General features: G+C 46.0%; 1 pseudogene across 1 annotated transcript; it reads right to left on the bottom strand.

Annotated features, from left to right (window-relative positions):
- Positions 1-77,268: 77,268 nt before the first annotated feature.
- Positions 77,269-136,858, bottom strand: LOC311167578 (popy Class I histocompatibility antigen, A-1 alpha chain-like; annotated as a pseudogene). The gene is made up of 4 exons: positions 136,801-136,858; positions 136,237-136,506; positions 135,737-136,012; positions 77,269-77,632 (listed from the first exon to the last, which is right to left on the bottom strand). The product of its transcript is annotated as a popy Class I histocompatibility antigen, A-1 alpha chain-like (transcript).
- Positions 136,859-144,179: the final 7,321 nt, after the last annotated feature.

Raw genomic sequence — 144,179 nt, 5'->3', positions numbered from 1 at the left:
CAGGACATAATTTGAGGAAATTCAAGGATTTTCTATATTATTGATGCAGATGTTGGCTACATAGATCAACTGAGGAGCAAACATTTTCTTACCCATGACCTAGATGTGGTATAAACGGAATTAGGAATTTCCTCCATATCTGAGGATTGGAAAGCTGATAGTATACCAGAGACTATGATTCAACTAAGAGGCCCACATAGTAAGACCTCCGTAATGGATCATGGCTTTTAGCAGTAATGTAAGCAAAACACCCAAAAGCAATAATTAATATATATATGCGTGTGTTACACTAGTTTATAACACTGTATAAATTTTTGGAGTGCATCTTCACACCTATTAAGATGTGTAATTCCACACCACACACACCAACAGAGTTCTAATGAGCCTCCACTAACAGGCTTCCCCTAACACACCCCAACCCTCCAGGATCAGGTCCTCCTGCCAATTTGTGTCTGTGCAAGCATGGACTTCTTTCTTTTCATATGTGTGCGTGTGTGTGTGTGTGCCCTCACCCCACTAAAAGGAGGACTCTGGTGAAGTTTTTCTTAGAGGTGACCCAAGAACCCCCATCTGTGACCCCAACACCTCTCCCAAGGAAACAAGGAAAGTCTGAGAAACTGTCATCCAGGCAAACTGGATGGGATTATTGGGCATAAAATGGACATTAGCAAAACCGAATTAAAGTATGTTGTTTAGTTATTATGTCAACATTGCTGCATTAGTGGTAAAAAAAAAAAAAAATCTGTACTCATGTAGGATGTTAACAAAATGGAAGTGGTGGGGGATAAACAAGACCTGTACTGCATTTGCAACTTTTCTGTGAATAGAACGGTATTCTTTAAATGTTATTTTTTAAAATACTCTCAATATTTAATAGGTTATAGAAGGAAATTTTTTTTTTCCAGTTTTCCCAGGTATCAACATCCAGGGACTGGAGAGAGGGGTTCTAGGAGAAAAGCTGGAAACCTCACACACAGGGCAGGCTCCAGAGTCTCCTCTCCTCTGAGCGCTGCTGCTCAGACTCCTCACAGAGCATCTCACCCCAGGACACCGCCCTCCAGGACCCCCAACTCTGCCCACCTCAGCCCCCTTCCCGTCCTGGCGGCTCCACCAGAATCCGGAGCAGCGCGGCAGCGCCCCCGTGTGGCCACAGGGCTGAGCACAGGAGCCCAGAGCTGCCCTTTCTCCTGCTCAGCCAGTCCCTCCCCAGGCTCTCTGCGCCCCCAGCGGCAGGACAGGGATCTGCTCACAAGGGGGCGCCCAAGTCCAGTGTCAGGTCAGAAGTCCCCAAATTTTCTTAGTCCTATGGACAAAGGACAAAAGCAGGTTTCCAGGTCATAACAGCTGATTCCCAGATTATGGGCTGATCCCCAAATATAGAGGTTCCTTCAGTCTCAGATGGATCCTTGGACTCCAGAGTCTCTGTACTTTGTTTCTGCTTCTGCTTCCAGGGAATTAACATTCAATTCTACCCAGGAGCCCAGGGCCTCGCCCAAGAAAAGGACAAGGTTCCAGGAAAACACCAAGACCCGGGGACAACCACCATCCACGTCTTGCAGCAGGGGGGAGCAGGAGTGATCAGAGCCGGGGAGAGACCCGGGGAGCTGGTGGTGGTGTGTGGTGGATCATTGGTGGAAGGGCCGCACCTAAGAGGAACAATAACTATAGAAAGATGACCCACGCTGTAAGGAAATAAATAAACAAATATACATCTTTTAAAAATTTTCCATCCCTGAATGAGGGGAGGTTGAGGAGAGCCCCCATGGCATGACTAGGAAGACAGGGAGGCTCCTGGAAATGGAGCAGAGGATGAAAATGGGGACTAGGGCATGGGGCCCAAAAGGAGTGGTGGGGGCACCAGGAAGGGTGGGGCCAGGAAGGGGCAGCATAGGGGACACTGTGAGGGGAAGGTCTGTGTGGGAGATGCGACTCTGGCTGGGGCTGGGAGAGTCTCTGTCTCCCCTGGTGGGACTGCAGAGGGGCTGGAGCTGTAACTGATTAGGGAATCACTTAGGTTCTGGGCCTTTCCTGTCAGTGCAGGGCTGGTGTGACTCAAACACGCACACTCAGGCTGATGAAGGAGAGAGAGGAGGAGAGGACAGATGGTTAGGAGGAGGCCCCCATTTCCTGAGCCTCAACATCCTCCCCAACTCCCCAATGCTGGGGTGGCAGGGAGATTCCTGCAATGAAGAGGAGGTGATTCAGGGAATCAAGAGGAGAAAGGCCTGTGCTGCCCTGGAGGGCCATCTGTGGGGAATGATTCTGGGGCTCCAGGGCCCCACTCCCTGCTAGCAGGTTAGAGTCAGCCCTGCTCACAGCTCCAGGCTGCTGACAGCCCCTCTGTGCCGTGACCCTGCAGACACCGCTCTGGGGATAGTATAAAGAAAACAAAACAGCAAAATTAAATGGGAATCTGAAAACGGTAGAACTGATTTTTAAAAATCACATATTTTGAAGGACACTTCAGAGGACTTGGATTCCTTGTCTGACAGCTCATTGCAATCAGGACCTTGACCGTCACGTGAGCTACTCTGGCCTCCACTGTTTCTTGTGAGAAAACAGCCACTGATCACTTTATCGCCTGAATATTTTACTGGTTTGTACCAAATCTCTTCCTCCTTTGCACCTAAAAGAAAGATCTGGCATCTCCACAGTCTCTGAGGGGGAGGCGGCAGGTGGGGCCTCACTCAGAGGCTCCAGCTCTGGGTTCCACGAGGCTGTGATGGGGACGAGATGTTGGCGACTCTGAATGGCCGTGATCAGCGTGGAAGGACCTGCCTCAGAGCTCCTGCATGTGGCTCCTGGAGAAAACCCTCAGGTCCTTGTCCTGTGGGCGTCCCCTTAGCTGAGGGTCCACCGTGTGCAGGGAGTCACCCCAGAGAGGGGGAGCCCGGGCGGGAAGTCTCAGCCCCTGTGAGCCTGACTCTGTGACGTGGCGCGTCCCTTCTGCTTCATTCTCCTCACGAGGAAGAGCCAGGGAGTCAGACACACTCACGGGGGGAGCTGTCTCCCCTCCTGTGTATCCCAGAACTGGTGGAGAATTGAAAACCAACCCAGTAGACCTTCTGGACACTCATTATTTCCATTCTGCCCACATGAAAAATAAGCTGCCTCCCACCCAAGGCCCCTAAAGTCTCTCCCATCACAGAAGCAGCGTGATGTCAGCATCTCATCGCGTGACTCAGGACCACGCAAAGGAGGCGCCTTGACAGCTTCTGTCCAGTGAAACCGTCTGTGCTCAGCTCCTCATGGGCTCAGGCAGTTCCCTGCCACACAAGCCCTTGATGAGGATACTGTGGAGGACAGACACAGGGCAACTTGTAGACCCTATTTGTTATGTTTTTAAAGCAAATTTATTGAGATATAACTTTTTTAAAAAAATTATTTATTTATTTATTTATACAAGCACTGGGTACAGTGAGAAGTGCAGGAGGGTGAGAGAATTCACCAGAGCCAGATCAGGTTGCAGAACAGGCAGACTGACAAAGTACACTGCTGAGGGGAGCAGCGGGCAGCAGGAGAGATCTGCGCGCCATGTGGGACCATCCTCAGGTGGCCGGGGAGCAGCCAGAGATCGAACCGATGCTGCAGAGGCTGCGGGCAGCCTTGCAACCCAGCGCTCAACCGCTGCGCCACCGGGGAGGCCCTACCACACATTTCTTGCCTGGATTTGACTAAAGACAAAAGCACAGTAGAAAGTCATCATGTCATCACCCTTCATGGAAATGAATTGAACTCACCAAAGAGAAAGACACAGAGTGACTGGTTGTACCAAAAAACAAAACCCAATTTTATGCTGTCTCCAGGAAACAGGATCAAAACAGCCCCACTGTGGGAGACAGGTATAGGCCAGGATGCTTGAGGAACTGCCCAGTGTGGACAGTTCACACCCCCACTGCTGCAGAAACCAGGACCAGGATGAGGATCCTGCAGGCGTGATTGTATTTTTTTTTATATTCTTCTTTTTTTTATTTTTTAACTTCACTTTTCACTTGTAAAGACTATTTGTTTTCCACCTACCCCCTCAGGTGTAGTCCCCATAGAGTTTCCTTCTCCAAGGCACCCGTGCACCATCACCTCAGTCCCCTGTGCTCCTCCCTCCCTCCCTCTGGTCCTCTGCACACTGGGGATCAGAGAGAGACTGAGACAGGGACACAGAGGAATGGGCCAGGGACAGAGAGGCCAAGAGGGACAGGGACACACACAGAGAGTGAGATGAGGACAGACCAGGAGGGGGAAAGAGAACATCAGAGGGACATACAGAAAGAGAAAGGGAGAGTCAGCCAGTGAGGACAGGGAAGGAGACAGAAGAGGCCTCGCTGGCATCAGTCACTGTTGGAGTGGACACCCCCTGCCTTGGGTGGCCTCGTCCCAGTCAGAACCCAGTCCCAAGTCAATACAACCTCCAGGCAGGTGGGCAGGTGTGTGAGCAGGTTGGGGGCCCTGAGAAATCTGTGGCCGGCACGTGTGCACTGTCTGTGGCCCTGGCACCTTGACTGGGACCGCAAAGCCCTGTAGGGCACGGCCAGAGAGGAGCAGGGCTGACAGGTACACTGGGTGGGAGGACAGGCACCCCGGGTGGGAGATGTCTCTGCCCCCAGCAGGGCTGGCCAGGCCTGGGTGAGGCGTGTGCAGGTGCCCTTCCCCGGGTGGGACCCTCCAAGTGCTGTGAGCCTGACACCAGCCTCCCCTCCAAGGGCAGCAGAGAGGTGTGGCCCACTCCCCAGGGAGAGGCTCCACACTCTGGAGCTCCTCTGGGCCCATGAGAGACAGGAGCCTGGAGTTGCCGATGCTGCAGGGCCTGCTCCCTGGCAGGGAGGATGAGCCAGGTCAGCAGCCAGAGACCTGGGTCCCCAGGTTGTCCCTGGCTGCATGGCTCCATCCAAGGTCTCTGGGAGGCTGTGCTGCTGTCAGTGTTGTGAGATGAGCCTGGTATGGAGAGCCAACAGGAAGTGGCCCAGGTAGCCATGTGGCGGGCCGGGGGGGGGGGAGCGGGGGGGGCATCTGTCTGAGCAGGAAGTCCAGGGAAGGGGACCCAGGAAGTGACATCACCTCCGCGAGATGACAGGGCACACATGACCTCGGAACCCTGGTCCCCAGGCAGTTGGTTCTGAACCAAACCTGACCCAGCTCACTTGCCTGGTGGGCCTGGACCCGGCCCCACGTTTTCTTGCTGTTTGCCCAGGTCTCCCCGCAGTGGACCCAAAAAAGGTCCACGAAACTCGTGTCACACTCTGCCGAAAGGCATGAGGAGCCTGTGTGTACGCCTCGGGCCAGCGCCAGCACTGCCCCTCAGGTAACTAGGGGGGCCCTGGGGACAGGTAAGACCACGCCAGGGCTCTGATGCCCCCACCCCTCCCTTCCCCCTGTGAGTGCGGGTGTGCGTGCGGTGAGAGTGAGTGTGTGCATGCTCCAGGAAGGAGGGTCTGGCCCACCCAGGAGTCTGCTCATGTCTACACCAGAACCAGCCTGGCTGGTGGTGGGACCCAAACCGTCATGGCTGCTCCCTCTTGCCCCAGCTGGTTGCTACCCAGCAGGTGCGTCTGTTTACTCCCAGGAGGTCTTTTGTGTCCAGGAAGGTGAAGAGATCCAGACAGTGCAATTCCCCGACTGTCCTCCCACAGCCCAGTGTGGGATCTGTCCCAGCACAGAGCCCAGGTTGAAGTGCACCTGCAACTTTGAGATTCGGGCACATGTCCAAAGGAACTGGCTGCAGTACCCGAAATCCCTGGAGGAGCCGTCCGAGGGTGAGTGGCCCAGGCTGGTGCATGGGCCCGGCTGGGCGGGGTAGGGTCAGGTGGCTCTTGGAGGAGACCACACGGGCTAGATTTGGACCACGAGCAGTCTGACCTGGCATCTGCAACTGCCTCATTTGAGGAACAGAATCCCAAGGGCCCCCTATTTTAGGGTGGTCCCTGCTCAGGGCTCTAGCATGTGGTCTGTTTGAAAAGGCAAGAGGCAATCTGGCGTGTGGCTGATGGCCTGTCCTCTTGCATCTGTAGCCGCTTCTCAAGGAGCACAGTCGGGCTCCCCTGCAGCCCATGGGACAGGCCAGAGCCCGGCCAAGTTGCTGATTGGAGAGAAGCAGACACCGGGGTTGTCTCTGCTTGTGCTGCAGGATCCCTGCAGGGGCTGGTTCCCCAGGCAGGGCTGCTGCTGCCTTCGCACCCTCACTTGAACCTGCAGGATGTTGGCCAGAGGTGGCTTCCTCCCACAGGTGTGGTTCGAGCTCAGGACGCTCTTGCGTAGGCTGCATTCTCCTGGCCAGGGCCTGGCTTTTCCAGCAGGGTGGAGTGAGCTCAGCAATGTCCCCATGGGGTGCAGCATCCTGGTCATTGTCTGGTTCCTCCTGCAGCACTCCTCTTATCTCAAAATCCTCAAAGAAGTCTTTGGGATCCTGCGCCAGTCTTGGCTTCCCCAGAAGGGGTGGGGTGTGAACTGCCCACACTGGGCAGCTCCTGAAGCATCCTGGCCTCTACCTGTCTCCTGCGGTGGGGCTGGTGTAAACACACCACTGCCAACATGCCCTGCTATGGCCTGGCTAGGGCCTGGCTCCCCACAAACAGGTGGTGTGTGCTTATGCCCAGCAGGTTGTCCCACAGGTTTCAGGTCCTGGACTGGTTTCCCCAGCAGGGCTGGTATTAGCTCAGCAGCCTGGGGACATCCTGCTGGAATCTGGAGGGTTTCAGGCTATGTAGGGGTTTAGTGAGCTCAGAGTGCCCAGGAACAGCTACAGTACCCTGGGCATTGTCTGTCTGACCCAGCAGGCCTGCTGGGCTCTCCTGTTGCTCTGGAACAACATATGCAGAGGGTGCTCACCTGATGCCATTCCTCCAGGGTCCCATCCCCTGACCCCTGTCCTGCCTGCCCACCTCTGGTGTTGACTAAGCACCGCTGACCCCAAACCTCTCCTCACCCACCTCTCTAGCCACATATCCTCGTTTAACTTCTACTATCCCTCCACCCACTGACACCTGGCCCTCCTCTTGTAATTCAAAAATCTTTGTTTCCTAATTGATTTCACGTTTTTTTCATTTTATTTCCTCCAGGGTTTCTTGTTCATTATAGAAATACTAATAAAGTTTGTTTTGTATCACCCAAATTTTTTCACTCCTTTTGCGTCCAGTTCTGTCATAGTGCTGGCCTCCTTCTTGCTATGGCCTATGCAGAAGATCTACAACTAGTGTAAACCCTTTAGCCAAACCACTCACTGCCCAGGCCCCTCAGGCCCTGATTCCTTCACATGTCTGCTGCCTCTGTTCTGAATTCTACCCGGGCGTTTTACAGAGCAGGAACCAAATAAGTGGTGACCTGGGATCTTCCAAAGTACACAATAGAGGTAGTACACATGGTAGGTGTAATGCAAATTTGGTTTGTTGGGCCTCCCTGGTGTCCTAGGGGTGAAGTCTCAGTGCTGCACCACTGAGGCCTGAATCTAGGCCAGCTCAGGTAGCTGACCCTGCTAGGGCTCAGCAGACTTCTCCTATCTCACCAGATGCTCCCCTTAGCAGTGTATTTCAGTAAATCTACCTGTTCTGCTTCCCAGTCTGTCTCTGCTGAATCCTCTTATCCCTATGCCGAAAGAAAAAAAAAATTGGGGATATTGAATTTTAGTTAAACAGTAGGGTTTTGTAAATGAGCAATATCTATCAAATCAGCCATATGTCATTACATAAGTATAATCAAGGAATCATTATTAATGTCTATATCAGTCCATGTTAGGACATCCATTTATAAGAACATATGTTTTAGGAGGAAGATATTAAGATTAGAGATGTAATGGGATATCCAGGGCTACAATTTCATTAAATAGCCTTACCCAGGAACACCCAATGAGACAGTGAGGAGTGGCAAGAGCTGCAGGCAGTGCCCTGATGACTTAATTTGAATGGTGGCAATGTTGACCTCCCAATGTTGACCTCCCTCCGTTATGGCTATAAAATAGACTCCTGGCAGTGGTTTGTGACTTTCTGAATGATTCAGTGCTGAGAAGGCGAAAGATGAGAAGATGAACGTCAAAGGAATTTAGGAAATGAGGCATTTTTGTCCATGGGAGTGGACACAGGGTTTAAGACCTTTGTGTCTCATGTTAGTTCTCACCTCAGAGAGCACCTACCACAGATCATGTCCCCTTTGTGTGGATAACACTCAGCCTCTCTCGTTGGTCACCCCAGGGCTTATTCAACAGTCCCTGAAAGTCATAGAAATCGAGATCAAGGGTGATTTCATCATACCTGAGTCCAGTAGCATGAGTTTCTTCTCATCATGGGTGATTCATCAGTCACTGTCACTCACGAATGCCCAGATTTCCAGTCAAAGAAATCACAGTCAAGCTCTTGCTGTGATAACATCACTTAAGTAGACCAGACAGCTACATGGTAACAGGTGGATTTCTTCACTCAGTTTACTCTGTTATGGAGAGTGATTTGTTCTCAAGAATTGACATCCATTCTGGATGTAAGATTCCCTTCCCTGACTGCCAGCATCTCCTTTCAAGAGCCAACAGATTGCCTGATTCACCAGCATAGAGCCTATATAACATTGCCTCTGATAAGGGACACATTTTATGGTGAAGTAAGTATGACATTGGCAGCGTGTCTGCAGGAATCACTGATTCTACCACACAGCATGTCACCTGGAAGTTGACAGCATAATTGAAGTATGAGAGACATTAAAAACTTTTAACATTTTATCTTGGGCAAAACACTCTGAGATGGTGGAAGACAGCTTTCAACATGTGCTATACACATTGAAGTAATGGCCAATATATAATCTGTGTTCCAATATTGAGAAAGCATGGATCCTGCAACTAAGAGGTGAAGAAGGATCAGCCACTCTCACCATTACTCCTAATGATGCACTGGAGGAATTTATACTTTTCACCCCACACCTTCACCCTATTAGATTAGAGGCTCTCCAGGGACGTGAGGTGGGAGGTTGGGAGGCATATTTGTACCAGCAAGGTTCTGCTGGATTTGATGTTATATCTACTGCCTAAGCATTTATATTCCTTGAGCCAGTGAGCCATAATGAACTCTATTGTGATCGTTTTCAGAATAATTGACCCTGATTACTATGAGGAGCTAGGGTTGCTGCTGCACAATGGAGTAAGAAAGGAGCTCATGTAGAAACTCTGGAGAACTGGGGCTTCTTGCCAAATAGAAATACAAACGGGCCATGCAGCAACCATGTCCTGATGGGGGTGAGGGACTCAGTCTCCCACTCTGCAGGGATGAAGAATATAGGTTTGCTCCAGGGAGAGTGGAATCTGGAATGACTGTGTGGGAAAGAGACAAAGCACATTAATAATGGTGTTGTGACCACATGCATCTGTGGAGGCTTGGTCCATTAACAGAGTCTTTTGTAGAGCTTGTCACTGGCCACCACATCAAAGACTGTGACTGACTGGACTCCACAGAGTGCGTCAATAGATCTGAGTGGTGTAAGGAGTAGACTGTATGGGACATTTCTCAGGCCTCATGTCTTCTATCCCTTCAGTTCACCTTTTTACTGCTATAGTTTATTGTTTCATAGTGAGCAGTTTCATGCAGGTATAACCTTCCACCACCTTAGTCCAGTTGCACCTTATGTGTCACTTGCTGCCTCAGGTCCTTTCTGAAGCCATTCTGTGATATGACTGCTGCACTGGTCTGGCACCTGCTCACTCATGTACAACCTAGGAGAGGGAATTAATAGCCCAGGTGGCGACCCTCGATCTATGGGAGATAGAAATCAGCGAGTTAATAGGTCCCTCCATCTTTCCTTCCATCGGTGGATAATTTTCTGTATTCCACAGAATTAGCTCCTTCGAGGGCCCCAGGGAGACTGAACCCCAGTTGCCCATGGCAGTACCCAGGTCAGTAAAGCACCCTGGTATCAACTTTTCTTCCACTCCCTGCTTTATGTTTCCTGTTCCCATGGTAATGAACCCAAATTAACTATTTGCATGCAAAACCACAAGTTTTTTTCTGGCTAAGATACGTGTGTTACTTGGGGAAAATGGAGATGGGGATAAATCTGCTGACATGGGTGTGGAAAGATATCCCAGGAAAATTATCATTTATGCTAAATGCTGTTTATGTAAAAACACATAGATATGTAAAGAGATGCATGCAAAAATGTCACGAAAATATTAATGCTTATTATTATGGTAAGATGACAAGATAATTTTTATTATATTTTTATATTTCAAAAGTTTCATATTTTATAAATGGTTTGAGTTGTTCACAATGAATGTGTGATATTTACATTATATAATTAGAGAAACGTAGTAAAAATGGGAGTACAAATAATGAGACAATAAATAGATCTTTGGGCCAAGGTGGTATTTCTCGCTTTAGACATCTACACATAACAATCTTTTTTTCCTGAAGCCAGAAAGCAAACCCATCTCTATAGAAGTAAATAGAAGTTTTACCTTGTCAAAACAAGTGTCAAGGCATGAGCAGAGCCCACTAGTTGCATAGCAAGGGCTGGACTTCAGTCTGAGCTCCACTGGAACCTCTTGCTCTCCTCACACACCATCCTCCAACCTTGCTGAAATCACATAACTCCAACTCCCACTTGGAGAAAAAGAAAAAAAAATGTCCTAAACTCTTAGGCATTTGGTATTTCCTCAAAATTCTTACTTATGAGAGATAACAAGAGGAATTAAATTGGCTTATTTGTTCCAAAGGCTGATTTGGGCCCTATGAGGAATGATGGCATCTATTTACAATTATCTTTCCTCCACTATCCCTCCCTCTGATCCACAGTTTCAAGTCTTTTATTTATAATTGTCCTTAATATAGTTTGGTTCAGTTCCTAACTAGAACGTGCACTGGGAAGGAATTGAGACAGTGTTTTTGAGAGGTGGGGAAAGTGATTGAAGCCCTTTTATGAACCAGGATTTGAATTTTGGAAAATATAGGCAACTTTCTATTTCTTTTTAAAGATTTTTTTTATTTATATAAGAACTGGAGTGTAGTCAGAGGCATGGGAGGGTGAAAGAATTCACCAGAGATAGAGCAGGGAGAAGAACAGGCAGACAGACAGAAGACACTGCTGAGGGCAGCAGCGGGAGAGGCAGGAGAGGTCTGCCGTGCCATGTGGGTTTCTCCCTGGGCGGCCGGGAATCGAACCCACACTGCAGAGGCTGCGGACAGCTTCACAGTGCAGTGTTCCACCCACTGCACCACCAGGGAGGCCCACAACTTTCTATTTCACACCCCTCACAGAAGAAATCTTCAGGGTGAAGATTCTAAGTATGAAGGATTTTGAAATGTGTACTGGACTGAAGAAGGTTGGGGAAATCCGTTCCAAAATCATCAGGTGACAGTAGCTTCAAATATTAGTAAATCCTGACTTGAGAATTGAAGAGAATTTCCCACTGGGGGAAAAAAAAAATGGAATGGAAGTTGATACCTGGCACTTGATTCTACAATCCAGAAGAAAGAAAAGGCAAACTTCCTGCAAACATCAGTTTAGGGACTTAAACACACCAGAAGCATCGTTTTTCAACTTCAAGATGTATGTTTCTACCACCCAGTGGCGATTAAACAAACTGATGAACACTCTTTTAAGTTCAATATTCTTTATTGAAAACCATAACTTATAAGACAAACTATCAGGTCATCCCCAAACGCCGGGTTTTCCTTAAACCTCAGGTTCTCACCATCCCCGGCTGCAGGGGGCCTTTTTGGCCCAGTCAGATAAGGTACTAGCAAGCAGCTAAGAAAAAGGGCCTCACACCGTGGGGCTGAAGATTTAACAACCCTTTGCTTGTTGTTCTTGGTCACAAAAAGAGAAAAATTTATTAGGCAATAAATTACACGTATCAGCATATTGTAAGTGAACAGCACGGAAAATTATCTGTTTAGAAATTAGTTATTAAACAATTTGGCCCACTTGACAATGGGAGACAATTTATTGTACATGCCTGACAAGCAATCCAGCACAACAATTATAGTAGGTCCTTCTTTTGCCTTCTCTTGAAGCTTCTTGGGAAAGTTTTTTAATGAAGCTATTTGAGTTAAGGAGTTTCTAGGTAGAAAAAGTCCTGATAGTTGAGTAGCAGCCTGTCCCCTGGCTGAAGGCCATGCGAATAAGAAAAGTCTTTTCTTGCTTAGGCTTTAGCTGATAGGGGTGTCCTGGCGGCTATCCACTGTCTTAGGTTATTGTTTAACTGAAACAATGAGTTTTAGTGTAAGGCTTAGTTTTTTATTAACCTTGAAGGTTGCCTTCTTACTGAGAGCACATAGTGGCCAAAAGTCTATGGAAAAAAGGATGCACTGATTGTTTCTGCTTTGTTTCTATGCACATGATATTGTCATCTCACGGCTTGCTAAAAAAGTATAAAGAACCTGCTGAGTCTCTCGGCAGAAGATACTTGCACCTCATCCAGTGTCAGTGTCTCCTCACTGCCTCATCCCCTTCCCCTCAGTCCTTTTCGCTGCACCTAGACCGTCTTTTCCTTTCAAGGACTTCAGACCTGACATTTTGCTGAAAGCTGGTCTGCGGCAATCCCCCATTCCACATGGCTCCTTAGAGGGAGCAAAGAATAAAGTTTTGCCTTACCCTAGGCCTTAGCCTTCCTTTACCTTGTCAATAAGTTGTTCTCAAAGCATGGTGCTGTTTTGAGAAGGCAGTGGGTGGGGCGTTCTGAGCTCGGGTGCCTGAATGTCTTAGGAGGCCTGTCTTCAGGATAATGCCAGGTTTGGGATGAGCTAGCCACTCGGATGGTGGAGGTTTCCATTTTCGTATTATTTTAATGTTATTTAGATATCCAAGCACTCCAGGAAGCTTCTAGGGAGCAGGAAATGTCCTCTTGGTCTTGGTCAGCGGGGCAGTGGTTATCAGGTTTATAAAACGTAAAAACCAATTTTCATGCACTTGATTATAAATAAGATATATTTCAGTTTAAAACGTTATTAAAAACATGTACCTTTAGTGCAAAAATGTTCTCCCAGTTGGTGGGGTTTCTCTTTGTTTTTGTTATTGTCTCTTTTGCTGTGCAGAAGCTCTTTAATTTGATGTAGTCCCAGCTGTTTATCTTTGCCTTCACTATCACTGCTTTGGGTGATGTGTCTGTAAAGATGTCTTTGATGTGCAGATCACGTAGTGTTTCGCCTATATTTCCTTCTATATATTTTATGGTTTCAGGTCTTATGTCTAGTTCTTTAATCCATTTTGAGTTGATTTTTGTGTATGGTGTGAGGTAGTGGTCAAGCTTCATTCTTTGCATGTAGCGACCCAGTTTTCCCAGCACCATTTATTGAACAAACTTTCTTTGCTCCAATGCATAGTCTTTGCTCCTTTGTCAAAGATTAGTTGACCATAAATCTGTGGGTTTATTTCTGGATTTTCTATTCGATTCCATTGGTCTGTATGTCTGTTCTTGTTCCAATACCATGCAGTTTTGATGATTATGGCTTTGTAGTATAGTTTGAAGTCTGGGAGTGTAATGCCTCCATTCCCTTCTTTTTTTTTCAGGAGAGCTTTGGCTATTCGGGGTTTTTTGTGATTCCATATGAATTTCATCAATAATTGTTCTATTTCTTTGAAGAATGACATTGAAATTTTGATTGGAATAGCATTGAATCTGTATATTGCTTTTGGAAGGATTGCCATTTTAATAATGTTTATTCTTCCAATCCACGAGCAGGGGATGTCTCTCCATTTCTTTGTGTCTTCTTCTATTTCTTTTAACAGTGTTTTATAGTTTTCTTTGTATAGGTCCTTTACCTCTTTTGTTAGATTTATTCCCAAATATTTGATTTTTTTTGTTTCAATAACAAAAGGGATGGTTTTTTTGATTTCTTCTTCTTCAGATTTATTGTTTGTGTATAGGAAGGCTACTGACTTTTGCATGTTGATTTTGTATCCTGCCACTTTACTGAACTGATAACACTAATGATAAAGGACTGATCACAAAAATCTGCAAAGAGCTGATGAGACTCAACAACAACAAAGAAAATAATCCAGTCAAAAAATGGGCAGAAGAGCTAAAAAGAAACTTCTCTGAAGAGGAAATGCAAATGGCCAACAGGCATATGAAAAAATGTTCAACATCACTTGCCATCAGGGAAATGCAAATCAAAACTACCATGAGATACCATCTTACACCAGTGAGAATGGCACATATTAAAAAAACTAGCAACAACAAATGCTGGCAAGGGTGTGGAGAAAAAGGAACTCTTCTGCACTGTTGGTGGGAGTGCAAACTGGTCCAACCACTGTGGAGAGCTGTGTGGAGATTTCTGGACCTACTAAACATAGAGCTTCCATATCATCCAGCAATTCCACTCCTAGGTATTTACCCAAAGGACACAGAAACATCAATTCCAAAGAACACCTGCACCCCTATGTTTATAGCAGCACTGTTTACAATAGCTAAGCTTTGGAAACAACCCAAATGCCCAAAAATAGATGACTGGATCAAGAAGATGTGGTACATATATACCATGGAATATTACTCAGCATTCAAAAAAGATAAACACATGCAATTTGCAGCAACATGGATGGCGCTAGAAGGGATCATGCTCAGCGAAATAAGCCAAAAAGAAAAAGAAAAATACCGGAAGGTCTCACTCATAGCAGGAATCTAGAAAACTTAAATAAGGGACCAGGAAAATGAATAACTATAAGAAAGTGAAAATCAAAATCAACAAAAAACTATGAACCAGAGACACTTTTAGGGGGGCGGGGGCGGGAGGGGAGGGATTGGGGTCAGAATGGGGGGGCTGCAGTTGTATGGGGAATATAACAATAAAATTTATAAAAAAAAAAAAAAAGAAGATGTGGTACATATATACCATCGACTATTACTCAGCATTCAAAAAAGATAAACACATGCAATTTGCAGCAACATGGATGGCGCTGGAAGGGATCATGCTCAGCGAAATAAGCCAGAAAGAAAAAGAAAAATACCGGATGGTCTCACTCATAGCAGGAATCTAGAAAACTTAAATAAGGGACCAGGAAAAAGAATAACTATAAGAAAGTGAAAATCAAAATCAACAAAAAACTATGAACCAGAGACACTCTATGGGGGCAAGGGGGCGGGAGGGGAGGGATTGGGGTCAAAATAAGGGGGTTGCAATTGTATGGGGAATATAAAAATAAAATTTATTATAAAAAAAAAAAAACATATACCTTTAAAATGTTCAGTGCCAGGGATAAAACCTCACACTGTTCTCCTCATGACTTTGGACTGTCACTGCAAAAACATTGACTTCTCCTAAGAGAAAATTAGAACTTAGAGAAGAAATGGATATTTAATTGCAAGATATTTTGATCGGAGACAGTTATTTCCATTTAGGTGATTCGTTTCTTTTCCTTTTTAACATCACATTTGATTTATAGTTGATAGTACCTTGGAATGCTATTTAGTTATAAAACTGGAAATGCTTAATTCTTGCTTTCTGGCTCCTTTCTTAGGACGTGACTTCCATGACCGTCCTTGGACAACCTGCTGACCATGCTGCAGGCCACTCTTGGCTGGAGCCTGCAGCCTGCATGGGGCAGTCCCGATGCCAGTGCACATGGCGGGGAGCCTAGTGGCAGCTGGCTTTTGCTCTCCTCCCCACCCATGCACCCTGGGCTCTTAAAACAGAAGAGGGTGCTCTCCAGACCACGGACCAGGTATGTATTTCCAATTTGGAATTGTTTGCTTTTGTTAAATCAGTCACTCTTTGGCCGACCTGCAAAAGCTGTTTTCTTCTCAGGGTTTCTGTTTTTGTTCACCTATGAAATGAAGAGCTGGTCTGACTTAAATCACCTGGGGTGATATAACCCAAACAAGAAAACAAGTGCTGTAGCAGACAGTGTTCAGTGCTTTGGTTAAAGAATGTCCGTCCCTTAGCTTTTTCATAGAGAGCATGTTTTTCAAAAACACATGCCTGGTGCAACAAGTTTCATCACCTCTACCTCACTGAGTGGCACTCAAAATACACTAGCTTGGCAACGAGGTGCTGTGAGTATGCTCTGTATCTTGCCCATCCCTCCCCCACCCCTCAAGTCATCCACTCTTTGTGAGAATAACTGAAACCATTGAGAGTTATTATTATTATCAAATGTTTATGAAATAATTTTGATCACAAGATATTGCTAAAATACATATATAAAATATAAATGTGTATATAAAAATATATGTATATAAATATATACAAATATGTGTGTGTATACAGAAATTCCTATTTCTCCTTCACACTGCTTTCCCCAATGACATCAATTTTTATGGAACCTTCATTTCATAACATGATTACCCCTTCCCCACTCTTATCCCCCAGCCATCAGTCTTGGATTCTGAAAAAAATCCTACTCTCAAATGGCAGCATATTCGCAGCACAAGAATGAGAATCAGAAAATAAGAAGCCTTTCCTGGTTCCTGAGCCACAGCTTATTGTCTTTATGTGATATGGCTTCTCGAGGACATAAAAAAATTCCCTCAAACAAAAGCCAATGGTTTATTTATATAAAGTAGAGGCAATGAGCTCATGAATGCATGCATTTGCTTATTATTCTTCCTCGCAGAGGAGATGGATGGATGACTCTATTTATCTCTCTGTCTACACATCTCTCTCTCTCTCCATATGCAAAGAAAAGTGGTTTAAGTTGAGGAAATCAGTGAGTAATGATAGGAGGACTTGGTTGAGATGTGGGAAACTAAAGACTTAGTCCCAGCCCTGCTTATAGAATGAACTTGGCAAGTCATTATCTGAGACATCATTTCCTCTACAATGAGGGAGGAAGGCTGGGGTGACGTGCAGTCAGAGGCTCAAACTGTACAACTCTATGGAGTGACCTTGACAGGCTGGGCTTTCTCAGAAGCTGACTCCATGAAGGGGCTTAGCAGGAAGGCTGCTTATTCAGGAGGAACTGAGGAGCATCATTGACTCTGGTATATAGTTTTATGCAATTTGAGGCAATTTTTCCTGGTGACACTTTCCAACTCTGGACAATAAGGTCTTCACTTAAGTGTTACAGGGCAAGAGAGGGACACCCCAGAACCGCCAAACCTGCCCATTCTAAATACGTTCTGCCGTCTGCCACACCAAGACAAAACATACAAGACCTTTAATGGAAAGTAACATTAATACAATTAGTGTGCAGTACAGAAAAGTCAAAGAATATAGTTTCCAAATCAAGCACCTAAAGTTACCCATGCCCTCATGGGTGAATGCCCAGCCAAACTGGGTTGAACCAAAGCAGGGCCACTGAGGCCCAAAATTCTGCCACAAGTCTAAAGCACCTTCTGGTGGGGACCCATAGAAAAGGGTCAGAAACAGCCAGACAAGTCTGGAGGAAAAGTGCAAAATCAAAATCAAGATCAATGCTGCCATTGGTCTCTCACCCACATCTGTTTCAGTCCGTCTAGGACCAAACATCAAGCACAGCTTCTTCACATGTCTCTTCACTCCCTGTGCCTCCTCTAGGTCTCCTTCTGGCTCTCCATCCTGCTTCCTTCCTTCTCCAGTCTCCTCTTCAGCTTCTTCTCTTCCCTGATCAGCTATAACCTCCCTTGGGTGGGGCAGGGAATCTGGCACTTCCCCTTTTCCTGGGAAGCTCCCTGTTACAGAAGGACCATCTGGGAAGCCCATCACCATGTCCACCACAATGTGAAAGCATAAGGTTGCTGTTAGTAAAATAATAGGATCGTAACATCATGCGGATATTGGAGATCATGCCAGTCTACCTCTCTGTTGAACAGTGGAGGAAAATGTGGGGTTCAGTGACTTGCCCATGATCACTCAGCAAGATTACAGCAAAATAAGTCTGTTCTTTCCAGAACAAGACTGTTCACATGGTATACACCTGATGGAGGACAGGAATAGCAAAACTGCAAAGGCGGCCCCACAAGACCAGCGACCTGGCTCACACAGGAATTGGGGGTAGAAGAGATTAGCATAGCTGTTGACACAGCTATGGAAACCAAGATCCTTAGGTGCCAAAGCCCAATTTACAAAGCATAAGATCCAAGCAGGTATCAAGCTGCTGTAGGCAGTGTCCAGAGCAAAGGTTCAAGGGTAAAGATATGGAGATCAAGTCCATTGTGGAATCTCCTGTCCTTTTCAGATTCTACATAGTTATCCAAAATGAGCAAATGGGCCTTCCTGGTGGCACAAGGGGTTAAGATGCAACCTATGAAGCTATCTGAAGCCACTGCAGGACGAGTTCCATCCCCAGCCAGGGAGCAACCCACATGGCGCAGTAGACCTCTCCTGACTCGCCCGCTGCTTCCCTCAGCAGTGTATTTCTGTCAGTCTGACTGTTCTGCTCCCCACTCTGTTTCTGGTGAAACCTCTCACCCCCCACACCTCTGGCCTGTACCCCAGCTCTTGTATGCATAAATAAATAGATCTTAAAAAAAAAAAATAAGCAACTAACCTAAGGCTCACAAGGAGTGAGCCCCTCCCAAACAAGAGAAGACTTTATCAGTGCAGTCTCTGCACAGGCTCTGGGAGCCATCTCTCTGCCCATCTGTGCCTATGCAGGTGCTTCTTTTTACCAACCCTCTCCCTCTGCAGGGCAGCAGCTCCCTACCTGCCCGTGACCTGTACTTCCCCTCATTGACCTCCTTCAGTGGAGGCCGCTCTCCTCAAGGCCACCTGCCTGCAAACATGCAGGCCTCTCTTAGCCAACCTGTCCCTTTCAGGGCAGCTCTTCCTGCCTGCTTGTGTCTATGCAAGTGTCCTTTATTCTTCTGTCCCTTTCCCTAACAAACCTGCTTTTTAAATATAACCAATGTCTCTGTTCTCGTGGAGGAACTTGCCTGGGAAACTCACCACGTATTGCTGAATCGGGAGCTCTGGTGAAACCTTTCCCAGAGTGAGCCCAAGGACCCCGCACTCCAAACCCACTAACTCCAAAAAAATCCCATCACACCTGCTGAACTCTCCACAGGAGCATAAAGAGGCAGGTCACAACTGTCCTGAGGGTGCCACACTGGCCTTGGCCGCAGTCACAGCCCTGGGGGTCTGGAGCTCTAGCCTGCATTTTATGACAACTCTTCTACTCCCAGTGCCTCAGCCTTTCAAAGAAAGTGGCATTCATGCCTCTTGCTTCCTTGGTGCCTGTTCAGGGAATTTTTTCAAGTTGGTCTTTTCTCCTTGGCGCCTGGTTAAAAAAGGGGAAGTTAAAAATGCATTAGGATTAAGCCCAGTGGTGATGGTGCCTTGGTGCCTTTGGCCATATGGGAAATTCTTCAATTCCTCATGCAAAGCTGGATTGACAGAAAACAGGGCCAAGCCTGAGAGGATCAGGAACTGGCATATTCCCCCCCCTCCCTCCCCCCCCATTTGCACAATTCACCCACAAGTGTCTCTGGGGCTTGAGCTGAAGAGGCCCCAGGGGTTTGTGTTCAGAACCAGTCTCTGTGCCTGGCAGCACTTGGGGTGGGGGTTAGGAGGCAGGAATCAGAGGTAAAACTGCCAGAAATGGTTACATTTTGTAAGTAATGTGTCTTATCTTGTTCCATTCAGAGAGGAAAAGAAAACATCAGCCTCAGAGCCAAACCTATTTCTGGGGTTAATCCATCTCTGTACAGCTGCTCTCTGTAAATCTCTCTTGCATTAGGTTCCAGGTGCTTTAGACTAATTAATGCACACATTGTGTTTCTGGGAAATTTAATAAGAGCCGGCTGTGTCTCTTGTAATTCGCGTTTCTGTGTCTTACCTCCACATCATGCGTTCATATGGAAATTAATTTAGTGCTCATCAGATAGCAGAGTGAATGGTCAAGGTGTGGGTTTCTCTTAAGCATTGTTGAAAGTCCTTCCCCCACCCTCCTGCAGGTGAATACTTAATATTATCCAAACAGGGAGAAACTACCTTGCTGCCAATACACAGGAATGATTTTAGAGCTGAAGGTGTAACAAGGCAATCCCCAGGAAAGGGGAGTTTCCAGGTTCCTTGTGATACCGGAATTGTCAGGCCTAGTCTTCCAGCCTGGAACAGATCCCAGGCTGCAGGTGCAGCGCTGAGTCCCAGCCACTAGACCCCCACGGGATGGTGTCTCCGAAGCCGCAGCAGGAACTTCGCAGACTCTCAGGCAAGCAAGCAAGAAGAGGCAGGTTTGTTTTGAGAAAGAAAAAGTTTATTGAGGAGAAAATCCCTAAATTCTTCAGAGGTCCCCTCCTGCACTGTCCCTAAAACTGCCTAATTTCTAGCTTGCCCTGTGTCTCACTTGCCCCGTCATGGAAGTGCGGAGCTGAGCAGGGATGGGGAGCAAGAGAAGGCAGGAGAAGGAAGGAAGGGGATACCAAGACCAGCACCTGGAGGAGACAGTGGAGCAGAGAGACATGTGAAGAAGCTGTACTTGCTCCTTGGCCTTGGGTTGTACCAGGAACTTGGGGGATATGGAAGGAAACAATTGAAAGAGACAGAGATGTGGGGAAGAGACCTGTGGGGAGGCTGACACTGGCAGCCTTTATACTGATTTGGGTTTTGATTTTGATTTTGCTTGTTTCTTTTTTATTTATTTATTTAGTTAGTTCGTTTTTTATTTTATTTTTATGCAAGATCTGGGGTACAGGCCAGGTGCAGGGGAGGGTGAGAGAATTCACCAGAGACAGAGTGGGGAGCAGAACAGGCAGACGGACCAAAGACACTGCTGAGGGGAGCAGCGGGCGATGAAGGAGAAGTCTGCCGCGCCATGTGGGTATCTCCCTGGCCTGCCAGAATCGAACCCACACTGCAGAGGCTGCAGACAGTTTCACAGCCCTGCGCTCAACCCGCTGCACCACGGGGAGGCCCTGATTTTGCTCTTTTCCTTCTAGACTTTCCTGGCCCCTTTTGCCCCTTTCCTATGGGCCCCCACCAGGAAATGCCTTAGACTCGGGTCCTGTTTTGAGCTAACTCTGTTTGGCTGGGCATTTACCCACAAGCGCATGGGTGGTAGTTTTTGGTGCTTGATTTGGAAACTGTATTCTTCCTGTTTTTCTTCTCTTTATTGCACACTAATTGTATTAAAGTTGTTTTCCATTGAAACTTTCATGCACTGGGGCATGTTTTGTCTTGATGTGCTGGGTGGCAGAACCTATTTAGGTTTGGAGGTCCTGGGGTACCCCTCGTCCTCCTGTAACAAAGGGATTCCTTCACTTTTCACATCTGGACTTGACCTGGCCCTCCATGGCCAGTGTGTTCCCATCACGCCCTGCCATGCCCTACCTGGGAGCCCTCTAATTTAGCTGACCTCTAGATGCTTCCTAAATGTTCATTCTTTTCCAGGCCTTCTCGTCCCTTAGTATATGCTGGTCCCTTTGCCTGGACCATCTTTCTCTGCCTTCTTCACTAGAGGAACATCTGCTTCTCCTTTGAAGGCTCCTAAAATGTCATTCCTCTGAAGGATTGGAGTTGGGATTCCTCAATAATGAAGGTGTCATAAGGTTGCTGGTGAGAGACAAGCCTGCATGAGGAAACCCCAGGTAGCTGAGAAACTGATTCATTGTTCTCCCTCCCTGGAAAGATTCTTACAAGGGTCCTGCTCTTGCTAATTTGCTGCAGGGGGTCTTGTTGCCCCAGCCAGATAGGATACTGACAAGCAGCAAAGAGAAAGGGCCTCACACCATGGGGCTGAAGATCTGGCATCCCTTCGCTTTTTGTTCTTGGTCATAGAGAGAGAAAAAATTTATTAGAGAGTATATTGGGCAGTGGATTGTACGTGTCAGCAGACTGTGGGTGGATGGCGTGGAAAATTGTTTAGAAATTAGTTATTAAACAATTTGACCCACTTGACAATGGGAGACAATTTATTGTACATACCTGACAAGCAAATCAGCACAACTATTATAGTAAGTCCTTCTTTCGCTTTTTTAGAAGTTCCTTTTTATTTAGAAGTTTCTTAGGAAAGTTTTTAAATGAAGTTAACTGTGTTAAGAAGTTTCTAGTTAGAAAAAGTTCTGATAGCTGAGTAGCAGCCGGTCCCGGCTGAAGGCCATGCGAATAAGAAAAGTCTTTTCTTGCTTAAGCTTTAGCTGATAGGGGTGTACTGGCGTCTATCCACTGTCTTAGGTAATTGTCTAGCTGAAATCATAAGTTTTAGTGTTAGGTTTGGTTTTTTATCTATTAACCTTGAAGGCTACCGTCTAGCTGAAACCTGTAGGAGCCAGTAGTCCATGGGAATAGAATACTCTGATTGTCTCTGCTTTACACATGATAATGCATTTTTTTTCTGATTACTAAAACTGAATAAAGACCTGCTGAGTCTCTCAGCAGAAGATACTTGCACCTCATCCAGTGTCAGTGTCTCCTCACTGCCTCATCCCCTTCCCCTCAGTCCTTTACACCGTACCTAGGCCGTCTTTTCCTTTCAAGGACTTCTGACCCGACATTTGGCCGAAAGCTGGTCTGCGGCACTTATTCAAGTAGGCCATCTGGGACTGCTTGCACTGTTTTCATTAGGCATTACTAGGTGCATTGTCAATAATTCCTTGTTGGCTACCCGAACTTAGCAGGCCTGGAAAAGCAGTGGGTGGGGGTGGGGGGACAATGAGAAAGAAGAGGGGGAAGACAGGAGGTGGCAATGAGTCTCCTCAGTGAGCACACGAAACAGTGAAGGAATGAAATATAAGCAGGAAGTGAATTTGCTTCCAAGGGAAAATTGGTGGAAAATTATTTTTCCTCTGCTTTGGATTTCATTTTTAAAAAATGCCTTTCTCATTGGCCTCCCCTCGTGGCACAGCAGTTGAGCGCTGGGCTGCGAAGCTGCCTGCAGGCTCTGCAGCACCAGTTCAATCCCAGCCACTGGTGAAGGTCCCACGTGGCGCACAGACCTCTCCTGCCGCCCGCTGCTCCCCTCAGCCGTGTATTTCGTCAGTCTGCCTGTTCTGTTCTCCGCTCTGGCTGTGGTGAATTCTCTCACCCTCCCACACTTCTGACTGTACCCAGTGCTTGTATAAATAAATAAATAAATCTTTAAAAAAAATGCCTTTCACTTTAGTGGAGAAAAAAAAATTTAAAGGTAAACCCACAATGAGGCACCACTTCATGCCCAAGCGAAAAGCCCATCTTGAAATAAAAAAAGACATCCCCTGCTCATGGATTGGAAGAATTAACATTATTAAAATGGCCATCCTACCAAAAGCAATTTACAGATTCAATGCTATTCCAATAAAAATTTCAATGACATTCTTCAAAGAAATAGAACAATTATTGATGAAATTCATATGGAATCACCAGAAACCCCAAATAGCCATAGCTCGCTTGAAATAAAAAAGAAGGGAATGGAGGCATCACACTCTCAGACTTCAAACTATACTAACAAGCCATAATCATCAGAACTGCATAGTATTGGACCAAGAACAGACAAATGGACCAATGGAACCGAATAGAAAATCCAGAAATAAGCCCACAGATTTATGGTCAGCTAATCTTTGACAAAGGAGCAAAGAATATGCATTGGAGCAAAGAAATTTTGTTCAATAAATGGTGCTGGGAAAACTGGGTCGCTACATGCAAAAGAATGAAGCTTGACTACTACCTCACACCATGCACAAAAACCAACTCAAAATGGATTAAAGAACTAGACATAAGACCTGAAAATACATAGAAGGAAATACAGGCGAAACACTACATGACATGCACCTCAGAGACATCTTTACAGACACATCACCCAAAGCAGTGAGAGTGAAAGCAAAGATTAACAGCTGGGGGCCTCCCCAGTGGTGCAGCGGTTGAGCGCTGGGTTGCGAAGCTGCCCGCGGCCTCTGCGGCGCCGGTTCGATCCCCGGCTGCTCCCCGGCCACAGGAGGAGGGTCCCACATGGCGCGCAGACCTCTCCTGCCGCCAGCTGCTCCCCTCAGCAGTGTACTTTGGTCCTTCTGCTTGCTCTGCTCCCTGCTCTGGCTCTGGTGAATTCTCTCACCCTCCTGTGCTTCCGACTGTACCCAGTGCATGTATAAAACAAACAAACAAACAAACAAATAAATAAATAAATAATAAGTAAATTAAAAAAGTGCCTCTATAAAAAAAAAAAAGAGAATTAAAAAAAAAAAGATGAACAGCTTGACGACATCAAATTAAAGAGCTTCTGCACAGCAAAAGATGCAATAACCAAAACAAAGAGAAATCCCACCAACTGGAAGAAAATTTTTGCACACGACACTAATGATAAAGGACTGATCACAAAAATCTACAAAGAGCTGATGAGACTCAACAAAAACAAAGAAAATAATCCAGTGACAAAATGGGCAGAAGAGCTAAAAAAAACTTCTTCAAAGAGGAAATGCAAATGGCCAACAGGCATATGAAAAAATGTTCAACATCACTTGTAATCAGGAAAATACAAATCAAAACTACAATGAGATACCATCTTACACCAGTGAGAATGGCACATATTAAAGAACTACCAACAACAAATGTTGGTAAGGTTGTGGAGAAAAAAGAACTCTCCTGCATTGCTGGTGGGAGTGCAAACTGGTCCAACCACTATGGAGAGCTGTATGGAGGTTACTTGATAGAGCTTGATAGAGGTTAAAGATAGAGCTTCCATATGATCCAGCAATTCCACTCCTAGGTATTTACCCAAATGACACAGAAACAGTCATTCCAAAGGGCACCTGCACGCTTTTGTTTATAGCAGCACTATTTACAATAGCTAAGCTATGGCAACAACCCAAATGCCCAAAAATAGATGACTGGATCAAGGAGATGTGGTACATATACACAATGGAATATTACTCAGCAATCAAAAAAGATAAGCACATGCAGTTTGCAGCAACATGGATGGAGCTAGAAGGGATCATGCTCATCGAAATAAGTCAGAAAGAAAAAGAAAAATACCACATGGCCTCACTCAAAGCAGGAATTTAAAAACCTAAATAAGGGACCAGGAAAAAGACTAATTAATACAAAGTAAAAATCAAAATCAACAAGCAACTATAAACCAGAGACACACTATGGGGGGCGGGCAGGGAAAGGAAGGACTGGGTCAAAACAAGGGGGGGGTGCACTTGTATGGGGAATATAACCAATATGAAAATGCAGACATTGTGCAAAAATGAAAAATGATATAAGAATTATATAAAATAAAATATTAATTAAAAAAAAGAAAAAAAAGAAATGCTTTTATTCTTTTGATAACAGCAGGAACATTGCTCCTCAAATAGTTTTCGCCCGTGGGATGAGGAGATGTTGAGTGTTCTAACCTCAGTGTCTCTGACATTACATCCATGAGCTCCTACAAAGATTCACTTCTAAGACATCGTGGTTGTTTGAATGATTGTACCCAAAAGGTATTGATAAATGGATCCATGTTCACCCCCAAAGAAATTTCTAATGGGCTGCAACAAGGTTCTATCTGTAACTCTCTAAACTTTATCATTCACTCACGAAGATGTGAAAGTCAGACTCTGGATAAGTAGAATACAAAAGCAATGGATATAGGCTGCAAAGGTGTTCTGAAGTTCCGTTAGTAAAAACGATGTCACAATCACAAGAATAGAACAGGACATGAGACTAAACTGAGGTTTAAATATAAATGTTAAAGTGGGTTAAACTAATTGCTATTCAAAAAAAAGAAAAGAAAAGAAAACTAAAACAACGTGTTCTCCAGTGAACACTGGCAGGGCTGTCCTTCTAGCACATCTTTTCCAGAAATTAACTCTCTACCTATACAGAATGGTAGCCACATAAGCACTTAAGGTACAACGTGGCGTAGGTGATAAGACCAGAAGTGGACACTTGAACAAGAAAGAGAATCTATTTCGGAGGATTCCAAAATCAGATCGGAGAATGGTAAGACAGTCCCTTTTAGGAAGTCTGGGGTCTAAGAGGTAAAACCTTGGGTTGGGTGGTAGCCATATCTCCACTATGGGGGCAACACAGGGATCTGATCTGTATAGACAGGAACAGGAGAGACTTCTTTCTATTTTTAGTTTCCTTGGGTCAGTTGCTTCTGTGGCTGAGGTGCATCTTTATCTCTTAGTGCCATTCTACTGTAATAACCTGCCAGAATCTAGTAAATTCCCTTTTAACTCAAGCTAATTAAGTTTCTGTCATTTGCAACACAAAATGTCAGTAATAATATTTAAACTTGACCTCCAACATAGTGTCTAGAATAAGGGTGGGATAATAATAAAGTATTAAATCTCTAGGTAGTACTAATAAAGTATTAAATCTAAGCTCTGCCCTGATTATACTGGGTGGACTACAGTGGTCATTTCCAGGTTCAGTTTTCTAAAGATGACTGTCAAGGGATAGGTCTGAAGGAAGAGGATGTAGCTGTACAGAAATGTTTGAAGAGTTGTCATGTGGAAAACAGGGAAGCTGGTCTGTGTTGTCCAATGAACAAAATTTACAGCAAAAGTTGAAGGCTGGAATGTAATATACAAGTTTCCTTTCTCAGCATTAGAGCTATCCAATAATGGATGGATTATCTAGTGGAAGATCAAGGCCATCATCAATGGGAAGATTGCATCACGATTTGGATATTCACTTATTTGGTAATTTGAAATAGGTAGCAATTAATTATTAGTTTATAATTTATTGAAGATTTTCCACCTGTGAACTGTTGTTTGACATATGCTTTATATGAATTTAATCATGTAAACTTCATAATGATCATATGAAATAAGGATTGCCATATCCATTAAAATTATTTATCAACTATTGTGACAAAGGATAATACTGTGGCAATTTTTAAAATGCAAAAGCTAATTTATGGAATGATGCTACTGTTAGTTTCAATTGTCATAAGTACTTGTAATTTTACCATTACATGGAATATTTTAGGTTAATAGATAGTTCTCAATTTTGACTCAATTCTATAGCAAATTGTAACCTTTCAGATTTTTAATAAATATAAGCTATAGCACTTCCCTTTCCATTATGATTAAGTTAGTTATAATTACTCAATTAATTCCCTGTTGTGCTTTCAGGAAGTGGTGAATAATGTGGTGAATAATGTCCTTTCATTTTTTTACATAGTAGGAAAACTGACTCTTGTCTTAATATTTCAGAGTTGTGAAATTCAATTATTTCATCTTTCATAGGAAGGTAAGACATGGAGTTATACTTATTTACTTTACTACGGATCAAATTCCCAAATCTTTAAATTTATCTGCTCCATAAAGATTCCAAAACAAACTACTAAGTGGTCTGCTTAACATCAGATTGAATGTGGAGGGAAGATAACCCAAAGTAGATAACTAGCCCAACTTACCTTATTCTTTATAAAATAACAAAATATTATCTATCACACTAACTTCTAACATATATTTTTTAGAGACTACAGAAATAAACCCATACTTATATGGACAATTAATCTATGACAAAGGAGCCAAAAGTATAGATTAGAGAAAGGAAACTTTCTTCAACAAATGGTACTAGGAAAACTGGACAGTCACATGCAGAAAAATGAAATTAGACCACTGTCTCATACCACATACAAAAGTTAACTCAAAATGGAATAGAGATGTGGATGTAAGATCTGAAATCGTAAAAAATACACAGAAGAAAACATAAGCAGAACACTCTACTACATTGACTTCAGTGATGTATTTGGGGAATTGACTCCAACGACAAGGTAAACATAAGCAAAAATAAACAAATGGGATGATACCCAACTGAAAAGTTTTGCACAGTGAAATAAACTATCATTAAAATAAAAAGATGCCCCACTGAGTGGAAGAAAATATTTGTATTTTCTAATATCAAAGGGGACTAATATCAAAGATCTACAAAATTCAGCAACAAAAATTATCCAATAAAATAGACACTTCTCCAAAGAAAACATATAGATGACCAGCAGGAACATGAAAAAATGTTCATCATCACTTTTCATCATATGTAAATCAAAACCACAGTGGGTTACCACCTTACATTGTGAGAATGACCCATATTGATAAGACCAGAACAAGTGTTGGGGAGGATGTTGGTGGGATGCAGACAGGGCTAGCCCTTATAGAAAACAGTATGGAGTTTGCTCAAAATATTAAAAACAGATCTGATGGTTGATGCAACATTCCTAGGTATCTATCTGAAGTTACTTAGGTATGCACTAGAAGAATTACAAAAAGACTAATTCAAAGGGATATTTGCACTCCTATGTTCGCTACAGCACTATTTGCATTGGTTATAGAAATAACCTCAGTGCCCAAGGATAGATGAGTGGGTAAAGAAGTTGTGGCATACATGTACAATGAATATTACTCAGTTTAAAAATAGATGAAAATTTGCCAGAACAACATGCATAGAACTGGAGGGGATTATGCTAAGGAACTAAGAAGAAGAAAGACAAATACTGGATGATTTGATTCATATATGAAATACAGAGAAATAAACAAAAGGAACAGACAAAACTAATAAAAACAAACTACAGAAATATGGCTGCAGAATAGAGGCTAGAGAGGGGCTGAGTGGGAAGGAGGCTCAGTGGTCTATGGTAGAGGATTCTGGGTATACATTTGTGGTAGCAAGGTGTGGAAACATATAGCTTATGAGGTGTGAACCTATATCCCTAAATTATATACAGTGTTGTAAATCAATGTTCCCTCAAAAAGTTATAGAAACATTAAAAATATATTTTAGCTTAGAGAAACTGTAATTATCAATTTAATTTTAAACCCAATTTTTTTACCAGACACTATAAAAATTCTGCTACAGTACAAGATTTTTGCTTAATTTCCTCATTCTCTTTTCCTAGTTTGTCCTACATTTTTTTTTTCTTTTTAAAATGTCTGCTTAAAAGACTATACATAAATATACAAAGATCATAGCTAAACCAGATGTAGAGAGACTAACAGTTAATGACAAATGCTGGAGATTCTTTTCCAGTTAAATATTCAGGACCAGACGGCTGAGTAGGCCTAACAAAAGAACACATGCTTAAGAGGGTTACAAAGATGGAGTAAGAAGAACTGTTCTCATTTGGATAAAATTAAGTTATTTAATGAAAGCATGTAAGAAGGATTTGAAATCAAAGTAAAAGTGAAATTAAGTTAAATCAGTTATTCACTCCTATACAAAAGGGAAATGTTTTTGCAATTTGTAAAATTTCTTTTCAAAATTAATGCTTAGGACAAATGCTAGTATTTGGTGCCTTACAGCTGCATGTAGTAAATGAACTGTCCATGTAGTTTGACTTCACCCAGAAGCTAAGGACCTCAGAAGCAGTTTAAGATGTTTGTGAAACACAAATGAAGTGAGTTATCAGAGATATGCTGCAATATGTGTTTGAGATACATGCTCATACATGTGGATAATATTTGTTCTCAAGCAGATGACTATTGCTGTTGCCAAAGTGGTCACTATTTAAAAAGTAATCAAATGAAGACAAGATAACTACTTTTGCTAGGCAAGGTAGCACTGTTTTGTCTTAAATTTATTTCATAAAAATTCCTTTTATAAGTATACAATAGATGGTACTGATAAAATAGTGTCTCAAAAATGTTTTAGAAATATTTATAGTCTCAAATTATTTAGACTTGCTCTAGGATTTTGTTAGTGGGTATGGTGAGGCATCTTCATATCAAGGTGTGGAAAATTGTTCAAAAAATCTATATGGTATTGTAATCCAATGATAATTCCAAGAACTTTTTATTATAGTTTTGATTTGCATTTTCCTGATGATAAGAGACAATGAATATTCTTTTCCTTTGATGTCTTCTTTTGCTATCTCATATTTTTGTATGTTCACTGAATGAGAACAAAAACCAATGTTTAGTTTTCCACTGAGATAACATTGGCTCACAACACTGTCTATGATTCAGAGGTATAGGTTTACGCCTCTTTAGGTATATTTTACCACACCACACCCACCACCAGGCACCCTCACTCCTCCACATTTTCCCCCTGTGTCTGTTCGCCATCTGCATGTCTTAATTGGAGAAGTGTCTATTTTGTTCTCCTGCCCATTTTTTGATTAGGTTATTTGCATTCTTTTTGCTAAATTGCATGAGTTCTTTGTAGATTTTGTGTAGATTTTGGTAATCAGTCCTTTGTAGAATGTGTGATGTACAAATACTTTCTCCCTCTCAGTAGATATCTTTTATTTTAATGATAGTTTATTTTAATGATATTTATTTCACTGTGCAGAAGCTTTTAGTTTGATATAATGCCATTTGTTTATTTTGCTTTTGTTTACCTTGCCTTTGGAGTCAAGTCCCCCAAAACATCCTTGAAGCCAATGTTGTGGAGTGTTTTGCCTATGTTTTTCTTCTATGTATTTTATGACTTAAGGTCTTACCTTCATTTCTTTAATACATTTTGAGTTTACTTTTGTGTATGGTGTGAAACAGTGGTCTAGTTTAATTTCTCTGCATTTGGTTGTCCACTTTTCCCAGTGTCATTTATTGAAGGGGCTTTCCTTTTCCCAATGTATAGTCTTGGCTCTTTTGTTGAAGATTACTTGTCTGTATAAGCATGGGTTTATTTCTGGGTGTTTAATTGTATTCCAGTGGTCTACTTGTCTGTTTTATTCAATTACTATTTTTATTACTATAGTTTTGTTGTATAGTCTGAAGTCTAGTAGTGTAATTCTTCTGTTCTTTTTGGTTTGGATTGATTTGGCAAGATATCACCCGCCTCACACCTGTGAGAATGGCCCATAACAAAAATATCAGAAACAACAATATTGGTGAGGAGAAAAAGAAACCCTCATATACCGTTGGTGGGACTGTACACTGGTTCAGCCTTTACGGAAACAGTATGGAGGTTTCTCAAAAAAGTAAAATGTATTTTCCATGTGGTCTGGCGATTCTATTCCTAACTATACATTTCCCAAAATGCAAAAACACTAACTTAAAGAGATAGATGAATTTCTATGCTAAATCCAGCACTATTTATAACAGCTGAGTTGTGGAAGTAGTCTAAGTTCCCGAGGACTGATGGGTGAATAAAGAATTTATGGTAAATTTACACAATGAAATACTGTTCAACTACACAAAAAAAATGAAGTCATGCCATTTGCAACAACATGGAGGGAACTGATGGAACTGGAGGGGATTACACTAAGTGAAGTAAGTTGGAGAAAGACAAATACTGGATGATTATACTCATATACGGAACATCAAAACCAAGGAACGGACACAATTAAATCAAACCCTAGAAATCCTACCATAGAATTGAGGTTACCAGACGGGGTGTTGGGGGAGAAAAAGGGGGGAACCACAATGGACTGATGGAGGGTTGCGGGTGCTTTGGTGGTTGGTGTGGAAAGACAAGATGCATCTGAAGGGGTGTGGGGGTAAGCAGACGGCTTTGCCGCCCTCCCACTGTACATGCGCACTTGGCCAAACGGCGTGGCGCAGCGTGCGTGGCGCAGCGTGCGTGGCGCGGCGTGCATGGCATGGCGGGCATGGCGTGGCGTGCGTGGCGTGCGTGGCGTGGCGTGCATGGCGTGGCGCGGCGCAGCGCAGCGCAGTGTGGTGCGGTGCCGAGGCCGGAGGAGGGGCTGGAGTGGCCGAGCGGACGGAGCGCGGCGAAGGCTGAGCGCGGAGAGCGTGATGACACCACCGGGGCTGCTGGAGCCGGTAATGAACCTCCCCGGGGCGGCGGGTTGCCCAGTTCTTGCGTGTGTAAATAAATAAATCTTTAGAAAAAAACATTTGCCCCAACAGAAGGTGTCCTTGGGGGACGTCACACGTTCTCTCAGAGAAAACCCCTGTTCCCGTCTCTGCGTGACGCGCCCGCGCTGGTGCTCGTGACCGTCTTCGCGGTCACCCGGCGGCGGGTCGCGGCTCCTCGTGGTTCTCGCGTCCCCGCCCCGCCCAGCGCGAGTCCCCGGGCCTGGGCCCGAGACAGACGGGGACGCGCGAGGCCCGGACACTCCCCGCGGGGATGCGGGTGACTGGACGGGCGTGTCCACTTCTGGAGCAGAGACTCCCTGGGTCCTGCTCCCTGGTGAGCTTGGCGGGGGTCCTCGAGGTCACTTTCGAGGGTGAATATGAAGTTAGAGAGAGAGAGAGAGAGAGAGGGGGTGGGGGGTAAATTTGAGAACTGCCCCTTCTTGTGTAACTCTGCAGACTTAGGCAAATTATTTTATTTCTCTGAACCTCAGATTCTTCAGTAACACTTTTCTTAAAATACCAGCCCCCCAGGAGGAGTGTGAGGAAGACATGGAATGATGCGTGTGAAGAAGTGAGTGCAGTGTTTGTCAGGAGATGGTTCCACCATTCTCCTTCCTGATCCCACAGGAAAGAAGGGAATCCTGGTGATAATAACGCAGTGCACTTTGTAGTCATGTAGACATTACAAAGGAAATGTGTCACTTTCATAGTTCTTAAACTAGAGTTTGAAAATAACTTTAAAATTACCTTGCTTTTGTTTGTATCTTTTTTTTAAACTGAGGTCAAGTGACCTTATGCAAAGTATCCACAGTCACCCAACTAGGTAATGGCGAGATAATAATTCAAACAAGGGTGATATTTTGTTCCTAAATATGCTTTTTTGGATATCTTATCTTTATTAAGTTTGTCTTAAAGTAATAGCACTTTATAATCACAAACCAATGCAAGATTTTCTCATCTAATTCCTACAAAAATATCTAGGTAGGTAGCATTATTTTCCCCATTAAGAAATCACAATGGAGGTTCAGAGAAGTTAGGTAATATCTACAAGTCTGCAAATTATGAAGTACCCTCTGAGAACTGCTTTATGTGTATTCCATGAAATTTGACATCGTGTGTTTTATTATGAGTTTGTTCAAAATATTTTCTAGTTTTGCTTGTGATTTGTTTGACCCAAGAAAATGTGGTTTTGTGTATTAAGTGTATTAAAAATGTGCCTTTTAAATTTCTGAATATTTGGAGATTTAATGGATCTGAACTGTCCAATATGATATTCATTGGTCAGTTGTGGATATTTAATTTATTTAAATGAATTTAAATTAAAATACAGGGCCTCCCAGGTGGCGCAGTGGTTGAGTGCTGAGTTGCCCTCTGCAGCGCCGGTTCGATCCCCGGCTGCTCCCCGGCCGCAGGAGGAGGGTCCCACATGGCGCACAGACCCCTCCTGCTGCCCACTGCTCCCCTCAGCAGTGTACTTTGGTCCTTCTGCCTGCTCTGCTCCCTGCCCTGGCTCTGATGAATTCTCTCACCCTCCTGCGCTTCTGACTGTACCCAGTGCTTGTATAAATAAATAAATAAATCTTTAAAACAAACAAACAAAAAAGAGCAATTATAAAAAAAAAAAAAGACTGAAGTGTCTTTTAGAAAAAAAAAATAAAATTCAGTGGCTAAGGCATTCTAGCCAAATTTTAATTGCTTGAAAGTCATATATGGATAATGGGTACCATATTTGGGTGGTACAGATATAGAACCTTTTCATCATTACAGAAAATTCTATTATAATATTTTGTTAATGATTTCTAATCTAATACTGTTACAGCCTAAGAACATGCTTTGTTTGTATGATTTTGACTTTTGACATTTATTGAGACTTGTTTCATGTCTCAGAGTATAGTCTACCTTGGTGAATTATTCAAGTGCACATGAGAAGATTATACAATTCTTTTCGGTTCTTGGGTGTAGTGTTCTATAACTTTCAACTAAGTTGATTTATATCTCCGATGTCTTTGTTTAATTTTTGTCTTGTTATCATCTGCTGAGATATAGGTGCTAAAATCTGCAACAATAATTTGGATCTGTCTATACTTTTTATTAGTTCATAACAGAACTAGTAATATGACAGCTTTAAAATTTTTAAGATTTCTTGATGACTTAACCCTTTTATCATTATGAAATGCCTATCTTGGTAATACTCTTTGAAGTCGTCTTCTATTATAAAAAATGCGGTAATGGACGATGTGTTATGATTAGTATTTCAATGCTGTGTATTTTCCATTCTTTCATTTTCAATTTTCCTGTTGTCTTTTTTTTTTAAGATTTATTTATTTATGCACACAAGAACTGGGGTGTAGACCAGAGGTGTGGGGGGGTGAGGGGTGGTGAGAGGATTCACCAGAGAGAGTGGGGAGCAGAACAGGAAGATCTACTGAAATATACTGCTGAGGGGAGAAGTGGGCAAGACAAGGAGAGGTCTGCTGTGCCATGTGGGTTTCGCCCTGGCTGGCTGAGGGTAGAACTCATGCTGCAGTGGTTGGGGAGAGCTCCATAGTGCGTGTATTTAACCCCTGCGCCACCAGGGAGGCCCCCTTTTCTGTTGTCGCTATGTTTAAAGAGTGTTACTTGTCAAAACATCTACTTTGATGTTGCATTCTTTAGCCAGTCTGAGTCTGCATCTTTTAATTTCTTTTTTTAGTTATTATTTAGTTACTAATAAGTATATGTGGGTTTTAAACTACAATGCTGATATTAGATTTTAATTGTTGCATTTGCTCTTTCTTTGTTCCTCCCTTTTTATTGTTAATTAAGTATTTTTAGGTCTTTACTTTTATTTTCATTTTCTATGTTAGGTATTATCTTTAGTTATATCATTTTATGTTATGTTCTTAGTGGTTGATTTAAAGATTACATTATATATCTCTAACTTGTCATATGTATATAATAACAAAATTCTGCTACTTTACAATGTAAGGATATTAAAATAGCATATTTTAATGATCACTCTCTCTTCCCCTGTGCTCTGTCTTGCCACACATTTTTTTATTTCTAAATATGGTACAACCTAACATTACGTTGTTACTGTTTTTACCTTATAAGATTAATAGTCTTTAAAATGTATGTATTTGTGTGTGTATGTGTTTGTTACTTATATCTACTGATATGTCTTTTCTCTTTCCAGTGTTCTTCACACCTTCCCAAATAACTGGGTCTCTACTTGGTATTTTTCTTTTTGAACTAAACATTTTAGTGTTCCTTTAGTATTCCTTGAACTAATACATTTTAGTATTCCTTATCGAAGTCTATTTAAGACAATTTCTTTCACCTTTTCCTTGGGGAAATATCTTTATTTTTGAAAGATAATTTAACTAGTTCTAGAATTCTAGACTAATAATGTTTTTCTGTTTAACACTTTAAAGTTGTCATGGCTGTGTCTTCTGGTCTCTATTGATTCCAATGAGGAGATATAATTTCTGTTGTTTTTCTCCTTTCTGGAATGTGTTTTGTTTTCTCTTGTGGCTTTTAAGATTTTTCTTTTCATGTTTGATTTTAAGCAGTTAGACGGTGATGTATAATTTTGGTATTTCTTTGTATTCTTCTTTAGGTTTCTGAGTCTATTGAATCTTGGGTCAATGGCTTTCATATGTTCTGGGCCATTAAAGTATTTCTCCTGGAAATCAAGTTATGTATGTATTAGCATGTTTATCCTGAACGCAAATATGTTTTAAAATCACATTGTCTGTTTTCAATGACACTGATTCCTTCTTCTGCTGTATACAACATAATAAACTCATTGACAGTATTATTTATCTGTAATATATCTTTCATTTCTAGCATTTGCATTTGACTCTGAAATTATCCAAACATGTTCACTTATTCTATTTCTTTCATCTTAAATATTTATAAGCATTATTTTAAAGTGTCTGCCTTATAATTCCAACAACAATTTTATTCTGTAGGGAAGGTTTCATTTACTGTTTTCTCTTTGAGGACATATTAGTTTTCTTACTTTTTCTATGTGTTTTATAATTTGATTTTGATAAAGATTAAATTCAGACATCATCAATTATAAAGAAATAGTAGCGTCTGAAGAAAACAGCAATCATCTCTAGAGAAAGGGCTGACTTTTGTTATCTGGCTCACCATTAGTGAGACGATTTGAGACAATCTAGTCAGTAGTGGAGCTAGGCCTGTAAGGTTTTGTGGCTTTAGTTATTTAGTTCATTATAGGTTTCATGTTACATGGTAGAGGAGTCACAACTTCCTGTAGGGGAAGAGAGGAAGTTTCTCCCTACCCCTTTGGGTTCTTTTAGACTGACTGAACAACAAAGTAATGTCAGATACATCAATAGGACAAAAAAAAAACAAAATTGAGTTACATACATATGGAGAATTTTTTTAAAAGATTTATTATTTATTTATACAAGTACTGGGTACAGTCAGAAGCGCGGGAGGGTGAGAGAATTCACCAGAGCCAGAGGAGAGAGCAGAGCAGGCAGAAGGACCGAAGTACACTGCTGAGGGGAGCAGCGGGCGGCAGGAGAGGTCTGCGCGCCATGTGGGACCCTCGCCCTGCGGCCGGTAATCGAACTGGTGCTGCAGAGGCTGCGGGCAGCTTAGCAACCCAGCACTCAGCCTCTGAGCCACTGGGGAGGCCCACATATGGAGAATTTAAGTGGATGTGAATTCCAGGGTCAGTGGGGGCAAATGAGGGTCTATGTCCTTAGCTAAGGAATAAGATAGAGGCCAGGGCCTTCAAGGAGAGAGGAAGGGAACTCACATTATGAGGACTGGGTGACTCATATGACAAAGACCAGATTTTTGAATTAGATGTTTGCCCTGCCTTGTAGATAGGTTTCTACCATTGAAGGGTTCTTTCTGGTAAAAAGCCTAATTCTGAGTAATAGTCTCAATTTTCATTTTTCAAGATAGTTAAGGGAGTGGTAAAGGTTTCTGCTATGAGAACCTGCAGGGTCTTTATTAACCTTAGTTTGAAATAATCCACATGCCAAATTGACACATCTCCATCAAGCCTCTTCTAAAACACTTACAGAGGCCTATCCTCCACTTCCCTTTAGCAGGAACTGGGATGTGAACACCTGGGAGTATTTAATCACTTCTTTTTTTTTTTTTCAAGATTCATTTATTTATGCATACAAGAACTGGGGTACAGGTCAGAGTTGTGGGGGGTGTGAGGATTCACCAGAGACAGAGCCGGGCACAGAACAGGCAGACTGACTGAAATGCATTGCTGAGGGGAACAGCAGGCGAGTCAGGAGAGGTCTGCTGTGCGTTGTAGGTTGCTCCCTGGCTCCGGATCAAACTCATGCTGCAGTGGCTGTGGGCAGCGTCATAGGTTACGTCTTCACCCCTGCGCCACCAGGGAGGCCAATCACTTCTTTCATACCTTCAATTTTAACAAGATCTGTTTGCTTTTGCTTTATTCCTCTGTGGTAGTAGTCTCTTGAAAAGGGTTCACATAGACTTTTTCTAAGATATCTAGATTCCCGCTCCCCCATATATGTTATCTTGATATGTAGAACTAGGATCAATTGAGATCCTCAACTGAAACTGTTACTACTTCTTCAAGAATGATTACCTAGATTTACTAAATTTAGGATATTTCCAGAAACAACCTTTTTTTTTTTTTTTTCCTTTTTAAAATCAGAGGAACCTACCTTAAGGCAGGGCAAACATCCAGAGGGAAGATTTTGTCATATGAAGTTGTTCCCTCCTCGTCATGTGAAATGACCTCCAACCACCTTATACTTTAGATCCCTTCACACAGAATATAAACCCCAGACTTGCATCATTTATTTTAGAATTTATAATGTAAATTCTCCATATATCTGTTATTAAATTTGCTATTTTCTCCTACTTATCTGTTTGATATAAATGTATTTGTCTAGTGTCAGAAGAACCCAGGGGGGTGGGGAAAAATTCCCCCCTGTATCCTAACACAGGTATCCACGCTCCTGCCCTCTACCAACTGTACATGGTCCCTTCCTAGTACTCACTGCAAGGTCTGGGGTTTCTCTCCATATCCCTGTTCTGCCCTTAGTCTTCAGGAGGTCTTTTGTAGTTGTGTTTGGGGTGAGCTGTCTACCTCAACTTCCTGGTCCTTCCCTCAGTGGGGAGAAGAACCTAACCCAGGGTAAGGCCCATGTGTATCTCTGGGATGACTCTGAGTTCTCCTGGAATCACTCTCAGTTTTCCTTAGACTCCCATCTGTACCTGGGGGCAGAGAGTAGATGTTTTTCTCAGTTCTGCAGCTCCTCACCCAGACGTACATGCTGCTCATCAGCAGCACCATGATGTGGATGTTCGGGACTTCCCCTAGTTCTTCCTCTCTGACTTCAGCAGGATTTCCATGCCTGAGTTCAGGGTCTCTCAGATTTCTCCCTGCCCCCTCAAGCTGTCCTGTGAAGGTCCATGGAAAAGGGCCAAAGGACAGGTGCAGGCCCCTGTGTCGAGCTCTTGGGGATTCTAAACCCTTTAAAATTGCGTTAAAGGCTCAGCTGCTTTTTCTTTTCAGCTTCCTTTTCCATTGGATTTGCTGCCCAGGATAAAAGCAGCTCTCCTAGGAGGTTGTTGTCACTTTTTGGATTCGGTTCATTAGGCTTTTTTACAACCTGAATTCTCTTTGGGCTTAAAAAAAACATGATTTTTGTAGATTATCTGGGTTGCTCTTCTTAAGGTAGGAGCAGTGTTCTCTTGTGGATGTGAAATATCTTTTTATCATGTTTTATGTTGAAATGGTTACAAGTGAACCCTAATTGACTTTTTAATGCATTCTCTTGAAATTCTCGTCATCACCATTAAAAACAGTTTTGCAATAACACCTTGAAACCATTTTTTCACAGCCTATTCAAACACTTGCAAGGCTAAATTTATATTTAAAGACTTCAGTAGTTTTTCCTTTTCCTTTGTTGACAAATGATATGTTAAATTTTAGCTTACAATAATGCAATCAGAGTTCAAAAACTATATTTTACGTATCAAGTATTTGAAAGTAACAATGAAACTCTAATTTACAGAACATGAATACAGTCATCTGAGAAGCTTGCTAGATTGCCAGTAAGAGCACATGGGCCACAGAGCAACATTTATCCAATATATGTGAAAGAGATTTGGAGTTATATTGTGTGGGCCCATACCTGAAAGATGTCCTGACCACCTTCACCCCGACAACTTGCACCTTGGGCTGTGAGCCCTGCTCTTCGAGCATTTGGAATACAAACTTGTGGGTGCATGGGTCTCCTTGTCCATGATGGGCAGTGGCATGCTTTGCAGCTGGCTGCCGATGTAGTTGGAACTATTCTGAAAGTCATCGAGAGAATGTTAGGCCCCCTTTAGACCTCATCATGCTTGGGTCACCCTTCAAGGAGTCCTGGAAAGAACTTGTGTTTCTACCACTTCTGACTTCCTTAACTGTGCAGGGGGCTAAGGGAACCAGTACTTCTCCATCTTGTTAAACCATCAGCGCACACCACTTGAGAAGCTCAGAGACAGAGCTTAATGTCCCACTGCTTCCAGGTCACTTAGCTTCCATCTCTACTTTTACTCAATCTTGTGTTCTGAGCTCTGTTTCCAGTTATCAAGTTGCCAGATAAAATGCATATAAAAATTTTTAGATCAACAATGCATGTGAAATCTTACTATAAGCATGTCTCAAGTAGTGTACTAGACATATACTAAAACCACTATGCATTCTTTATATGACATTCTTTTTCGTTCTAGCATTCAACTAGCCTAGAGTTAATCAAACCTGATAATTTAGACTATTCAAAGATTTTTATTCTTATTTTTATTTTTTTAATCGTAGATTCCTGTATTTTTATTCATTAAATTTGGACACTCTTCTCGCTAGGATAGAGATAGTAATAAGGTAAACCCCTGACTATTTTAGTCCTTGATGAGTGATGTTGAGTTAGCCAGCACATTCAAACTTTTGTATCCTTCAAACTTTTTGTATCCAGTGGACTTCTCAGTCTACTGACAGGGTTGGGTGAGACTCAAGGAGATAATAAATGTAAATGATGTTGGTGTAAAATAAGTTGCTCTACAGAGGTAAAAGTCAGCATGATGATTACAGAAAATGACAGAATCTAATTAATGTGCCTGGGTCTTTAAACAGTCCTTTTGCACTGCTTTCCTTTTAGGCAGTTTAGCTGTCATTGGGGGAGGCAGAAGAGTGTCCTGGGGGATTTCTAAACCTGAGTCCTCGATTTGAATCATGACTGCCACTTAATGTGGTGGGACACTGTCCAAACTATTTGCCATTTCTGTACCTCAGCCTCTCTCTTTGTGAAATTGAGGCACTGTTAGCACAGCTGGCACTCAGCATAGCACCTGCAGGTATCCAGTTCTCAACGCCCTAGCAGATCACTACTGTTTCACTAATAGGCAACTCTGTGTTCCTTCCATCACATCAAAGAGGAGATTGCCTCCTGGACCTTTTTATAAACATTTCCTTAAGATATCACTGGATGTGCTGTGAAAAAGTTTCTATCATCAGAAGTTTGGAAAATGTTGCATATCACATGCTCTTTTGAAGCTTTACAGCACATATTTGCATATCAAAGCTTCTATATGCTCCATTATAAACAACTTCTACTTATTTACCCAGAATTTCTTAAACTCATTTATACATGAAACACCATTCTTTTTTTTTTTTTGTTAAATAATAAATTTTATTTTTATATTCCCCATACAATTGCAACCCCCCCTTTCTGATCCCAATCCCTCCCCTCCCGCCCCCCACCCCCTCAAAAGTGTCTCTGTTTCATAGTTTTTTGTTGATTCTGATTTTCACTTTCTTATAGTTATTCATTTTCCTGGTCCCTTATTTAAGTTTTCTAGATTCCTGCTATGAGTGAGACCATCCGGTATTTTTCTTTTTCTTTTTGGCTTATTTCGCTGAGCATGATCCCTTCCAGCGCCATCCATGTTGCTGCAAATTGCATGTGCTTATCTTTTTTGAATGCTGAGTAATATTCCATGATGTATATGGACCACATCTTCTTGATCCAGTCATCTATTTTTGGGCATTTGGGTTGTTTCCAAAGCTTAGCTATTGTAAACAGTGCTGCTATAAACATAGGGGTGCAGGTGTTCTTTGGAATTGATGTTTCTGTGTCCTTTGGGTAGATACCTAGGAGTGGAATTGCTGGATCATATGGAAGCTCTATGTTTAGTAGGTCCAGAAATCTCCACACAGCTCTCCATAGTGGTTGGACCAGTTTGCACTCCCACCAGCAGTGCAGAAGAGTTCCTTTTTCTCCACACCCTCGCCAACATTTGTTGTTGCTAGTTTTTTTAATATGTGCCATTCTCACTGGTGTAAGATGGTATCTCATGGTAGTTTTGATTTGCATTTCCCTGATTACAAGTGATGTTGAACAATTTTTCATATGCCTGTTGGCCATTTGCATTTCCTCTTCAGAGAAGTTTCTTTTTAGCTCTTCTGCCCATTTTTTAACTGGATTATTTTCTTTGTTGTTGTTGAGTCTCATCAGCTCTTTGCAGATTTTTGTGATCAGTCCTTTATCATTAGTGTTGGGTGCAAAAATGTTCTCCCAGTTGGTGGGGTTTCTCTTTGTTTTTGTTATTGTCTCTTTTGCTGTGCAGAAGCTCTTTAATTTGATGTAGTCCCAGCTGTTTATCTTTGCCTTCACTATCACTGCTTTGGGTGATGTGTCTGTAAAGATGTCTTTGATGTGCAAATTACGTAGTGTTTCGCCTATATTTCCTTCTATATATTTTATGGTTTCAGGTCCTATGTCTAGTTCTTTAATCCATTTTGAGTTGATTTTCATGTATGGTGTGAGGTAGTGGTCAAGCTTCATTCTTTTGCATGTAGCGACCCAGTTTTCCCAGCACCACTTATTGAACAAACTTTCTTTGCTCCAATGCATAGTCTTTGCTCCTTTGTCAAAGATTAGTTGACCATAAATCTGTGGGTTTATTTCTGGATTTTCTTTTTTTTTCTTTTTTTTTTTTTTTTACATTTCAGATAATTTGTTTATTAGTTTTCCCAGAAATGGGTGTTTTCAGCATTTATATCTTTCCTCAAGGCATCTTTTTGATATCTCTATTTTATTTTTTTATTTATTTATTTTTTTAATAATAAATTTTATTGTTATATTCCCCATACAATTGCAGCCCCCCCATTCTGACCCCAATCCCTCCCCTCCCGCCCCCGCCCCCCTAAAAGTGTCTCTGGTTCATAGTTTTTTGTTGATTCTGATTTTCACTTTCTTATAGTTATTCATTTTCCTGGTCCCTTATTTAAGTTTTCTAGATTCCTGCTATGAGTGAGACCATCCGGTATTTTTCTTTTTCTTTTTGGCTTATTTCGCTGAGCATGATCCCTTCCAGCGCCATCCATGTTGCTGCAAATTGCATGTGCTTATCTTTTTTGAATGCTGAGTAATATTCCATGGTGTATATGGACCACATCTTCTTGATCCAGTCATCTATTTTTGGGCATTTGGGTTGTTTCCAAAGCTTAGCTATTGTAAACAGTGCTGCTATAAACATAGGGGTGCAGGTGTTCTTTGGAATTGATGTTTCTGTGTCCTTTGGGTAGATACCTAGGAGTGGAATTGCTGGATCATATGGAAGCTCTATGTTTAGTAGGTCCAGAAATCTCCACACAGCTCTCCATAGTGGTTGGACCAGTTTGCACTCCCACCAACAGTGCAGAAGAGTTCCTTTTTCTCCACACCCTCGCCAACATTTGTTGTTGCTAGTTTTTTTAATATGTGCCATTCTCACTGGTGTAAGATGGTATCTCATGGTAGTTTTGATTTGCATTTCCCTGATGGCAAGTGATGTTGAACATTTTTTCATATGCCTGTTGGCCATTTGCATTTCCTCTTCAGAGAAGTTTCTTTTTAGCTCTTCTGCCCATTTTTTGACTGGATTATTTTCTTTGTTGTTGTTGAGTCTCATCAGCTCTTTGCAGATTTTTGTGATCAGTCCTTTATCATTAGTGTTGGGTGCAAAAATGTTCTCCCAGTTGGTGGGGTTTCTCTTTGTTTTTGTTATTGTCTCTTTTGCTGTGCAGAAGCTCTTTAATTTGATGTAGTCCCAGCTGTTTATCTTTGCCTTCACTATCACTGCTTTGGGTGATGTGTTTGTAAAGATGTCTTTGATGTGAAACACCATTCTTTATGACCCATCTATTAATATTCTGTGTAAGTATTTTCATCTGTCATCATTCCTATTAAGTCCTTTTAAGGCAAGAGAGAAAGTCAAGAGGTACTATTGTACAGATAATCCAACACTATATAAAAGGGGGATATCATTTACTATTGCAAAATTAATCAAGAGAGGAAGTACAAATAGTGATAAAAAGCTACTGGTGTCAGGAAATATTTCTCAAATAAGCTCACAAAGCAAGAGTGACATAAATACATTATCTGTAGGTAGCATAGAATATATCCAAAATACTGAAACCGGTCAGGGGAGAGCACAAGACAGGCTGCTGTTTTTCATTGTTTGATTAACTGTAGGCTAGTTGAATACTAGAACAAAAAAGAGTGTCAGATAAAAAATGAATAGTGTTTTTAGTATACCTCTAGTACACTACTTGAGACATGAGAATTCATGTCTACTTGAGAATTCCTTATAAAACCTGATTTTAAAAAAATGTTAATATACTAGCTGGATAAAAATTGCAAATACAAAAAAAAAAAAAAAACCTTTGAATACGGAAAAGTGTTCAGACTAGGTGAACACTAGATTCAACCAACCCTAGAACCATTGAAAAAGGAATATCTGGGGACATTCCTTTACCCTCCAAACCTCCAGAATTCTAATAGCAAACGGAGCAGTGGTGAATCGCTGCTAGCCAGCTGGAACTTCATGCACTGCTTTTACTTGCTCCCTTTCTATTTTGTGTTTGACTTAATAGTCTTCTGCCCCTTTTCCCTTCTCACATTTCACGCCACCCTGCAATTCTTCATTGCAGTGTAAGATTAAAAAGAAATTAGTAAGCCCAAGGCAACTGGCTGATCATTGAATTCAACTACTGTGCCATCTAGACAATATTATGACTACTTTTCCTCCCAGCAACACCACATATGCCTGCTCTTTTATGGCATTTTTTAGCAAAAAGTTCCTGAAAATCACCAGTAATCCTAAGATAACAAGAATTTCAAGATTCAATAAGCTTTCAAAATGGGATCCAGATGTATTCTTTAAGCCCTTTTAAATCACAAAGCAAGGCAAGGTGGCCTGACTGACTGATTAAATGATTATTTCTGCCTGGATTTAATTTTTGGCTCTTTTGGGAATTCATCTGTGGTCTAGAGTAAAGCATTAGTCTTTTACTCAGAAATCTGAATTTGGCTTCTCTAAGGTTTACATGTGTAGCACTCATTAGAGATGAATTCTTGTCTATTAAAACTCAGCTCAGAAATCACCTCATTTCTGAACCCAATTTTCTCCTCTCCTTCCTCAGACACTTTTACACAAAATTGCTCTTAAGTTCACATACACACCTTTGTGCCTACACCTCCTAGGTTGAACTACAATCTGTGTCACAGTCTATACCCATTCTACTTACTACAGGGTTCATTTTTAGACGCACAAAGGGTGTGTATAATCCTCTTCCTTTGCATATGGGCAGGACTTGCGCTTAAGGAGGGTTATTGTCACATGGATCAGGTTACTTTATATGACAAAGATGAGGGAATAATATGTTCTATAAGATTTTCAGAGCAGGTGGCAGGGACACTGCGCTACAGGGGTTCTTGATTTTGGTCCACTGTGATTGATTTTGAACTTCTGATCTCCAGAACAATAAAATAACAACAAAATAACAGATTTGTGTTATTTTAAGCCACTGGCTGTGTGGTAATTTATTTCCATAGCAATAGAGATTTCAACCCCTGCCCCATTCTACATGATTTTGGTGACTATTAATCATGTACTTTTCCACTCTTTCTTCTTCTTCAAAGAAAAGACATAACCCACATTTTCTAGACCAAGATCAGAATGGAAGACAGTTGGATCAAAATAATGCCAGTGCATCCCCCAGGATATCGTAAATGAATTTCAACACTTGAGACCCCTGTATGTCTATCCTTCCCAATGTTGACTGGTTACCTCTGAGCCAGTTAGAATGCTAGTAAATTCCATTTGGTGTGGGCTTGGGGGTTTAAACCAGTCAAATGCAATTTCTTTTGCCTACAATCAAAATACCCTACCAGCTATCATTTAGTGAGAACTTATTTTCTTCTCCCCCAAATATTCTCTTCAGTTTGACTTTGCATTTGAGGTATTATGCTTTGTCTGTAATTAGGTTTTAACTCTATGATAACTCTTTATATTTCAACTCTTTACAACAACTCTTGCAATAATTCTAGAATTATTTATTTTTTAGTACCATTTCACTGAAGGGAAACAGACACAAAGTGTTAATGTGCCCAATGTCACATGGCTATTTTGTGGATCTTGTTCTTACAAGTCCACACACCCAGTGACCAAGTTATATTGTTTTCAGATAGGTGATGTCTGCCAAATAAAGATGGAAGAGGCATTTCTCACAGAGGGAAGGAAGACCCCAAAGTTAAGGGCAAGGAGGAGGCTATGCATATATCCGTTACAGAGATAAAAGCTAAAGGAGGAGAGTATTTTCAGAGGGGAGGAAAATTGCTGACTAGAGGAACTAATCAATCAACCAGTGTTGGTTGTTCCTTCCAATTACTGTGTTTTGTGCTGTGATGTTTGGACAAAATATCAAGCGAAAGAATTAAGAGAACAAAAGACATGGTTCCTGTTCCCGTGGTCTTAGTAATCTAGCTCTGATGATAAGATCAGTGACCAATGGGCTCTTTGGAGGATTACAAGAGATAATACAAGGAAATCTCTTAGTAAGGTGTTTGGAAGTAATGAGGCTAAGTAAATAATTAGTCTAATTCCAGTTTTTTTTTTTTAAGATTTATTTATTTACTTACTTAGTTATACAAGCACTGGGTACAGTCAGAAGCGCGGGAGGGTGAGAGAATTCACCAGAGCCAGAGCGGGGAGCAGAGCAGGCAGAAGGACCAAAGTACACTGCTGAGGGGAGCAGCGGGCGGCAGAAGAGGTGTACGCGCCATGCAGGACCCTCCTCTGGTGGCCGGGGAGCAGCCGGGGATCGAACCAGCGCTGCAGAGGCTGCGGGCAGCTTTGCAACCCAGCGCTCAACCGCTGCGCCACCGGGGAGGCCCCTAATTCCAGTTTTGATCAGCCCTTCATCAGGGATAAATTCTTTGCTTAGACATGGTAATGCCTCCACCTGAGATTTACCTTCCTCCTCTGGCTTCCAGCACTAGTGCGTTTCCTGTACACCTGTCTGAAGGTAATCTTACTTTCCTCCTCCTTCATTTTCTTGGAGGGCTTTCACTTTGGGTTCCAACATATCACCAGTAATGCTTGTTGGATAATGTGGCAGGATGGAGTTTTCTCCTCCTACCTCATCCTCATTCCCTGGTCAGAAGTCCATTTTTGATGAGAAGGAACAACTATGGGCATAATAATGCATGAGCTGTATATTTAACAATATTAGCCTATGAAAGGTTGACTATTCTCAGTGTTTCCTTTTGAGGTTGGATTATTTCAACCTAATGTCCTCCAGATGGAAGGAAGGGTCTAAAACCCTCCCCTCCAGGATCATCTAGGAAAAGTCATTAGTCTGGGGCAGGAGCCTAAGGGAGGAGATGAGGTCTGGGGAAGGCACAGAGATAGAAAAATCAGAAGAGATACAGGGGAGAACTGACAGTGGATTAGGATGTGAACCAAGAAGTAATGAGAGAGGAGCCAGTACATTTCTTCATTACTTTAATGGATATTTCTAGCCATTCACTACATTTGAGGAAATGTGTTCATGGGACAATTCTCCTGACTTCAAGGATCTCAAATGACAGTGAAAACATGGACAATGCACTAGTGAATGGTGGAACAACTAGAAAATGTTGGAGAGTAGTAAGTCATAAAACAGAGAGAAAAGAGGGTGATACACTGGAGAGCACCTGGGGGTGAATGAGACAGGGATTCATCCCAGGACACCAACACAACCTTGAGCTGGGACCTTCCATTTAACTAGTATGGCTGTCCTAGACACTGGAATCCAGGTTTAGCTGGGCCTTTATTTAGAATCATATCACTCTCCAATGTGTCCCTTCAGAAAGCATTCTTGGTGCATTGCCTTAACCTCCCCCCTCCTCCAGTGATCCGTTAAGGATCTTATTAAGGTTAAACACCTTGTATGGACCAGTGATGATACTGCAGCTCAAGTCATCATCTGTACTTCTAGACCCTTTTTTTAAAAAGATTTATTTATTCATGCATACAAGAACCGGGGTTCAGGCCAGATGTGCGGGAGGGTGAGAGGATTCACCAGAGACAGAGCAGGGGACAGAATAGGTGGACTGACGAAATACACTGCTGAGGGGAGCAGCGGGCGAGACAGGAGACCTTCATCATGTCAGCGTGTATTAGGAAACAGGTCAGACTGAGAACCTGAAGCTGTGTGGGGCTCCCCCTCCTGTGCACAGCCCTGTCCTTCTGGGAGCTCCATGAGAACCTGGAGAGACCTAAGGGTTCTCGCCCCTTGTCCTCTGCCCCGTGGCCACACGGGGGCGCTGCGGCGCTGTCCTAGACTGGCAGCCAGGGGAGAGGCTGGGTGTGTGTGACTCAGGCTGAGAGGGTGAGCTGGGGCTGAGCATCACTAGGGGAGCGGGTGAGATGCCCTGTGAGCAACCCTGGCACCAGGCTGGGGTGGGGGCAGTGAGGAGAGGAGGCTCTGGAGCTGCCATCTTCTCTCCCCACAGCCTCTCTCTGCAGCCTCTTGATGACAACACCCTGGAGACTGCAAAGCAGATGCTTTTCCCTTCAACTCCCTGTTACTTTCATGAGGCCTATTTTTTTTTTTTTAATTGAAGCAACACTGATTTACAGTACTGTGTGTGATTTAGGGGAATAATTTCACATCTCTTCGATGTGAAATTACCAAAGCAGATACGTTTCTCTTCCACTCCCTGTCCCTTTGCTGAGGGCTGTTTTTCAAATTGCAGTAACATTGATTTACAATTCATGTAGGGAACAGGCTCCCATCTCTTCAGAGGTAGTGACCACACCACCCCTCCACCCCAGTGCCCAGAGTCCTTTTCCAGATCCACTGTGCCCCCCACACTCTGCTCTCACCCTCCCTCCTGGACAGAGAGGCAGGGACCTGCTGTCTGGGTCCCTCAGGCCTCGCTCCTGCCACCTTCTGCAATGACAGTAAAGGTTTGTGGTTCTACTTTCTATTTCCTTGGCATATCCTTTCACCCTTTCACTTTTAAACTACATTTGTTTGTATAGAAAGTCTTTCTAACACACACAGAATACAAATCTCCTTGATATTATCCAATCTGAGAATTGCAGGCTTTTTTTGAATTTTATATAATTCTTACATCATTTTTCATTTTTGCATAGTGTATGCATTTTTATTTTGGTTATATTCACACACAATTCCCACCCCCCTTATTCTGACCCTAATCCCTCTTCTCCTCCCCCCGCCCCCCACTGTAGTGTGTCTCTGGTCTAGAGGTGCTTATTGATTTTGATTTTTACTTTATTGCAATTAGTCTTTTTCCTGGTCTCTTATTTTGGTTTTCTAAATTCCTGCTATGAGTGAGACCATCTGGTATTTTTCTTTTTCTTTCTGGCTTATTTCGCTGAGCATGATCCCTTCTAGCTCTGTCCATGTTGCTGCAAATGGCATGAGTTTATCCTTTCTGATTGCTGAGTAATATTCCGTGGTGTAATGTACCACACCTCCAGTCTTCTTTCCTCATCTCAATCCACGTCTTCCTCCTGTTCCTTAGCTTCTCATCCCTGCTCAGCCCCACATTTCCTTGGGTGGGGCGGTAACCTGGAACCTCTCTTTTCTACGGATAGCACATTGGTCCTGCCCCTAATGAAAACAAATGAAGTTTCCTCAAAATATTCAAAATAGACCTGTCCCATGGTCAAGCATTCCATTCCTTGGTATTTATCCAAAGAATGTAAAATGCTAATTCCGAGGAATATGCGCCTCCTATGGTCACTGCAGCACTGTCTGCCATAACCAAGCAATGGAGACTACCTAAGTGCCCAACGGCAGGTGAGGGGATAAAGAACACAAACCGTATACACAGTGGAATACTACTCAGTCATGAAAAAGAAAAATACTGACTTTGCAACAAGGATAGATATGGATGGGATTATGCTAAGTAAAATAAGTTTGAAGGAGAAAGTTAAATACTGGATGATTTCATTCATATGTGGAATATAAAGAAACAAAACAGGCACAGGTGAAACTAAACCAAAACAAACTCTAGAAATATGACTGTGGAATTGAAGGTATTGAGTGGGGTAAGAGCAGGAAACAAGGTAGGAAGAGGGCCCAGTGAACTATGGTGAAGACTGTGGGTGCCCTTATGGTAGGCGTGATGTGGTAACAAACATCTGAAGAGGGGTGACCCTGGGCCTCTGAACACATACGGTGTGTAAAGCAATGTTACCTCAACTGAGTAGTACAATGAGGGGAAAAAGAAACGAAAAAAGCAAATTGTCTCCTCCAGCAGTCACTGACCTCAGGACTTTGCCTTCGCCTCCTCACTGTCACGCAGGCTTAGGGGCTGGTTTCCCACAAGGTCAGAGGCAGGAGGTGCAGGGACTCCTGGGGCTGCTCAGACCCTGCTGAGTAGAGACACTGCAGAGAGGGCGGCTCTGAGGGGACCAGAGACAGAGGGTCAGAGTAACCCCAGTGCTGAGTGAGGGTCTGGTTCCCAAGGAGAGGGGAGTGTGTGTGTGTGTGTGTGTGTGTGTGTGTGTGTGTAACAAGAATGACAGGATATACAACACAAGATGATGGGAAGACAATTAACATCAAGCCCCAGAATAAATGAATTGAAATCACACACAGAGTAAAGAGTGTGAGAACAACACCTCAGTAAATGCAGTTCTGTGGAGAAGCAGTTTCCAAGCAGGACTGAAAAGGTGTTGGACCTGAAGAGGCTGAGGTTTAGAACTATCTCATGGTTGGCTTGAGGTGTAAGGAGCTGGGCAGGACCCCTGCTCCAGGCCCCTGCTAGGATGTGGTGGTAACTTCACCCCTGACAGCTCCCTCCCCCAGTCGCCAATGTTCCTCTTCAGTCCCCGACGTTCATCTTCTTTGGACTCACCATAGAAAACCCACGGGCCTCAAAATGAGGTTGTTCCATGCGCTTCAGCTACTTTCTCTCTAGACCAGAACTGGAGGGAGCCACACAGGGGGAGGGAGGAATGTGTGTCCCCCACTGGCCTGGCCCAGGGGCAGGATTAGCCCGAGTCACCCCAGTTCCTGAGCTGAGCCTTTGTCCACAGTCCAGGAATGGAGGGGAGATGGAGCAGGGTCTGTTGCGTCGGGCAACACCACACTGATAAAGAAACGGGCGTCGTGGAGCAGGCTACATGATGCAGGATGCTGCGGAAGAGGAAGATCCGGGCCGTTTTTATTGCTAGAATAATCATACAGCGTCAGTTACGTGGGGCAGGAGGACGAGGAGGAAAGGATGGGTGAAATAAGGAACGTCATCTTGGGCTTTGGGGGCACAGGAGTCTGCTGACCAGATAATTCTTATCTGCTTGATGATCACGTGTTGGAATCGAAACCAGACCCCAGACCCTGGACCATGGGCCTAATCTTATCAACAAGGCGGTCCACTGGTCAGCTTCTGGGCTCCCTTGTCCCACCTCGTGATGCATCGCCTTCCAGGGAGATCAAGCTTTCTCTCTGGAAAGATTTGAAAGGCACCTTGTAAGGCTTGACTCCCGTGGCTGAGTGACCCGGCAGCTCTGACCTTGTGCAGGAATGCAGAACTGCAAGTCACACAAATGGCGCCTGAACAGGCTGCTCAAGTTTAGAGGACCCGCCAGGGTCTCCCTCAGCTCTTAGGGGAAGATGTAATGTTAGAGGAGCGAACTGACGTATCTTTCTCATTCTGGGGCTCTCCCGTCTCCCCAGCATAACCCTCCACGTGCAGCAGGGAGAGGATGTCAGGTCAAACCCAGGCTGCTACCCCCACGCCTCTCCCCACTAGTGTTCAGGATGCATCAGCTTGTCCGCATGGCCACGCTGGAGGAGAGCACGGAAAGGTAAGTATCCTTATGATATTTGCTACTGGGATTGGAGGGAAGTTTTTTTTTTTTTTAACAATAAAAGTTCTTTTATTTGGGTTGTTGCTGTAACAAGGCTGTGCAATTAGAAAAACACCTGGGAGAAGGAGAAAGTGTTGAACTGAGTTTTCATAATACAACCAAAAAAAAAAAAAAAGAAAAAAAGTCAACAGTGAAAATAAGAGAAACATTTGCATGAATTATTCAGTTAACCCACGACACCCTGTGAGTTGTCAGATACCATGATCCCAGGGTAACTCATGACTGTGGGGAATGAGACTCAGAAGCTCAGCCCAGGCCGCACATTGGGAGACCCGGGGTTCTGACCACCCAGGACCCCCTGCTGTGGCAGCTGCAGTGAGGAAGGGTCTCTGAGCTGAGGGGGCTGAGGCCTCAGTGTGGTCACATCCACTGGAAACATCCAGAGTGAGGGTTGGGTCCTCTTAGTGATGGCCACCCACTACCTGCCCAGGAGCCCTTCTACTGACAAGTCAAATTAAAAAACATTCCTCCTGATGTTGCTCTGGTGCTGGAGGCAGGTGAGGTGGGAGAGAAAGTGGAGGTGATGCCAGGCCCTGTGAGCCCTCCCTGCCTGGTGTGGGGAGCAGAGAAGGCAGCTGAGGGTCCAGTTTGAGAAAGGCCTGGGGCGCTGTGGGGAGCAGAGACTGGAGAGGGTGAGAGTGTGCGGGGCAGGGAGGAGGCTCCTGCGATCTGACCAGGGCAGGTGTGGTCACCTCCTCCCTGAGCGTCTCCTCTGCCCTCCCTTGCTCACCTTCCTCACCCACCTTGCAGGACAGTCATGGCCTTGGGGTCCCTACTGGACCCCTCCTGGAAGAAGTGACCTGCAGCATCTGCCTGGAGACAGGAGGCCCCTGGGAGCATCTCCTGTGGCCACAGCTTCTGCCAGGCCTGCTCTCAGCTGAGTGACTCTCTGACCCGCCGAGGTCACTGTGTGCTGTCCATGCTGCCAGGAGCCACCACAAGAGGGAACAGCAGGTTCAGTTTTATTCTGGTCAGTTTGTCCTCTGGGAGCAAACTTGCCCAGAGGTCATTTTCCTGCTTTTACATTTAATCTGGATCCCTGCAGCCTGGTGCAAGTGGTGGGGAATGACCATCTTTGCTGAGGCCCGCTTCAGTAGCAAGCCTTGACAGAAGCCATGGGGAGAGAGGCCCATGGCATTCTAGGCCCAAACTCAGCATGTGGACTGTGGGCCTCCCTGAGCTCTGGCAGCGTTGGCCTGGGCTGTGCTGTGGCAGGTGGGAGACCGGCCTGGTGGCCTGTGATAGAGGGGTGCCTGCTCTGGATGCTCAGGTGAGCATCTGGCCCTGCTGAAGCCCACACCCACTGTGATCCCTGATGCTGGGGGGAGAGGGGACCTTACTGCGTGCAGCCTATGGGCCTGTTTGATGCCATCTGAGTGACAGCAGCCTGCACTCCAGGGTGAGACTATCTGACCTCAGGCATCTGGACACACTGGCATGTGTTTCATTTGAGAACACAGTGCCAGAATTGTAATGGACCAAACAGATTCAGGCTCTGACAGGTGTCATTCAAGATATTTTTTGTTTTGTTTGTTTGTTTTAAAAGAGATTTTTATTTTTACTTATGTATGCACACAAGAATGGGGGTTTAGGCCAGAGGTGTCAGGGGTAAGAGGATTCCCCAGAGTCAGAGTAGGGAGCAGAACAGGAGGATCTACTGAAATACATTGCTAAGGGGAGCATCGGGCTAGACAGGAGAGGCCTGCTGTGCCACGTGGATTGGCTCCTGGCCAGGGATCAAACTCATGTTGTAGTGGCTGGCAATAGCTTGATTGTGCTGTGTCTTTAACCCCTGCACCACCAGGGAGCACCCCACTATTCAAGGTTTTTGAGACCATCCAGGCCTCTAAATGGACCAGTCTGATTGGAGCTCCACTGGCACCAACCAAACAGCTGGCATTATAAAGGGGCCAATCAAGCTTGAAAGGTGGCACCCTGAAGAGGATACAAGCCAGAGCAGCAGCCAGCCTGAGCCACTTGTTAGACAGCTCCTGGTCAGATTTGTCGGTACTCCTAGAAGGATCTTTGCCAAGCCCTCTGCAGAGTGTGAGACCTTTCTAGACACCTTTCTGAGACCTGATGGCTACACCTGCCTCTGTCCCTGGCTCTAACACCGCCTGCAGAGAACATCGTCAGGCTGTCCCTGGGGTTTCTAAAGGGGCTGTTTGCTGGTGGCTTATGCCCAGCCTCTCTAAGGCTGTTTGCTGTTGGTACAATGGCATCTTGATTAAGATGTAAACTGGCATCTCTGGCACCATTGCCTGCTGGACCAGTGCTGACCAGCACTGCTGACCTGTATCCGGCCTCCTCTGAGAGCTGTCCACCACTTCTCATTCTTTGGCACTATCTCCTGGTGCTGTTGCATTTGACAGTGTCCAGTCCAGGGTCTGGTGCTGTTCGCCTGGCCTTTGGACAGCTGTTGCTGGCTGCTGCAGCATCACCTGAGCAGCCCCACCTGGGATCACCTCCTGCTGCCACCGGGAGTTGGATCCTGCTCCACTGCTTACCTGTTGTCACCAGCTCCAGGCTGTCATAGCACAGCTTGTATGAGTAGCCTTTGTTTTGGACCACTGGACACTGAGGACACTGTCTGAGGTAGGACGGATGGCCATTTCTGGGCTTAGACACTCCTTCCTTGTTTGCAGTCTCCCCTTTTTAATAAACCCTGTTGCTTTTACATCCTGAGCCTGAGTGTTGTCTTGCAAGTGTGAATACGTGGATGAGGACCCAGAGACAGTGACTGTTCCCAACATTGCCCTGTTTTAACATAACCTGAGATTGGAACTGGTGACTGTCCCGCTGCAGGGTGTGGTGTCCTGCACCCACCTGACCCCCCCTTCTCTGTTCTGTCTTGAGGAAGTGACAAGTGAAGCTGCAAAAATTCATGCCTCGTCCTGCCTGGTGGCATAAGGGGTTAAGCACAGCACTGTGAAGCTATCCACAGACTCTGAAGCGTAGTTAGATCCCAGGCCAGGGAGCAACCCACATAGTGCAGCAGACCTTGCCTGTCTCACCCACTGTTCCCCTCAGCAGTGGATTTCAGTCAGTCTGCCTGTCCTGCTCCCCACTGCCTCTGGTGAATCCTCTTACCCCCCACACCTCTGCCCTGTATCCCAGTTCTTATAAGCATGAATAAATAAATCTTGGGCCTCCCAGTGGCACAAGGGCTTAAGATGCAACCTATGAAGCTGTCCGCAGTCTCTGCAGCACGAGTTCAATCCCTGGCCATGGAGATACCCACATGGCGCAGCAGACCTCTCCTGACTTGCCCACTGCTCCCCTCAGCAATGTATTTCAGTCACTCTGCCTGTTCTGTTCCCGCTGTCTCTGGTGAACCCTCTCACCCCCACCTCTGGTCTGTACCCCAGTTCTTGTATGCATAAACACATAAATTTAAAAATATTTAAATAAATCTTAAAAACAAAATCCATGCCTGCCAGAGTGTTAGGATTTGAGCTAAAAAGAACTTCAAATCCATTCTTATTTTCTGGATGAGGGTAAATAATGAAAAGAGCATCAGGCCAGTGATGGCAGAACCTAGACACAGCAGGTACCCCGACTCCCTGTCCTTGTTCATGCCCTGACGCCTGAGGGAGGACAGAGGCTGAGGGTTCCGGAGAGGAGCTGGACACTCCCCTCCTCCTGCTCGGCCCTCATGGAAAAAGCAGGAGCCAAATGGTGAGAAAAGTTCAGGCCACGGGAAGCTGTAAGTCTGTCTCCCATGACCAATCCTTGCCCGGGGAGGGCTGTGCGCTAGGAGATGTGACCATAAGGCCGTGAGCCCTGATGACAACATCATCTAGGAGGGGGACCATGGAGCAGAGGGTTCCTTTTTCTCCCCAAACACTTCAAACCGTCTCACTGAAAGGATGTTGATACAGAGGGGAAATGAGGAATCAAGGTTAAAGCAAAAGGATACTTCTGAGTCCGGGGTACTGAGGCGATACAATACATCATTATTGAAGCAACATGGAGGATTTCAGGACAGACGCCCTGTGGACACGCACAGGTGCAAGAGGAAGTTCTGCAGGTGAGGCCTGTGAGCACACGTGTGAGGACCTATGTAGGGTCAGAGACACGTGAAAGAGACAGAGATGTGGGTGAGAGACCCAGGGGAGCCTGACAATGGCAGCTGTTATCTTGATGTGGATTTGACATTGCTCTGTCCTTCCAGACTTGCCTGGCCCCTCCTGCCCCTGTCCCATGGGTCACCAGTAGGTGCCATAGATTGTGGCAGGCTTTTGGGCCTCAGTGGTTCTGCTTTGAGCCAAGCCTGTTTGGCTGGACATTTACCCATGAGGGGACAGGTAGCTTTGGGTGCTTAATTGGGAATTATTTATCTATGTTCTTTCTCTTCTCTTTCCCTATTACACACTAATTCTCTATTGCACACTCATTGTGTTCAAGTTCTTTTCTAACAAAAATGTTATGTGTTAGATTTTGTCTTTAGGCAGCTGATGCAGATCCCATGTAGAGTGTACAGGTTTGAGGGCCCTGGGAACCCCTCATTCAGCCCGCTAACAGGACCAGACTTCATCCTCATGTGCCAGAGTTCCTTTCCCTCCACACCCTTCAACGGGTCATTCTCACAGGTGTGAGGTGGTAACTCATTGTGGTTTTAATTGGCATTTTCCTGACAGCACATGATGATAAACATGTATCCATGTACCTGTTGGCCACATGTGTGTCTTCTTTAGAAAAGTACCTATTTAGCTTCTCTGCCCCTGTTTTGATTGGGTTGTTTCCTTGTTTTGGAGTTCTTTGTAGATCTTGGATAGTAACTCCTTGTTGGATTGATGATGTGCAAATATTTTCTCTGACCCAGTATTGTCTTTTCATTTTAATGATAGTTTCCTTCACTATGTAGAAGCTTTTTAGTCTCATGTGATTCCATTGGGTTTTTGGTTTTTTTTTTGCTTTTGTTTCATTGGAGCACAGAAGACATTATGGGCAGTGAAAATACTCTGATGGACACAGGTCATTGTACATTTGTCCAACAACACCCACAGAATGGACAACACCAGAGTGAACCCAAAGGGAAACCATGAGTTTGGCGACTATGACGTGCCGGTCCATCACTGGTAAACACGTGCCAGTCTGGTCTTAACACGTGATTTGGTCGTGATGTGTGAGGAGTGTTATAAGTTGAGTAATGTAGTGTAATTTACTTTTGAAAGCATATTTCATGCACATACAAGAACATTTAAATAACACTCAAGGACACACATAGGTAAGTCACCCCCCCCAACACCCAGTCAGCTAGGACATCTGCTCAAAGCCAGTTAGTGATTTATCATTTCTCTTCTTTAAAAAAAAAAAAAAAAAATATATATATATATATATATATATATATATATATATATATATCTCCATGCTTCTATCTGGACAACAATGCTTGTTTTCCTGTCAGTACAGGAGTTCAGGACACAGAGTGGGGGAAACATTTGCAAATCATGAATCTGATCAAGGACTGTATCTAGTATTTACAAAATAACGCTTAAAACTCTATGAGCAGAGAGAAATAACACAATTTTAAAAGGGACAAAAACAGTGTTGTAAATGAGTGGTGCCTCATTTGAAAAATGGACAAAAGACTTTAACAGACACGTCACCAAGAAGAGACACAGACAACAAGAAAGAACATGAACAGATGCTCAGCATCACAGGGCACTAGGGAAAGGCAAAGGGAACAACAGTGACGCCATCACACCTGGTAGGGGCTGAAAAATGCAAACCCTGCACAGGTGCTGCCCAGGATGTTGACAACAGGAGCCTCAACACTGCCTGCAGGAATGCTAAAGGGTGCGGTCACTGTGAAAGATCTTTGACAGTTTCTTTGAAAAGCCAAAAACCTGACATACAGCCCAGCGATCACTGCCCCAGCTAGTTACCCAAATAATTTGAAAACATATTTGGGGGCCTCCCTGGAGGCACAAGGGGTTAAGACGCAACCTATGAAGCTGTGTGCAGTTGGGGAGGTGACCCACATGGCGCAGCAGACCTCTCTTGACTCGTCCACTTCTCCCCCAAGCAGTGTATTTCAGTTAGCTGCCTGTTCTGCCCCCCACTCTGTCTCTGGTGAATCCTCTCAACCCCTGCATCCCTGGCCTGTATCCCAGTTCTTGTATGCATAAATAATCTTTAAAAAAATGAAAACTTACATTAAAAAACTCTGCATGCATGTAAATGTTTTTTTACTTTATTTTTTAATTAAGATTTATTTTTTTATATTCCCCATATAATTGCACTCCCCTCATTTTGACCCCAATCCCTCTTCTCCCCTCCCCCCCATAGTGTGTCTCTGGTTTATAGTTGCTTTTTGATTTTGATTTTTACTTTGTATTGTTTAGTCTTTTTCCTGGTCCCTTATTTAGGTTTTCTAAATTCCTGCTATGAGTGAGAACGTCCAGTATTTTTCTTTTTCTTTCTGACTTATTTCGCTGAGCATGATCCCTTCCAGCGCCATCCATGTTGCTGCAAATTGCATGTGTTTATCTTTTTTGATTGCTAAGTAATATTCCATTGTGTCTATATAACACATTTTCTTGATCCAGTCATCTATTTTTGGGCATTTGGGTTGTTTCCATAACTTAACTATTGTAAATAGTGCTGCTATAAACATAGGGGTGCAGGTGCCCTTGAAATTAATGTTTCTGTGTCATTTGGGTCAATACCTAGGAGTAGATTCATGCATGTAAATGTTTATAGCAGCACACCCGTAAGTGTGAGCTGCTCATAGTGACTTCCTTCCAAAGACAACAGCCTCTAAATAAATGGGAAAAAGAGAGGCTTTTCAGGAAGAAATCTGGGAAAGTGTGCCTTAGCCAGGTGTTGAAGGTTAACACCATCAGTGATGGGTCAGGTGGACATAATGAGCACTGCCGTGGTGAGTGGACAATGTCCCTGCGCCCCTGGAGTCTGCTTCCCCAAACCCACAGTCCCAGTTAAAACAAAAAACCTAAATTGAGGGACAATAATCCTGAGCAGTGCTCCTTGACGGAGGCTAAGAGTAGGAAATTTAGGGTGGAGGGGTCACAAGACCTGAAACTGGAGGTGGGGGTAGAAGTGATTAACAGTCATTAAATTAATTATGGAAATGAAAATTGCTGTGGGCCAACTGCTATAGCAAGTATCAGATGCTACAGGAAGTATAAGGAGGTGCAGACCAGAGGCGGGATACAGGGATGGAGCCACTGCAGAGACTCGCTACTCCTGACAAATCAGCCCAGTCACACCATAGAAGTAATTAATTTAACAACAGATGACAATTCCACAAAGGAATGAGCCTTCCCAACTGGAACACGACCTCAGTGCCTTTTCTGCCCCAGGAAGACACAGCTCTGCTCCCAAGGCTCCGCCTGGGGCCTGCAGGCTTCTGCTCACACACCCACTCTCTCCAAGGGCAGCTCCTCCTGCCTGCTGGTGTCTGCACAAGCATCGTCTTCTTTCCTTTTGTGTGTGTGTGTGTGTGTGTGTGTGTGTGCGCCCTCACGCCACTGAGAGGAGGACTCTGGTGAAGCTTTTCTTACAGGTGACCCAAGAACCTCCATCTGTGACCCCAACACCTCTCCCAAACATCACTCCTCACCAGTGTCAATGTTATAAAAACAAGGAAAGTCTGAGGAACTGTCATCCAGGCAAACTGGATGGGATTATGGAGCATCAAATGGACATTAGCAAAAACTGAAATGAAAGTATGGCGTTTAGTTATTATGTCAACATTGCTACATTAGTTGTTAAAAAAAAAAACTGTACTCGTGTAGGATGTTAACAAGGAAATGGTGTGGGAGAAACAAGACGTGTACTGCCTTTGCAACTTTTCTGTAAATCGAACAGTATTCTTTAAATGTTATTTTTTAAAATACTCTCAATATTTAATAGGTTATAGAAGGAAATATTTTCTCTTTTCCAGTTTTCCCAGGTATCACCGTCCAGGGACTGGAGAGAGGGGTTCTGGGAGAAAAGCTGGAAACCACACACCCAGGGCAGGCTCCGGAGTCTCCTCTCCTCTGAGCCCTGCTTCTCTGACTCCTCACAGAGCATCTCACCCCCAGGACGCCGCCCCCCAGGACCCCCAACTCTGCCCACCTCAGCCCCCGCCCCGTCCTGGCGGCTCCACCAGAATCCGGAGCAGCGCGGCAGCGCCCCCGTGTGGCCACAGGGCTGAGCACAGGAGCCCAGAGCTGCCCTTTCTCCTGCTCAGCCAGGCCCTCCCCAGGCTCCCTGGGCCCCCAGCGGCACGACAGGGATCTGCACACAAGGGGGCGCCCAAGTCCAGTGTCAGGTTAGAAGTCCTCAAATTTTCTTGGTCCTATGGCCAAAGGACAAAGCAGGTTTCCAGGTCATAATAGCTGATTCCCAGGTTATGGGCTGATCTCCCAAATACAGAGTTTCCTTTAGTCTTGGATGGATCCTTGGACTGCAGAGTCTCTGTACTTTGTTTCTGCTTCTGCTTCCAGGGGTGAAATCACCTCCACCTGGGAATTAACATTCAATTCTACCCAGGAGCCCAGGTCCTCGCCCAGGAAAAGGACAAGGTTCCAGGAAAACGCCAAGACCCGTGGGCCAACCACCCATCCACGTCTTACAGCAGTGGGGAGCAGGAGTGATCAGAGCCGGGGAGAGACACGAGGAGCTGGTGGTGGTGTGTGGTGGATCATTGGTGAAAGGGCAGCACCTAAGAGAAACAATAACTATAGAAAGATGACCCACGCTGTCAGAAAATAAAGAAATATACATATTTTAAAAATTTTCCATCCCTGAATGAGGGGAGGGTCGAGGAGAGCCCCCAGGGAATGACCAGGAAAATGGGGAGGCTCCTGGAAATGGAGCATAGGATAAAAATGGGGACTAGGGGATGGGGCCCAAAAGGAGTGGTGGGGGCACCAGGGAGGGTGGGGCCAGGAAGGGCAGCATCGGGAACACTGTGAGGGGAAAGTCTGTGTGGGTGACAAGGCTCTGGCTGGGGCTGGGAGAGTCTCTGTCTCCCCTGGTGGGACTGCAGAGGGGCTGGTGCTGTAACTGACCAGGGAATCACTTAAGTTCTGGGCCTTTCCTGTCCGTGCAGGGCTGGTGTGACTCAAACACGCACACTCAGGCTGATGAAGGAGAGAGAGGAGGAGAGGACAGATGGTTAGGAGGAGGCCCCCATTTCCTGAGCCTCAACATCCTCCCCAACTCCCCAATGCTCGGGTGGCAGGGAGATTCCTGGAATCAAGAGGAGGTGATTCAGGGAATCAAGAGGAGAAAGGCCTGCGCTGCTCTGGAGGGCCAGCCCAGGGGGCTGATTCTGGGGCTCCAGGGCCCCACTCCCTGCAGGCGGGTCAGAGTCAGCCCTGCTCACAGCTCCAGGCTGTTGACAGCCCCTCTGTGCCGTGACCCTGCAGACACCGCTCTGGGGATAGTATAAAGAAACAAAACAGCAAAATTAAATGCGAATCTAAAAACGGTAGAACTCATTTTTTAAAATCACATATTTTGAAGGACACTTCTGAGGACGTGGAATCCTTGTCTGACAGCTCATTGCTATCAGGACCTTGACCGTCACGTGAGCTACTCTGGCCTCCACTGTTTCTTGTGAGAAAACAGCCACTGATCACTTTATCGCCTGAATATTTTACTGGTTTGTAACAAATCACTTCCTCCTTTGCACCTAAAACAAAGATCTGGTGTCTCCACAGTCTCTGAGGGGGAGGCAGCAGGAGGGGCCTCACTCAGAGGCTCCAGCTCTGGGTTCCATGAGGCTGTGATGGGGACGAGATGTTGGCGGATCTGAATGGCCATGATCAGCGTGGAAGGACCTGCCTCAGAGCTCCTGCATGTGGCTCCTGGAGAAAACCCTCAGGTCCTTGTCCTGTGGGCGTCCCCTTAGCTGAGGGTCCACCGTGTGCAGGGAGTCACCCCAGAGAGGGACGGGGGGGGGGGGGCGCGGGGAGCCCAGGCGGGAAGTCTCAGCCTCTGTGAGCCTAACTCTGTGACGTGGTGCGTCCCTTCTGCTTCATTCTCCTCACGAGGAAGAGCCAGCAAGTCAGACACACTCATGGGGGGCACTGTCTCCCCTCCTGTGTATCACAGAACTGGTAGAAAATCGAAAGTTGAAAACCAACACAGTAGACCTTCTGGACACTCATTATTTCCATTCTGCCCACATGAAAAATAAGCTGCCTCCCACCCAACGCCCCTAAAAGTGTCTCCCATCACAGAAGCAGCGTGACATCAGCATCTCATCGCGTGACTCTGGACCACGCAGAGGAAGCACCTTGAGAGCATCTGTGCAGTGAAACTGTCTGTGCTCAGCTCCTCGTGGGCTGAGGCAGTTTCCTGCCCCACAAGCCCTCGATGAGGATCCAGTGGAGGACAGACACAGGGCAACTTGTGGACCCATTTTTTAATGTTTTTAAAGCAAATTTATTGAAATATAACTTTTGACCATTGAGTCATTTGTTGAAGGCTCACCTGTCATGTCCTTTTGGTAAGTGCAGAGGAGAGCAATCATCCCATACTCTACCTTGAGAACATCCCCATCACCACAACAACCTTGTTTCCTGGGCCTGTGCCCATGGGCACCACCCCCACTTTACCCTCCCCAGCCCTGGGCAGCCAGAGCCCACTCTCTGCCTCTGGGGATGAGCTTGGGAACTTCTCTCTAAACACATCCCAGGCGACTCTGCTGACAGAGACCTGCAGTGACATTTGGGGTACCCTAACCCAATGCATGCTGGTGCCCAGGAACATACTCCACAGGGTGTTTAGGTCACAGAGAAACACATGACCCCACCCAGGAGGCCCTGCAGCCTGGGGAGTGTGAGGAGAGAAGGGCTGCTGTAGCTGCCTCAGAGGAGGCCAAGGGCAGAGCCAGGGAGCTTCCTTCCTCAGCAGGAAGGGGACATGGGAGCTGGGCCTTGAAAGCCAGATGTGGGCACAGGAACAGCAGTGGCTCAGGGAGCTGATTGAAGGCTGACTACATGACCTCAGCAGTGACTTTCTCCATGTGACCTTGCAGATCCCTCCCCAGCACTCTGTGAACTGGGAAGTGATACTGTCTTGACACCCCTCCCCCACACCCTCTCAGAGACAAGGATATGGAGACTGAGGGGTTATGGCAGTGCCCAGGTCAGAACCCCAGCCACTTGGCTAATGTCTGGGCCTCTGGACCGACACCATCCTCCAAACGGACCAGGGGACCAAGGAGGCAGTGAGCCTGGAGCCCTCACCACCCGCTCCAGATACCACACATTTCTTGCCTGGATTTGACTAAAGACAAAAGCGCAGTAGTAAGTCATCATGTCATCACCCTTTATGGAAACGAATTGAATTCACCAAAGAAAAAGACACACTGTGACTGGTTGCACCAAAAAAGAAAACCCAACTTTATGCTGCCTCCAGGAGACAGGATCAAAATAGTTCTTGGGAAAAACACAAGAAAATGGGACACCCCAAAATGCCATAAAATATAAAATAAACTTCCAGCTAAAAAAGGTAACAAGAGACAGGGATGACCATCATCTGATTCAGGAATCCTACATCAGGAAGACATAACACTCATCAATACACATGCACCAAACAAAGGAGCAGCAAAATACATAAGGCAACTATGAACACATCTGAAAACAGATATTGGCAGCAGCACAGTACTAGTAAAGAAACTCTACACCCCACTTTGATCAAAGACACATCACCTGACAGAAAATCAACAAGGAAAATTTGCTCTAAGAGAGTGTTAGACCCCAAGGGCTAAATAGATATCTACAGGGCACTGCACTCCACAGTCCTCTCAAGTGTACAGGGAACAGTCTCCAGAATAAACCACTTGTTGGGTCACAGAACAAGTGTCAATGAATTCATAATGACTGAGCACACTACCACATGACAATTGGGTTAAGGAGGGAATTAAAGAAGAAAATTAAAAATACCTTGAGACAAATGACAACCTATCAGTGGGCACAGCACAAGCAGCACTAAGAGGGGAATACAGAGCAATTCGGGCCACACCTAGAGTCAAGACAGCTCAAGGAAAGAATCTAACCTTATGCCTAAAAAAGCTAGAAAGAACAAGTGAAACAAAGAGACAGTAGAAGGAAAAACATTAAAGCTGAAATAAATGAAACAGAAATCAAAGGCATCCAAAAATCAATGAAACCACAAACTGGTTCTTGACAAAAAATAAACAAAACAGACAAATATTTTGCTATACTTTCAAGGAGGAAAAAAGGGGAAAAAAATTTAATAAATAGAATAAGATATGAAGGGGAGACGTTATAGCAGACATTTCAGGAATAGAGAGGATAATAAGACAATACTAATTATCTATATGTCAATAGATTGAATAACCTCAAATAACCTAGAAGAAACTGAGGAATTCTTAGAAGTATACAACCTTCTGAGACTGAGTCAGGAAGATTCAGAACAAAGCAACTGCAAGCAAAGACACTGAGACACGAATCAAAATTTTCCCAAAAAATAAAGCCCAGAACCAGACATTTTCAGTACCTTCTACAAAATCTTTAAAGATGAACTAACACCTGACTCCTCATCTCTTCAGAAAAATAGAAGAAACGGGAACACTGCCATCACATCTCATGAGGCCAACATTCCCTTGATACCAAAAGCAGAGAAAGACATCACACACAAGAAAGAAAGCTACAGACCAATATCCCTGATGAACACAGAAGCAAAATTCCTCAACAAGACCTTAGCAAACCCTGATCCAGCCACACGCAGCCCCACTGACATCCTGGAGACAGGACAGGCCCAGGTGGGGTCTGAATCCCTGTGATCGCAGGCCCTGCTGGGACAGGTGCTCCTGAAGGACAGGGAGAAAGGAGCAGAGAGATGACCTTGAGGAGTGACCACAGCAATGCCCACAATGCACTGAGCACCGACTGGACACAGGTCCCATCCCCCTCGGCTCCTCACAGCCTCTCCTGCCCCCTACCTGCACAGACTCAGCACAGCAAATGCATGCAGTTCGGGCTGGTCCTTGTGGCTCCTCCCTATATCTTGTCAAATTTTAAGAATCTTTTCAATTAACCCATCAAAAAAACAATCCAGAAAAAAAAAAGTTTCATGTCTGGGTGTCTATTTTCTGTAGGGAAGTGGACATTATTCCTCAGGAAAACACAGAGTACAGGCAGGAGTGGAGTCAGCCCCGCCTCTGCTGGAGCAGGAAAGTCACCAGGGAGAGACACAGGTCAGGGTGGGGAGGGGCCAGATGGATGGGGTTGGGCCCGTCTCCCCACCTCCTCACGTTATGCTGATAGGAACAGACACATGAGGACGCCCTTTGCAGCAAGAGAAACCAGAGGATCTCTTCTTGAGGGAGCGCTGGTTACATCACTGCTTATACTTTAGAGGGTAGGATCACCCCATCAGGTGCTGTCACTGCAGCACACCCACACCTGAGCTCCATGGTCCCCCGGCAGCGTCCACTGTGCTCCCTTCCCGCTTATTTTCACCCTCCCCACTGCCCCTCTGCCAGCCCCTGCTCTCCATGCAGACTTCAAGGGTCAGTGTGTGTGAGCGTGTGTTGTTAAATAGTCCCCATAATCAACTTTTATTGGTTTCACATAAATAGCTAATAGTTTGCAAACCATGTTTTTCCAATATATTTATGTTAACATGTACAAATGTATTTATTAGACTTTTTGGCAGTGGAGGTAGGGAAAAAGAAAAAAAAAAGTGACACTGACGATGTCAAAGCTAATCTTCAGTGACAGGGTAAACTTTTGGCCATTGTTGCTCTTCTAAGACAGTTACATATTTATAACCTCAAAACATGTCAAAACTGCAGTGCCTCAGTTTACTTTAAAAGAACAATAGTGAAACATATTACTTGGGCATCACATTTTCCTTTCTACATGTATATACATTCACATAATTTTACACTTATTACATAATGGTTTTTAAAAATAAACATTGGCATGTTAAACTAAATAATCCCACATCTGATAAATCATGATAGCATCATTTTTTTAAAATTCCAGTTTACTTATTAGTCAGTAAAATGTAACATTTGGCAATGTCCCCAGAGAATTGGGGGGGCAGATGAAATATGAACCATTCATTTGCATAGTCACTACTAGATTCTGTCAGACTGGCAGTCACATTGCAGCTCCCCCTTGAACAAAGTACTACAAGTGGTCATCCCAGCCCAGCATGGAAGACGGAGCTCACTCCTGACACCAGGCACCACCTGTCACTGTATTTGTGTTCCTTGTATGGCGCTCAGCCTTGGTGCTATTAGCACAATGAATTTTCCTTAATGAATGTGGTGGGTTAAGGCAAAAGGACATAACCTGGTCCCCTCAATCATTTATTTTCTCTCCACCTTTTTAAAAATTATTGATGAGACCATATAAGTTGCAGAGTCACTGGCTGGAAAGACACAGTCACTTCTTAGGTCACCCATGGTGTTTACGCAGGAGGTTGGTTTCTCTTGGTCTCTCCCTCCCTGCTGACCATCCCTCAGGAGGGCCCTCAATGTGGAGTTTCAAATGCTACCATCACTATGTCTCCTGGCTGGGTATAGATTATTTTCCCTCATTAAAAATATTTAATCATTGGGCAATAATCTGCTCAGTCTTTGTAAACTCTCCACTGAATAATTTCTTACTTTTGGGGGGGTCACTCCAGTGCCACAGCAGATTGAGCATATGCTGTGAAGCTGTCTTCAGCCTCTGTAGTGCGGGTTCGATTCCTGGCCAGCCAGGGAGATTCCCCGATGGCGTGGCAGATCTCTCCTGTCGCTCCCGCTGCTCCCCTCAGTTGTCTGCCTGCCTGTTCTGCTCCCTACTCTGTCTCTGCTGAATCCTCTCACCCTCTCACACCTGTGGCTTGTACCCCAGCTATTGTATAAATAAAATATAAATCTTAAAAAATAATAATTTCTTATTTTTTACAACTTCCTGCTGGCTGCTGTGCTTTTTTCTCTCACCTTCCCTTCAAAGGGGGAAGGGTTTTGAATGAGCCTCCAATTCTACCCCACAATGTAAAATATTGTCCACAGTTGTAGTTAGAGAAGAGCTGATGGTCTGTATGATGAGCTGAGTCATTGATAAAAGGCCTTCAGATTTGAGGAGACAGAAATCACTGTCATGAATGGAAATTGTGCAGACATTGACCGAGATGTTCAACCTAAATAAACCAGCTGGTTTAATGGTAAGATGAAAGGGTGGACTCTGAAGAAAGCCATCCACAGGGTGAAGACCATGACTTTCAGGTAAAGAGGATCTTCCAGAGAGGAGGTTCATGGATTCCTTTATCTTTAAGTCTATAAAGAAAGCCTCTGTGAATCCAGTAGATCAGCATGTTAGTGAGAAAGAGGACAGATCATACAGGAACAATGAGTTGAATCCAGCTATTTGAAACTTTCCTATGTTGTCATGTAATTTGCTGCATCCTCTCAGCTCCACAGAAGCAGTGACATGGTGGGGATATATTTTTTTTATATTTTTTATTTAAATTTTATCTTTATATTCCCCATACAATTACAACCCCCTTATTTTGACGCCAAGCCCTCCTTTCCCCACCCCCACCCCCCATAGAGTGTCTCTGGTTCATAGTTGTTTGTTGATTTTGATATTTTCTTTCTTATAGTCATTCTTTTTCCTGGCCCCTTATTTAAGTTTTCTAGATTCCTGCTATGAGTGAGACCATCCGGTATTTTTCTTTTTCTTTCTGGCTTATTTCGCTGAGAAGGATCCCTTCCAGCTCCATGACATGGTGGGAATACTTAATCCATGGTAATGACCTAACAGTAAACATGATTCTCAGTAGACTTGATTCTACAAATATTGTGGGTGGTTCATTAGGAAATGACTATAGACAAAGTAACAACTCATTGTCACAATGAAGAAACACAGGATAAAAGCAGCAAGATTTCTTATAACCAGGAAAATAACAGTTTGTTGGAAGATGTCATACTCTGGCCCAGTGGTTGGATATAGAAATAATATAAAAAATAATTATCTGCAGCATCGAGTACAAGATCCATCTTAGCTCTAGCATAAAGGGGAGGCTGGGGACCCAGTGGTGGTGTAGGTGCAACAAGACACAGTGGGGGACTCAGTCAGCGGGAGTCAGGTTTGTCATCAAATCAGTCTGTTGCCAAACTAGAGAGGGTCCATCCACCTTCAGCACTGCTGGGCCAGGAAGCCTGGGCTGGTCTGCAGCCCTGGTCAGCAGTAGGCGCAGCCTGGGGAGTTCAAGGGTTAGTTTTTAAGTTTGCCTTAATATAGCCCTTAGACTTCTTAGACCATATATAAGTGACATATTTGTCTTTCTCCTTTGGACTTATTTCAATTAGCATAATCCATCCATGTTGCCCAGATGGCATGCATTTATGTTTTTCTGATAAGTAGTATTCTATTATCTATATACCACTTCTTGATTTCTCATCTGTTTTTGGGCATTTAGGTTGTTTCCATCGCTTGGATATTGTAAATAGTGCTGCAGTGATCATGGATGTGCAAGGTGCCCTTCATAGTAGTGTATTTGTGTTCTGTGGGTACATACCTAGGAGTGGGACTGTTGGGCCCTATGGCAGACGCACTTTGAATTTTCTAAGAAACCTTAATTATGTTTTATATGTATATATATAAAATTTCATATATATAGTCATAGATGTATGTCATATATATAATCATTTATTTATATATATATAATATCATTGTTCATTTTTGTACAATGTATGCTTTTATGCTTTCTCCTTTCAGGTGTATTCCCCATGAAATTCCCAGCACCACTTCACCCATGAACCATCACCATGGTCCTTTGTGCTCTTCTCTCCCGTTTTGCTCCTTCTACCTCCCCCTCCCCTGAAAAATGTCTCTGATTTATAGTTGCCTAATTTTGTTTTTCTATTATTACTGGTATTTTTTTCCTGATCCCTTATTTGATTCCATTATATTCCTCCTATAAGTGAAATCCTCTGATATTTTTCTTCATCTCTGGCTTATTTTACAGAACATAATCCCTCTAGCTCCATTCATGTTGAGAATGGCATGAGATTATCTTTTTTCATTGCTGAATGGTATTCCATTGTGTATATACCATATCCTCTTGATCCAGTCATCTATTCTTGAGCATTTGGTTGTTTCCATATCTTACCTATCATAACTAGTGCTGCAATAAACAAAGGGGGAAGGTATTCTTTTGAATTGATGCTTCTGTGCCTTGTGAGTACATTCCTAGGAATGGAGTTGCTGGCTCAAAAGGTAGATGCATTTTTAGTAGTTTGAGGCAACTCCAAACAGTTTTCCATAATGGTTGCACAAGTTTGCATTCCCACCAGCAGAGTAGAAGAGTTTCTTTTCTCCAAAACCTTGGCAATATTTGCTGTTTCCTGTTTTTTAAATATGTGCCATTTTCACTGGTGTAAGTTGGTATCTCATTATGGTTTTGATATGCATTTCCCTGATTTAAGTGATGTCAAACATTTTTCATATACTTGTTGGCCATTTGCATTTCCTCTTTGGAGTAGTCTTTTTTGATCTTTTGACAATTTTTTGACTGGATTGTTTTCTTTTGTTGAGTCATGTGAGCTCTTTGTGATCAGTCCCTTATCAGTTGCATTGTGAGCAAAAATCTTCTCCCAATCAGAAGGGTGTCTCTGGGTTTTGGTTAATGTCTCCTTTGGTGTACAAAAGTTTTAGTTTGATGTAATCCTAGCTATTTATCTTTTCTTTGTTTTCTCTGCTTTGGGGAATGTGTCTTTAAAGGTGTTGCTGAGATGTATTTCTTGTAGTGTTTTGCCTATGTTTTCATCTATCTACTTTATGGTTTCAGGTGTTATGTTGAATTATTTTATCCATTTTGAGTTTGTTTTTTGTGCATGGTATGAGGTATTAGTCTAGCTTCATTTTTTTTTTTTTGCATGTAGCAGTTCAGTTTTCCCAGCATCATTTATTGAATAAACTGTCCTTGTTGCATTGCATATACTTTGCTCCTTTGTCAAAGATTAGGTGCCCATAAATATGTGGGTTTATTTCTGGGTTTTCTATTTGATGCCATTGGTCTGTGTGTCTGCTTTTGTTCCAGTACCATACTGTTTTAATTATTATGGCTTTGTAGTATAATTTGAAATCTGGCAGTATGATGCCTCCATTCTCCTTTTTAGTCAGGAGAGCTTTCATTATTTGCAGAAACCTTGATATTGTTGACATCAAAACCAAGCCAGAGGCCTCCCTGGTGGCGCAGCAGGTTGAGCAGAGCACTGTGAAGCTGTCCACTGCCTCTGCAGCATGGGCTCGAAACCTGGCCAGCTAGGGAGATTCCCACATGGCACAGCAGACCTCTCCTATCTCACCCACTGCTCCGCTCAGCAGTGCTTTCAGTCTGTCTGCCTGTTCTGTGCCCCGCTGTCTCTGGTGAATCGCCTCAGCCTCCCATGCCTCTGACCTGTACCCCACTTCTTGTATAAAAAGGACAAATCTTTAATAAAAAAAGGAGCCTGTCTACATTCTCAAAAACAATGTAGGATTGTTCCATATTCTCCATGTTCTCACCAGCACTTGTTAATATCTGGTCTTTCTAATATAAGGCATTCTTACAGACATGAAGTGATTTGTCACTGTGTTTTAAATCAGGGGATCATGAACAGATCAAAAAGGTGTGGTACATATATACAGTGGAATGTACTCAGTGATTGAAACCATAAACTTATGCCATTTGGGAAATATGGATGGGGTAGGAAGGGAGTATATTAAGCTTGATAAGTCAAAAGGAAAAAAAAATATCAGGTGGTTGTCCTTATATGTGATATATACGAAACCAAACAGAGGGTCAGAATAAAGACAAAATTTGCAACCTGATTATAGATTTGAGACATACAGAAGGGGAAAGGGAGAGAGATGATTCCAAATAGGGGAGAGAAGAGCACAAGGGACTGTAGTGATGGATCATGGGTGCTATGGTGGTGACGGAACTACAAGGACTACACCTGAGAGAGAAATCAAATATTATACAAAAATTAACAATGAATAGATTTAATTTAAGAAATTTATATCAATCACTGATATAATGGGGGGGTGAGAGAAATTCTACCACATTCAGTTCTACACAAGGCAGAGCTCTCTCACTCGGTGAAGGAAAATAATATTGAAGAAATTCAGGTGAATCACCTTAAATGATAACATTCTCAATAGTCCACTGCATCCTCAGAATGTCCCTCTCACATCTCTCTCTGGTGTGTCCCAGGGGATGAGAGACATCCCAGAGTCCTGGGGACTGTTTCTGCTGAGGAAACACAAAAGAGAACCTGGTCAGAGGCCAGAGATGAGACCCTCGGAGGAAATGATGAGGGTGACAGTGAGCCTCCAGTGGGCTCTGAGACCTGGGACGCTGGTCGTGAAGGACCCACCAGATGGGGGACTGCTGTCAGCTACAAGCAATGATTCTCTATTTTTCTCAGCATGGTTATATGGGAACTATGAACAAGGACCTCTGCATTTTATCGTAAGTCAGAGAAAGCAAAACAAACTTGCCTCGCATGCCATGCGCGTGAGCTCACACACACCACATATGTGAACCCTTGGGCTTGTTGGACATGCCTGTCCTTGTGAGCCTCTGTTGCTAAGTTACCACAGAGGAGACTTCCAAGGACAAAGCGAGTTCGGGGTGTCCCTCCCAGGCTGTTTCCCCCCTGGTACATGTACGTTTTCTCAGCGTTTCGGTCAGCCCTTCCCTTGCCGGCCTCAGGTCACCTCTCGATCATCCTCATGCAACATCCCCCCTTTCTTTTTCTTTAAAAAGAGGGCTAAGATCTTTGAGGTGGAGTATTGTTGACTCATGGTTCGGCAGAGGAAGGAGTATCCTACACAAAAAATAATCACACATATTAGTACAACAATCACAGCACTACTAACGCTATGGGTCATGCTCTGCATAAATGATTGTGAGTCCATTCCCTGAAGTGCCTCGGCTATTCCTTGAGCCAGTCCCTCATATGTTTCCTTGGGTAGATCAAGCAAAAAACAATCCAACACCTGTTGTTGAAGAGCATGAACATCCAAGGACATATTACCAGAGATACTGTCAGGTGGTATCGGATTACCTGCCAGAAGTGGTTCAAACTACTGTACTGCACTGGAGTCACATAGCAAGCTGAGACATTCCAGTCACAATGTAGCATAATCTGATGTTGAAGTGCTACAAACTGGCCACCTAGCCATTGAACAGCTTGTTGTAATTTGCCCAGGCAACCCTCCAGTCCCTCCTCCAGATGAAGGTGAGGCTGCCAAAGCTGCCTGGAATCCTTGTGACCTTGCATTCCAGCTCATAGTCTGCAGCAGTGGAGGATTAGGGACATAGATCCAATAAAAAGATTCTGCACCAATTACCTCCACAATGGCCATCATTTCAAAAAACAAAATCACAGAATTTCGAGGTTTCTTCGTATGGGCCACCACTCTCAGCTTGATGCACCAGCTTCTTCAACTGTCCCCATGTTGAAGGATCTGCCTTATTGCTGTTGAAAGTGGGGTTGGTCACTGCTATCAGGCTCAAGCTGTTCATCTCCTGAGTCAGAGGCTTGAAGTGGAATCTCCCCCTCTTGGCCATAATGAGGCTTAATCAGTTTTGAAGGTAACCACCGCTCTCTGGCTTCCAGACCTGGAGAAACACAAGTAAACCCTCTTCCCCAGGTGAGCACCTCTCCCTTTTCCCACTGATTGGTCATCTCATCTTTCCACCAAATGGGCTGTTTTACTACAGCCACTTCTGAATGCCAATGCTTTTTAGCTGCAGAACAGTCAGTATCAGCCTGCAAATTTAAAAAAATTAGAGTAATAAGTGCTTGAGCAATCAGTGTAGCAGGGGACTCTCTCCCCCTTTTTTGATTTTTAAGGGCAGATCCCAGGACATAGTCTTAGGAAACAGTTTTTTTCCAGGGTTTTGTGTATGTTAGAGAATAACAGTCTGCCACCAGTATTGTCCATGAAGTTCCAGTATTGACAATCCTTCATTACTGGAAATTAGTTAGGCCATGCCAAAAAAGCATTAGAAGGCATTAACCAAAACAAAACAGTAAATATGTCAAATCACAGGAAAAAAGAAGCAAAAAGAAAATTCTGAAAACTAGTTTAACTTATTTAAAAACAAGTTTTCTCCACCTTGATTCCAATTTTATATAACAGTACAGCAAAATATTTGTGAACTAAATTTACTTTTAGACCAATTTGCCTATTTTTGCATAAAATCACAAGGCAGAATAACCAAACAGCAATTTTTGATAGCTTTGTTGGAATACTCCAAATAGGATCAGATGGAACTGTTAAAATAGGGTCTAAAAATAGGCTTCAGGAACACAGCTGGTCTCCCCAGACTCCACCTGGGCTTTCCTCTTTTCGAGGGTACCAGGACTTTTTCTTTTTCCGGGTTGGCCAGTCCTGCCAATGAAGGCAAGCTTCCTCATCATTTTTGGAGGTCTCTGGAACCCTATGAACAAAGCAGCAGTTTCTCCTTTTTTTGGTTCAGCTCTATGTCAACTCCCTGGAAAAATTCCACTCAAAGCCACACAAAATGTAAATACAACTTAGCTAAAACCTAGTAAAAATCAGGTATAACTCCAACAGTCTATGCAGTCCTTTGCAGAAAATTTTTACTGTCAAAAGTTGCATCAATTTGAATCAATTGAGGCCTTTTCTCTTTATTTTTTGTAGAAACCATTGAAGTACACAATATTGCAAGGCAACAATAACCATTGACAATTTGCATACATACCAGGTACTGAAAGATTTTTGCCGGAGGCCAGCTCCTGCAAAATGTCATGTCAAGGGTCCCCACAGGACAAGATGACATCAGCAAAGTGGAGGGATGAGGGGATGAGGGAATGAGGAGACACAAACACTTGATAGGGTGCAAGTATCTCCTGCTGAGGGTCTCAGAGGGTCTTTATTTATACATCAGAATTTTTTTATTTGATCATTACATCATGCATTATGTCATTTACATTGTGTCAGAATTTATTTTTGATCACTCAGTGCACAACCCATTTCTTAATTTTCCTAGTTTATGATTAACTTGGTTACTTGGTTACATTAACTTGGTTACATATTTTCCTAGGTGATGTATGTTATTCAGAAAATAAAAACAGGTGCTACACACTACGTGATTTATGCGGTCAGGCTAGGTAAATAAAACAAGGCTAAGCAGGGATTGTAAGATTGAGGGCGGCCTCCTATTTTCTATATAGAACCTAAGGTTTCCTGGTACCATGGGAACAGTGTATGGTGTGTCTTTCTCAGACCATTTTGCCTCCCCTGGTGCCTCAGGGCCTTCTCTTCTGGTTCCAACAGCTCTATCAAATGTGGCTTGTTAAAGAACTCAATGTTACTCATGGTAACTGAGTTACAAATTGGAGGATGTGGAGAATCATTGGAAACCGTTTCATTATCAATCATGTTGGAAGGCACTTTTCTTAAACTACTGAGGTGTGCATCACCGAAACTGGCATTGATGCCAGCACTCATTGTGTTATTCTGGAGCTTATAGAAAACTTCCATGGTTTCAATAACTGCCACAACCGAGTGAAAAGAAGTAGCTGGAGCCAGCTAAGGAGTTTTCTAACGTTTCAGAAATTTCCCCCATGCCCGGACCTTGGCAGACAGCATGAGTAGCATGGCCTGCACTAGATTTTGTTTTAGAAAACCAATATTAACATTTCTGTACATGCCAAAGTTTTACCATTTTCCAAGTGACAATACTTCCCTTTCAGTGTAACTTTATTAAGTAGACCAAATAGTACAAATTTATCTAATGTCTTTCCCAGGAGGAAAGGGAGAAAGTTTGTGGAGTGTTTCTGGAGCTTTACTGAGGTTCCACAAAATTTCCTTCAATTGATCAAATGAGAGGCTACCAAATTTTACTTCAATTTAGATTTTTGGAAAGCTTTGCCATAAATATTAGAAAACAGCAACAGCAACCATATTTAATCTCTATGAAAGTTCCAGCCCTAAGTATAATATTGACATTCAAATCATAACCTTTAATTTTCATCTCAAAAACCTTAGTAATTTTTCAGACACTTAAAAGACATTATGTACCCAACATCATTAACCCAGACAAGAGCTAAGGTTATACCCAATGCGAGTTTATAAGTACATGTTTTAAAACAACCCATTGGATTAAAACTCAGTTACTTTTAACCAAAAATTATTCCAGCTGATGTGTTCCCAAGACACTAAGGTATCTAAGAAAGTTTAGTTGTAGCTTTAGTTCCTGTTATGACTGGAATTCCATTTTGCAGGGCTGTTAATAAAACAATGGCACATACCAAGTTTTTCTAGGCTGGCTAATAATCAAACAAGCATTAGGCAGATTAATAAAAACAAGAAAAATCAGAGTAACATATAGATACTATGTACATTTTTCATATACATGTGACTCAGTAGGAAAGACAAAAGTACCTTTTATACCAGAAGTTTCTTTTGAAATAAACACATTTAAACAGAGTAAATTATTAATACTTAACATTATAACTTTAAAGCATATATGCTTTGAATTATATCATAAGATTTATAATTAATCCTCTGGAGGTAAAAAACAAAACAAAACAAAGACAGTTACAAACAAACAGAGAGTTCTTGATATTCATATTCAACTTTGGTCATGTGTATAAATTTTAAGAGATATTTATTTTATCAATATTTGTGAAGACACTGAGAAACCTGTTAATGATTTAATTTTAGTTCTATAACAATTCTTTTAGATCAAACATATTTTAAATTTGTATTTTTAAGAGTGACTCTGGCTTTGAAGAAGCTGTGCACAGAGAATTTACATTAGTATTTTAAGACCTGAAAAAAAATTCCTTCAAAATTGTAAAAGAGCCTTTATAAAACATCTCAAACAACCTAGTTTTTGAGATGCCTTAGCTTCTCATTTATGTTTGATATTCTCAATTACCAAGTTTTTTTTTTGTTACACTTTTATATTAAGAAGGTTTTTAATGAGTTAAAAGCCAAAATCTTTACATAGAATATGTGTCCAATCTTAATTATTACTAAAGACCTTGGGCTTGAGACTACAACAGTCACGGCAGTTTTTACTAACTTTTTTTAGATAAGAAATTTTTTTTGAGTTTATATTTTAAAGAAATGATCCTTTGGCTTTAAGTTGTTATTGTTTTATCTCACCAAGAACAAGCATATTTTTAAAAGATTTATTTATTTATTTATTTATATAAGAACCAGGGTACAGGTCAGATGCGCGGGAGGGTGAGAGGATTCACCAGGGACAGAGCGGGGAACAGAACAGGCAGACTGACGAAATACACTGCTGAGGGGAGCAGCGGGCAAGACAGGAGAGGTCTGCCACGCGATGTGGGACCCTCGCCAGCCAGCCGGGATTGAACCAGTGCTGCAGAGGCTGCGGACAGCTTCACAGTGTGGCACTCAACCACCTGCGCCACCAGAGGAGGCCTTGAGAACAAGCATATTTTTAAGACAAAAAAGAGCAAGTAAGTAAATTTAAAAGTTTTTACTCAAGCAATAAGCATTTTGTAGGAGACACAGGGAAATAGGATTTTTACCTATAGAACAGGCCAGAATGGTGTTTTAAGGTGGACAAAAGGAGAGTCCAGTCCCCCACAGCAGAAAGGCAGCAGAGACCTGCCAGTGATCTCAACACTGGAGAAAAAGTCCAGGCAGCTGCTTGCTGAGACTGGGGTAGCCTCCACCTGTCCACCACAGTGGGTTTACATTATTTTAATAAAAACCTTTTAGTCTCATATAGTCATATTATAACCATTTCCTATCACTTTAACAATTGTGAATGAACTTCGAATACCATTTTTTAGAAATAACTTTTTTATTTTTCTTAAAAAAAACAAATGGCAAAACTCTAGTGGCAGAAACCCTGGCCTCCCCCCACCCCAAATAATTAACAGGAAAAGCTTGAAGCATTTCTTCCTCCATTTATAAGACTGTGTCACGTTATCTCTTACTTGTTCCCAAGTTTCTATATCCAGCAACCTGCCCTCTGGGAACCATGGGTTATATTTTTCAACTACTATTAAACATTCTAGAATCTGGTTAAGGGGTATTTTTGCCCTATGGTGAGAAAGCAGATGCTGCAGAAGCAAAGCGAAAGTAGAAAGCCTTGAAGAAGATTGCCCCATCTGGAATTCCCACCTCTACTCACATCCTTCTGTGGAGTCGTGACCACTGCTGTCACCTCGTCACTTCAGTGGGAGGTTTCTCCTTCAGGTCCCTGTTTGGGTGCCACTTGTGAGCCTCCAGTGGGCTCTGAGACCTGGGACGCTGGTCGCAAAGGACCCACCAGACGGGGCAATGCTTTCAGCTACAAGCAGTGATTCTCTACATTTCTCAGCATGGTTATATGGGAATTGTGAACAAACACATCTGCGTTTTATCATAAGTCAGAAAAAGCCAAAACAACCTTGCCTCACACACCATGTGCGTGAGCTCATACACATCACTTATATGAGCCCTTGTGCTTGTCGGACATGCCTGTCCTTGTGAGTCTCTGTTGCTAAGTTACGACCAAGGAGACTTCCAAGGACGAAGCAAGTCCAGGGCGTCCCTCCCAGGTGGTTTTCCATCCTGGCATATGCGAGTTTTCTCAGCGTTTCGGTCAGCCCTTCCCTTGCCATCCTCAGGTGACCTCTTGATCATCCTCGTGCAACAGTGACTCTCCCTAGAGTTCCCTCTACACTGTCCTCAGGGGCTCAGGGATCCAACCCCTGATCTACACTTACCTGCACCCTGAGTGTAGCTGATTGCTTGTCCCCCTACAGGAAGAAACATCATGTGAGATAAGGGAGTAGTCAGCGCATGGAGTCCTAAAGGAATCTCCAAGTCTGGGTCACAGGGAAATTTCTAGAACTGTGATTGAAGACCCAGGTCAGGACTGGGATATATGAAGAATGGATATGAAAGGGAATTGGAGTCTTTCCACAGCAGGGTCCCTTCCCATTGGCATTTGCTGGGAAACAGATCCCCATCACCACAATTATAAGGTGAATAATTGGTGATTCATTTTCAAAAGTGTTTTACAAAAACCTGAGTGTTAGCAATCAGCACCAGACTGGGCAACATATGTGTGGATGGTACTTCCTCCTACCCAGGTAAGGCAAGTCCTCCCTGGGACATGAAAGTCCCCAGTGGACAAATTCCCCTACTCCCTTCCCTACCTGAGCACTTCTTCCTCCACATCACAGCTGCAGCCACCACAGCTCCAGTGAGCACAGCTCCAAGGAAAACCAGGCCAGCAATGATGCCCGCGGTGGGGACAGAGGACTGAGGAGGGGGCACTGGAAGGGACAGGAAGATGAGACCCTGAGCCCCAGGAACATCCTGACTCTCTGAAATTCTCCAGAAGGGCTCCTGATTCCTCCAAGCAGAAGCTCAGGGCCTCTCTGGTGGCACAATGGGTTGAATGCAGTGCTCTGTAGCTGTCCACAGCCTCTGCAGCACGAGTTCGATTGCCACCTGGCCAGGGAGATACCCACATGGCATGGCAGATCTCTCCTATCTCGCCTGCTGCTCCCCTCAGCAGTGTTTTCGGTTGTCTGCCTGTTCTTCTCCCCATTCTGTCTCTGGTGAATTCTCTCACCCTCCTGCACCTCTAACTTTTACCCCAGTTCTTGTATAAATAAACAAATATTTAAAAAAAAGAAAAAAAGAAACTCAGAGCCCATCCTTACCCCATCTCAGGACTTGGGGTTCCAGCAGCCCCTCATGCTGCACATGGCAAGTGTAGCTCTGCTCCTCTCCAGAAGGCACCATCACAGCCGCCCACTTCTGGAAGGTTCCATCCCCCCAGGCCTGGTCTCCACCAGCTCCATCTCCTGGGTCAGTTCCTCCCCATCTCGCTGCCAGGTCAGGGTGATGTCTGCAGGGTAGAAACCTAGGGCCCAGCACCTCAGGGTGACATCACGGTCAGAGGTGACGTGGAGGGAAACCTGTGTCTTTGGGGGATCTGAGGAGAAGGGTCAAAAAAAATCACACTTTGGGTTTTCCTTCCTGGACACTGAAGCAGACTCACTGACCATCCTCAGAACAAACATGACAATTGGTTTGGAGGGAGGAAGCACAAAACCCAAAAACCAGCCTAGTCTGGGGAATCTGGGATAATTAGGTAAGAGCCCATGAGGGAGGATGCGGGTCTCTGGGGAGAACACAGATTTTTACTCCAGACTTGGTTGGAGGGTGAATGACACAGAAAGGCAGGAGTCAGGTCCAGAAATGTTCTCAGACCAAAAACAAGACCTTGAAAGAGAAGCTTATGTTTCCCAGGATGGCTGCCAGGTCAAAAGAATCCTGGAAGAGTTCTTTCAGGATGGCCTCCCCTCCCTCACGAGAGACTGGATTCCTTAACCCTCCAGAAAAGGGGTGTCTTTTGGGCGAGTCTCTCTCTAGCACAGAACATGAAACCCAGGGGGACTCTTCCTCTCTGCCCAGAAAGCAGCTGCTGTTCTGCCCATGATTCCATTCGCCCCCCACGAAACCCCCCTCTTCCAGTTTGAGGGGAGGTCCGAGGCCTTTTGGCCCCTCTTACCTGTGCGCTGCAGCACCTCCTTCCCCAAAACTAGAAATCTGAGGAGCCACGGGAAGCACCTGCTCTGCACACTGTGCCTGACGCGCTCGGCCCTGCCCGCCGCCTCCCACGCGCGCTGGGTGATCTGAGCCCCCGAGTCCGCGGGGGTCCAGGAGCGCAGGTCCTCGCTCAGGGAGATGAAATCCGCGCCCTCGTAGGCGAACTGGTCATACCCGCCGAGGAGTCTCAGGTCTGGGCTCACTTCGCAGCCAAACATCCTCTGGAGGGTGTGAGACCCTGAGACCCACCCCTGTGGTCAGCCCCGAGGTCACCCCGCCCTCTCTGAATAAACCTCAATAAACCTAAACTGAAAATGAAATGCAGGCAGGAATGTCCCGCGGGCTCTTCCCGGTGGAGGGTCCTGGCAGATCCACCCGCCTCGAGGGGTCAGTGGACCCTGAGACCCGGGACACCCCGGCCTCATGATGGGAATGGGGGTGACCTGACCCTGGCCCCGCTCCGCGAAGCTCACCGTCCTCGCTCTGGTTGTAGCGGCCGCGCAGGTCCCTCAGGAGCGCTTTGAGCCACTGCGCGTTGTCCCTTTGGTTCTGAGTCTCCTCGTCCAGGTCCTCCTGCCCCACCTGCCCCGCCCAGGGCGCCCGCGGCTCCGCGCTCTGGCCCGGAGAGTCGCTGTCGAACCGCCCGAACTGCGTGTCGTCCACGTAGCCCACGGCGATGTAGCGGGGCTCCCTGAGGCCGGGCCGGGACATCATGGTGTAGAAAAGCCTCAGGGAGTGGGAGCCTGGGGGCAGGAGGGGAGACCCGGGCTGACCCTCCTCTCAGAGCGGGCCCAGGGAGATGGGCCTGGAGGGGAGAAAGGGGCGGGGCCGTGAGAGTGAAAAGGGGCGGTGGGCCAAGAAGGGCCCAGACTCAGGGGACCAGAGCACTCAGGGTTGGCAGGAGGGACAGAAGGGGCCAGAACACAAGGGGCCTGAAGGGGGTACAAGAGGTTGGGGGAGATGAGCCTTTCCTGGGGTCCTGCACCTGCGGGGGCTCCTGGCTCCTCCCTCCTGGAGCAACAGTGTCCAGCTGGACACGCACTCACCCGCCCGGGTCTCCATCAGGACCAGGGGCCCCCAGAGCAGCAGCAGGAGGGGGAGGGGCATCACACTCATCCAGGAGCCTGGGGAGAAGGAGTCCAGGAGGGTCCTTGGAGACTTTGTAACTGGAGCAGGAGGATGCTGATTGTCTTCCCAGGAAATGGGGAGAGAGAATGGGGGTGAGTGTGGGGTCATCAAGGCTGCCCCACCCCACAGAGCCTGTGAGAGGGAGACGTGATGCTGTAACAGTGTGACATCCACAGACAGGGGAGGCTCCAAATTCCCTTCCCCACTTTTAGGAGGAGTGGATTTGGGCTGGGGGAAGCAGCAGCCTGGAGGAATGAAGAAACTAGCAATATTTTGAGATAAATGTGAATATTGATACTGAATTAAAACTAGACAGATGGGGCCTCCCTGGTGGCACAAGGCGTTCAGACACAACCTATGAAGCTATCCACAGCCACTGCAGCACAAGTTTGATCCCCAGCCATGGAGATACGCACATGGCAGAGCAGACTTCTCCTGACTTGCCTGCTGCTCCCCTCAGCAGTGTATTTCACTCAGTCTGCCTGTTCTGCTCCCCACTCTGTCTCTGGTGAATCCTCTCACCACCTCCTGCACCCCAGTTCTTGTATGCATAAATAAATAAATCTTTTTTTAAAAAAGATTTATTTATTTATTTATACAAGCACTGGGTACAGTCAGAAGTGTGGGAGGGTGAGAGAATCCACCAGAGCCAGAGTGGAGAGCAGAACAGGCAGACTGAATAAGTACACTGCTGAGGGGAGCAGTGAGTGGCAGGAGAGGTCTGCATGCCATGTGGGACCCTTGCTGGCGGCCAGGGATTGAACCGGTGCTGCAGAGGTTGAGGGCAGCTTTGCAGCCCAGCACTCAACCACTGCGCCACCAGGGGAGGCCCATAAATCTTTTAAAAAAAAAAAAAAATATATATATATATATACAGGTGGTAGTTTCTCGAAGGTTATTTGTAAAGTGAAACCTGAAATAATATCATGGAATATTTCCTATTGTTACATTTCCACAGGCCTCTCTTGCGTATTGGTTGGAACTTGTGCTAATGTATGATTTTTTTAAAAATATTTTACTTCATATAATTCTCACATAATTTTTCATTTTTGCACAATGTATACATTTTCATTTTGGTTGTATTCCCCATACAATTCCACCCCCCTTATTTTTTTTAAAGATTTATTTGTTTATACAAGAACCGGGGTATAGGCCAGATGTGCGGGATGGTAAGAGGATTCACCAGAGACAGAGCAGGGAACAGAACAGGCAGAGTGACTGAAATACACTTCTGAGGGGGGCAGCAGGCGACACAGGAGAGGTCTGCTGAGCCATGTGGGACCCTCTCTGGCTGGACAGAATTGAACCTGTGCTGCAGAGGCTGCCCACAGCTTCACAACGCTGTGCACAGCCATCTGTGCCACCAGGGGAGGCCCAGCACCCCCTTTATTTTGACCCTAATCCTTCCTCTCCCCACCACCACCATCCCCCACCGTAGTGTGTCTCTGGTTTATATTTCCTTGTTGATTTTGATTTTTTCTTTATTATAGTTAGTCTTTTTCCTGGTCCCTTATTTAGGTTTTCCAAATTCCTGCTGTGAGTGAGACCATCCAGTAATTTTCTTTTTCTTTCTGGCTTATTTCGCTGAGCATGATCCCTTCCAGCTCCATGTTGCTGCAAATTGCATGAGTTTATATTTTCTGATTGCTGAGTAATATTCCATTGTGTATATGTACCACATCTTCTTGATCCAGTCATCTATTTTTGGGCATTTGGGTTGTTTCCATAGCTTAGCTATTGTAAACAGTGCTGCTATAAACACAGGGGTACAGGCGCCCCTTTGAATTGATGTTTCTGTGTCATTTGGGTAAATACCTAGGAGTGGAATTGCTGGATCCTGTGGAAGCTCTATTTTTAGTAGGTTGAGGAATCTCCACACAGCTTTCCATAGTGGTTTGACCAGTTTGCACTCCCACCAACAGTGCAGAAGAGTTCCTTTTTCTCCACACCCTCGCCAACACTTGTTGTTGCTAGTTTTTTTAATATGTGCCATTCTCACTGGTGTAAGTTGGTAGCTCATTGTAGTTTTGATTTGCATTTCCCTGATTACAAGTGCTGTTGAACAATTTTTCATATACCTGTTGGCCATTTGCATTTCCTCCTAAAAAGGAGAAGTTCCTTTTTATCTCTTCTGCCCATTTTTTTTGACTGCATTATATACTTTATTTTTGTTGAGTCTCATCAGCTAGCTCTTTGTAGATTTTTGTGATCAGTCCTTTATCATTAGTGTTGTGTGCAAAAATTTTCTCCCAGTCATTGGGGTTTCTCTTTGTTTTGGTTATTGTCTTTTTTGCTGTGCAGAAGCTCTTTAACTTGATGTAGTCCCAGCTGTTTATATTTTGCCTTCATTATCACTGCTTTGGGTGATGTGTCTACAAAGATGTTTTTGAGGTGCATGTCATGTGGTGTTTCGCCTATATTTCCTTCTTTATATTTTATGGTTTCAGGTCTTAAGTCTAGCTCTTTAATCCATGTTGAGTTGTTTTTTGTGTATCATGTGAGGTAGCAGTCAAACTTCATTCTTTTGCATATAGTGTCCCTGTATTCCCAGCACCATTTATTGAACAAACTTTCTTTGTTTCATTGCATAGTCTTTGCTCCTTTGTCAAAGATTAGTTGATCATAAATCTGTGGGTTTATTTCTGGATTTTCTATTCAGTTCCAGTGGTCCGTGTGTCTGTTCTTGTTCCAATACCACGCAGTTTTGATTATTATGGCTTTGTGGTATAGTTTGAAATCTGAGAGTGTGATGCCTCAATTCCCTTCTTTTTTTTTCAGGAGGGCTTTGGCTATCCAGGGGTTTTGGTGGCTCCATATGAATTTCATCAATATTTGTTCTATTTCTTTGCAGTATGTCACTGAAATTTTTATTGTAATAGCATAGCATGGAATCTGTAAATTCCTTTTGGTAGGATGGCCATTTTGATGTTAATTCTTCCAATCCTTGAGTAGGGGATGTCTTTCCATTTCTTTTGTCTTCTTCTATTTCTTTTAACAGTGTTTTATAGTTTTCTTTGTATAGGTCCTTTACCTCTTTTATTAGGTTTATTCCCAAATATTTGATTGTTTTTGTTTTAATAATAAAAGGTATGGTTTTCTTGATTTCTTCTTCTTCAGATTTATTGTTTGTGTATAGGAAGGCTACTGATTTTTGTTGTTGATTTTCTATCTTGCCACTTTACTATACTGATTGATTAGTTTAATTAGTTTTTCTGTCGAGTTTTTGGGGTTCTTTATGTATATTATCATATCATCTGTGAATAATGATAGTTTCACTTCTTCCTTGCCTATTTGGATTCCTTGTATGTCTCTCTCTTGTCTTATTGCTCTGTCTAGGACTTCCAGTATTATATTGAAAAGCAGTGGTGAAAGTAGACATCCTTGTCTTGTTCCAGATCTTTTTTTTAAAGCTTTATTTATTATTTATATATAAATAAAGATTTATTCATTTTATTTATTTATTTTATTTATACAGAAGTGTGGGAGGGTGAGAGAATTCACCAGAGTCAGAGCAGGGAACAGAACAGGCAGACTGATGAAGTACACTGCTGAGGGGAGCAGCTGGCAGCAGGAGAGGTCTGAGCGCCATGTGGGAACCTCGCCTGGTGGCCAGGTGCTGCAGGGTGCCTTGATGCCTCAGCCAGGTAAGACACTGACAAGCAGCTAAGAAAAAGGGCCTCACACTGTGTGGCCAAAGCTAAAGGGCCTCACACCGTGGGGCCGAAGCTAAAGATCCTCACACCGTGGGGCTGAAGATTCCTTGTGCTTCACACCGTGGGGCTGAAGATTTAACATCCCTTTGGTTTTTGTTCTTGGTCATAAAAAGAGAGCTGTGTGGAGATTTCTTGACCTACTAAACATAGAACTTCCATATGATCCAGCAATTCCACTCCTACGTATTTACCCAAGGGACACAGAAACATCAATTCCAAAGAGCACCTGCACCCCTACATTTATAGCAGCACTATTTACAATAACTAAGCTTTGGAAACAACCCAAATGCCCAAAATTAGATGACTGGATCAAGAAGATGTGGTACATATACACAATGGAATATTACTCAGCATTCAAAAAAGATAAACTCATGCAATTTGCAGCAACATGGATGGAGCTGGGAGAGATCATGCTCAGCGAAATAAGTCAGAAAGAAAAAGGAAAATACTGGATGGTCTCACTTAAAGCAGGGATCTAGATAACTTAAATAAAGGACCAGGAAAAAGAATAACTATAAGAAAGAAAATATCAAAATCAACAAACAACTATGAACCAGAGACACTCTATGGGGAGTGGGGGGCAGGGAAAGGATGGCTTGCAGTCAAAATAAGGGGGTTGTAATTGTATGAGGAATATAAAATAAAATTTAAATGAAAAATAAAATGATAAAAAAGGAATGTATTTAAGACAGATATGTTAAATGTCTTGAAAAATTTAGTGTCCAAAAAAATGGCTATCTTTGAAAAACTGGTACAATAGGAAGAAAAATAGTTTAAAGGTCTGAGAGAAGTATCTTAAAAAATGCTATGTGACAGAATGACTTGCTTTAAAAATATTTAAGTTTATTATCAGTAGTGTCCTTATGAACAACCAAACTTTAATTTCTTTTTCATTTGCAGTAAAGACTCAAGTATTCTTAAACTGCTTTTACTGGTTCTTAATGGGGAAAAAAAAACTGTCTAGGCTATCTAAAATCTTGTTTCTCTTTTTTTTTAAAGAATTTTTTTTATTTTTATTTATTTATTTTAAAGATTTATTTATTTATTTATTTATTTATTTATTTATTTATTTATTTATTTATTTATACAAGCACTGGGTACAGTCAGAAGCGCAGGAGGGTGAGAGAATTCACCAGAGCCAGAGCGGAGAGCAGAACAGGCAGATGGACGAAGTACACTGCTGAGGGGAGCAGCGGGCGGCAGGAGAGGTCTGCGCGCCAGGTGAGCGCCAGGTGGGACCCTCACCCAGTGGCCGGGGATTGAACCGGTGCTGCAGAGGCTGCAGACACCTTCGCAGCCCAGCGCTCAACTGCTGCGCCACCGTGGAGGCCCTCTTGGTTCTCTTTTAACCTCAGACTTGGAAACTAAAAAAATACAGATCTGTCAGCATTGTTGAGCACTGTAAAAATATAACTACTTAAAAAAAACCCTCCAGTTATTACTCTGAGTAATTTAGTGTTGTTTTATAGAAATCTGTATATATTTATTAAGCCTGTGACAAAATTTTTCTTAAATTGAAATTTCAAAAATAGTAAAGTTTTTGATTAGTACAACAATTTGATGTGTGTTAGGACTCTTAATAAATTATTTCTCCTTGTAGGAAAATGCTAAAACACATTGGACCAATCTAGAGATGTTAAATTTCATAGAAAAAAATATTGTCATTGAGGGGGAAGTTATACGTTTTCAGCATATATAAAAGAAAGCTGATTAAAGTGTTCTAAAATACATGAGATTTTTAAGATGCTCTGGCATTATATTATTGGGCGATTCTGATTATTTTGAAATATATATGTGCATGTGCATGTCACAAAATTGAGCAAACATCCTTGTCTTTTACCTTAAGCCATAATTTTAGGTATGGTCATTTTCAAGTTTTTGCTATTTCTAAAGGTTACTTGCTGAGTTTTGTCTTCAGAAAATTCACAAAAAAAAGACTGGCAATATAGATATGTTTTGGAACTGAAAAGACCTACCAAGCCCTATTAAAAAAAAATGGATTTATAAAAATTACCGACAGAGGATCGAGACTTAATACATGGAAAAAGTAGACTGAGGAGGATTTGTATAATATTTAATGACTTTTTAAAAATATTGGTCTTTAATGTATTGTTTTGTTTTTTTATCTCTAGAAAACTTGTCTTTAAACTGGGCTATGATCTCAGCAGTGGCAATTTGCATCGGTAGAGCCTGAGACTCTTAATCTCAGGGCCATGGGTTTGAGCCCCACGTTGGACAACAAACTTACAGGGCAGCCCCGATATAAAACGGGTTGCCTGACTTGGTCCTCACTCACGTGCTTAAAAGGGATTTAATACTCCACTGCGGGCACACACAAAAGGTTAATAAAAGATTTATTCACAAGGGAAGGGGAAATGAGGAAATGTACAACTCAGGGAGAAAAGTGGGAGATAAAGTCTTAAATGAGTCCTACCCGGTCCGTTGATCTGGATTCCCAAATGGCGGTGAGCCAAAACCAGTGAAGCCAAGAGGCGAGAGCCGGAGAAAGCCCAAGGCCCACTTGTCTGGTTTTTATACCAAACCTGGCTGCTTAACTCCACCCTCAGGTCCCTGCCACCTTCCCTTTGGTGGTGACGGGATTTGTCTTTCCCAATGTCCTGATGGCTTTGGTCTGGAGTGGGGGTGGGGTCCACAAAGCCTGTATGGAATTAGCTCAGGACATCCTTTCCCCCTAACAGAGGCACCACAAGACCAGAAGCCCTGGCTCACACAGGAGGTGGGGGTAGGAGACATTAGCATAGCCATCCACACAGCCATGGAAACCAAGATATTTGAGGCTGGGGACACCTAGATTACAAAACATAAGATCCAAGCAGGTATCAGCTGCACATCCAAAGGTAAAGATATGGAGATGAGCCCATTGTGGTGTCTCTGGTCCCTTTCAGACTCTGCACGGTTATCCAGAATCAGCAACTCACCAGAAGGCTCACTACTGTAACATCTCCCGCTAGACACAGACCTGAGTCTGAAGCAGATTTAAAAAAAAACCTTTATTAATCTGCCGGCCACTGGCCCCCTTGTAGGGGGCAGCCCTAGCAGGGGGTGATAATGATGAGGTTTTTGGAGTTGCGGGGTCCTGGGGTTCACTCTGGGAAAAGTGTCACCAGAGCTCCCGTTTCAGTGGCACGCGGCAATTTCCCTAGGAGAGTTTCTCCACGAGACAGAGCAGTTAGTTATATTTGAAAAACAAGTTTATTAGGGAAAGGGACAGGTTTGCTGAGAGAGGCCTGCATGGTTGCAGGCGGGCAGCCTTGAGGAGAGCTGCCTCCACCGAGGGAGGTCAGTGATGTGAAGCCCCTACAGGTACAGGTCACAGGCAGGCAGGGAGGCTGCTGCCCTGCAGAGGGAGAGAGTTGGTGAAAAGAGGCACCTGCACAGTCCCAGGTGGGCAGAGGGAGTGCTGCCCCGAGCCTGGGCAGAGACTGCACTGATACAGCCCTCTTCTGTTTGGAGGGGTCACTCCTTGTGAGCCGTCAGTGTGTTGCTGATTTTGGATAACCACGCAGAATCCAAGATACCAGAGATACCAGCATGGGGAGTGGAGATTCCAGCATGGGCCCAATCTCTGCATCTTTACCCTCAGGGCTGTGCTCCACTCCCTGTAGCATCTGTTCCTGCTTGAGTCTCCTGTCTTGTGATAAGGCACTGGCGCCTAAGGGTCCGACCTCTACAGCTGGTTTAATGGTCATGTTATTCCCCTCGACCCACACCTCCTGTGAGTCAGGTTCTGGTCTTGGGGCACCTCCTTTCCAGTCTTTCTATTCTTGTCCTTTGTCATCCCCCCCACCCCACCATATGTGGCACCAAACCTTTCGTTAGGGCAACACCCGCCGGGGAGCCCTGAGGTGCTGGAGTGAGGCAGATAGTCATGGACTCAGCGTGAGGGTTGGCTTGTGTGTGCGCAGAGCAGCAAGTCCAGTGAAAACTACTAGTTATTTAGTTGTGTTAGGGACAGTGTCATGAGTGTGGTCACTGTGAGGCTAGCCAGCTTTAAAGTTAAGTTAGCGTGAGGACCGCAGTCCACCTTTTTACATGTTAAGATTTTGCCTAAGTATGATGACTTCATGGTTTTATTTCTTCCAATTTTGAGGCAAAGCAGTATTAGAAAGACGGTGCCAGGGCCTCCCCGGTGGCACAGCAGTTGAGCGGTGGGTTGCGAAGCTGCCCGCAGCCTTTGCAGCGCCGGTTCTATCCCTGGCAACGGGCGAGGGTCCCACATGGCATGCAGACCTCTCCTGCCGCACCTGCTGCTTCCCTCAGCAGTGTATTTCGTCAACCTGCCTGTTCTGTTCTCTGCTCTGGCTCTGGTGAATTCTCTCACCCTCCCGTGCTTCTGACTGTACCCAGTGCTCGTATAAATAAACAAATAAATCTTTTATTTAAAAAAGAAAAAAGAAAGACGGTGCCAGACCCTTTTTGGGCTCCAGGTGGACATTCCAAGTGTTCAGGAGCACCAGTCATGTGAAGGGGAGTCTGCGGGAGACTGTCATCTGTTAGGAGCAAGCTTATATTAAACAGTTAGATATAGAAAGTGCTAGTCCTATCTGTAGGTTGAAGAGGACCAGAAATTAAGTTACTCAAACATGTGTTTTATCCTGTTAATAGACATATGTTTTCCTTGGGCGGCAGTAAGCAGATTTAGTGACCTTTGACTGTGTTCAGGCCATTCCTATTATATTTTGTGAGGAGGGGAAGGTGGGTCCAGAATGTCGGGTGAGTACAGAGAAAATGGCTCCTGTATCAATCAGAAAATTAATATTCTTACCTGCAACATCCAGGGTTACCCCAGACTCAGCCTTAGAGATGGTCAGCTGGGGAGTTGGTGATATCCTTGGGCCCCATCACTTTCCATCCAGGAGGTGTCACTTGTCCAGGAGGCATCACTCATCAACCACCATCAGCTGGTGGCTGAGGGTCTGGTCCCTCCTCTCTTCGGAGAAGGGGACAATCCCTTTTCCAGAGGCCTTTCTTTTTGTACCTGGGGCATGGCCCAGGTGGATTTTTGGGTTGTGTGTAATTCCTGCTCCAGTGCCCAGACTTGTACCTGCAGTGTGGGGCCGTTGAAGCTCCTCCATTCTTTTTTTTTTTTTAAGATTTATTTTTTATTTATTTATACAAGCACTGGGTACAGTCAGAAGCACGGGAGGGTGAGAGAATTCACCAGAGCCAGAGCAGGGAACAGAGCTGACAGACTGACGAAATACACTGCTGAGGGGAGCAGCGGGTGGCAGGAGTGGTCTGCGCGCCATGTGGGACCCTTGCAAGTGGCCGGGGGATCAAACCAGCACTGCAGAGGCTGCGGGCAGCTTCGCAGCCCAGTGGTCAACCGCTGTGCCACCAGGGGAGGCCCAGCTCCTCCGTTCTTTATTCCAGGCAGGTCAGTCTTCTGTTTCTCTGAGCCTGGGGAAGCCTGGGTCTGCAGGCTGCTGGCAATGGAGGTGCCTATTAATGGAGCTGTCTTTACTCACTCACCATGGCCTTCTTGCCTTTTTTTTTTTTTAAACCCTTCACTTTGGTCCCTATTATTAAAGATATTAAAAGCCATTTTTAAAAGCTATTGTGGCTGAGATTGGTGTCCCATGGCTAGTTTTAAAATGAGTCCCCAGAATCACCTCGCCCCGTCTTGTATTAGGATCCAGGTTTGTGAACTTGGGAATGGCTTTCACTAATCGCCCTTGATTTTGTTTCTGGAGCCTGCACCTGATGTCAGAGCAAGACTGGCTAATGAAGGAGATTGCTAAAATGCTTGTTCTTTTCTGGGTCTAGATTAGCATACCTTTTATAGCCTCAGCAAATGTAACCTAAAATGATTTGGAATTTTTTGACTTTTGAGTAACTTTTTTGCCCTTTTATAATTGACTGGCTAGGGGCCTCCCCTGTGGTGCAGCGGGGTGAACACAGTGCTATGAAGCTGTCCACAGCCTCTGCAGCGTGGGTTCAATTCCTGGACGGCTAGGGAGATTCCCACATGGTGCAGCAGACTCTCCTGTCTCATCTGCTGCTCCCCTCAGCAGTGTGTTTTGGTCAGTCTGCCTCTTCTGCTCCTCACTCTGTCTCTGGTGAATCCTTTCACCCTCCCACGCCTCTCTCTGGCCTGTACCACAGCTATTGTATGAATAAAGAAAAAAAATTATCTTTAAAAAAAAGAATCATTTATAATTGACTGGCTTATTAGGTTTTAAGAAGTCTTATGTATTTTAGAATAATTTTATTTGTGTACATTTATGTTGAAAAGGTGAAACAATCTTATGAGAATACTTTCTATGAGGTATCAATATACCCAAATTAATTCAGTTTGTTTTTCGCAAGGAAAAACAATTTTATTAGGTGTCTTTAAGAGTCCTCTTAAGGCAAAAATTTTACTATTTTAGACTGAAATTGTCATAGAATTTACAGATCTTTAAAAAACACTTAATTAATCAGAGTGACAGGATATTTAAGAGTATAGATCTATTTTTTTTTTTTTTACAAGACTCAGCAATGCTGACATAAGGTTTTTTTTCCAGGTAACCCGAGGGTAAAAGAACACCAAAATTTTCAGATTACCTGAGCAGTCTTCCACTTGTTATAAGAAACTAGTGAATGTAGTTTTAGAATACCTTAATTTATATATTTATATAAATTAATATATATATATATATATATATATATCAAGAACTAAAGCTTGGTGTTACATGGGTGTATTACTGATACCCAAATTAACCAAAACATTTCATAGTAAGTCACCTGAGCACACAAAATTTTCCACTAAAATCTCTGTCTCAGACCTTCAACACTTTCCTTTGCTTTCTTTGTTTCTAATACTATTTGATTTACCCATCCTACTTTGAATTAGCTTAAGGACTTTCAGAATATCCACCTTTAATATATTTTTTCCAAACACACACACACACCTTATGTCACTTACATTTAGAGTTATTACATCCTGGTTTTTAACCTCTGCATTGTAAGACATTGTAATAGCTGTTATATATCGTTTCTTTAGACTGGACAGCTTACACAAACACATCCTTTAGTTTTCTTTGAGATGACATTAAACTTTAGTTCCCTTACAATAAGGAGTAAAAAGTAGACCTAAAAGTTAAGTTTCCTTACAATAAGGAGTAAAATGTAAACGTGAAATTTCAGTTTCCTTAAGACAAGAGAGCACCTTATTTACAGACTGTGAGGACAAGAGAGGCAGCAGATTAAGATCTTTTGTCTTGTCTTTTAATCAATAAAGCATCCTACATAGCCTGCTAGTAAGACCAAAGTAATTTGATAGTTTTTCTTTTTTTCTTAAACCAACCAAACATACCTTAAGAGTGGAAGGCATGGCAGAAATTCCTACCTATAGGCCAGAGGAAGATATCAAGATGGAAAGAAGAAACCCAGTCCCCCAAGGCTAGGTGGTGGTGGACATACCAATGATCTCAGCACTGGAGCAAAGGTCCAGGCAGCTGCTAGCTGAGAACAATGGGGGATCCCACACATGTCAGCCAGGGTGGTGTTCCCCACCTTATTTTTCAGCATTTTTATCTTTTGCTTCAGCCAAAGCGAAGGTTTAGAGAATGGTGTTATAGCCGAGGGTTAGTTATGTGAGTATGTCAGGCTGAGTTAAGGTGTTTTAAGAGAGAACCCAGAGTAGAGTCCGCAGGAATGGAGGGAGCAGACCCAGCGTATGATAGGCTGGAAGAGAGCTTGAACCTGTCCTGGACAGATTACAGTGGGGGCAGCCACGGGCGTACCCCCACGGGGTGGGGAGTAGCCACGGGCATACTCCCCAGGGGAGTAGTCCTATTTTTGTGGGCGCCCCCACGCTGAGGAAGAACTCCCCAGGCCTTAGCATCCCCAGGCCGCGACTTACTATCTGTCCCTGCCATTCTCTCTTCTCTGGGTGGAAAGGAAGGCTGTCTCGGGCTCCTTTTTTATTTAGAAATGTTTTAAGAAAGATAGCTGGTACTTGGCATATGTATGGCTTATCTTAATACCAGTTAACAAGGAAACCTGTTGGCATTTAATAAGATGATTTTCAATGTAGGACCAGAGGCCTCTCTCTCACACTGTAGAATCTAAATTAGCTGACTGGGGCTGTCTTAGTCCCTCACGAGTCTTAAAGTTTAGGCACATATAACAAGATAGTTTAACCAAGGAGAGGAAATCTGGTCTCCAAAGCAAGGGAAGAAGACTATCAAGAGTACCTGTGATGTAGGAAGGCACCTAAAAGGCAAGGATTCAGAGAGGGGAAGCTCTGAGAAGGAGAGGTCTACCTGAGCAAGGAAAGGGCTGGATGGGTTGCTGGCTACTTATAGTTTGTTGACTTGTAGTTGATTGCGATGAAAAGGAAGCAGTGGAAGGTTGTAGTTCGAGTTAGGGAAGAGCAGTAAATAGGTTGTAAAGGAGTGGGACATGCGGGTGCTTATCACGAGTTCCTGCGTTGCTGCACCCTTTGTCTTGCAGTTGGCAGGACTAGAGCTAACCCTGGCGCACACCAACTTATCATTTTGTTACAGAGCAACCCCGATAAAAAAAGGCTTGCCTGTGTGTGGGTCCTCACCCACAGGCTTAAGAGACTTATTAATACTCAACTGCAGACACACACAAAATGTTAATAAAAGGTTTATTTACAAAAGAAAGGGAAAATGAAGAAATGAATAGCTCAGGGAGAAAATGAGGGAGAAAAATTCATGCGTCCTACCAGTTCCGCTGACCTGGAATCCCAATGGCACGCTGAGAGCTGGCGAAGAGCCAAGTGCTGTGAGGCCAAAAGAGCGACCCAAGGCCCACATGTCTGGTTTTATAACAAACCTGGCTGCTTAACTCCACCCTCAGGCCCAGCAACCCTCCCTTTGGTGATGATGGGATTTGTCATTCCCAATGTCTTGCTGGCTTTGGTCTGGAGTGGGGGTGGAGTCCACAAAGCCTGTATGGAGCTTGCTCAGGACTTCCTTTCCCCCTAACACTTTCACGGGAGTCTTCTAAAATGTGGCAGCCGGCCCTACTGGCCTCTTACATGGCTGACCTGTGCCCACTATTTTTTGCGGCGAGAGCAAGACCTGGTTTGAAGACAGAACTCAGGAGCCAGCTCTTTCCCCAAGGCAGAGAGGGAATGGCTGCTTGACTGAGATTGATAAGCAAGGCAGTGAGGCAAAGAGAAAGGCATGAGGCGTTCACCTGGTCAGACCAAGGGCAACTGGAAGGCTGTTCCCTCACATTTTAGGGCCCACCAAAGAGTAGCCTTCGCCTGAGCCCCTCAGTTCGTGTAGGACAGCCAAGCAGTAGCCGAACACCAGCTCCTCTCAGAGAAAGAGGTGGTGATAGTTGAGAGAATGAGGCAGAGAGGCATGAGGCGCTCACCTGGCTGGGCCAAGGGCAACTGGGAATTTTGGGAGCTGCTAAAGAGTAGCCTTGGCCTGGGCCCCTGAGTCCGTGTAGCACAGCCAAACTGTCGACGAATACCAGCTCCTCTCAGAAAAGGAGGTAGTAGCATGAATATAGAGAAAACTGGAGAAATCTCACAGATGCCATGAAAAACCAAACATTGGGTGCCAAAATGATGGGGTTTTTGGAGTTGCAGGGTCCTTGGGTTCACTCTGGGAAATGTTTAATTAGAAGAACGGGAGAAGCTCCCGTTTCAGCGGCACACAGCGAGTTTCCCATGCAAGTTTCTCCATGAGACAGAGACCATGGTTATATTTAAAGAACAGGTTTATTAGGGAAAGGGACAGGTTTTGCTAAGAGAGTCCTACATGGCTGCAGGTGGGTGGCCTTGAGGAGAGCTGCCTCCTCTGAGGGAGGTCAGTGAGAAGTCCCGGCAGGTACAGGCCATGGGGAACCAGAAAGCTGCTGCCCTAGAGAGGGAGAGAGTTGGTGAAAAGAGACACCTGCATAGTCACAGGTGGGCAGAGGGATTGCTGGCCCAAGCCTGTGCAGAGACTGCACTGATATAGCCCTCTTCTGTTTGGGGGGGGGGGGTCACTCCTTGTGAGCCGTCACGTCAGTTGGTTGCTGATTTTGGATAACCACGCAGCATCCAAGAGGGACGGGAGATTCCAGGATGGGGAGTGGAGATTCCAGGATGGGCGCAATCTCTATATCTTTCCCCTCAGGTCTGTGCTCCACTCCCTAGAGCATCTGATCCTGCTTGGGTCTCATGCCTTGTGATAAGGCCCTGGTGCCTAAGGGTCACGACCTCTACAGCTGGGTTAATGGTCATGCTATTTCCCTCTATCCCTACCTCCTTTTGAGTCAGGTTCTGGTCTTGAGGCACTTCCTTTCCAGTCTTTCTATTCTTGTCCTCCATCATTAAGGGTTTTTAAAGCCGAAAACCACACCTGGGAGTATGCAGTTCTACAGCAAGCGGGAGTACAAAAGCCAAACGGTGCTGTTATAAGCAGCAGAGCATTTCACCACATCCCATGTTTCAGGTACAAAGGGCACATACTTCTTATTTTTGACGGTGTAGGGTAAAGAAAATATCAGGCTTTTCTGCCCTTCCGCCATCAGGATAGATGATGGATCCTTGTCCTGAATGCATGCCTGATGGCGGGCACCTGGAGTAGGGTGTGGGCATAGCTAGATGGGATTCAGCTGAGCTAAGACTGTGCTTTTTAAGGGCGGCGTCACGGGGACACCAGCAGCAGCAGTAGAAGCCGAAGCAGAAGCTGAAAGAGAAGCGGAGAAGCAGCAGAACAAACGCCAGAGAGCCCAGATAGAGTGAAGACTTGCTGGGGGCTGGGAGGCCTGACAGCCTCCCAGCCCCCCAGCCAGCACCCCTGCCTGCCAATGCCTGGTGAACCCCAATAAAAAACCTGCAAAACTACTGAGGACTCTGACTCCTCCTTTACCCGGTCTGCATGGGATCAGAAAACCTGCACTGTGGCATTCCTGCCTTTACAGACGGGAACCCGGCCTCTATTGTTTTGGCCTGGAATTTCCCCACAGCCCTCTCTTGTCCTCCTGAGATAGCTCAAGCATAGGCCTTGCGTGGTCTGCTACATTTCACATTGCCCCCATTTCATATCACAAGGAGTGCCCCCTCCCAACAGAAGAAGACTATATCAGTGCAGTCTGCACAGACCCTGAGCAGCACTCCTCTGCCCACCTGTGACTGCACAGGTGCCTCTTCACCAACTCTCTCCCTCCGCAGGACAGCAGCTTCCTGCTGCCCGTGAGCCATACCATGCTGGTCTTCTCTTCACTGACCTCCCTCAGCGGAGGCAGCTCTCCTCAAGGCTGCTCACCTGCAAACATGCAGGCCTCTCTCAGCAAACCTATCCCTTGAGGGGCAGCTCCTCCTGCCTGCTTGTGTCTGTGCAAGTGTCTTTTACTGTTTTATCCCTTCCCTAACAAACCTGCCCTTTAAATATAACTAATGTCTCTGTCTCGTGGAGAAACCCACCTGGGGAACTTACCACGTGTCACTGAAACGGGAGCTCTGGTGAAACCTTTCCCAGAGTGAACCCAAGGACCCTGCACTCCAAACCCACTGACTCAGAAAACAACACTAAGGTAATGATACCAAACTTGCAGGTGTTCAGGCCTGGTCTCCCAGCCAGGAACGATCCCAGGCTGCAGGGGCAGCGCTGAGTCCCAGCCACTAGACCACCACGGGTTGGTGATACAGTAACAAATGACCTCTCTGTCAGATAAGAATTAACAAGCTTGTCTCCTCCCATCTCTTGCAATTTCCCCCCGTGTTCGGTGTCATTGGTGTCTTACGAAGCCACAACAGGAACTGCACTTGACGCTCAAGCAAGCAGGCAAGAAGAGGCAGATATGTTTAGAGAAAGAAAAACTTTATTGAGCAGAAAAGGAACAGAAATAAAGTGGGACTCCCAGGCCGGTGGAACCAGGCCAGGGAGGGGCAAGGAAGCCCAAGTGGAGTCGGGCTTCAGGGAATAGAGACCTTCATTCCTTGATTACTCTAAAGCTCCACCTGCCTCTTTGTGATTGGTTAGTGCTCGGTGTCTCACTCACTGCCTGAATGTCTCTGTGCCCAGAACTGAGTGTCTGTGTCCCAGTCCTTATCTTTTTTCTTTATTTCCTTGTCCAGCTATGTCCTGTTGGCCCTAGTCCTGGGGGTGTTTGATTATCCCCTTAGGAATAATCTCTGGAGCCTTCCTTAACTGCTGAAGTCCCCATCTACAATGTCCCTAAAACTACCCGATTACCCTAACTTGCCCTAGGACTCCTTCCCCCCTCTATGGATGGAGCCCCTAACTGCTGTTAGCACAAATGACATCCATCTGATCAATGACTTCTTCCTGCTGAACGTGGGTAACGTGGGGAGGCAGTCAGGGCTCCACTGCAGGGTGATAATCTAAGAGATCTCAGAAGGTGGAGGTTTCATAGTGGGTTCCATTGAAGGACCATATGGAGTTTGATGGCCTCCAGGTGGGAGATAATCCCAATGAGGGCATGGAGGATGCAGGGCCCAAGCAAGAGAAAAATGGAAAAAAAAAAAAAAAGTTTTAGTAAGAGAATTGAACAGGGGAACATCCAGGACAGCTGTTTTTTTTTTTTTTTTTTTTTTTTTTGTTTTTTAAGGCTTTAAGAGTAAGAAGGGCACAGACTGGTAAGCCCAGAACTCCATGGTGTTACATAATCACTGAGACTAGGGAATTCAGGGAGCATTGTTGGGCTTTGGCTTGAGGGGTGTTGTGGTTCCATCAGGAAGAGAGGCAGTTCCTTTAATTGCACCCTAAGAGGGGTGGCAAAGACACCTCACCCTGGCACTGTAGTGTCCCAAACACCTGGAGGGGTTGTAGCCAAAGTGGCAGCATCAGTGAGAATTAGGGCTTCCATGTTATTCCTGTCTTGTGTAGCAGCAGCTGGAGAGCCATCGTGGCTGTGGAGATTGTAAATCTTCTGTCTCGGTTTAAAGCCAAAAAACAATTATTTCTTATAAATGCAAACTTAAAACACATGTTTGTTGCGAACAAGCCGCAGCAGTCTGGATGTCAGGGGTTCCTGAAGGATGGGAAGGCGTCGGCGCAATCGTGAGGGAGGGGAAATGAGGAGACGCGGACACTTGATCAGGGTGCAGGCATCGTCCTGCTGAGGGTCTCAGCGGTACTTTATACATTTCAAGCAAACCGGGAGAGTGCACAAGTGTTACAGAGCAGCCCCGATATAAAACGGGTTGCCTGGCTGTGGGTCCTCACCCGCGCGCTTAAAAAGGGACTTATTAATACTCCACTACAGGCACACACAACAGGTTAATAAAAGGTTTATTTACAAGGGAAAGGGAATTGAGGAAACGTACAGCTCAGGGAGAAAATAGGGAAATAAAGTCTTTAATACGTCCTACCTGATCCGCCGACCTGGAAACCCAAAGGCACTCTCAGAGCTGGCCGCGCATTGCGAGCTGTCCGCGTGCTGCGAGCTGTCGGGGAGCCAAATAGGGGAATCCCCTAAAGCCCACGTGTCTGGTTTTATACCAAACCTGGCTGCTTAACCCCACCCTCAGGTTGGAGTAACCTTCCCTTTGGTGGTGATAAGATTTGGAGTTCCCAGTGTCTTTGGCTTTGGCCTGGGTGGGGGTGGAGTCCACAAAGCCTGTATGGAATTAGCTTTAGGACGGCCTTTCCCCCTAACATCTTCATTGTTGTTCAGCTCAAAGTATTTTTTAATTTCTTCTTTGATCTCCTCTTTAATCCAATGGTCTACCCATAGCGTGGGTTTCAATATCCATGAAGTGGGAGATTCCTTACTTTCTTTTCATGGTTTATTTCCAGTTTGATGCCTTTGTGATCAGAGAAGACAGTTGGAATGATTTTGATCTGAATGTATCTGTTAAAACATTAACATCATCTTGTGGCCCAAAGTATGATCGATTCTGGAGAATGATCCGAGCGCACTTGAGAAAAAAATATACTTGGATTTTCTTGGGTGCAGTGTCCTGTAAATGTCTGTTAAACCCATGAGGTCTAGATCTTTATTTGGGGCCTAGTGTCCTTGTTCATTTTTTGTCTCGTTGATCTGTCCATGGGTCAGAGTGCAGTGTTGAAATCTCCTAGTATATATGTATTTCCTCTAATGTCTGTTTTCAGAGCTCATAATAATTGTCTTATAGATGTTGGAGCTCCTTCATTTGGTGAGTGTACCTGTACCCCTATGTTTATTGCTGCACTATTTATAATAGGTAAGATTTGGAAACAACCCTAATGCCCAAAAACAGATGACTGGATCAAGAAGATGTGGTACATATACACAATGGAATACTATTTTCAGCAATCCAATAAGATAAACTCATGCCATTCACAGCAATATGGATGGAGCTAGGAGGGATTACACTCAGTCAAATAAGTCAGAAGGAAAAAGAAAACTATCACATGGTTTCACTTGCACGAAAAATACTGTGGAAACAAATAAGGAAAAAAATAATGACAATAAAAAACAAAACAAAAACAGTAATCTATAAATCAGAGACATTCTGCAGGGGAGGAGGAGGGAGTGGGGTCAAAACAAGGGCGGGAAGAGCCCAGGGGACTATGGTTATGGTGCACAGGTGAATTGCTGGTAGGAATTCTATGGGGACTACACCTAAGAAAGCAAACATTGTACAAAATGAACAGTGATGTAAAATATATATAAATAAATTATTAATAAAAAACATCATTAGGGTGGGGGTCTCCCTGGTGGCAAAAGAGTTAAAGTCTCAGAACTATCAAGCTATCACCAGCCACTGCAGCATGAGTTTAATCCCCAGACAGGGAGCTGACCTCATGGCGCAGCAGACCTCTCCTGTCTCACCTGCAGTTCCCCTCAGCAGTGTACTTCAGTAGATCTGCCTCTTCTCCTCACTGTGCCATGGGTGAATCCTCTCACTCCCACATCTCTGGCCTACACCCCACTTCTTGTGTGCATGAATAAATTAAAAAAAAAAAAAAAACACGAGGGTTGACTGTAGAGAGAAAAGTCTCAGGGTAGGCTGTGTGTGTAGAGACTCTCCAGTCTCTTTCTGAGGCAGGGAAGTTGTCCTTTCTTGCACCACTTTCTGACTGTTCACCTTAACCACAGGCCCAGGGCTCTGCTACTCCTGACCTCACTCATCATCTTGGAGGCCGTCCCGTATCCTAGACCTAAGTTAAGTCCTCAAGTCAGTAAAAACTGCTTATAGTTAAATTAATAAAAGTTCTCCATGCCTTCACAAATAAAAGCCAATTCAAAATTTAGTCGTTTAACTTAAAACATATTTGCCTTAAAGTTATGATGTTGGGAATTAGTACTTGATTCTGTGTTTCAATTGTTATAATTATCTTCTGCCAAAGACTTGCTCAAACTATTGTTTTGTACTTCCACATATCAAATTTTTAAATTTATTTTCATATATTGTGTTTCATTTTTGTGCAGCTTCTCCCCTCAGGTGTATTCCCCATAGCTCTCCCACCACCCTAGCACCTGGGAACACTCACCATGGCCGTGCGCTCTTCATCCCCTGCTTTGAATCCCCCTTTACTTCTCCCCACTGTGCCATGGGTGAATCCTCTCACTCCCACACTTCTGGCCTGCATTTCCCCTTTCCTTGTACATAAACATTTGATCAACCTTTTGTTGTGCCCACAGTTGAAGTCCCCTTTAAGCACACAGGTGAGGACCCACAGTCAGGTAACCCATTTTATTTTGGTGTTGCCCTGTAACACAGGCCTTGGCGGCTATGAAAAAAACACCAACCTAGTGGCAAAAGATGATTATAGACACCAGCAGATGATCCACCACTTCTGCTGCCAAAGGCACTGCTCATTTGAGGGGGAACCCAGGAATCTGCCCCTCAAAAGCCGGCAAGCATCAGGCCTTCTGTCCTACACTGGTTGTAGTCTCGGTCACAAGTCATACAATGCATCCACCCCCAAGATGCACTCACTCTTGGATTGGCGTTTCTATACTCTTTGGGGGTAATCACTCAATCCTTAGGGTTTCTGTCTGTGGTCATTCCAAGATTTGGCTTTCATAGCCACCAATGCGACACGCAGACCCCTGCACTCAGGCCAACCCTTTCCATATGCTGTAGGGTAAGTAAAGTATCAGGCTTTTCTGCCCTCCCACCATTAGGATTGATGGTGGATCCCTGCAGTCCTGAATGCATGCCTGATGGCAGACTCCTGGAGTAGGGTATGGGCATTTGTGGATGGGTATAACTGGGCTGAGAGACTGGGCATGTAAGGGCAACATCACGGGACACCAGAGGAACAGCAGAAGCAGAAGAGAGAAAAAAAGGCCATGAGAGAATGCCAGAGAGCACAGAAAGAGTAAAGGCCTACCAGCCTCCTGGGCCCCCAGCACCCCTGCCTGCCGTGTACCTAGTAAATCCCAATAAAAAGCCTACAAAAGCCACCGAGGGCTCCTAGGACTCCTCCTTCACCCGTCTGCTCGAATCATAGAGATCCTGCTCCATCCCTTGTTGCCGCTACAATTGGCATAAGTCGGCAGAATGATCTAAGCAGATGGGTGTAGAGCCCTCCAAAGACCTCAGGAGAGACTGAGGAGTAGCAGATCATGAGCCTGGGACAATGCTGGAGGCACCATTGGCAGCACAGGAGGTGACCAAAGTCTAGGAGCTTCCAGAAGAGCTAAAAATGCTGCAGGAGCACAGGAGGTAGACAAGGTCTGGGAGCTGCAGAACGAGACCTCGAGTAGAGGCAGAGACAGCCTACAAGGGCTGGCCCACAACTCCTGAGGCAGCAGAATCGTCAGGGAAGAAAGGACCACGATTCGGAGCTCGCCAGTGCTAATGCAGGGAGAGGCCAATGGACTTGGACTGACAATCCCGCCAGAAGGCGGAAGAGCTTTGGCAGATTGATATATGTTTATGGGACCCTGGGGGTGCAGGGTATTGTTTGTACACTGCAAGAGATGGGAATCTGGGGGTGGCCAGTGGGTCTTGGTGACAAAAAGCCAACTTAGAAAGGCAAAAGCTGGTGTTGAGACTGGGAATCCCTGAGCAGCTGTTAAGCAGCCTGAGTATGCTAAGGAAGGCCAGTGAGTCTCTTAAAATCACCTGTGGGTGATGCCCTGCTCACCGTTGAGTTAGGGTGAGGAGCTGAGGAATCTGTCCTCGGGGAACGGTTGGGGAACGTGGCTTGTGGTAAAGCCTAAGTCAAGGAGGAAACCCAAGAGAGGCTGCACATGGAGCTTGTATCCATGGATCCCCGACACATATGCACATGCAAAGGGTTGGCCTGAGTGCAGGCCTGCGTGTCACATTGGTGGCTATGAAAGCTGAGTGTTGGAGTGATCGCAGACAGAACCCTGAGGGTTGGGCGATCACCCCAAAGAGTACAGAATCTCCAGTCCAAGAGTGAGTGCATCCTGGAGGTGGATGTGGTGTGGCTTATGGCTGAGACCACAGAGAGAGAAGGCCAGGAAGCCTAATGGCTCCTGGCATGTGACGGCAGATGCTGGGGGTCGTTCCCCTTGCATGAGCAGTGCCTTTGGCAGAAGACATGGTGAATCATCTGCTGGTGCCAATAATCCTGTCTTTGGCCACTAGATTGGTGCCCTGCCTGGAATTATTTGTGTTCTGTTGTATTTTGTTATGTATTCAGTTACATTGTGATGTATTCTATTTACTTTTGTGGGCCATGGCTGCAGTGTTCATATTTGCCAAAAGAAATGTGTGAAAAGTGTGTATAAATTGTACAGACTGTCTGGCAGAAAACCCTAAGTGGATGGATTGTAGGGCAAATAAAGTATCAGGCTTTTCTGTCCTCCCACCATTAGAATTGATGATGGATCCCTGCTGTCCTGAATGCATGCCTGATGGCGGGCACCTGAAGTAGGGTGTTGGCATGTGTAGGTGGGTACACCTGGGCTGAGATACTGGGCATATAAGGGCGGCGTAACAGGATAACAGAGGAACAGCAGAAGCAGAAGAGAGAACAGGCCATGAGAAAACACCAGAGAGCCCAGAAAGAGTAAAGACTTGCTAGGGGCTGGGAGGCCTGCTAGCCTCTCGGCCCCCCGGCACCCCTGCCTGTTGTGTACCTGGTAAATCCCAATAAAAAGCCTGCAAAAGCCACCGAGGGCTCCTAAGATTCCTCCTTCACCTGTCTGCTCGACTCATAGAGATCCTGCTCCATCCCTTCCTGCCACTACACATGCACATGGGTTGGGGATCTGTGGATACAATCTCCACATGCGGCCGCTCTTAGCTCTCCTCTTTGGCTGTGGGCTCCACCACAAGCCATGTTCCCCACCTGTCCCCCAAGTATGGGTTCCTCAGCTCCTCACCCTCACTCAGCAATGAACAGGGCATCATCCACAAGTGATTTTAAGAGACTCACTGGCCTTTAGCACACTCAGGCTGCTTAACAGCTGCTCAGGGACTCCCAGTCTCAGCACCAGCTTTTGCCTTTCTAAGTTGGCTTTTTGATCCCTCCTCGGCCTGGCTGCAGAGAACTTGGCGAGGGCTTCCTCCCTCAGTCTCTTGGGCTCTTCTCATGCCTGTCCTTCCTCTACTCTGGTGTAGGGTAAGGAAAAATGTCAGGCTTTTCTGTCCTCCCGCCATCAGGATAGAGGATGGATCCTTGAGGTCCTGAATGCATACCTGATGGCGGGCACCTGGAATAGGTGTGGGCATAGGTAGATGGGATTCACCTGGGCTAAGACTGCTTTTAAGGGCAGCGTCATGGGGACGCCAGCAGCAGCAGAAGCTGAAAGAGAAGCCGAGAGAAGCAGAGAAGAAGCAGCAGAAACAGAGAACGCCAGAGAGCCCAGATAGAGTGAGGATTTGCTGGGGGCTGGGAGGACTGCCAGCCTCCCAGCCCCCCAGCACCCCTGCCTGCCATATGCCTGGTGAACCCAATAAAAGACCTGCAAAAACCCAATGAGGACTCTCTAGGACTCCTTCTTTACCCGGTCTTGATAGGGATCTTAGAAAACCTGCACTGTGTCCTTCCTGCCCTTACATCTGGCCTTTGCCTCTCTGGGCTGTGGCCCTAGGATTGCTGGGCAGTGCACAGGCTGCTATTGCCCACTGTAGGGTAAAGAAAATGTCAGGCTTTTCTGCCCTTCCGCCATCAGGATAGATGAAGGATCCTTGTCCTGAATGCATGCCTGATGGCGGGCACCTGGAATAGGGTGTGGGCATAGGTAGTTGGGATTCACCTGGGCTAAGACTGGGCTTTTAAGGGCGGCATTATGGGGACGCCAGCAGCAGCAGGAGCAGCAGTAGAAGCCGAACAGAAGCTGAAAGAGAAGCCGAGAAGCAGCAGAACGAACGCCAGAGAGCCCAGATAGAGTGAAGACTTACTGGGGGCTGGGAGGCCTGCCATCCTCCCAGCCCGCCAGCTAGCACCCCTGCCTGCCATATGCCTGGTGAACCCCAATAAAAGACCTGCAAAACCGCCGAGGACTCTGACTCCTCCTTTACCCGGTCTGCATGGGATCAGAAAACCTGCCCTGTACCTGTTCCTGACTTTACACCCACCAAGGCCTACTGGCACCCCCAGGTTCCCACCTCCTGGGGTGTACAAAAGATACCATCCTCCCCCAGGGTTCCCAAAGCTTAACATTAATCTGCCAAAGTTCCTCCACCTTCTGGCGGGATTGTCGGTCCAAGTCCATCCATTGTTCCTTGTGTCAGCACTGGCGAGCTCTGAATCGTGGTCCTTTCTTCCCCGACGATTCTGCTGCCTTAAGGGTCCTGGGCTGTTCTTCTCGGGCCGTCTCCTCCAGGCGCGGTCTCGTCCCACAGCTCCCGTACTCTGTCCACCTCCTGGGCTCCAGCAGCATCTTTAGCCCTTCCCACAGCTCCTAGACTCTGGCCACCACCTGTGCTGCCATGGCACATCCAGCGTTGTCACAGGCAAACAGTCTGCTCCTCCTTGGTCCCTCCTGAGGTCTTCAGGGCTCCACACCTGTCTGCATGGATCATCCTCTCAACTTACGCCAATTGTAGGGGCAGGATGGGCACTGAGCAGTTTATCTATGATCTGGCAGACAGGTAAAGTAGGAGTCCTAGAGCCCTCGGTAGCTTTCTCAGGCTTTTATTGAGCTTTACATGCAGTGTGGCAAACAGGTACACGGCAGGCAAGGAGGTCAGCGGGGGGGCGGCAGGAGGCCAGTAGGCCTCTGTAGGGTAAAGAAAAAATGTCTTTTCTGCCATCCAGCCATCAGGATAGATGATGGATCCTTGTGGTCCTGAATGCATGCCTGATGGCGGGCACCTGGTGTAGGGTGTGGTCATAGGTAGATGAGATCCACCTGGGCTAAGACTGTGCTTTTAAGGGCGGCGTCATGGGGACGCCAGCAGAAGCCAAGAACGAACAGAAGCCAAGCAGAAGCCAAGAGAAGGCCGGAGAGCCCATAGAGTGAAGACCTGCTGGGGCCTGGGAGGCCTGCCAGTCCCCCAGGCCCCCATTCCCCCTGCCTGTCGTGTACCTGGTAATCCCAATAAAAACCTGCAAAACCACTGAGGACTCTGAGTCCTCTTTTACCCGGTCTGCTGGATCAGAAAACCTGCACTGTGGTCCATTCCTGACCCTACAGCCTCCCAGGCACTGGTGAACCTTCACTCTTTCCTGGGCTCTCTGGCACTCTGTCTCTCCTTTTCTCTCTCAGGTTCTCCCTTGCCTCTGCTTCTCTGGGAGAATGTATCAGTACTGCAGCCATGGCCCACAGAAGTAAGCAACACAACTGAATATAACAATGTAACAAAATCCAGGTGTCTGGCATCAGGCATGCAATGCTAATGGAGGGAGGGTAGAAAAGCCTGAAAACCATTTATCCTACACCCCATTACTCATTAGTTCTGGGCCTCTTGCACTGGGATCCCTCCCCCTCTGAGCAGCACAGGCATTTTGAGATGTGACTGCAAATCACATGGGTCAGGATCCAATGAATACTGTAGCACCAGGAAGGCACAGAGCCGTGTTTCTATGACAGATGTGTGAAGGAGGAGTCTGGAGTCCTCGCTGGCTTCCTCAGGCTTTACTGATCTTTCTGCACCATTTGCAGTGAGGTGACCAGGTGCAGAGCTGGCAGGGGATCCCAGGGGCCAGGAGGCTGGCAGGCGTCCCAGCCTCAGGTGAATCTTTACTCTCTCTGGGCTCTCTGGCGTTCTCTTGCGGTCTCTCTGCTGCACTCTGCTGTACTCTGCTGCATGGTCCTCTGTGACTCCGCCTTTATAGGCTCAGTCTCCGCTCAGGTGTGCCCACTCACTCACCCCGCACAGCACTCCAGGGGTGGATCACAGATGCTAATGGCAGGAGGGAAGGAAAAAACCTCATCACTTCCATTCACCCTGCAATCCACCCCTCAGGGTTTTTCACCATACAACGTATGCAATAGTTTCCCTTGGCAAATATGAACACTGCAGCCATGACCCAAGAAAGTAAACAATACAAATGAACATAGCAATGCACCAAAATACAACAGAATGCAACTAAGCCCAGGCAGGGCACCAACCTTGGGGTAAAAAGACAAGATTATTGTCGTAGCAGATGATCCACCAATTCTGCTGCTGAAGGCGCTGCTTATGCGAGGGGGAACCACTCTTCACTCACAGCATCTGCCCTCACATTCCAGGAGCCGTCAGGCTTCCTGGCCTTCTCTGCTGTGGTTTCAGCCACAAGCCACACACACCACATCCACCCCCAGGATGCACTCATTCTGAAACGGGTGATACAATCTATACTCTTTTGGGGTACCACACAATCCCCAGGGGTACTCACTGCTGTCACTCCAACACTCAACCTTCTCAGCCACCAGAGTGACAGGCAGACCCCTGCACTCAGGCCACTCACATGGGCTACTCCGCATGCGGCCTCTCTCAGGTCCCCTCTTTGGTTGTCGTCACCACCACAAGCCACATTCCCCACACATCCCCCAAGGTCGGTGCCTCAGCTCCTCTCCCTTATTCAAAAACGAACAGGGCATCACCCACAGGTGGTTTTAACAGGCTCCCCTGACTTCTTTAGCGTCCTTTCAGCTACTAAACAACTATTCTGGGCTTCCTAATCTTAGCACCAGCTTTTGCCCTGTCTGAACTGGCTTTTGGATCCATCTCCTCTGCCTGGCTGCAGAGAACCTCACACAAGGCCCACTGGCCGTGCCACCAAGACCCACTGGCCATGCCTTGATTTTTATCTCCTGGGATGTACACAGAATCCCATCCACCCCCGGGGCCCATAGACATAACATCCACCTGCCAGTGTCCCCCAGCCTTCTGACGGGATTGTTAGTCCAAGTCCATCAGCTTTTCCCTGGCTTTGGCACAGGAAGAACACCAGATTATGAATCATGGTCCTCTTTCTTCCCTGATGACTCTGCTACCTCAGGGGTCGTGGGCTGGTCCTCGTGGGCTGTCTCTTCCTCCACTCAAGGTCTCATCCCGCAGCTCCTGGACCTCATCCACCTCCTGTGCTCCAGCAGCATCTTAGCTCTTCCCACAGCTCCAAAAGTTTGGTCACTTCCTATGCTGCCACGGTGCCTCCAGCGTTTTCACAGGCTCACGGTCTGCACCCCTCAGTCCCTCCCGAGGTCTCTGGAGGCGGCATACCCGTCTGCATCCCATCATCCTGCCGACTACACCACTGTAGCGCCAGCTAGACACGGAGCAGGTTTTCTAGGATCAAGACAGACGGAAAAAGGAGGGTCCTGGATCTATTGGTGGCTTTTTCAGCCTTTTAATGATCTTTCTACACTATTTGTAGTGAGGTGACCAGGGCAGAGTAGGCAGGGGCGTCTAGCGGCCAGGAGGCTGGCAGGCCACCTCACCCCAGTAAGTCTTTATTCTCTCTGGGCTCTCAGGTGTTCCCTTGCGGTCTCCTCACCGGTCTCTCCTGCATCCACTGCGGGGAATCCTCTGCAGCCCCGTCCTCTACCACCACCCTTATAGGCTCCGTCTCTGGCTCAGGTACACCCACTCATGCACGCCCACACCACGCTCCAGGTGCCGCCATCAGGCACGCATGTAAGACCACAGGGGTGGATCTTGGATGCTAATGGAGGGAGGTGGCAAAACATGATCATGCCCATTCACCCTCCAAAACCAGTATCATGCCAAAGAAAAAGATGTGCGTTCTCATACCAGAGGGGGCGCTGTGAGTCAAAATCTGAGAGAGGGAAAGTGCAAAAAAAAAACTCCCATCTTCCAAGTGCCATGGAAATGGCACTTGCACTTAAGGGCCGGGCCAGGGCCTCTCAACTGCAGGAAGAGACGGTGGCTAAGGTGTGTTTGTCTGCTCTTTGCTCAAACCATATTGGCTCTCAGCCTGAACTGAGATGTGTTCCCTAATAATGAAGCTGAGTTATGTCAGGACAGCTCACTGGTTCCACCCTGGCAAATCCAAGGGGCACTGCAGCCCCCCTGACATAATGGGAACCTGCCCACAGCCCGTGGTGTTGAGACAGTGCGGGCAGGTGAGCAGGGCTGGGCCTGGAGCACACACTGACCCTGACAGAGCTCATATTCAGGCCTCGTGATGCACCTGCTGATGGAAGGGTCTTTGGACTCTGGACACTGGATTTTGAAGGACACATTCTAAGTGAACCCCTTGATAAAGAAGGTTAAATGGGGGCTCCCTGGTGGTGCAAGGGGTTAAGCCTCAGCATTATGAAGCAATCCACAGAGACTGCAGCCACTGCAGAATGAGTTCGATCCTTGGCCAGGGAGCTAGCCACATGGCACAGCAGACCTCTCATGTTTTGCCCACTGCTCCCCTCAGCAGCAGGGAATACACTGAATACAATGTATTTCACTGTATGCAAATATACTGGGAAATACACTGAAATACACTGAAAATATACAGCGAAACACACTGAAATATTGTGTATTTCAGTAGCTCTGCCTGTTCTACTCCCCACTCTGTCTCTAGTGAATCCTCTCCCCCCCAACCTCTTGCCTACACCCCAGCTCTTGTATGCATAAATAAATCTTAAAAAAAAAAAACTATTCTTGGGCCTCCCCCGGTGGCGCAGGTGTTTGAGTGCCGCGCTGCTGTGAAACTGTCCGCAGCCTCTGCAGCGCTGGATCGAACCCCGGCCGGCCGGCGAGGATCCCATATGGCATGGCAGACCTCTCCTGTTGTGCCCGCTGCCCCCTCAGCAGTGTATTTTGTCAGTCTGCAGTTCTGTTCCCCACTCTGTCTCTGGTGAATCCTCTCACCCTCCTGTGCATCTGGCCTGTGCCCCGGTTCTTGTATAAATAAATACATAAATTAAAAAAAAACAAACTGCTCTTTCCCCATGACTCTTTTTTAAAAGATTTGTTTATTTATGGGCCTTCCTGGTGGCACAAGGGGTTAAACGCAGCACTGTGAAGCTATCCTCAGCCTCTGTAGCATGAGTTCAATCCCTTGCTGGCCACGGAACTGACACACATGGCGCAGCAGACCTCTCCTGTCTCGCCCGCTGCTCCCCTTAGCAGTGTATTTCAGTCAGTCTGCCTGTTCTGTTCCGCAATCTGGCTCTGGTATATTCTGGCCTGCATCTCTGGCCTGCACACCAGCTCTTGTATGCATAAATAAACAAATCTTTAGAAAAACATTACTTTTCCACAACAACACAAAAACAGACAATTATAAATCAGAGACATCCTGCAGGGGAGGAGGGAGAGGGATCAGAGGGAAGGAGGGAAGAGCACAGGGGACTGAGGTGATGGTGCACGAGTGCCTTGGGGAAGGAAATTCTATGGGGACTATACCTGGGCGGAGGGAAGCAAATATTGTTTTAAAATGAACAATGATGTAAAAAATAAAAATTAAATTAAAAAAACATTATTTTTATGAATTATTCACATCTAAGTAATGTACATATTTTTCTGAGACTTTTTAAATTATTATCGCTTATTTTAAACAGATTAATCTAAAGAGGCATTGGTTTTTAAGCAGCCCCACAGACTGTTTTAAATACCAAATGCAAAAAGTACTCTGCTATGCTATTTCTCAAAGATCTATAAAACAATGTATTAAATTTGAGAAGTCTTTAGAATTCTTTGTGTGCATTAAGTCTTTTCCTCACCCCTGCTTCTCCAGCCCTTCCCTGTCTCTCTCACCTCCCAGGCTTTCTCCTCCCCTTAGTCTCTACCACACCCTCACACCTGAATTTTGGCACTAGCTACACCCCCTCCCTGCCACCCAAGGACTGTTCTCTCCACTGGGGTCAGCATCCCTGCTAATGTGAGTCAGGACGTGCCATTGCCTCGCTTATAATGCTCCAGTGGCTCCATCTCACTCCTGGGGAGCCTCTAGCATTGTGAAGCACCTGCGCACAGGAATCTTGGGTTACTGAGGTCAAAGTTGCATCCCTAGAATAAAAAGTCATAAACAGTCATAAAAAGTGCATTGTAGGCATCAAATAGTTTTGAATGAATAAGCTATGATTTATTGAAAACTTTATTGCATTGCATAAAAATCATAAAGTGAACAACACCAAAAAAGGTTAGGAAAGATTTTTATCTCATGCAACCAGTACACAAATCGGCTCATAAGTTCATTCTGGTGGGAAAAATACCACCTGCTTGTCTGTTGTGCAGTTGCGCCTTTGTATGCGTCCATCACTGCATAACAAGTTGCCACAACTTTGTGGCTCAGAACAACAACCATTTATTTACTTGCAGTTCCTTAGTAAGAAATCCAGGTCTAGTGTGGGTGGGGTCTCTGCTCAGGTTTTCACAAAGTTGTGTTCTCATCTTGAGCTCAGGATCCTCCTCCAGGCTTATACAGAGATTATTGGGAGAATTCAGTTCTTGAGGTTGCAGGACTGCGGTCCCTGATTCCCTAACAGATGTCAGTACAGAGCTGAGGGAGGGCTGCTCCCAACTCCTGGTGTCCACAGCATTCTTTTTTGGGTTGACCCTTCATTCTCAAAGTCCACAATGAAGAAAATCCCACATTAAGTTCCTCTCACACTTTGAACCACTTTGCTCAGGAAAAACCCAGTCCTTTCAAGGGCTCACCTTGATACAGGGCAGCAGGGGGCACTAAAGCTGGCCAAGGACACTGCCCAAATAGTTTACGGTCACTGTCTGAGTTCTTCACCAACATGCACAATTGCAAGACTACTCGGGCTCAGAGAACAACAATAATGGGATTTATTTAACAAACCAGGGAAAAACAAAGAGTTACTGAGGCCAAAAATGGCTGTTTACCTCACCCAAAGCAGCGCCCAGTGTTTTTCAAAGCTAAGCAAAAGTAGGAAAAATGGCATCTTCCTGCCAATGAGGACAAGGAGTTCCTCTCCTGAACAATAGGCCATGTGTCCAAGGTGGTTTCTTCCTGCCTTTGCCGAGCATGCAGCATGTGGCAGGCAGACTATAGGCCAGGTTCCAACTCATGCACACAGCAGAAGACATGACAGTAGACTATCCTTGAGCTTCCAAGATGCCCCAATGAAGCACCAGACAAGTAACACTAAAGACAGCAGGTGCAGCAACCGAATGACCTGACAAATGGCCACACTCATGCAGCTCAGCGAGGCGCCCGGCTCCAGGTCTTGGCCTTCTCTGTTAGGCTGTAACAGCAGCAATTAGTGGCTTGGCTAATTGCAAAGCTTCTGAACTTTTTCTCTCCAAGGTTGGCTGCTGGGGGCCTCCACCTTCTGGCAGATCAGCATGGTGGGGGCCAAAATCCACTGACCCCAAACTCTGAAGATCCAAAAAACGGCTGAAATCCTGAAGACTGAATTAATCCACCCCCTTCTGCAATCCCTTATGTCTTATCGGTCAACCCACTCTAAAATATGATAATTTTTAGCATTTTCCCTGGGGCTATCCTCACCAGCAACCTCCTCCAAGGGGCACCCCTGTAAAAGACTTTTGGCTTTAACCACCAGTTACAACCTGATTAGACAGTTCAACCCAGGTTAATCCCATGTCAGTGTCTACAAAATTCTGCAACAACAAAAAAATCTTTGGGAATGACTTCATCCTGGGCCTTGCAGGCTTGTTCTCATCTTCCTGCCCAAGTCCTATCCTGAAACCACACACCACCAGACCCTCAGTGGGGCCAGGAAGCACTCTAGCTTGACCCACCTGTCTGTGTTTACTGGGGCCGGAGGTGCTGGAGCAGTGCTGCATGTCATGTGTCTGCCTTTGGTCAATCCAGACTTCAGGTGGGACAGAAAAAAATGGCCTAGACCCTGGAACAAATGGGGTTCCAGTGATCAATACAAGTTCTACCCAGGAGTATAGATGACAGCAACCTGAAGAAAGAAGGCCCAGACTCTAAATGAATATTTCACTATAAAGCTACTTAAGAGGAAGTTTGTCCAGAACACCAAATCATGTTGGTGTTTTGTTTTGGGGGTTACACTGATTAGTAAATATCTGAATCTTGAGGTGGGGGGGATCTGTTTATATTGTAAAAATCCCTTCACAGGAGCATCCACACTGGTAGTTAATTGAATAAATGGGAGGAAGGTAATAACTGGGTGGTATCATGGATCATTGCTGAATCATCCTACTATGGTCTAGTTAGTCCTTTGTGTTTGATTGAGTCACAGTTGGAAATTGAAATTCAAGTAAGTATTGTTGTGGGTGGCAATAAAGTGTGTACTACCTATTGGCCTTGGAAATTCTTCTTAAATCTTAAAACCAGGGCCCCCCTGGTGGCTCAAAGGGTTAAGACACAACCTATGCAGCTATCCGCAGGCACTGCAGCATGAGTTTGATCCCCGGCTAGGGAGCTACCCACATGGTGCAGCAGACCTCTCGTGTCTCACCTGCTGCTCCCCTCAGCAGTGTGTTTCAGTCAATCCACCTGTTCTGTTCCCCACTCTGTCTATGGTGAATCCTCTTACCCCCCACACCTCTGGCCTGTACCCCAGTTCTTGTATGCATAAATAATTAAGTCTTTTAAAAAATAAAACCAAATGACATGTTTAACTTTTTTTAAGACTTATTTTATTTACTTATGCATACAAGAACTGGGATGTAGACCAGAGGTGTGTGTGTGGGGGGTGGGGGGTGAGAGGATTCACCAGAGACAGAGTTGGGAGCAGAACAGATGGATCTACTGAAATACACTGCTGAGGGGAGCAGTGGGTGAGAAAGGAGAGGTCTGCTGTGCCATGTGGATAGCTCTCTGGCCAGGGAACCAACTCATGCTGCAGTGGCTGGCAATAGCTTGATAGTACTGAGACTTTAATCCCTGAGCCACCAGGGAGGCCCATGTTTAAAATTTTTGATTAACTTAGAGCAAAGGAAAATTAAAGTAATATAATACATTCTTTTGTTAGATGCTATATTTGTTACATGTTATATATATCACACAAAAGTTAGCAGCTCAGAACAAATGTGTATTACCTTCCACAGTTTCCCAGGGTCAGAAATCAAGGACAGGTATAGTGCCAGGAAGGCACAGAGCTGGTTCTCTATGATGCAAGCAGATGGGTAAAGGAGAGTCCTGGAGCCCTCGGCACCCCTGCCTGCCGTGTACCTGGTAAATTCAATACAAGCCCGAAAAAGCCACCAAGGGTTCCAGGACTCTCCTCCTTTACCCATCTGCCCGATTATAGAGATCCAGTTCTGTGCCCTTCCCAGCACTACAACAGTTATAACTGAGTGCTTCTCACTCAGGGTCTCTCTCAAGGTTGCAGTCTAGTTGTAGCCACAGTTGTATCATCTGATGGCTTGACCTGGGCTGTGGGACTATGAAACATGGCTAACTTGTGTGGCTGTTGGGAAAGTCTCAGTTCCTTCCTGAATGTTCCCAAGAGGCTTAGTTCCTAGCCATGTGCAATTTTCCATAAGGCAATAACTACTAAAGTGACTAATTTCCCCCAGTGAGTGGAGACAGAGAGAGATGGGGAAGATGGGGATTGTGGAACCAAGGTGGGAATTGCAGCAAGTTTTATGACCTAGACCCACAAGCACACACACATCAGCCTCAACCTGTCAGAAGTGATTTGTTAAGTATAGCACACACTCAACAGGAGGGAATTAAGCTCCACCTCTGGAGGGGAGGTTTATCAAAGAATTTGTATACATATTAAAACCAAACTTAAAATTTAATATTGTTTCAGGACTTTTTTGTATGCAGAAGAACTGGGGTGTAGATCAGAAGCACGGGGGTGAGATGATTCACCAGACACAGAGTGAGGAGTAGAATAGGTGGATCTACTGAAATACTGAACAGAACAGGTGGATTTACTGAAATACACTGCTGAGGGGAGAAGTGGGTGAGGCAGGAGAGGTCTGCTGCACCATGTGGGTAGCTCCCTGGCCGGGGATTGAACTCAGGCCAGAGCAATGCTAGCACTGAGACTTAACCCCTAATCCCCCAGGGAAGCCCTGTGTCAGGACTTTTAAATCAATGTTTCTTTTATGGGAGTATTTGTCTTTCACATTTAAAATTTCACTTTCAGAAGGAATGAATTAAAATTTGAGACAGAGCAAGGAAATACAACAATATTTGTAAGTTTTCTTACAGTTGCCTTCTCTAACACTCCCTACAAATAATTGCCACAAAGTTGAGAACATATTTTAGCTAGATCAAATAGTTTCAAGACATGGATGTCATAACCATAATGCCTTAAAATAATATTGTTTTTCTTATTTAAGTTTCAGTTTTTTTAGAGATTTATTTATTTATGCATATAAGAGCTGGGGTGCAGGCCAGAGGTGAGATAAGGGGTTGTGAGAGGAATCACCAGAGAGAGTGGGGAGCAGAACAGACAGACTGACTGAAATGCACTGCTGAGGGGAGCAGCGGGAGAGACAGGAGAGGTCTGCTGTGCCATATGGGTTAATTCCCTGGCCAGGGATCAGACTCATGCTGCAGTGGCTGCTGTTAAGTTCATAGTGGTGAGACTTAACCCCTGTGCCATGAGGGATGCCCTTAAGTTTCAAATTTAAGTCAACAAGTGAATAGCAATTATCAGATGGTTTTGCTCATGTGCAGAATATAAATAACCAAAGCAAACAAACTGACAAAACACAGTAACATGAACCCTTAGACTCTGGAGATATGGTGGCTACCAGAGATTGGGAAGGGTGGGAGCAGAGGTAGAGGGGGGTGAACTGACAGTGTTAGGACCTAGGACTTTGGTGGGGGGTGAGGGAAGAAAATACATATATCTCGAGGTGTAAAACTGTGCTCCTGAAATTGTATCTAGTTTTGTAAAGGAATGGTAACTGAATAAAACATGATTAAAAATAGATGTTTTGGGGCCTCCCTGGTGGTCTGGCAGTTAAGTCTCAGTGCTATCACCCTAAGGCCGGAGTTTGATCCCTTGCCAGGGAGCTAACCCACAAGGCACAGCCGACCTCTTCTCTCTCACCCACTGCTCCCCTCAGCAGTGTATTTCAGTAAATCCACCTGTTCTTTTCCCCACTCTGTCTCTGGTAAAATCCTCTCACCGCCCTTGCATCTCTGGCCTACACCTCATTCTTCTACATAAAAATAAATAAATAAAATCTTTTAAAAAAAATAAATATTTTTTTTATTTTTTAAATTTATTTATTTATTTTTTAAAATAAATTTTATTTTTATATTCCCCATACAATTGCAATCCCCCATTCTGACCCCAATCCCTCCCCTCCCGCCCCCCACCCCCCAAAAAGTGTCTCTGTTTCATAGTTTTTTGTTGATTTTGATTTTCACTTTCTTATAGTTATTCATTTTCCTGGTCCCTTATTTAAGTTTTCTAGATTCCTGCTATGAGTGAGACCATCTGGTATTTTTCTTTTTCTTTCTGGCTTATTTCGCTGAGCTTGATCCCTTCCAGCGCCATCCATGTTGCTGCAAATTGCATGTGTTTATCTTTTTTGAATGCTGAGTAATATTCCATGGTGTATATGTACCACATCTTCTTGATCCAGTCATCTATTTTTGGGCATTTGGGCTGTTTCCAAAGCTTAGCTATTGTAAATAGTGCTGCTATAAACATAGGGGTGCAGGTGTTCTTTGGAATTGATGTTTCTGTGTCCTTTGGGTAAATACCTAGGAGTGGAATTGCTGGATCATATGGAAGCTCTATGTTTAGTAGGTCCAGAAATCTCCACACAGCTCTCCATAGTGGTTGGACCAGTTTGTACTCCCACCAACAGTGCAGGAGAGTTCCTTTTTCTCCACACCCTCGCCAGCATTTGTTGTTGCTAGTTTTTTTTAATATGTGCCATTCTCACTGGTGTAAGATGGTATCTCATGGTAGTTTTGATTTGCATTTCCCTGATGACAAGTGATGTTGAACATTTTTTCATATGTCTGTTGGCCATTTGCATTTCCTCTTCAGAGAAGTTTCTTTTTAGCTCTTCTGCCCAATTTTTGACTGGATTATTTTCTTTGTTGTTGTTGAGTCTCATCAGCTCTTTGCAGATTTTTGTGATCAGTCCTTTATCATTAGTGTTGGGTGCAAAAATGTTCTCCCAGTTGGTGGGGTTTCTCTTTGTCTTTGTTATTGTCTCTTTTGCTAAAAAATAAATATTTTAATGTTAGTTTGTTAAGATTGTGAACAATATTGACTAAAATGCCAATTGTTTTACCCTGTTGATTTGTTTTAACTCAAAAAAGTTTTTTTCTTTGTTTCTTTTCTTTTTTTTTTTTTTTTTTGGTAGCCTTCTGATACTGTGTTTGTGCTGGCGAAGCTTTCACAGTGATCCTCTGCTCCTCAGAAGGGGAGCACAGGTGTCCCGTCCAGACACACTCATACAGCACAGCCCCCAGAATAGGCCCGGCTGACATGTTCTTTCATTTTTGACGAGCTTGTAAGAACTTGAGCCTTACAGGGGAACTCCTGCAGTCCGCCCGGGCACACAGCAACTGCACTTTTGGGTGCTTTCTAAACTTTCTGGATATAAGATGAGCAGTTCTTATTTCCAGGGATTTGGGACAGCCCATTTCAGTTACAGGGTATATTGAAGTCTCACCAAAGTCAGTAGATCAAATGCTGGCCCATCTGAATAGCTGTAGACACTCTCCCAAGGAAAAGAAAGCACTGTGAGTTCAAAGGGCAAATAGAACCACACAGGCCAGGACGTTACCTCAGAATGCTGAAATGCCAATTCTTACTCCACATCATCTTCAAAAATATTTGCCTAATGAAATTGCTTTCACTTTCAGAATAGTGTGAACCTCCTGCCTTGCTCTATACACCTAGTTTACCATCAAGAGAACAGTTTTGGTGTGATCCAGATGGAAATGGTTAACTCCAAACTAGGAACTCAGCTTTTCAAGAACTGACTCTATTCAGTTAGCATTCTATAAAAAAATACAACATCTTTCCTGTGGTTTTAAATGCCACTGTGGAGACAGTGAGGTGCACCACAGCTGGAAATGTGGAGGAAAGCGGGGAATGGCTGGGGGTCCAGAGAACAGCAGCAGCAGGGGCGGCGGGGCCTGATCTGAGGACACCTTAGGGGGTGTGAGGGAGAAAGGCCTGAAGATAGCGATGAGCAAAGACCCCACCCACCTGCCAGCCCCCAGGTACAATGTTGGGGGGAGAGGAAGCACCCCGGGGGACAGGCCCTGCAGGGAGCCATGTCCTCAGGAGACCAGGTTTCTATCAGAGCTGCGAGCTGAAGGGACATCTTGAGGGAGGGCTTTGGTGATTTTACTGATCCTGGGCTGAGAACTCCAGGGACCACAGTGGGAAGGTTTCAGGGGTTCAGGAGATGTGTGAGAGGAGACAGAATAGGGGTGTGCAGACACACTTCTCTCTGGTGGAGATAAGAGTGAAAGCTACTTGGTGACAGACGCAAACAGGAAAAGGACATGGTGAGATTAGTCCGGCAGGTGGTGGAGGTGAGTCTGAGAGATGAAGATGGGAGGAGAGGAGTTGGGCGCCACCCTTGGGTTCTGTCGATGGAGATGAGGAGGTGTGGGGTAGCCAGGTGTCAGGTCTAGGGTGTGGACCCTTTCTTGGCCCTGATCCTGGGCAGAGTGCCTGACAGAGGACGGGTTCTCAGAGACGGGCATGAGTCCACTCCAGCCCTGGGGGCGGGGAGACGCTCACACCTGCACTCAGGTCGGCCTGGCCCTGCTGTTGGAGGTGACTTGGGGCACCAGGAGTGAGCCCTGGCACAGGCCCCTCTTCCTCCCTGCTGAGGGAACAGAAAGCCTGGGGTGGGCGTGGGGGACCTGTGCTCTTAGACCCAGTAGATCCACACCTTGTAGTGTTGTGTCAACAGTGAGATGTTCTTTCCACCTCCAGGTGATTTTATTCAAAAATTGAGTTTCAGGGCCTTCCCGGTGGTGCAGGGGTTAAAGTCTCGGCACTATGAAGCTCTCAGCAGCCATTGCAGCCTGAGTTCAATTCCCAGCCAGGGAGCTACCCACATGACACAGCCGACCTCTCCCATCTCCCCTGCTGCTCCCCTCAACAGTGTATCTCAGTAGATCTGCCTGTTCTGCTCCCCACTCTGTCTCTGGTGAATCCTCTCACCTCCCACATTTCTGGCCTGCACCCCAGTTCTTGTATGCATAAATAAATAAAATATTTTTTTAAAAAAATGAGTTTAAAAAAACTGAGAAACAGGAAATAGAAGAAATTATTTTAATTTTCTGGGGTATAGTCATTAAAGAACTAGAGAGAGGTGGTGGGCTGGGAAGAACACGGAACCCTCAGAGATGGCACAAGGGCTTCTGAGCCCTCTTCTTCTTCAGTCCCTGCCCCACTCCTCACTCTGACACAAGCAGTTCAAAACTCCTCACATTGGGTGCCCATCCTCCAGGTCAGCCTCCTCCCACCAAGCACAGCTGAGGTCCTTCCACCTGTTGAACCAGAATCCGGAGCAGCGCGGCAGCGCCCCCGTGTGGCCACGGGGCTGAGCACAGGAGACCAGAGCTGCCCTTTCTCCTGCTCAGTCAGGCCCTGCAGAGGGCTCCTGGGGCTCCCAGCAGCACAAAGAGGGCTTTGAACACAAGAGGAGCCCCCATCCATGTCAGGTATGAAGTATAAAGTGTTTCCCAAAACCCCACACTTATATCAGTGTTTCCTCCCCGCTGAGTCACCATGGACTGCCTTGGGGCTGTAGGATCTCCTGTCATTACAGCAGGTCCCAGGTGGGGAACCCCACAAACAAACGGGGTGCCCTCAGTCACCTGAGATGGAACATAAGACACCTGAATCCCTGTTCCTTGCTCCTTCCACTGCTTCTAGAGTTGGACTCAGTCTAGTGTGTCTCTAACCATGGGATGGGGAGGGGAGGAGCTGCCTGGGGTGTTAGGTCCTGGGGTGACCTGGGGACACCCTGGGAAAGTAAGGCTAGAACAGAAATCAGGACATGAAAGGAGCAGAGGTTACAGGAGGGGAGAGGAGCGAGGGGAGGGAACTGCCTGGCCTGGGAGATAGCTGTGGGCAGTCTGGAGAGGGTCTCCAGGTTCTGGCCTGAGAGAGCAAAGGGGAGAGGCTGTGCCACCCCTGTAGGCACCAGCCCTAGTCCCAAATTCCAGGGGTCTCCAGGCTCCCACCCCCTGTGGACGACCTCCCCAGTAACTGGTTGTCATGGTCTCAGTTGTCCCTTCCTCCCCTGTGACAACCAGGCCAGGGACCCGAGGGCCTGTGCTGACCTTCAGCAGCTGCTGACCCCACTGAGGCTACAGGCATCAGTGATGGCCCCACAGATGCCCCACAGCCACTTCCCAGCAGCAGTTCTGACACCCTCCGCAGCTGCTGCTCAAGGGGTTCCCTCTCCTTCGGGGACATGCACCCAGACCCGCAGGCTGGGTCCTCAGATTCTTTGCCGCCCACAATCCATGAACTTAGGAGCTCCGCAGCCCCACCCCAATGTCTTTTCTACCTTGATGAGCGACCCAGGGCTTGTGGAGTGCAGAGTAAGTGTGTTCCATGCAAATTCATAAGTTGAATACTAATCCCCAATGTGATGGTATTTGGAGGTGGGGCCTTGGGGGATGATTAGGTGATGAGCTAGGGCCTCATGAATGGGATTATGTCCCTGGGAGACACTCCAGAGAGCTCCTCACCACATCCACTGTGTGAGGGTACCGTGGGAGGGCAGCCAGCTATGAATAGGGAAGAGAGCACTGGAATTTGCTGGCACCTTGATCTTGGACTTCTCAGACTCTAGGACTGCGAAAAATGAATTTCTAGTGTGCATGTATCAGTTTATGATGTTCTGTTATCATAGCCCAAATGGACAAGTGTTCAAAAGCCAGGAGACTGTTCCCCAGAGTCCCATGTGCTGCAGTGTCCCTTCAGTTGTCATCTGGGTGACAGTGTTGTGACCCCCAACCGGATGGACACACTTCCTGGCCCAAGAGACATCAGAGGCAGTTGGTGGCTGGCACCACCTGTCTTCTCAGCTGTGTGGTGAGAGGCTAAGGAAACTGAGATGAAATGATAGTAGCAAACACACACAGATCTCAAGAAATGCCCATTTTGAACAGTTGTGTCCCCCAAAATTCATACATTGAAGTCCTATCCCTCAATATGATTGTACTTAGAGATACAGCCTTTGAAAATATAACTAAGGTTAAATCAGGTCATAAGCCTGGGGCCCTAATCTGAGAGGACTGGTGGTTATGAGAAATATCAGAAATCTCTCTCTCCCCAACTTGTGTGCACACACACACATGCACACATGCACACACACACGCACTCACGCACACAGAGGAAACACCATGTGAGGCCATGTTGTGAAGTCCCAGCTACAAATCAGGAAGAGAACCCTCATCAGACACCAGCTTTCTAGCACTTTGATCTTTGATTTCTAGCCTCCAACTGCTTGAAAATGCTGCAGGGGCCTTGTTGCCCCAGCCGGATGGGATACTGACAAGCAGGAAAGAGAAAGGGCCTCACACCGTGGGGCTGAAGATCTGCTTTTTATTCTTGGTCATAGAGAGAGAAAAATTTATTAGAGTATATTGGGCAGTGGATCGTACATGTCAGCAGACTGTAAGTAAATGGCACGGAAAATTATCTGTTTAGAAATTAGTATTAAACAATTTGGCCCACTTGACAATGGGAGATGATTTATTGAACATGCCTGACAAGCATTACAACACAATAGTTATAGTAGGTCCTTCCTTTGCCTTCTCTTGAAGTTTCTTGGGAAAGTTTTTAAATGAAGTTAACTGTGTGAAGAAGTTTCTAGGTAGAAAAAGTTCTGATAGCTGAGAAGCAGCTGGTCTCTGGCTGAAGGCCATGTGAATAGAAGAGTCTCTTGATGCTGAGGCTTTAGCTGATAGGGATGCACTGGCGGCTCTCCACTGTCTTAGGTAATGGTCTAGCTGAAATAATAAGTTTTAGTGTTAGGTTTGGTTTTTTATCTATTAACCTTGACGGCTACCGTCTAGCTGAAACCTGTAGGAGCCAGTAGTCCATGGGAATAAAATACTCTGATTGTCTCTGCTCTACACATGATAATGCATTTTTTTGATTACTAAAAATGAATAAATAAAGACCTGCCGAGTCTCTCGGCAGAAGATACTAGCACCTCACCGAGTGTCAGTGTCTCCTCACTGCCTCATCCCCTTCCCCTCAGCCCCTTTCGCTACACCTAGGCAGTCTTTTCCTTTCAAGGACTTCTGACCCGACATTTTGCCGAAAGCTGGTCTGCGGCAAGAAAACATACTTCTTTCAACCCCCTAGTGTGTGTATTTGTTGACCCAGCCTGAGCAGACCAAGGCCACTCCAAACCAAAATCCAGGCAACTCTCCCTTTCAGTTTCAGACGTACCAGCTTTACAGGACTGTCACAGCGTATATTCATGTGCTGTCATTGATATGCAGTGACATTCTGTGCCAGGCATGGTTCTGGGCCTGGTGATCATTTCATGAAATCAGAGAAAAAAATACTGCTTCCCTGATGCTTCCATCTGACAGGAAAACAGACAACAAATGAGAACATCGCAAGAAGAATAAAGTGTGATGTGTGTTCTTGTCCATCACTAACAAAACAATGATCCAAATAAAAGCATCTTTTATTTTCCCCCTTCTGCTGGGTGACAGGGTCAGTGGGCAGCTTCTCTGCTCCATGTACACGAGCAGGAGGTGCAGTGGTCCGGAACACCCAGGAGGGTCCCTCCCAGGACGACAGGGGGTGCAGGCTGTGGGCTGGGGCTCACTGGGGCTGCTCACTGCGTGGTTTGGCTGTTCCCAGCTCGGCTCCTGGGCTCCAGGAGGGAGTGTCGCCTGTGGACAAGTCAGCCCCACTGGGGATCTGGTGTCAGATCCTCAGAATTCAAAGTGTCATTGTCCCAAAGCTCTTCAAAGGTCAAAGGGAGGGAGGTGGTCACATCCCTAGGTAGGCGGTGGCGGCGTCACACTGCGGAAGGGCATGTGGGGTGGGTGTTGTCGAGCCCGTCTTGGGAAAAGGCCCCTGTACAGTGTGTCAGAAAGTGACAGGAGTTAGAGGAAAACTCCAGCAGGGTGGACGCCCAAGGCAAGCAGATGGGAGGGGCACTTGCCAATAGGGTGGTCAGGGCGGGCCTCACTGGGTGATAGTTGAGCAAAATTGAAGCAGGAGACTGAGGCACACAGGGACTTGCAGGGACCCCTTCCTGGGTTGCCTCTACGTGTATAAGGCTGCGCGGCGCAGGCACTCAGGCTGTGGTGGGAATGGAGGGGCTCAGTTAGCCAGACTCCTGCAGGGAGCTGTGGGGACCCCCTTCCTGCTCTGGCCCTCAGAAGCCCTGGGCTGGGGAGGGAGGAGGCATTGCTTTGGGAGGAAGATGGTGGCGTGGTGAGGGTGGGGGGAGAGAGCTGCGGTGGGCAGCTCACTCAGTCTCTAGTCTCTCCCGCGTGGCCAGGGTGGTGGTGACTGCCGTGAGGACCCTGGGGCTATCGCACTGCGGGGGGCTGGGCATGTGAGGAGGGCGCTTCACCTCTGGTTTTCTCCCCCACACCTCACAACCACCATCTAATCATAAGAAAACTTCAGACAAACTCGAATGACTGACATTGTACAAAGTATCTGTCCAGTACTCTTCACAGCTTTCAAGGTCATGGAAACAGGTAAGAACTCAGAAACTCAAAAGAGTGTAGAAAAACGGGTGAAATCCAAAACGAGTCTGTAGTGTTGCCAAAGGTATTATACCAGTGTTAGCTTCTCGGGCTTAGCATAGCTTTGTTAGATGTTAACATCAAGAGAAACTGGGTGAAAGGTGTAGGGACCTACCTCTGCGCTAGCTTCACAGCATTTCTGTAAATCTAATGTGATTCAAAGAATAACTTTAAAAAGTGAAATGAGGGCCTCCCTGGTGGCGCAAGGCCTTAAGTCTCAGCACTGTGAAGCTATGGGCCACCACTGCAGCACAAGTTCCATCCCTGGCCAGGGAGCTACCCACATGGTGCAGCAGACCTCTCCTGTCTTCCCCGCTGCCCCCCTCAGCAGTGGATCTGCCTGTTCTGCTCCCCACTCTGTCTCTGGTGCGTCCTCTCACCCACCCAGCCCGGCACCTCTGGCCTATACCCAAGTTCTTCTACAAAATAAATAAAAATTTTAAAAAATGTTACAGGCCTCTTCTTTTTCCTCTGCAAAGTAGGAACATATCAGGTAGTGGGAGAACACAAGGTCTTGGACACACATAAACAAGTTTCAAACCACATCCCTCCCCCACCCCCAAGTACAGAAGTAATGACTGACCTCCAGGAGGGTCACCCTCCGAAGTTCCTAGATCCCCCTCCCATGGCAGGAGCCATCTTCCCATTCTGTAACACGTGTCCCAGGCAGCGAGCTGGTTAGCAGCTGCCCACCCAGCAACCCCACCTTCTGAGGCCCGCTTTTCTGATGACCCCCTTTTCCCTGATGATCAAAGCTGGAACCCTCCACTCCCTCTGCACCACCCCTGCCCGCAGCGGTGTGACTATGTGCTCCAGCCCCTGCAGGACACGCTGCAGAAGCCTGCCCTGTGCACAAGGCTCACACATGCGGGTGCAGACAGGGCTTTGGCTTTGTTTCTAGCACCGGAACTGATCTGAGAGCTCGCTGCCTCAACAAAGCTTGTGCAGATGCAACAGCACCAGGAGATGGTGCCGGAGTGATGGACAGCTCTCAGAGGAGGCTGGATACAAGTCATCAGTGATGGTCAGCAGGCATTGGTGCCAGAGATGTCAGTGTCACAGCTTGTAGAGATGCCATTGTACCAACAGCAAACAGCCTTAGAGAGGCTGGGCATAAGCCATCTGCAAACAGCTCTTTTAGAAACACCAGGGACAGGGGCCTCCCCAGTGGCGCGGTGGTTGAGCGCTGGGTTGCGAAGCTGCCTACAGCCTCTGCAGCGCCAGTTCTATCCCTGGCCGCCGGGTGAGGGTCCCACATGGCACGCAGACCTCTCCTGCCGCCCGCTGCTCCCCTCAGCAGTGTACTTCATCGGTCTGCCTGTTCTGCTCCCTGCTCTGGCTCTGGTGAATTCTCTCACCCTCCCGCGCTTCTGACTGTACCCAGTGCTTGTATAAATAAATCTTAAAAAAAAAAACAACAAAAAACCCACCAGGGACAGACTGACGATGCTCTCTGCAGGCAATGTTAGAGGCAGGGCCAAAGGGAGTTATAGTGATCAAGTCTCCAGAAAGGTCTCAAAATATATTGTGATTTTGAAGTCTGCGGAGGACTTTACAAAGATCTTTCTAGGAGTACTTACAAATCTGACCTGCAGCCGTCTATCAAGTGGCTCAAGCTGGCTCCTGCTCTGGCTTGTATCCTCTTCAGGGTGCCACCTTTCAAGCCTGAGGGGTCCCTTTATAATCCCAGCTCTTTCGTTGGTGCCAGTGGAGCTCCAATCAGATTGGCCCATTTAGAGCCCTGCATAGTCTCATAAACCTTCAATGGTACCTGTGAGAGCGTGAACCTGATTGGTTCATTTATAATTCTGGCACTGTATTCATAAATGAAACACCTGCCAGCATGTCCAGATGCTTGAGGTCAGGTAGTGTCTCTCTGAAGTGCAGGCCGCTGTCACTAAGAGCCCACTAGACAGGACCACAGTCTGCACACAGTAAAGTCCCCTCTCCCCACGGCATCAGGGATCACAGTGGGAGTGGGCTTTAGCAGGGCCAGAAACTCACCTGAGCAGCCAGGCTCCCCTCTATCACAGCCCACCAGGCCGGTCTACCACCTGCCACAGCACAGCCCAGGTCAATGCTGCCAGAGCTCAGGGATGCCCACAGACTGCACACTGAGCTTGGGGCCGGGCACAACATGGGCCTCTCTCCCCATGGCTTATGTCAAACCTTGCTGCCGAAGCGGCCTCAGCAAAGCTGGTCACACCCCACTGGTTGCACCAGGTGGCAGGGGTCCTCATTTAATGTAACTGCTAGAAAATGACCACTGGCCAGTTCTGCCCCCAGAGGACAATCTGTCCCCAGAGGACAAACCCACTGAGGCTGCTGTTCCCTCTTGAGTGGCTCCTGGCAGTGTGGACAGCACGTGGCCCCTCGGTGAGTTTGAGAGTGACTCGGCTGTGACAGGCCTGGCAGAAGCTGTGGCCACAGAAGCTGTGGCCCAGGGGCCCCTGTATTCCAGGCAGACACTGCAGGTCCCCTCTGCCAGGAGGGTCCAGTCACGGCCTTGTCATGACTGTCCCACAAGGCGGGTAAGGAAGGGGAAAAAACGGAGGGCAGAGGAGACGGTCAGGGAGGAGGTGACCACACTTGCCCTGGTCAGGCTGCAGGACCCTACTCCCTGCCCTGCACACTCTCACCCTCTCCTGTCTCTGCTTCCCAAGGCACCCCAGGCCTTCCTCAACACGGACCCTCACCAGCATCTCTCTGCTCCCCACACCAGGCAGGGAGGGCTCACAGGGGCTGTCATCACCTCCACTTTCTCTCCCATCTCACTTGCTTTCATCACTAGAGCAACATCAGGAGGATTTTTTCAAATTTGACTTGTCAATAGAAGAGCTGCCTGGGCAGGTAGTGGGCGCCCGTCACTAAGAGGACCCAACCCTCAATCTGGATGTTTCCAGTGCATGTGACCACACTGAGGCCTCAGCCCCCTCAGCTCGCAGACCCTTCCTCACTGCAGCTGTCACAGCAGGGGACCCTGGGTGGTCAGAACCCTGGGTCTCCTGCTGTGTAGCCTGGGCTGGCTTCTGAGTCTCACTCCCCATAGTCATTAGTTACGCTGGGATTGTGGTATCTGACAACTCACAGGGCGTCATGGGTTAAACTGAATAATCCATGCAAATGTTTGTCTTATTTTCATTATTGCCTTTTTCTTCATTTTTTTTTTCATCATGAAAACTCAATTCAACACTTTCTCCCTCTCCCAGGGTTTTTTGTGCGTGTGTGTGTGTGATTGCACAACATTGTTACAGCAACAACAGAAATAAAAGAACTTTTATAGCAAAAATCTTACCTCCCATCCCAGTAGCAAATACAATAATAATACTTACCTTTCTGTGTTCTCCTCCAGTGTGGCCATGAATACAAGGAGATTCATCCTGAACACAATATTGGGTAGAGACTTGGGGACACCAGCTTGGGTTTGACATGAGATCCTCTCCCTGCTGTACATGGAGGGTTACCCTGGGGACATGAGAGAGCCCCAGAATGAGAAAGAAACATCAGTTCACCCACCTAACATTATACTTTCCACTAGGAGCTGAGGTGGACCCTGCTCCATCTCCCCTCCCTTCCTGGACTGCGGACAAAGGCTCAGCTCAGGAACTGGGGTGACCTGGGCTAATCCTGCCCCTGGGCCAGGCCAGCAGGCCACACACTCCTCCTTCCCCCTGTGGGACTCCCTCCAGCTCTGGTCTAGAGAGAGAGAAGCTGCAGCCCATAGTGCCCCAATTCTGAGGCCAGTGGGTTTTCTATGAAAGTTGGGGTTTGGGGGACGGAGCTGCCAAGGGTGAAGGTGCCACCACATCCTAGCAGGGGCCTGGAAGGGGTGTCCTCCCAGATCCTTACACCTCAAGGCAACCATGAGATATTTCTAAGCCTCCTCCTCTTTTTCAGGTCCAATTTTTACAGTCCTGTCCTGCTCAATAATGGCTTTTCCATGGAACTGTGTTTACTGAGGTGTTGTGCTGACACTCTTTATGTGCGATTTCAATTAATTTATTCTGGGACTTAATGTTAATTGATTTCCCATCATCTTATGCTGTGTATCTTGTTGTTCCTGTTATAAACACACACACACACACACAAATACTCCCATCTCCTTGGGAACCAGATCCTCACTCAGCACTGGGGGTTACTCTGACCCTCTGTCTCTGGTTCCCCTCAGAGCCGCCCTCTCTGCAGTGTCTCTACTCAGCAGTGTCTGAGCAGCCCCAGAAGTCCCTGCACCTCCTGCCTCTGCCCTTGTGGGAAACCAGCCCCTCACCCTCCATGACAGCGAGGAGGCGAAGGCAAAGTCCTGAGGTCAGTGATGGAGAAGTCGATTTACTTTTTTTTCTTTTGCTTAAGAACTTTTCTTTTTTTCCCTCATTGTATTATTGAGTTGGCATTGGTTTACACACTGTATGTGTTCAGAGGCACAGGGTCACCCCTCTTCAGATGTTTGTTACCACATCACACCCACCAAAGGGCCCCCATGGTCCTCCACCATAGCCTATTGGGCCCTCTTCCTACCTTGTTTCCTGCTCTTACCCCCACCTTATAGCTTCATTTCTGTACTCATATTTCTAGAGTTTGGTTTGGTTTTGTTTCATCTGTCTCTGCTTTGTTTCCTTATATTCCATATATGAATGAAATCATCCAGTATTTACTTTCTCCTTCAAACTTATTTCACTTAGCATAATCCCATCCACATCTATCCATGTTGCTGCAAATTCAATATTTCATCCTTTTCACAGCTGAGTAGTATTCCATTGTGTATATAGCTTGTGTTCTTTATCCCCTCATCTGCCATTGGGCACTTAGGTTGTCTCCATCACTTGGTTATGGTAGACAGTGCTGCAGTGACCATAGGAGGCGTATATTCCTTGGAAATAATGTTTTACCTTCTTGGATAAATGGAATGCTTGACCATGGGACAGGTCTATTTTGAATATTTTGAGGAACTGTCATTTGTTTTCCATTGGGGCAGGACTGTACTCATGTGGTATCCATAGAAAAGGGAGGTTCCAGGTTTCCTGCCCCACCCAAGGAAAGGTGGAGCTGAGAAGGGATGAGAAGTTACAGAAGGGGAGGTATAAGTGGAGCAAATAGACATGTGAAGAAGAAACCATGTTTGCTTCTCAGGCTTGGACTTATGCCAGAGAGTTCAGGACATGGAAAGAGACACGTGAAAGAGACAAAGACGTGGGTGAGGGACCCATGGGGAGGCGGACAGTGGTAGCTGTTATCTTGATGTGGATTTTGATTTTCCTCTTTTCCTTCCAGACTTGCCTGGCCCCTCCTGCCTCTGTCCCATGGGTCTCTAGCAGTAGATGCCTTAGTCTGTGGCAGGCTTTCAAGCCTCAGTGGGCCTGCTTAGAGCCAAGCCTATTTGGCTGGGCATTTACCCACTTGGGGGTTGGGTAACTTTGGGTGCTTCTTTTGGCAACTATTTTAACTATATTCTGTTCTCTTTCGCTATTGCACACTAATTCTCTATTGCACACTAAGTGTATTAAAGTTCGTTTATATTGAAGGTCTTATTAGAGAATGTTTTGTCTTTATGCAGCTGATGACAGATCCCATGTAGAGTGTGCAGGTTTGAGGGTCAGGGGAACCCCTCATTCTGTCCACTAACAGGAGCAGATTCCATTTCCACCCACCATGTACCAGAGTTCCTTTTCCTCCACACCCTTCAATGGGCCATTCTCACAGGTGTAAGGTGGTAACTCATTGTGGTTTTAATTGGCATTTTCCTGATAGCACATGATGATAAACATTTATCCATGTACCTACTGGCCACATGTGTGTCTTCTTTAGAAAAGTACCTATTTAGCTCTTCTGCCTCTGTTTTGGTTGGGTTGTTTTCTTGTTTTGGAGTTCTTTGTAGATCTTGGATAGTAACTCCTTCTGGATATATGAGATGCAAATATTTTCTCTGACTCAATATTGTCTTTTCATTTTAATGATCGTTTCCTTCACTATGTAGAAGCTTTTTAGTGTGATGTGAATCCATTGGTTTCTTTTTGCTTTTGTTTCCTTGGAGCACAGAATATAATATGGGCGGTGAAAATACTCCGCATGATATTATAATGATGGAACAGGTTTGTCCAACATCCACAGAAGGGACAACACCAGGACTTTGGCAACTATGACATGCTGGTCCATCACTGGTAACACACGTGTTCATCTGGCCTTAACACGTGATTTGGACGTGATGTGTGGAGAGTTTTATAAGTTGAACAGTGTAGTGTAATTTACTTTTGAAAGCATATTTCATGCACATACAAGAACATTTAAATAACACTCAGGGATACACATAATTAAGTCATTCCCCTCCACCCCCCAACATCCCAGCCAGGACATCTGCTCAAAGCCAGTTAGCAATTTATCATTTCTCTAGAATTTACAAAATAACACTGAAAACAATGATCAGAAAGAAATAACCCAATTTTAAAAGGGACAACAACAGTGTTGTAAATGAGTGGTGCCTCATTTGAAAAATGAACAAAAGACTTTAACAGCCACATCACCAAGAAGAGATACAGATAACAAGGAAGAACATGAACAGATGCTCAGCATCACAGGTCAGTAGGGAAAGACAAAAAGAACAACAGTGACTCCATCACACCTGGTAGGGGCTGAAAAATGCAAACCCTGCACAGGTGCTGCCCAGGATGTGGACAACATGCGCCTCCTCACTGCGGCCGGAATGCAAAATGGCGCGGTCACTGTGGAAGATCTTCAACAGTTTCTTTGAAAACCCAAAAACTTGACATACAGCCCAGTGGTCACTGCCCCAGCTAGTTATACAACCACTTAGAAACTTAAATTTGCATAAAACCCTGCATGCATGTAAATGCTTATAGCAGAACACCTGTAAGTGTGAGCTGTCCATAATGACTTTCTTCCAAAGACAACAATATCTAAAGAAATGGAAAAGATGGCTGACACCTGGAGTGGGGTGTGGGCATGCATAGTGGGTACAACTGGGCTGAGAGACTGGGCTTATAAGGGCGGTGTCACGGGGATGCCAGCAGAGCAAAAGAGAGACCAGAGGAGAACCAGCAGAGGCCACGAGAGAATGCCCAGAAAGAGTGAAGATTCACCAGGGGCTAGGAGTCCTAGCAGCCTCCTGGCACCCCAGCACTCCACCTGCCATGTACCTGGTAAACTCACTAAAAGCCTGAAAAAGCCACTGAGGGTTCCAGGACTGCTCCTTCACCCATCTGCCCAGATCATAGAGGTCCTGCTCTGTGCCCTTCCTGCCACTACAGGATGCTATAGGAAAATGCTACACAAGGAGGCGCAGACCAGAGGTGGGATGTGGGGATGGAGCCATTGCAGAGAATCGCTGCTCCTGACAAATCAGCCTAGTCACACCATAGAAGTAATTAACTTAAAGACATGACAATTGCACAAAAGAATGAGGCCCTCCCAACCACAACACTACCTCAGTGCCCTTTTTGCCTCGGGAAGATGAAGCTCTGCACCCAAGGCTGCCTCCTGGGATCGGACCTAACACACCTGCCCTCTTCAGGTGCAACAATTTCTGCCAAGTGTGTCTGCACAAGCATCTTATTCTTTCCGTGTGTGTGTGTGCGTGTGCACATGCGCCACTGAAAGGACTCTGGTGAAGCTTTTCTTAGAGGTGACCCAAGGACCCCCATCTGTGACCCCAACACTTCTCCCAAACATCACTCCTCACCAATGTCAATGTTATAAAAACAAGGAAAGTCTGAGAAACTGTCATCCAGGCAAACTGGATGGGATTATGCAGCATAAAATGGATATTAGCAAAAACTCATGAAAGTATGGCATTTAGTAATTATGTCAACATTGCTGCATTAGTTGTAAAAAAAAAAAAAAAAAAAAAAAAAACACTGGGGCCTCCCTTGGTGGCACAGGCAGTTGAGTGCTGCCCTGTGAAGCTGTCCGCAGCCTCTGCAGCGCAGGTTCAAGCCTGGCCGGCGGCGAGGGTCCCACATGGCGAAGCAGACCTCGCCTGCCTCGCCCACTGCCGCCCTCAGCAGTGTATTTCGTCAGTCTGCCTGTTCTGTTCCCCACTCTGTCTCCCGTGAATCCTCTCACCCTTCTGCGCATTTGGCCTGTACCCCGGTTCTTGTATAAATAAATAAAATCTTTAAAAAACAAAACTGTACTCATGTAAGAAGAGTAAACAAAGTGGAGATGGTGTGGGATAAACAAGACCGTACTACTTTTGCAACTTTTCTGTCAATCTAACAGTATTCTTTAAATGTTATTTTTTTAAAATACTCGCAATATTTAATAGGTTATAGAAGGGAAATTTTTTCTCTTTTCCAGTTTCCGCAGGTATCGCTGTCCAGGACAGGAGAGAGGGGTTCTGGGAGAAAAGCTGGAAACCTCACACCCAGGGCAGGCTCCGGAGTCTCCTCTCCTCTGAGCCCTGCAGCTCTGACTCCTCACAGAGCATCTCACCCCAGGACGCGGCCCTCCAGGACCCCCAACTCTGCCCACCTCAGCCCCCGCCCCGTCCTGGCGGCTCCACCAGAATCCGGAGCAGCGCGGCAGCGCCCCCGTGTGGCCACAGGGCTGAGCACAGGAGCCCAGAGCCGCCCTTTCTCCTGCTCAGCCAGGCCCTCCCCAGGCTCCCTGGGCCCCCAGCGGCAGGACAGGGATCTGCACACAAGGGGGCGCCCATGTCCAGTGTCAGGTCAGAAGTCCCCAAATTTTCTTAGTCCCATGGACAAAGAGGCAAAACCGGGTTTCCAGGTCAAAACAGCTGATTCCCAGATTATGGGCAGATTTCCCCAAATACAGATGTTCCTTCAGTCTTGAATGGAACCTTGGACTCCAGAGTCTCTGTACTTTGTTTCTGCTTCTGCTTCCAGGGGTGAAAGCACCTCCTGGGAATTAACATTCAATTCTACCCAGGAGCCCAAGTCCTCTCCCAGGAAAAGGACATGGTTCCAGGAAAAAGACAAGGCCCGAGGGCGACCATCCATCCACATCTTGCAGCAGAGGGGGTGCGGGAGTGATCAGAGCTGGGGAGAGACATAGGGGAGCTGGGTGGTGGTATGGGAAGGAAGGTGGAAGGGCCGCACCTAATAGGAACAATAACTGTGGAAAGATGACCCACGATGTAAGGAAAAATATATATATATTTAAATCATTCTTTATCCTTGATGGGCCTCCCTGGTGGTGCACGGGGTTAAGCATAGCATTGTGGAGATATCCACAGTCTCTGCAGCATGAGTTCGATTCCCCAGCCAGCCACGGAGCTACCCACATGGCGCAGCAGACCTTGACTGTCTCGCTCACTGCTCCCCTCAGCAGTGTGTTTCAGTCAATCTGCTGTTCTGTTCCCCACTCTGTCTCTGGTGAATCCTCTCACGCCCCACACCACTGGCCTATACTCCAGTTCTTGTGTGCATAAATAAACAAATCTTTAAAGAAAAATTCTCCATCCTTGAATGAAGGGAGGGCCAAGGAGAGCCCCCAGGGTGTGGCTAGGAAGATGGGGAGGCTCCTGGAAATGGAGCAGAGGATGAAAATGGGGCTAGGGGATGGGGTCCAAAAGGAGTTGTGGGGGAACCAGAGAGGACCGGGCAGGGGGAAGGGGTAGAAAGGGGGACACTGTGAGGGGAAGGTCTGTGTGGGTGACATGGGCTCTGGCTGGGGTTGGGAGAGTCTCTGTCTCTCCTGGTGAGACTGCAGAGGGGCTGGTGCTGTAACTGACCAGAGAATCACTTAAGTTTTGGGCCTTTCCTGTCCATGCAGGGCTGGTGTGACTCAAACACACACACTCAGGCTGATGAAGGAGAGAGAGGAGGAGAGGACAGATGGTTAGGAGGACGCCCCCATTTCCTGAGCCACAACATCCTCCCCAACTCCCCAATGCTGAGGGATCAGGAAGCCAAAAGGAGGGCAGAGCAAGGCCTGTGTCCCCTGGAGGACCAGGGGGCTGATTCTGGAGTTCCAGGGCCCCACTCCCTGCAGGCGGTTGCCGGAGTCCAGCTCCAACCAGGGCAGGGTCCCCGCAGGATGAGATGGTGTTGGCGGAATGGAGGGATGAGGGGAGGGGGAGCTGAGGTAGATGAGGTAGTGAGGAGACACTGACTCTTGACATCTCCCACTGATAACCTCAGCGGAGCTTTATTTTTACATCAGAAATATTTGATCATTACATCATGCAATCATGATTGATTTTACTTTTACAGTGTTTCAGAAATTAATGATCATTAACAGTACACAGTCCTTTTTTAATTTTCCCAGTCTATGATTAACTTGGTCACTTGGTTACTGCCGGGGACCAGCCTCTGGCAAAATGTCGTGTCAGGGGTTCCTGAAAGGATGAGACGGCCTCGGCGAAAACGAAAGGGCTGAGGGGAAGGGGATGAGGTAGAATGAGGAGACACTGACACTTGGTGAGGTGCTAGTATCTTCTGCCGAGAGGCTCAGCAGGTTTTTTATTTATACATTTTTTGCAAGCAGAGAGATGACATTATCATGTGCACAGAAACAATCAGTGCATCTCTTATTCCATGGGCTTTTGGCCACTACGTGCTCTCAGTAAGAAGGCAACCTTCAAGGTTAATAAAAAACTAAGCCTTACACTAGAACTCATTGTTTCAACCAAACAATAACCTAAGACAGTAGATAGCCGCCAGGACATCCCTATCAGCTAAAGCCTAAGTAAGAAAAGACTTTTCTTATTCTCATGGCCTTCACACCAGGGGCTGGCTGCTACTCAGCTATCAAAACTTTTTCTACCTAGAAACTCCTTAACTCAAATAGCTTCATTTAAACACTTTCCCAAGAAACTTCAAGAGAAGGCAAAAGAAGGACCCACTATAATGATTGTATTGTAATGCTTGTCAGGCATGTTCAACAAACCATCTCCCATTGTCAAGTGGGCCACACTGCCCAACAACTAATTTCTAAACAGACAATTTTCCGTGCTATTTACTTACAGTGTGCTGATACATATAATTTATTGCCTAATATACTTTCTGATAAATTTTTCTCTCTCTATGACCAAGAACAAAAAGCAAAGGGATGCCAGATCTTCAGCCCCACGGTGTGAGGCCTTTTCTCTTAGCTGCTTGTCAGTATCCTATCTGGCTGGGGCAACAATGCCCCCTGCAGCAGGTTACATTTACTTGGTTACACATTTCCCTAGGTGATGTATGTTAGTCAGAAAATAGAAACAGGTGCTGCACACAACGTGATTTATGCGGTCAAGCTAGGTAACTGAAACAAGGCTAAGCAGGCATTGTAAGATCGAGGGCGGCTTCCTATTTTCTATATAGAACCAAGGGGTCCCGGTACCATGGAAACAGTATGTGGGGTGTTTCTCTCGGACCATTTTGCCTCCCGGGGTGCCTCAGGGCCTTCGCTAGTGGGGACTTTAGCCGGGCTTGGTTCCAACAGCTCTATCAAGCGTGGCTTGTTAAAGAACTCAATGTTACTCATGGTAACTGAATTACAAATTGGAGAACATGGAGAATTATTGGGAATCGTTTCACTATCAATTGTGTCGGAAGGCTCATTTCTCAAACTACTGAGGTGTGCATTACCAAAACTGGCACTGGTGCCAACAGTTGTTGTGTTATTCTGAAGCTTATAGAAAATTTCCACGGTTTCAATAACTGCCACAAACAAATGAAAGGAATAGCAGGAGCCAGCTATCGAGTTTTCTTTTCAGAAATTTTCCTCACGCCCGGACCTTGTCAGACAGCATGGGTAGCATGGTCCACGCCATTCTCCTGGTGATTCTGTTCCCGGACGCCCCCCTTATAAGCCCTGACTCAGCCCAGTTAAATCCCACCTATGTATGCCCACACCCTACTCCAGGTGGCCTCCATCAGGCATGCATTCAGGACTGCAGGGATCCATCATCAATCTTAATGGCAAGAGGAAAGAAAAGCCTGACAATAATTTACCCTACACACACTGACTGTGGGGTAAAGAAAATGTCAGGCTTTTCTGCCCTTCCGCCATCAGGATGGATGATGGATCCTTGTCCTGGGTGCATGCCTGATGGCGGGCACCTGGAATAGGGTGTGAGCATAGGTAGATGGGATTCAGATGAGCTAAGACTGCTTTTAAGGGTGGCGTCACGGGGACGCCAGCAGAAGCTGAGAAAGAAGCCAATGAGAGAAGCAAAGACGCAGAAGCAGAGAACGCCAGAGAGCCCAAAGAGAGTGAGGATTTGCTGGGGGCGGGGAGGACTGCCAGCCTCCCGGCCCCCCAGCACCCCTGCCTGCCATATGCCTGGTGAACCCCAATAAAAGACCTGCAAAAAACCACTGAGGACTCTGACTCCTCCTTTATCCGGTCTGCATGGGATCAGAAAACCTGCACCATGTCCGGTCCTGTCCTCTACACTGACCATCACACACACTGACCTGCAGCCTGAGTGTAGCTTCCTCCTTTTCCTCCTGTGGGAGGGAGCACCATGTGAGACCAGGGAGAAGTCAGGCTATGAAGCCCTAACAGAATCCCCAAGTCTGGAACACAGGGAAGCTTCCAGAACTGTGACTGGACACTTACGACAGAACCAGGAAATATGAAGAGAGGAGATGAGAGGAGACTGGACCAACTGCCTCCTGGGTCTGCCCTCAGCAGGGACCTTCCCCTCCTCTGCCATTTACTGGAATCAGGGCCCAGCACCAGAATTATCAAGGGGAATAATGTGACTCATTTTCAAAAATGCTTTACAAAAGAGGGTTAGCAATCAGCTCCAGACTGGGCAACACACGTGTGTGGATGGTTGTAGGGTAAGTGTAGGGTAAGGAAAAAGTATCAGGCTTTTCTGCCCTCCCGCCATTAGGATAGATGAGGGAAGCCTGTGGTCCTGAATGCATGCCTGATGGCGGGCACCTGAAGTGGGTACACCTGGACTGAAAGACTGAGTTTGTAAGGGTGGACTCACAGGGATGCCAGCAGAAGTTGAGAGAGAAGCAAGAGAAGTAGAAGCCGAGAGAAGGCCGGAGAGCCCAGAGTGAAGACCTGCTGGGGGCTGGGAGGCCTGACAGCCTTCCAGCCTCCCAGCACCCCTGCCTGCTGTGTACCTGGTAATCCCAATAAAAACCTGCAAAACCACTGAGGACTCTGACTCCTCCTTTACCCGGTCTGCTGGATCAGAAAACCTGCTCCATGCCCTGTTCCTGACCCTAGAGTAAAAATCCATATCAAGTTTTTCGCCTTCCCGCCATTAGATTAAATGCATGCCAGATGGTGGGCACCTGGAGTAGGGTGTGGGCATGCATAGGTGGGATACACCTGGGTTGAGAGTGCAGCCCACAAGGGTGGCATCACGGGAAAGCCAGGGGAACAGCAGAACCACTAGAAGGAGGACAAGCAAGAGAGCAGCACCAGCAGAGAAGCAGAGGCCACTAGAAAACACAGGACAGTCCAGAAAGAGTGAAGACTTGCTGGGGGCTGGGAGGCCTGCCAGTGCCTATCAGCCTCCTGACCCCAACACAGCACCCCTGCCTTCCCTGTACCTGGTGAACTCAATAAAAGCCTGAAAAAGCCACCGAGGGCTCCAGGACTCCTCCTTCACCCATCAGCTCGGGTCATAGAGAACCTGCGCTGTGCTCATCCTGCTCTTACAATGGTGCTTCCCATTACCAGGTAGGGCTAGTTCTACCTGTGGCCTCAAAGCCCCCAGTGGACATGATCCCCACACTCCCTTCCCTATCTGAGCGCTTCTTCCTCCACATCACAGCTGCACCAGTGCAGCTCCAGTGAGCGCAGCTCCAAGGAGAACCAGGCCAGCAATGATGTCCACGGCGGAGTCGGGGGGCTGAAGAGAGGGATCTGGAAGGGAAGGGGAGACCCTGAGCCCCAGGCCTCATCCTGACCCTCTGAAGGTCTCCAGAAGGATTCTTGATGCCCCTGAGAAGCTTTGTGCCCACATCCCCCTCCTTACCCCAAGTCAGGAATCGGGGCTCCAGCAGCCCCTCATGCTGCACATGGCACGTGTATCTCTGTTCCTCTCCAGGAGGCACCACCACAGCCGCCCACTTCTGGAAGTTTCCATCACCCCCAGGCCTGGTCTCCACCAGCTCCATGTCCTGGGTCAGGTCTTTCCCATCTCGCTGCCAGGTCAGGGTGATGTCCGCAGGGTAGAAGCCCAGGGCCCAGCACCTCAGGGTGACCTTCTGGTCAGAGGTGGGGAGGCGGGTCACCTGTGTCTTTGGGGCCTCTGAGGAGAAGGGTGAAAACTTACACACTCTGGGTTTTTCTTTCATGGACCCTGAAAAACCCTCCTGTGACCATCCTCAGAATGGACAGGGCAGTGGGTTTGGAAAGAGGAGGCACAAAATCTAGAAACCAGCCTCGTCTGGGGAGTCTGGGATAATCTCTGCTCCTTAGAAAGTTCTAGAATTAGTTGACAACTCTGGATAGGAGGACGCAGTTCTCTAAGGAGGAGAGCACAGGCTTTTGCTCCTGACATGGGGACTCACAAAAGCAGAGTCAGATCAGAAAAATGTCCTCAGACCAATCACAAGACCCTGAGAGAAAAACTGATGGTTCCAGAGAGGGCTGCTGGGTCAAAAGGATCAGTGAGGGGTGATTTCAGGGCTGGTCTCCCCTCAGGCTCAGAGGAAAACTTCTGAGGAAAAGTGGGGTCCTCTGGGGAGTCAGGAAACCCAGGGGGCTCCTCCTCCCCTGACCAGAGAGGGGGCGCTGCTGTGACCCTGACTCCACCCTCCCCTTGGGTGCCGCCTGAGGGGGGTTTGGAGACCTCGCGGCCCCTCTTACCTACGCGCTGCAGCGTCTCCTTCCCGTGCTCCAGGTATCTGCGCAGCGACTCCACGCACCTGCCCTCCAGGTAGTTCCTGAAGTGCTCAGCCACTCCGGCCGCCTCCAACTTGCGCCGGGAGATCTGAGCGGCCGTGTCCGCCGCGGTCCAGGAGCGCAGGTCCCCGTTCAGGGCCAGGTAATCGGCGCCGTCGTAGGCGAACTAATGGTACCCGCGGAGGAGGCGCCCGTCGGGCCCCACGTCGCAGCCAGACATCCTCTGGAGGGTGTGAGAGCCTGTCCCCGCCCCGTCACCCCGCGTCACCCCGCGGTCACCCCGCCCGCCCCCGCCGGGAATAAACCGAAACTGACGCGGGAACCCCGCGGGGAACGTCCCGGGGCTCGTCCCGGGTCGAGGGTCCGGCGGGTCCCCCTGCCTCGGGGGACGCTCGGGCCGGGGTCTGGGGTCCCCGCCCGCCCGCGGGGGTGGGGTCGTGAGCGCCCCGGGCCGCCCCGCTCACCGGCCGCGCTCTGGTTGTAGTAGCCGCGCAGGTTGTTCAGGCTGACTCGGAACATCTGCGCGTTGCCCTTCGCGCTCCGCGTCTCCCCCTCCCAGTACCCCGGGCCCTCCTGCGCCATCCAGGGGGCCCGCGGCTCCGTCTTCCCACTCGCGGAGTGGCTGTCGAAGCGGTCGATCTGCGTGTCGTCCACGTAGCCCACGGAGATGAAGCGGGGCTCCCCGAGGCCGGGCAGGGACATCGCGGTGGAGAAATACCTCAGGGAGTGGGAGCCTGGGGGCGGGAGGGAGACCCGGGCTGACCCTCCTCCCCGCGGGTCCCGGGGAGACGGGGCGGAGGGGAGGGGGGCGAGGGGGCTCCTGAGATTGAAATGGGGCAGCGGAGGAGAAGGCTGGAGACTCAGAGGGGCGGCAGGAGGCTGAGAGGGACAGAAAGGGGTCTGGGCAGGTTGGGGTCAAGGGGAACAACAGGGTCAGAGGCGGGGGAGACTTGCTTTTTCTGGGACCTGAGCCCCCCGCCGGGGTTCCTCTCTCTATGAGACCTTTTCGCTCCTGAGCCCGCACTCACCTGCCCTGATTTCTGTCAGGGCCCCTGAAAGCAGCAGCAGGAGGGTTGGGGGCCTCATGACGGGTGCTCTTGGGTCAGGGGAGACTGAGTCCAGACTGGTGGCAGCTGTGATGCTGGCTGGAGTCTTTGGAGACCCTCCAGGCAATGGGGAGTGAGAACTGGGGGTGAGTCACCAGTATTCAAAGGAAATCTTGACATCTGTTGTGGGAGATGTGAAATGGTGGGGAGATGAAGAATCCCCAACAGTAACCTTCCCTGCCCCCTGCACAGCCCAGAGGGCTGAGACCCTGAGAACCACACCAGATACCTGGGACTTTGCCGCCCCCTCCTCTCCTGCTCCAAGGCCTTTGTCACACTGTTGCCTCCCTGAGTCCAGGCCAGGCACTGGGTCAGCGATTTTTCAAGCTTTTTTGTTTCAAGGTCTCTGCAGTTTTAAAATTAGCCAGGACCGGGCCTCCCAGGTGGCGCAGCGGTTGAGCGCTGGGTTGCGAAGCTGCCCGTGGCTGCGGCGCTGGTTCGATCCCCGGCTGCTCCCCGGCCACTGGAGGAGGGTCCCACATGGCGCGCAGACCTCTCCTGCCGCCCGCTGCTCCCCTCAGCAGTGTCCTTCGGTCCTTCTGCCTGCTCTGCTCCCCGCTCTGGCTCTGGTGAATTCTCTCACCCTCCCGCGCTTCTGACTGTACCCAGTGCATGTATAAACAAAACAAACAAACAAACAACTAAATAAAAAAAAAAAGCCTCTATTAAAAAAAAAAAAAGATTAAAATTAGCCAGGACCCCGGTATAGTTTAGGAGGTTCTAGCTCTCAGAATAAAATCAATTTAAAGATATTTTCATTTAATTTAAAATAATATTAATAACCCATTGTGTGTTCAAAGTGTCTTAAAGAAATGTAGATATCTAATGAAAATAATCAGGGTCATGAGTGGATCTTTTACAGCTTATATTTTTTGCAATTTTTCTTCTGTGTCTCACTAGAGGCATGTTGGACTGTCATAGTTTCTCCTGCATTTACTCTTTGTTTTGGTGGGTCAATGAAAAACTATACAGCCTCTCTGAAATATGTGAAAATAGCATTTTAAGTATTCTTCACATAATTGTGACTATTTAACTTTGTTCCACTTCTGCCATAAATTGAAACTATACAAGTGGTGGTTTTTCAAATGTTATTTGCAAAGTGAGTGGTAGAACAGTATCACTGAATGTTTTCTGTTATATTAATTCCATAGGCCTCTATTGATTATTAATCTTGTACTAATACATGACTTTAAAAAGTGATGCATTGTCTTACCAGGTTATATGATCTTTATGTTAATTATTTGAGAACCAAATTTTGAAAATCATATATGTTTCATGTTCCAAAAATCCCCAAAGAAAAGTAAGTGGCTACTGGAAGTTGTCAAGTTTACAGTGATGGGACACAATTTTCCACTATCTGGTTTTCACGTGGCGCTTGTAGTTAATTACTATCAGTTGTCAACTGTCAGTTGATTTTCTTAAAGGGACAGCTCACATTCACTTTCTAGAGAGTGGGTATAGATTAACAAAATCTAAATAATGACAGTGTTTTGTCATTCATCCCTTCAAGTAAAGATGGTAGTACCCCCCCAAAAAAAGGTCTAACTCTCCTTATACAAATTAGTTTCCTTGGCACATAGTACTTTGGATTGTGACAGAAGTGACTGATATGTGCTCTATGTCATCAGAAACTGGGTTTACTTTGTGTCCAGATTCTTTCTCTCAGGCCTGAGGAGATGCTCCCTGCTTTCCTGAGCCTCCCTGGCTAGGACCCCACAGCCCTTCATATTGGACAGGGTGGTCTCTGTCCACGTCCTACTCCCTCCCTCCTGCTCCCTCCTGGGCAGCCCTTCTCCTCCAGGCTCAGGTGCTGGACCTGCCTGGGGAAGGTTGACAATGAGAGGTCGTCACCAAACTTGAGGCCTCATTTCAATGCTTTTCTGTTTCTCATTGTTAACAACAGCTGACAGTGTTTTTTACTCCCTCCTTGTCTGAAAATGCTTTGTTTGTAACATTTTTATTTTATTTATTTTATTTTTATTTAAAGATTTATTTGTGCATACAAGAACTGGGGTGTGCGAGAGGGTGAGAGGATTCACCAGAGACAGAGTGGGGAACAGAATAGGCAGACTGAAATACACTGTTGAGGGGAGCAGCGGGCAAGCCAGGAGAGGTCTGCTGCGCCATGTGGGTGTCTCCCTGGCCAACCAGAAATCAATCCTGCGCTGCAGAGGCTCAGGACAGCTTCACATCACTGTGCTCAACAGGCTGCGCCACCAGGGAGGCCCAACATTTTTATTTTTATAGGGAATACAGTTTATATTCTAAGAAGTGTACCATATATATATATGTGTATACACACACACACACACACACACACACACACATCATAAGCAAAATAAATCAGGTCTTCCTAAATTTTGAAAGGGACGTCGGGTGGTGGTCATCAGGCTCAGCGCAAAGCTGAAGGGCTGGGCTCCGTGTCTGCTCTGCACAGGGCCCTCACAGCCCTTCCTCCCCTCCTCAAGATGCTGTTCTCTGTGGGACCCATGTAGGGTCTCCCCCTTCTTTACTGGGTGTGGGCATTCATTTCTATATTGTCAGTTCTAATGCCTTTTTTTTTTTAAAGATTTATTTATTGATTTATACAAGAACCGGGGTACAGGCCAGATGTGCATGAGGGTAAGAGGATTCACCAGAGACAGAATGGGGAACAGAACAGGCGGACTACAAAATACACTGCTGAGGGGAGCAGCGGGCAAGACAGGAGATGTCTGCAGTCCATGTGGGACCCTCGCCGGCCGGCTGGGATCGAACCGGTGCTGCAGAGGCTGCAGACAGCTTCACAGCATGGCACTCAACCGCCTGGGCCACCAGGGGAGGCCCAGTTCTAATGCTTTTAAGAAGGTGGTTTTGTATCTCATACGTATCTCACATTTTTAGCTCTTTTCAGTGGGAAGGTGTCCCTCCATCCAGCCCACCTTGGTCAGGTGGAAATTCTAAGGCAAAATCATTCAGTGACAAGATGACAGGTCCTAGAGTAGAAGGTCAGAGCCTGAGAACATGTGACTGAGGGGGAAGTGCCAAGTGTTTGATAAGTGTCAGGTATTGTGTAATTTATTTTTGATAATAAATGATTTTGATAATAACTAATATTTGCTATTCACGCTCCAAAGAGGATTCATAAATACTCAAGAACATACACAAATACATAAGTCACCTCATCCTCAGTCTACCAAGGCGCCTCTACTCTGAACCCACTGTAGTCAGCAACTTCTCATTTTCTCCCCACAAAAGTCTTTGTATGCATTGATGTGATAGGTCTGTAAAAGAGCTTGGGCCACAAACCAGGAGAAAATATTTGCAAAATATGACTAATACATGTTTTAGAATATGCATGGGACCCTTAAAATTCAACAAGGAACAAATAACTTTCTAAAACTGAGCAAAACTCTGAACAGTTTCCAAGGACTACATTGATGGCAAGTAGGCATATGAACAGAAACTCAACATCATATGCTGACATATGTAAATGCAAGTACAAATTAAAGCAACATGGACACGCTATGCACACCTATTATATGGCCTAAATCCAAATCCTAGTACAGCAGCCCTCCTTTATCCACATGGGATGTATTCCAAGACCCCCAGTAGATACCAGAACCACAAAATAGTATGGAGCCCTCTATATACGAAGATTTCCCTGCACATACACACTTATGATACATTTACTTTATAAATTAGGCACCATGTGATTAATAACTTTAAAACAGGACAATCACAACAATGTACTGTAATAAAAGCTGTGTGTGACTGTGATCTCTCTCTAAATATCTTATGAAAAAATTTTAACCTACTTTAATTTCGGGAAACTAAAGCCTTGGAAAGTGAAACCTCAGAATGGGGGGACACTGCACCAGGTGCTGACCAGGATGGGGAGCAACAGGGACCCCCATTCACTGCTGGAGGAAATGCAAAATCATGCAGTCACTATGGAAGAGATTTGGCAATTTCAAATACTTATTAAATGCAACACAGATTTACCCTAAAACCTGCTGATCACTCTCCTGGGTAGATACCCAACTCACTTGAAAACTTTTGTTCACATAAAACCTGCGCAGAAATGTTTATAGCAGAGCACCCCTTAAGTGTGAGTTCCACATGGTGATGCCTTCCAACAACTGTCCTGTGGAAAGAGACACAGGAAAGAAAGAACTTCCCAGGGAGGAAGTGGCAACCCGACCTCAGCCAGGTGGGTGTAGGGGCAAGATGGGCACCAAACGGGTTTTCTGATCCAGCAGATGGGTAAAGGAGAGTCTTGGAGTCCTCAGTGGGTTTCTCAGGCTTTTACTGAGCTGTTACATATAGAGCAGCACCCAGGTACATGGCATATAGGGGTGCCCAGGGGCCAGGAGGCCGGCAGTCCCCCAGGTCCCAGGCAAGCCTTCACCTCTTTCTCTCCTTCTCTCTCCTGCTGCTTCTCTTGCCTCTGCTTCTCTGATGACTATCTCAATACCCTCCCATGGACCACAGAAGTAAATAAGATAGTTTGCAACAATGTAACAATGTAACAACTGCAGGTGCCCCATCAGAAATGGCATTCCTAATGGTGGGAGGGCAGAAAAGCCTGGTGCTCTTTTACCCTCAGGTCACCTGCGAAAACCCTTATCATGTCAGCATTGCTGAGTCTTGTCAAAGCAATAGATCTACTCTTAAAAATCCTTGTCACTCTGAGTAATTGTTTTGTAAAGATCTGTAAGTTTGTTCTATGACTATTCATTCTGAAATAGTCAAGTTTTTGTCTTAAGAGGGCTGTTAAGATACCTAACAAAATTGTTTTTCATTGTGAGAAACAAACATGTCAATTTGGGTATATTGATAGCTCATAGGAAGTATTCTCATAGGATTGTTACACCTTTTCAACACAAATGTAAATTAATGTGGTTGTTCTAAAATACATAAGAGGGCCTCCCCTGGTGGCATAGGCAGTTGAGCACAGCACTGTGAAGCTGTCTGGCTGGCGCGCCAGACCTCTCCTGACTTGCCTGCTACTCCCCTCAGCAGTGTATTTCATCAGTCTGGCCGTCCTCTTCTCCACTCTGTCCCTGGTGAGTCCTCTCACCCTCCCATGCATCTGGCCTGTACCCCAGTTCTTGTATGCATAAACAAGTAAATCTTAAAGAAAATAAATAAATAAAAATAAAATATATAAGACTTCCTAAAACCTAATAAGCCAGTCAATTATAAAAAGGGCTAAAAAGAAGTTACTCAAAGGCCAAAAAATCCCACATCAGGGCCTCCCTGGTGGTGCAGCGGTTAAGCGCTGGGTTGCGAAGCTGCCCACAGCCTCTGCAGCGCCGGTTCGATCCCCGGCTGCTCCCCGGCCACCAGAGGAGGGTCCCACATGGCGCACAGACCTCTCCTGCCGCCCGCTGCTCTCCTCAGCAGTGTACTTCGGTCCTTCTGCCTGCTCTGCTCTCCGCTCTGGCTCTGGTGAATTCTCTCACCCTCCCGCACTTCTGACTGTACCCAGTGCTTGTATAAATAAATAAATAAATAAATAAATCTTTAAAAAAAAAAAAAAACCCGCATCATTTCAGACTAAATTTGCTGAGGCTATGAAAAGGTATACTAATCTAGCCCAGAAGAGGACAAGCATTTTAGTGGTCTCCTTCATTTTGCCTTGCTCTGACATCTGTGCAGCCTTGCTCTGACATCGGTGCAGGCTCCAGAGACTAAAGCAAGGGCGACTAGTGAAACCCATTCACAAGTTCACAAACCTCGAGCCTAATACAAGAGCGGCGGGCAGGGCCGAGCGCGTCAGGCACAGTGTGCAGAGCAGGTGCTTCCCGCGGCTCCGCAGACTCCTGGAGATGGGGAAGGAGGTGCTGCAGCTCACAGGTAAGAGGGGCCACGAGGCCTCGGACCTCCCCTCTCCTGGCGCCCCACAGGGAACATGGAATAATGGGCAGAACAGCACCTGATTTTTGGGCAGAGAGGGAGAGTCCCCCTGGGTGTCATGTTCTGTGCTAGAGAGACTCGCCCAGAAGACAACACTTTTCTGGACAGTTAAGGAATCCAGTCTCTCCTGAGGGAGGGGAGGCCATCCTGAAATAACTCTTCCCTGATCCTTTTGACACAGCAGCCATCCTGGGAACCCTAAGATTCTCTTTCAAGGTCTTGTTTTTGGTCTGAGAACATTTCTGGAATGTTCTCCTACCTTTCTGTGTCATTCACCCTCCACCCAGGTCAGGAGCAAAAGTCTGTGTTCTCCTTAGAGACCTGCATCCTCCTACCCTGGGCTCTCACCTGATTATCCCAGCTTCCCCAGCCTAGGCTGGTTTCTGGGTTTTGTGCTTCCTCCCTCCAAACCAATAGTCATGTTCATTTGGAGGATGGTCAGTGAGGCTGCTTCAGTGACCAGGAAGGAAAAACCCAAAGTGTGATTTTTTGACCCTTCTCCTCAGATCCCCCCAAAACACAGGTGTCCCTCCACCTCACCTTTGACCATGAGGTCATCTTGTGCTGGGCCCTGGGTTTTTACCCTTCAGACATCAGCCTAACCTGGCAGCAAGATGAGGAGGAACTGACCCAGGTCCCGAAGCTGGTGGACACCAGTCCTAGGGGAGACGGAACCTTCCAGAAGTGAGTGGCTGTGGTGGTGCCTTCTGGAGAAGAGTAGAGATACACGTGCCACGTGCAGCATGAAGGCTTGCTGGAACCCCAAGTCCTGAAATGGGGTAAGGATAGGGACGTGGGCTCTGAGCTTCTATTTTTTTTTTTAAGATTTATTTATTTATACAAGAATTGGGGTATAAGTCAGAGGCGCAGGAGGGTGAGAGAATTCACCAGAGACAGAGGGGGAACAGAACAGGCAGACAACCAAAAACACTGCTGAAGGGAGCAGCAGGCGAGATAGGAGAGAGGTCTGCCACGCCATGTGGGTTTCTCCCTGGCCAGCCAGGAATCGAACCCATGCTGCAGAGGCTGTGGACTGCTCCACAGTGCTGCGCTTAACCCACTGTGCCTCCAGGGAGGCCCTGAGCTTCTGCTTGGAGGAATCAGGAGCCCTTTTGGAGACCTTCAGAGGGACAGGATGTTCCTGGGGCTCAGGGTCTCACCTTCCCTTCCCTTCCAGAACCCCCTCCTCAATCCTCCATCCCCACCGCGGGCATCATTGCTGGCCTGGTTCTCCTTGGAGCTGTGCTCACTGGAGCTGTGGTGGCTGCAGCTGTGATGTGGAGGAAGAAGCACTCAGGTGGGGAAGGGAGTGGGGGATCTTGTCCACTGGGGGCTTTCGGTCCCAGGGAGAACTTGCCCTGCCTGGTTAGTAGGAAGTACCATCCATACATGTGTTCCCC

Source organism: Talpa europaea (genome assembly GCF_964194135.1).
Source record: "Talpa europaea genome assembly, chromosome: 2".
Taxonomy (NCBI): Eukaryota; Metazoa; Chordata; class Mammalia; order Eulipotyphla; family Talpidae; genus Talpa; species Talpa europaea.
Note: the sequence above shows the minus strand (reverse complement) of the source record. Positions and strands in the feature narration are given on the sequence as shown.